At 45.8% G+C, this 121,896-nt stretch overlaps 17 protein-coding genes across 17 annotated transcripts; 9 read left to right on the top strand and 8 right to left on the bottom strand.

Annotated features, from left to right (window-relative positions):
- Positions 1-2,653: 2,653 nt before the first annotated feature.
- On the bottom strand, positions 2,654-15,933 carry LOC131281088 (laminin subunit alpha). The gene is made up of 11 exons (XM_058310341.1): positions 15,703-15,933; positions 15,465-15,611; positions 13,752-13,988; positions 13,505-13,675; positions 13,216-13,432; positions 12,938-13,147; positions 12,584-12,856; positions 12,374-12,511; positions 3,453-12,280; positions 2,860-3,390; positions 2,654-2,785 (listed from the first exon to the last, which is right to left on the bottom strand). The coding sequence occupies exons 1-11, from the start codon at positions 15,931-15,933 to the stop codon at positions 2,654-2,656; spliced, it is 11,115 nt and encodes a 3,704-aa protein (XP_058166324.1).
- A 3,238-nt stretch (positions 15,934-19,171) lies between these two features.
- LOC131292681 (prostaglandin E synthase 2) lies at positions 19,172-20,609 on the bottom strand. The gene is made up of 3 exons (XM_058320847.1): positions 20,147-20,609; positions 19,749-20,089; positions 19,172-19,688 (listed from the first exon to the last, which is right to left on the bottom strand). Exons 1-3 carry the CDS (start codon positions 20,513-20,515, stop codon positions 19,223-19,225), a joined length of 1,176 nt encoding a protein of 391 aa, XP_058176830.1. The 5' UTR covers positions 20,516-20,609; the 3' UTR covers positions 19,172-19,222.
- Positions 20,610-21,647: 1,038 nt separating this feature from the next.
- Positions 21,648-22,581, top strand: LOC131284323 (proteasome subunit beta type-1). Its single transcript, XM_058313181.1, has 2 exons — positions 21,648-21,802; positions 21,900-22,581. Exons 1-2 carry the CDS (start codon positions 21,720-21,722, stop codon positions 22,510-22,512), a joined length of 696 nt encoding a protein of 231 aa, XP_058169164.1. The 5' UTR covers positions 21,648-21,719; the 3' UTR covers positions 22,513-22,581.
- A 454-nt stretch (positions 22,582-23,035) lies between these two features.
- LOC131287846 (endothelial differentiation-related factor 1 homolog) lies at positions 23,036-24,537 on the bottom strand. Its single transcript, XM_058316935.1, has 3 exons — positions 24,194-24,537; positions 23,781-23,941; positions 23,036-23,706 (listed from the first exon to the last, which is right to left on the bottom strand). The coding sequence occupies exons 1-3, from the start codon at positions 24,321-24,323 to the stop codon at positions 23,554-23,556; spliced, it is 444 nt and encodes a 147-aa protein (XP_058172918.1). The 5' UTR covers positions 24,324-24,537; the 3' UTR covers positions 23,036-23,553.
- A 2,971-nt stretch (positions 24,538-27,508) lies between these two features.
- Positions 27,509-56,772, top strand: LOC131281261 (tyrosine-protein kinase Abl). The gene is made up of 7 exons (XM_058310534.1): positions 27,509-27,768; positions 47,885-48,829; positions 49,472-50,058; positions 50,125-50,347; positions 51,453-51,576; positions 51,720-51,865; positions 53,284-56,772. The coding sequence occupies exons 1-7, from the start codon at positions 27,624-27,626 to the stop codon at positions 56,397-56,399; spliced, it is 5,286 nt and encodes a 1,761-aa protein (XP_058166517.1). The 5' UTR covers positions 27,509-27,623; the 3' UTR covers positions 56,400-56,772.
- A 4,206-nt stretch (positions 56,773-60,978) lies between these two features.
- LOC131294563 (uncharacterized) lies at positions 60,979-61,849 on the bottom strand. Its single transcript, XM_058322607.1, has 2 exons — positions 61,838-61,849; positions 60,979-61,770 (listed from the first exon to the last, which is right to left on the bottom strand). The coding sequence occupies exons 1-2, from the start codon at positions 61,847-61,849 to the stop codon at positions 60,979-60,981; spliced, it is 804 nt and encodes a 267-aa protein (XP_058178590.1).
- A 1,272-nt stretch (positions 61,850-63,121) lies between these two features.
- LOC131281798 (uncharacterized) lies at positions 63,122-63,930 on the bottom strand. Its single transcript, XM_058311149.1, has 2 exons — positions 63,905-63,930; positions 63,122-63,836 (listed from the first exon to the last, which is right to left on the bottom strand). The coding sequence occupies exons 1-2, from the start codon at positions 63,914-63,916 to the stop codon at positions 63,222-63,224; spliced, it is 627 nt and encodes a 208-aa protein (XP_058167132.1). The 5' UTR covers positions 63,917-63,930; the 3' UTR covers positions 63,122-63,221.
- Positions 63,931-65,090: 1,160 nt separating this feature from the next.
- Positions 65,091-65,826, bottom strand: LOC131281170 (selenoprotein F). The gene is made up of 3 exons (XM_058310430.1): positions 65,710-65,826; positions 65,523-65,632; positions 65,091-65,463 (listed from the first exon to the last, which is right to left on the bottom strand). The coding sequence occupies exons 1-3, from the start codon at positions 65,755-65,757 to the stop codon at positions 65,130-65,132; spliced, it is 492 nt and encodes a 163-aa protein (XP_058166413.1). The 5' UTR covers positions 65,758-65,826; the 3' UTR covers positions 65,091-65,129.
- A 119-nt stretch (positions 65,827-65,945) lies between these two features.
- Positions 65,946-69,535, top strand: LOC131294562 (uncharacterized). The gene is made up of 4 exons (XM_058322606.1): positions 65,946-66,040; positions 66,116-66,252; positions 68,976-69,204; positions 69,280-69,535. Exons 1-4 carry the CDS (start codon positions 65,946-65,948, stop codon positions 69,494-69,496), a joined length of 678 nt encoding a protein of 225 aa, XP_058178589.1. The 3' UTR covers positions 69,497-69,535.
- On the top strand, positions 66,573-67,545 carry LOC131290554 (large ribosomal subunit protein uL16m). The gene is made up of 3 exons (XM_058319747.1): positions 66,573-66,696; positions 66,760-66,831; positions 66,901-67,545. The coding sequence occupies exons 1-3, from the start codon at positions 66,657-66,659 to the stop codon at positions 67,515-67,517; spliced, it is 729 nt and encodes a 242-aa protein (XP_058175730.1). The 5' UTR covers positions 66,573-66,656; the 3' UTR covers positions 67,518-67,545.
- On the bottom strand, positions 67,579-68,781 carry LOC131290448 (leukocyte receptor cluster member 1 homolog). Its single transcript, XM_058319632.1, has 2 exons — positions 68,669-68,781; positions 67,579-68,599 (listed from the first exon to the last, which is right to left on the bottom strand). Exons 1-2 carry the CDS (start codon positions 68,689-68,691, stop codon positions 67,579-67,581), a joined length of 1,044 nt encoding a protein of 347 aa, XP_058175615.1. The 5' UTR covers positions 68,692-68,781.
- A 475-nt stretch (positions 69,536-70,010) lies between the features above and the next one.
- On the top strand, positions 70,011-82,215 carry LOC131281781 (uncharacterized). The gene is made up of 7 exons (XM_058311132.1): positions 70,011-70,038; positions 70,152-70,569; positions 70,789-71,046; positions 71,389-71,518; positions 78,780-79,371; positions 79,619-79,839; positions 82,108-82,215. Exons 1-7 carry the CDS (start codon positions 70,011-70,013, stop codon positions 82,213-82,215), a joined length of 1,755 nt encoding a protein of 584 aa, XP_058167115.1.
- Positions 82,216-83,796: 1,581 nt separating this feature from the next.
- On the top strand, positions 83,797-87,612 carry LOC131282741 (phenoloxidase 8-like). The gene is made up of 6 exons (XM_058312276.1): positions 83,797-84,678; positions 84,769-84,870; positions 86,314-86,607; positions 86,695-87,028; positions 87,098-87,338; positions 87,411-87,612. The coding sequence occupies exons 1-6, from the start codon at positions 83,797-83,799 to the stop codon at positions 87,610-87,612; spliced, it is 2,055 nt and encodes a 684-aa protein (XP_058168259.1).
- A 765-nt stretch (positions 87,613-88,377) lies between these two features.
- LOC131282739 (phenoloxidase 8-like) lies at positions 88,378-90,907 on the top strand. Its single transcript, XM_058312275.1, has 6 exons — positions 88,378-89,259; positions 89,324-89,425; positions 89,623-89,916; positions 89,991-90,324; positions 90,401-90,641; positions 90,706-90,907. Exons 1-6 carry the CDS (start codon positions 88,378-88,380, stop codon positions 90,905-90,907), a joined length of 2,055 nt encoding a protein of 684 aa, XP_058168258.1.
- Positions 90,908-93,803: 2,896 nt separating this feature from the next.
- LOC131294560 (uncharacterized) lies at positions 93,804-100,236 on the top strand. The gene is made up of 11 exons (XM_058322605.1): positions 93,804-94,370; positions 94,441-94,896; positions 94,970-95,594; positions 95,660-95,900; positions 95,980-96,169; positions 96,749-96,767; positions 97,394-98,322; positions 98,837-98,938; positions 98,997-99,624; positions 99,720-99,963; positions 100,035-100,236. Exons 1-11 carry the CDS (start codon positions 93,804-93,806, stop codon positions 100,234-100,236), a joined length of 4,203 nt encoding a protein of 1,400 aa, XP_058178588.1.
- Positions 100,237-102,016: 1,780 nt separating this feature from the next.
- On the top strand, positions 102,017-113,006 carry LOC131294559 (uncharacterized). The gene is made up of 17 exons (XM_058322604.1): positions 102,017-102,541; positions 102,607-102,960; positions 103,277-103,378; positions 103,441-104,068; positions 104,134-104,380; positions 104,460-104,649; positions 106,565-107,095; positions 107,176-107,631; positions 107,708-108,335; positions 108,402-108,642; positions 108,777-108,942; positions 110,391-111,053; positions 111,121-111,474; positions 111,537-111,638; positions 111,718-112,345; positions 112,476-112,725; positions 112,805-113,006. The coding sequence occupies exons 1-17, from the start codon at positions 102,017-102,019 to the stop codon at positions 113,004-113,006; spliced, it is 6,267 nt and encodes a 2,088-aa protein (XP_058178587.1).
- A 2,641-nt stretch (positions 113,007-115,647) lies between these two features.
- LOC131294558 (odorant receptor 82a-like) lies at positions 115,648-117,034 on the bottom strand. The gene is made up of 4 exons (XM_058322603.1): positions 116,559-117,034; positions 116,050-116,488; positions 115,770-115,922; positions 115,648-115,701 (listed from the first exon to the last, which is right to left on the bottom strand). Exons 1-4 carry the CDS (start codon positions 117,032-117,034, stop codon positions 115,648-115,650), a joined length of 1,122 nt encoding a protein of 373 aa, XP_058178586.1.
- Positions 117,035-121,896: the final 4,862 nt, after the last annotated feature.

Below are 121,896 nucleotides of genomic sequence, written 5' to 3'. Positions count from 1 at the left end.
GAGCGCTTCAGAACTTTGTGGCCCACATAACCACACATTACGGCGGTAATGGTTCTTAGCGAACGTGCGCATACTAATTTTCTAGATCCATCACAAGACAACAAGCCTGCCGTTCCGACGACATGGACGACATGCAGCCTCATCTTGAGCTTTCAACGAGCGCGTATGCACTTTTATACTTCGTTTCCCCCTCCGTATTTCACCCTCTGCCGTTGGCTTACCCCATTCAAAAATTACCCCACCACCTTCAAAGCAGGTCCAGTGGACATCATTCCGCAACCCCAGGCCTACGAGGTCCTGGGTGCACGCTGGCGAAGCTCACCTATTTCTCAATTTGCCCGCCATAAATTACGATAATAATAAATAGGTAAATACGACGACGGGCCGTCTTTAGCCGCTGCTCGAAAAAAAAAAAGGTTTATGGGTCTTCTCGCGCACACCCAGGTGGTCCGGGCCGGTGGCAACTGAAACACTGGCCGGCTGCATCGGCGATCACCCGACCGGTAACCGGTTCCGACGTGCATCGATGCACTCGCGTATCGCTCATTGCCGCATTGGTTTCGATTTCAAATCGGCATCGGCAAACAATTAGACAAATGGTCGTTCGCTGATTATGGGAACCCGTTCAAGGTGGCGGATTTTAAACGGTGCCCACCTGACTTAATCTGCGACATTGCCCGGGGCCCCGTCACGAAACTGAATCCAACTGTTAATGTGGTAATTTCACAGTCCCGCATGTTCGGTCGATTGATCCAGCTTCCTGCTTGGCGGAGACGAGTGAAAGGTTTCTCGTTCCAAGCTAATTCAATTTAATTTAACTCTCACAGTTACTAATCCTTCATGCAGTGCCGGTAGTTCATCTTGGCGTATCGAATGTATGTAATTTAAATTCGATACACCGTCATAATCCTGAGTAAGAGTGATGGCAAGTTACCCACTAATGCGCGAGATCCTTAGTTTCAAGTTATCCCTTGAATATTCAGCGAAAACAATATTGCATCCCAAATATTACACATTCCACTTCATTCAACAGCCCTCATTAGAGTGGAGTTTCGCTACTAAATCCGCGCTACTCCCTGAGACCCTTCGAGGAATCGGTCGCAAATAATGTTGTGACTGCAGCGGCGTTCTTCCTCATCTATTTGCGTGCATAAATACCACGGAGTGCCTCGCGATCCTCGACGCACAAGTGTGCCCGGCCGTGTCTCAATAATGTGCAATGGCACCATCCGTCCGTCCGTCCGTCCGTCCGTCCGTCCGTCCGTCCGCTTGCCGGCCAAAAGGTTTGTTACGTATCCGTACGCTGTGTGCACATAATTTGCGTACGCGCCTCTGGGCCTGTTGACGCTTTCACAAGAGCATACAGCCTCCCGCACCGCCGGCCCTGGCCACCCGTGGACGAATCCGGAACGCGTAGGACGAAGTTAACACCACTGCCATCCGAGCGATCCCCTTTAGCTTCTTAAACATTCAGTCGGCGGAGGCACATTAATCTTTTTAAATTGACTTTATCTAATCGATTTATTTATTATGTTTTATAGCGCTGACTTCGCATTTGCATCCCGTTTAATGCAAAAATAGTCAATCTTGCCGCTCGCCCTCGCCCCTTTTCTCCGTCGCTTGTGCCGCCCGCTTTCACTCAAACCGTTCAATCTTCTGGATCCGATGGACTGCTCTGCTGGTGTCCTCTTTGCGTTCGTTTTCGTGGCGTCGTTATCTACCGTCGTTCCGCCTGTTGACCATTCATCTGAGCTGTTGTTACACGGCGAAAACAGCTATGATTAACACGTAAATCACCGCTCGGGCTGATTGCAAGTACGCACAAACTTGCAGGACAAATGCATGCAACAAGTGGTCGAAGGACGTACAACAGGAAATATAACGATAAGGATTTTTAAATTAGCGATCGATTCTTTTCTAAGAAGATCAGTAGAACCAACCCTTATGACAAGAATAAATATTTCGAAGAACAAAATTTGTGTTAGCGTTTTATTCAAACATAAACACTCCCAATGGAAAAAATGATCTCACCTGTAGCTTTAAAACATAGACCTAAGTTCAGTTCCGAATCATCCATGAGGTTTGATGAAGGGAAGTGAAACGATAGAAATTGAAATAAAAAATTGGAACCACTCCATATTACACTTTTATACCAAAAGAAAAAAATAACAAATGGTTTTGCTTAGTATTTTATGGGAAATTTATTGAACTGGGACAATTTGACGTATGTTTTTATTCGTATACAGAAAATATTGTTTCTGTTGTTAGTCATCCTGTGTAACAATGGCACAAATTTGAGAAAAGAATGTTGGTTTTTTCGTAGTAAATGGTGTAGAAAATATTAGTATAGTATATAGAAGGATTTGTCATGAGTACAGTTTCGATACAGTTCCAATTGTTAAAAGGAAATGGTAGAAAATGGTAGAAAAAAAAAGAAGTAAAATTCCAAAGCAGTGTTCCAAAAGCAGAGAAGTCCATCATCGTGCAGCACTTTATCCATCGCCAGGAGATTCCTTAATGCCGATTAGCTAGTGTCGTGTTCCGCAAACCAATTGTTCCGTTTCCCCGGCCCGTAGAAACAGGTCGGATATCGGTATATTTTTCACTCCCACGATGCGGTGGGTGCGGGTTATAGGGGTGAGGGATAAATTCCCTAGATTGTCGGACAGACGCCCGTCTGCACGTTGCCGACAGTCATTTTTGGTGTAATCTCCTCGACGCTATCGCGAACCTTCACGTTCCGGATGCAACCCTGGAACGGTGCACGCGCCACGAATCCACGGATCTATAGGAGAAGCGAGAAGAGGAATGAGTAACGTTAGCGAGAAAACTTAAGAGGGAGATTCACTTGAAGCTTACCCTCTGTAGGTGAGGATGCCCTCCAAGGAACAGCGGACGCGTCGTATCCGTCGACGGGGAGGAAACGTTGCCAATGGCCGGATGCGAGCTGATGTCGTTCACCTTGATGGTGATGACGTACTGTGACTTGATGGCCGAAACCGAACGCCACTGGCCATCGCAGAGATTCTCTTCCGGCGGCGGTGTGTAGGTTGCCGTGAACGGATCATCGCCGTTGTTCACCGTCAGCATGATCGTTCCGTTGACCATCTCCAGCACGAAGTACGCCTTGCGACCGTGCACCGACATCAGCAGACCACTCTGGGCGCGTGGTCGGATGTCCATGCTGACGGTTAGTTCACTGCCGACCTTGAACTTATCGTACAGCTTCACGAAACCGCCACCGTTGCCGAAGAACGTGCCCGATTCGATTTGCGACGAGCAGGGGATTGTGCGCGTGATGTTCGACGGCACCGATACGGGGCGTCCGTTCGCTTCGATTTCGTTGATGCAGCCGACGAACTGATTCTTCTCCAGTACGTTCTTATCCATCTGCAAGAGAACGAGAACAAATTAAATAAACTCCAGATGACCCTTGATCCTCACACACTCACCTTAAGATTCACTGCCACATCCTCATGGATGTCACCACTAACGCCACCGACAAACATTGGTGGCTGAAGCGCCATCTGTCGCGGTGTGCCATTCAGGTCGCCACTCGACTCGTCCTCGCTGTCCACCACCAGCGAGCCCTTATTCAGGTTGCGTGAGAACTTCACCGTGTGCCACCGGTTGTCATCGTAGCGCTCCTTCGAGAGCATTTCGTACGACGCGGTGCCACACTTGAACGCGTGGTGCACCCGGCCGTCACGCAGATCGAGCGCGATAAAGTCGGTGTGACGTGCGTCGGCCACATAGAACAGCACACCCTCGGAGGACGACGTTTTGAAGCTGAGCGAGTAGTCGTACCGCTTCTGTTTCGCCCCAACGTCGTTGAACTCGATGTGGCTGAACTGGCCCGTTCCGAACCGGTAGCCCGAGTCGAAGTCGACGTCCTGCTCGGGGGTGACCGGCAGTCTGCAGACCGGCGGTGGTTCGTCCGGTTTCGTTGGACGCGGACGCCATGTCGTTGTCGTGGTCGGTGGTGTCGTTGTGGTGCTCGTAGTGGTGCTGGGAGTGGAACTCTGCGTTGACGGTGTCTTTTGAGGCGTCGAAGGCGCACTCACAGCCGGTACCGGCGTTGTGGTACTGGTCGACACCGAAGGAGCCGCTGGCTTCCTTCCCGGTTCCGACTCACTGTCGTCGAAGCGGCTATGGACGAACACCTTCGGTTCCTTACCGTCGTCTGGGTAGTACAGTGGGGTGTTCCTGCCAGCGGCAAACAGCTCCTTCGAGCATTGATCCAGCACGGCCGACTTCTTGTCGCTCAAGGAGGCAAAGTTAACGATCTGCCCGTTGACAGTGATATCGCTCAGGCAGCCCATAAAGTAGGCATTCGTGGCCAACGCAAGCTTCGGTGTGACGTAGTTCTTCGGCAGTCCACCAAAGTAAATGTCCCCATTGTCGATGAGCAGCGGGCGAGGTGGGTAGGATTGTGGGCTGTAGAAAGGCTCTTCGTCTACGAGCAGCGCCAGGCGATCGCGTTCGTGTCCGGCAGTGACGGCATGCCACTCACCATCGTCGAAAGTGCGACGTTCGGTGGTCACTTCGGTGCCAGTACTGGACAGCACGAGCACACCATCCCGCAGGACCAATCCGAACGTGCCGGTTTGATCGTAGTTGCTCGTGTAGAACAACACTCCGTCGCTTTGCGTTGTGCGGAACTTCAGGTTAACCTGCAGTCCGTTCGCCGACTGCACACCCGGTTGGCTGGCGTAACCGAATTGATGCGGTGGGAAAGAGACCAGCGATGAGAACTTCATCGGACATCCCGGACGCACATCCAGTGCCTTCGTGTTGAGACTCAGGTCAACCTTGGTGCCCAGGATGTACACGTCGTCGATGCACCCATCGAAGCCCTTCGATGTTACCTCCGAGTGGTTCACCTTGCTGTGGTAACCACCGAAGTAGATCGCATCCGAAATGTGCAACTGCGAGTGTTCCGGCGATCCCATCTGCTGGAACACCTCTTTGTCGTCCACCGTCAGCTTGCCCACGTTGCCTTCCCGCTCGACCGAAACCTTATGCCACTTGTCGTCGTTGAATGCACTCTTCGAGCCGATCGTTACGACCTGCGCCTGCTGGCCGAGCTTGAACTGGAACACCACGGCACCGTTCCGGATCTCCACCGAGATGAAGTGACGGTTCTTGCCCGCGTAGAACAGCAGACCGTCGCGCGTCTCCGGTGGGGCCTTGAATTGGAACTGTAACTGCGATTGCTGCTTGAAGGTGTACGACTTCGAGTCGATCGCCACGTAACCACGTCCGCCGAATCGGAATCCAGTCGAGGGGCTCTCCTCACTGCGCAACGTATCACGCTCCTGCGAACCGAACACGTTCTGGGCATCGACAAAGTTCCACAGACCTATATGTTCGCCACCGATCTGCAGCTGCTCGACGCGCCCATCGAATTCACTCGACTTCACATCCTGCGGCATGTTGTACTCCGGCGGGTAACCACCGATAAAGAGCCGGCTATTCTGATCCACATTGAACACATTGTACGAACCCGGCAACACCTGTTCCTTGGAGTGGAACAATTCCGTTCCGTTGTCGAGCTGTTCGCGGATCGTAAGCTTCACGTTGTTGCCGGTACGCTCTACAATCGCCTGGTACCAGCGGTCGTCAGCGACGTACTTCGGGCTGATCACCTTCTCCGGATCGTTACCGAGGTCAATCGATAGCACCGGATAGCCGTTCTCGATCTCCAGCGCCATGTAGTCATCGCGGGAGCTCTTCTTCGCGTTCGGCTCCTTATCGTTGCCCAGGAACAGCAGGAAACCTTCCGGTTTATCGGTGCGGAAGAACATCGACACGTTCGAGTTGGTCGCCATCTGCGACAAACTCTCCGGGGCCTTCAGCTCGACGGTCGTGTTCGGATGGAAGTGCATGCCCACCTTGATCGTGTTGGCGAACGAACGGGCCTCCCCGATCTGGCGCTTCAGCGACTCCAACCGATCGCCGATGTCACTCACGACCACATCCACCTTGCCCTGCTTTTCGTCCAACCGCTGGACCAGCTCCCGGATGTTTGGAATCATCGTCTTGAACCGCTCGACCTGCGCCGTTGCCTGGTTGATGTCCTTCTGGGCGTTGTCAATGTCCTTCGGTAGTTGCTCCGCCAGGAACACGCTCTTCGACAGATCGGCGATCATTGGGTCGAGAGTTTTGAGTGCGTTTTCTGACTTGCCCTTCGCCTCGATCGCTTGATCACGCGCATTCTCCCACTGGTCGGTGTGCGATTCCTGCGGAATTCCATCCAAGGCAGCATTGATCGAGTGCAACATACCGTCGCTGTGTGTGTTCTTCTCCTTTATGCTATCAACCGTATCAATCGAACGTTTGCTATGTGGTTCCAGTTCCGTTTGCAGCGCGGTAAACATTCGCCGAGCCTCATTCAGCAGCTCCCGCGATGCATGGTCGGATTCGGCGGCCCGATTGTCGATGCCCAGCGTCTGGTCGGTGGCCTTCTGTGCCGTGTTTGTAGCATTCCGAATGTTATCCTGCGCCTCGTTAACCGCGTCCACGATCTTCGAGTGAGCCGTTGCCGCCTGTAGTGCTGTCTCCGAATTCGCCGAAACGTCCGAATACTTCTCCGAAAGACTCTCCGATTCGATCTTCAAGTTGGACGCATGCTCCGATGCCTTCTCGATCAGTGGGTCTAGCTGCTTGTATTCCTCGTCCATCTGCGGTAGCTCCCGGTCGACACCGTTGTTCAGTTCCGTCAGCTGCTTGTTCACATTGTCGAGCTCCGTGTGCGTAATGTCGATGTCCTTCATGATGTTGGATGAGTTCGTCAGCAGGGCCTTGCTGCTGTTGATGTTTTCTGTCGCTTCCTTCGCGTGGGCCGTCACCGTGTCGAACTTGGTGTTGACTGCAGCCTTGTTTTTCGCGTTCAGCTTCGACGTGATGTCGCTCTCCTTCTCCACCCGCAAGCTCCAGGTGTACAAGTCCTCCAGCTTCACGTCAAACTCGCCAATGTCGTGCATCAGCTTGGCCAGCTTGTCGTGTTGCGCCTGCACCGGTTCACCGAAAGCCTCCACGCCGAAGAGCAATCCGGTGGCGTTCTCCAGCTGTGAATTGAGCGTTTCCGGTGTGATCGAGTACTGTTTGATGTTCTCCAAGTAGTTCTTAGCCTCTTCAAAGGCTTGATCGAGCTTGGTGATCTCGGATGAGCCAAGGTTCGCTCCCAACACTAGCACCTCATCGATCGTGTTCTTCGTGTTGATGTGCACCAGCCGGCAATTGTCGAGCACGTTGGCGGACGCACCCAGCAACTTCTCGCTGTTGGTCGTCATGTCCTTTGCGTTCTCGTCCGCATACTGGATGCGTCGGTCTAGACTCTTAACCTCCTGTTCCAACGATTCCACCTTCTGTCGCGATGGGTTTAGGTTCACTCCGTGCGGATCCAAGCTGCGCACCTTCGGTTCCAATCGGTCAACCATTTCGTCGAAGTAGTTCAATTTCTGCGACGTGTAGTAATCATCCGCAACCGTTTTGATGTCGAGTAGTACCGGGTCAATGTCCGCCTTCAGTCCATCCGTCACATCCAGCAGTGCGTGATGGCACAAGTCACACTCCTGACAGCCGGTCTCCGGTATCAACACCCAACGGTACGGGCACGAGTCACACTTCTCGCCAACAACCCCCGACAGGCACTCGCACTGTCCGGTCAACGCATTACAGCCAAGACCACGCGAGTAGTCGGTATTGCACGAGCATGGCACACAACCCTGCTCGGAGTAGTTCCAGTAGCCCGGTTCGCAACGATCACACTGACGCCCGGTAACACCCGGCTTGCAGGCACACTTGCCCGTATGGTCATCACACTGGGAGCTGTTCGAGGCGATACCACAATCGCACGGTGTACAGCCACGACCCGACTCAAACCCATAGTGATCGTCCTCGCACCGATCGCACTTTTCACCGATCACGTTCGGTAGGCAGTTGCACGTGCCGACAAAGTTGTCGCAGTATGCCATGCCTAGCTTATCGCAGATACAGCTCTGGCAGTCCTTTTGATGCACGGCATCGCCGTAGAATCCTGGTGCACACAGGTTACACGCACGTCCGGAAGTGTTATTCAGGCAGAGCACACACTCGCCCGACACCGAATCGCAAGCACCCGGTTCGTCTTTGTTAATGTTGCCCGAACAGTCACAAGGCTTACAGAACTCGCCCTCAATCTGCGGCTGCCCATAGTAGCCAGGGGCGCAGCTTTGACACTTCTCCCCGTGGTATCCCGGTTTGCAAGCGCAATGGATCTCGTAACCGTCCTCCGACACCTCGCACGACGTTGCAAAGTTGTTCGACTCAACCGGCAGCGGGCAAGCGCAAATCATACAATCGTTCGGTGTGCCCCGCGTCGCATTTCCGTAGAACCCTTCGATGCACTGATCGCAATGATCACCGGTCGTGTAATGCTTACAGTTCTGACACACGCCCGTAATGCAGTCGCATGTATCCGCGTGCCCATTGCACTCACAGGGAATGCAATAGCCCAGGTACGGTCCGTTCGGGTCGCGGTAGTATCCAGGGGCACAATCCTCACACGATCGTCCCGCGTAGCCCGGCGGACAGTCGCAGTTCTCCATCGACAGTTCGCGATACAGATGCGGGTTTTCGAAGTCATCGTGCGCCATCGTAAGGCTCACATCCGAAAGCACCGTCTGCAGCCCTTGCTCCCAGTACGACGCGCGGATGTAAATGTTCTTTAGGTCGCGCAGCAACATCATAAACTGTTCGCGACTAACCGAACCTCCAGCCGCCGTTTGGAAGTTACTCTCGACCATCTCCACGCTGCCGCTGAACAGTTGGTTCGATGACGGTTGCCGGTAGCTCTGGTGTACGATCTCCAATCCATTGCCCTCGAGGATCACGTCCGGTCCAATCAGAGCGCTACCGAACAGTCCGTTCGTGAAGTGCACCTTGTACGTAAGGTATCCTCCGTACGCCGAGAGGTGATTGGCCAGATCGAACAGGTGATCCAGCATGCCGAAGTACACCATCCCGTCCAATGGATCCTTCTGATCGACGGTGTCGAGCGCAACCTTTGCCACCGTTTCATTAAGCATGATTTCCGCCTCTGGTAGCGTCCAGGGTGTGATGGTCGCCTTACCACCGGATAGACGGACCGTGTGCAATTTCATTTCCTTCATCATGCTCACGTTGAACGGGCGCAGGAATGCCGTCTGGCAGCGACTGGAATGCCCGAAGCAGAAGCACTTGGTACATCCGTCCGGATTGTTAGCCTGCAGGTTGTACGTTCCATCGACGCAAGTGTTACACTCGCGGCCCTGTACGTTCGTCTTGCAGAAACAGCTCTCGTCCGCCTGATCGCAAATCTCGAACGTCGTACCACGGATGTCGCAGTGGCACGGGTCACAGTACGGGAAGTTGTAGAACCCATACTGACACCGGTCGCACTTACGCCCAACCACATTCGACTTGCACTCGCAGAGGCCACTTTCCATGTCACACTGCAGGTTATTGTTGGCCACACCGAGCGGATTGCAGCTACACTCCTCGCATCCAATGATCTGATCGAAACCGAACGTGTACGGCATACACTGGTCACACTTCTCGCCGGTCACCCGATCCGGGCAGACGCACTCACCGGTATCCTTGTGGCATTGGGCCGTCGACGGGCAGTTGCAGGGTTTACAGTCCGGGAATCCATAGTACCCAGTCTTACATGCCTCGCACCTGCGTCCAATAATGTTCGGTTTACACTGGCACTGCCCTCCGAACGGTTCACACTCGAAGCTGGTCGATCCGGAATAGTCGCAGTTACACTTCAGGGCACCACTGTTGTAGTCGGCCGTCAGCGAAAATACCGCCTTCTTGCAGAACTCGCTCGCATTCGTCTGGATATGGAAATGATCCTGACCGCACTGTTGGATGAACTCTTTCGTCTGATCGAACGTTTCCTCCTGCAGCAGGCCACCGTTGAATTGCTCGGCCGGTACCAATAGCACATAGTCGACCCACACGCGCTGGCTGCCTCCATTAACCACCGTAATCTCAATGTTATCCTCCAGGTCGAACTCGATCGCACCGTTGTCCTGCTTCAGTACCTCCCGGCACCCGCTGTTGGCCGGGCAGTGACGTACCTCCAGTCGACCGTCATAGTTCTGCCGCGCCGTTTCAATTCGATACTGCACATTAAACGTCGGATGGTCCGGTTGGAAGAACTTCACGATCATCACGTACCGGTTCGGGTGCTGCACCTTCGCCTTGATACTAACATCCGTCTGGTTCTGGTCGAGCAGGATCAGCTTGGTGCTGTTATCGAACACAGCACGCGGAACCTCCTCCGCCACTCGCCAATCATTCTCCGTTTCAAACTCGACCTTCTTCGAGTCCGATGCTGTCCGGTAGCTCGTCTGCACGCACCGTCCATTCTGCATCACGCAAACCGAGTTCGGGCGGATATAGTCGGTCGACCACTCGTCGTACGGGATAGCCGTGATCGACTTGAACGCGATCGCTCCGGACAGATCGGTGCTTGTCACGAGGACCGGCTTGCGGTTGTTCGGATCGAGGAAGAAGATCTTCTCGCGCGACTCCTTATCGATGACGGGCTGTCGGCAGACGGTGGTGTACGTGCAAGGGTACGCGGTCACCGAACCGTCCTGATCGATGTCTCCCACCAGGTTCACCTGCAGGATGCCCACCTCGGGACTGTTCCGGTTGGTGATGTAGTCTACGACGATCACGTACCGTCCTGGGTGTGGCACCTCCATTGGGTAGTACAGTTCACGCTGATTGTTCGTTAGTATCGGTAGGTCTTTCTCCCGGACGACATCCATGTGCTCGTAGTCCTTGAAGAACTCGACCGGCTTGAAGCTCTGCTCGTCTTCAATGATGAACGCTTCCGTTTGTGGGCTGTACGGGCCAACGCTTGGATACTGATAATGCCGGCAGAGGCCGAGGTCGGAGATTTCACACGGATTCTCAATCTTCTTCGTCAGTATCGATGCCTCGTAGTACGCAGCAGGGAGTAGAACGAAAAAGTCGAGGAACACAGTCTTATCCGTTTTGATGCTAATCGTGTAGGTACCCGGATCGAGCACGACAGCGGATGGCACCTCACCCCGAGCATCGGAAACCGTTACAAAGTCCGGATGTTCCGTAGGCTTGAACAGTACCTTCGTCTTCTGCTCCACCTCCGTCGGGTTGTCCGGAGTGATGAGGATCGCCGCAACGACATTGTCCGAGTTGGGGTTTCGGTACCGGATCACGAGCCGGTAGACGGACGATTTCAACACGCTCACCTCGTTGATCACTTCGTTCTGCAGCGAAGACATAACGGCATATCCACGGCTACTGAAGCCAGGGAAAATATCCTCGTGGAACTGATAGCGCACCTGCGTCCCGGACGACGTATAGCCATCCTCGTACTCATACTGGAACTGGTACAGTGTCGGGTAGTAGTGCGTCGTCAGCGGATACGAACAGGTACGGCCGGACACCCGAGGATGGCACCGGCACTGGCCCGTCTCCTTATTGCACACGTTGCCTGCCGCTCCACCAATGTCGCAACCGCAGTCCTTGCACCCAAACAAGCTCGAACCGAACAGATCGAACGTACCATCCTTACATTCCGTACACTGGCGTCCCTTCACCGAAGGTTTGCAAGCACACTGGCCCGTCTTCGAGTCGCACGTATCCAAAGAACCGATCGTACCATCGATGAAGCACTCGCACTCCTGACAACCGTGCGGATTGGTCGCTGTAAGATTCCAGTACAGCGGGCGACACTTGTCACAAATGCGCCCATGCACTCGCTCCTTACACTGACACAGTTCACCCGCCGGGACCGATCCACACCCGGCGAACCGGGCGATCACACCGGCCGGATCGCAGTTACACTCCTCGCACGCCGGGAAGTTGTAGAAACCCTCTCTGCACTGCTGGCAGTTCTTGCCGTCGAAGTTATCCTTACACTGACACTGGCCGTCGCTTGTGCAGGACTTTGCGAGCGACCCGTACGAGTCGCAGTTACACGGCAAACATTCCGGATACTGGTAGTACCCGGCCAGACAGGCCGTACACTGCCGACCGCCAAAGTTCTCCAGACACGAACACCGGCCCGTAATGTCGCACACCGTCGAAGTACTTCCAGCCGCCGAACAGTTGCAGGGCACACAGTCCGGATAGTTGTAGTACCCGGGGATGCACTGGTCACAACGTGGTCCACCGTAACCTTCGCGGCACAAACAAGTGCCAGTGTTCTTGTCGCAAACTTCATCCAACGTTCCACGTACATCGCAATTACAATCTTTCAAAAGAGCGGTAAACATGGTGAATTAGCTCGAGATTATGTAAATGATTGACGGAAGGATAGACCAATGGAAACAAAGAATATACTTACATGTACACTCGGGATACCGGAAGAATCCATCCTTGCAGGTGTCACAGAGACGTCCGGCAAAGTTGGGCTTACACTTACACTGTCCATTGTCCTGATCGCACACACGATCGGTCGAACCATGCATATTACAACTGCAAGCTATCGAAAGACAAGAAAATATTGTTTCACATCAAGTCATAAAAAGCATTATCTCTATTGTTGTCCACTTACGATCGCAATCGGGGAATCCATAGTACTCCTTCGCACACTGCTTGCAGTGCGGTCCATCGAAGTTGTGCTTGCACGGGCAGGCACCATTGACCGCCTCGCAGAAGTATCCCACGGTGGCATTCAGATTGCACTCACACGGGCGACAGTTCGGGTAACCAAAGTGTCCATAGGAGCAGGAGTCACAGTGCGGTGGCTGAAACTCGACCCGACACTCACAACGACCCGTTTCCTCCTCGCAGTTTCCGGTCGAGTAGAAGTGATCGCAATCGCAAGCTATGTAGAGTAAGGATCACAATTTACATCGTGAGTATTTTCTAGGTAAAGACCTAAGTACAGTGGGTCGGTTCTACTTACGCTTGCAGACGTCGGTCTCGTTCCAGTACTTTCCACGTGGCCGGTAGAACTTGTCCTCGCACTGGTTGCAGTTGATACCTTTAGTATTGTGGTGACAATTCTTGCAAACACCGCCTCCTTCGTAGTTTCCATGGATATCGAGCGACAGTCCTTTAGCATCGATCTCCTCGGAGTACTCGCACTCGCCAGAATGTCCGTGGCAGTTGCAAGCTACAAAGATACAAAGGTAAATATGCTTCACAAGCTCCCAAGAAAGTCTTAATATCATGCTTCCTTACGCTCGCACTGGAATGGACGAGCATTGGTATTCTGACGCCATTTCTTCTGCTCAAATCCGGGACAGCATTCGGCGCACTGGATGCCGCAGGTATTGTGCTGACACTGGCAGGCCAGGATGCGCGTCGGTGATCGTGGGTCTAGCACGTTACAGGTGTTTGCGTGACCATTGCACACACACCGTCCACCGATGGAAATATCCTTGATCGAGTAGAAATACTGTAGAGGACGGAGAGGGATTCTGATAAGTTTACGGTTTAAAATCATAAGTGGGAGTTAAATTGCACTTACACGTCTGGTAACCGTTGGATCTTGCCGGGCAACGGACATCAAATGTCCAAGCAGATTCTTCGTTCGCAGAAGGCGTATGCGTACATTCGTGGCACGACTCCATTCTTGCAGCGTCGACGAGTTGAAGTAGTTGTTCGCCGATGGACGATTGTTCAGCAGACGAATGGGAATCTTTGGGGAGCAATAATTATAAATGTTTAGAAAAAGTTCTTCTCTCCTTTCCCTATCTTTTTGGCTTCACACTTACCTCACCACCCTCGAGGGGCACAATCTTCGAGTGTTCCATCGTACAGATTACATCGTTATCGTTCTGCAACGGTTTCAGACTGTCCGGACCAAAGAATGTGACGCAGTCGGCCGGCGAGTCGGAGAAGTGTTGCCAGGGAGTCCATGTTTTGCCGTAATCACTCGATTTCTCGAGCGACCAAAGACCCGGTCGTGGCGAGTTGCCCATACGGATGAACAGATAAGCCACATGGAATTCCTGAATTGAAAAAAACCAAGAGAGGTTCCATCAACGGATAATCAAGCTTTGTAGCTACGAATTATGGTACATTATTTTGGAGATTTCATGGGAGAAAAATTATTCCGGAATTAAAAAGCTTCAACAGCAGTAAATCAAGCTGGCAAAAACTGAATTGCATAGAACACTACGGAGACCTAACGGAAGTGCCTAGTTCTGATAGAAGTAGGAACTGAAAAATGCTATCGTTGCACGCTCACAGCTGCTCGCTGCATTCCTGTACAGTTTTTGCGATCGCGATGCACGATATGGTGTTCTGCATATTCCAAGGAAATAAATGCTGGAAACGGTTGCTGGCGGCCACAGCAATAATTGCAACCAGTGCGGAAAGCGAGTAATTGCGGATACAATGTCAAGTTTACACTTTGCGTCCATTAGGCGGTTCTCGGAGACAATTGGATGCTACCCAAACAGCTGTGGTAGCAATTTCATCATCCTCGAGGTATTTGTGACACACAGAACCAAACGGCATGGGCAAAATGAATGTTTTGTAAATAAAAATAAAAATAAATTCTATGAAATTAAAGCAAATTATAGCCCATAACCTTTTTATGACACGTCTTATAAATAGTTAAACTTTGTTTATATCAAGTATTTTTAATCTTGCAAAACTTAACTTCGCAAATTTCGAGCTTATTTATGATTGTTGCAAATAAAATTATAAAACTATTTTAATTTTCGACGAGCTCTTGTTCCGCGTGCAAAAAATTGATTTTGTGATTTTTTTTATACTCCTCAATTTTCAAAAGTTTTTAACAATGTGCTCTAAGCATAAGTAATTGTTTTAAGCTCAGGGACGAACTGTATTGAGAAATGCCGGAACATAAATCATAATATTCAAAACGATGAGTCTGCCAATCTAGCATAGAACAATTTCCAGCATCCAACTACAAGAAACTGGAACAGCCGCAATTGATAAGAAGCCCTATGCTTGAAAGCACACGGCACTTACAGCATACTTCATTTCCATGCTCAGCAAGAGCACAAATTAATGGGAATTCTTATCAGCAGACGCGCGGGTTCACAAGAGTTATCACGGGTCCAACGGATTCCAGCAAGAAAACGCTTATCAAACCGGGATGTCGGTGCGGTCCGTTTTGTCTTTTCCGGCCCACTGGGCGTCCGTTTCCGGCGGTCCATTGCCACATGTTTCTCCCGATTCCATGAGAAGCTGGTGTAGGTTCGAAAAGGCACAGGCCACTGATTACTGTTGACCATGTGTGCCATACGTGTGGCAAGCGCGCGTTGGATTTAAGCCAACGCACACAGCACAAAAGTTCATCAATGTTTGCTCACGTCGTAAGCAAACGAACTTGTTTGGACAGAGACGATTATGTCATTTTCGCTGCAGCTCCACGGATTAGATCATTGCGCCAGCGATGTTCGGAGTCTGGGAGGGAAGAGCTTACGATAGGAGTATATATAGCTTAGCCTTACCTGACCGAAGTCGATCGTGAGGTTGACTTCGTTGTACTTCATACCACGGGACAGCGGGGGACTCTGCCACCAGTTCTGCGTACCGTCGATGGCGTACTCCGGCGGGTGATTCTTGTCCGGATCGGATGGATCACACACATCGCAAACCTGCGCGAAATGATGAAGACATGAAATGGGGGGGCTCTCCAACCGTTTGTTCAAGAATTAACACCCGCTCGCACAATCCGGGTTACTTTACCTGTCCTTGGATGACCTTGGAGTATTGGTTCTGGTTGTCGTTCTCCGTGTTTGCACCGACCAGCTTACAGTACAGCTCGGGAACATCGGTGTCCACACCGCACGTGGCGGTGGCAGTGATTTTGCGCCCCTCGGCCAAGTTGAAGTACGGTGGAGTCAGCTCAGCCCGCACTGATCCTACCAGGGCCAGGGCCACCAGAGCGATCGATGTTAGGGCCGTGATATGCCCCATCCTGCTGTACCGAGCCGAATGGATATCACCCTAACGCACGTTGACGAGACAATGCTGTGCAGATACAAAAGCCCGGTTTGAAAAGTTATGGTCGAAAATATATGTTTCTTCAAATGCCAACTTTTAGTAAAGATTATTCACTTAACCTCGGTCATTTAACAAATTATTAGCAAAGTTATCTTCACAACAGTATCATCTGGCGCATGGCAAGATAAAAAATTTGAAGAGCATTGGCAAGATCTTTAAAGTTACAAAAGTTTTTGAAGAAAACGAATGTGTATTATGTACGTTAAATGGCCAACACATTTCGCATTCTACTTGTGCGATTATTTAGTGCGATTATGACTAACTAGCAAGTATATCACAAGTTTAACTGAGGACTATAAAGAATATATAATTTTTAATAAAAATATTATTTTTTAAATTTCATTTTAATATAATATATCTAGCAGATAATGTTTAAACACGTCTTGGCCCGTAAGAATCGCCACTTATTTAAACTTTAAATAATGTACGATCATAAGCTCGTTGAAACAGAAAAAGACTTCAAATTGTAAACTAAACAGGATTTTTATTCTGAAGAACGCGAAGATGAGAGCACAAGTATCGGTAATATAATGCAATAAGCATCGCTAAGAAAAAGGAAAAAATGTTTAGTAAATCAATTCTTAAATCCAGACATGAAATAATTTTACACAGACTTGAAGATTTTTATCATCTTTGATAATTCTATGCGTTATAAAATTCAGGATCATTCGATCTAAATTTGCCAAACATTAAATTTTGTTTTTACAGATTTGATGGGATATTTAAATATTTAGATAATTTTATTCAATTCAAAACATCAGTCTTCCACGCATTGAAAAGCAAACGATAGTCAAATTTCTATTTTTAATCGTGAGGCAACAGTATCTGGAACTTCATTTGGAAACTAAACATCCGTTCGGAAACCATTTTCCATCTCAGGCCGAACAAAACGACTAGCTATAGCAAGATGTGGCCAGATAACGCTTTATGGTTGGTGCATGATTTCATACCGAAAACAAATGTTAAAATGTGTTTTCACTGCTCGTGTTCCCTCGGACGGACGTGGCCCGTGGTATGTTTGGGGAGATAGAGTTCTAAATTTAACTGCGCGTGATGCTGCCGGAACCCATCTGCCAAACAGACGAGCCGGTTTTAATCGACCCCGTATCACACATCTGAAAAAGTACTGCACAGGCCATGCGCGTGTAGCGCACTTTTCCAAATCCAGCAACGCCCGAGGAGATGCAACATAGTATTTTTTGTATTCTGTCCGTCCATGTGTTCCATCCAACAGCAGAACAGAGAATTGTGGAATGAACGGACTCCGGGGAATTGGTTTGGTGTCGAATCCATATTGCGGCTTATGTTGTTTTGTTGTTGCCTTTTCTAAATCTTCTCTCTCCTAGTTGGCCATTCATCGAGCATAGAGCGTTTCTTATGCTGCCCCCGTTGCCTCTGCCAACCATCTTCGATCTTTCCTTTTTACGCCCTACACACGAACCGGTCGGTGTTTCATTTCCATTTCTATTGAAACCACGGCGGGGTATGGGTCGGGCCGGAACGGGAAGGGAAACAAAAATCTTCGAGCACGAAAAGAAGAAGCGCAAGCCACGAAACCAGCTTAAGAAAATTGTCTGCCCAGCCCGTGGTTATGTTGACGGTGGCCGGTAGAAGACGTCCCGAAAAGCAGCCACCGACAACCTTACGGTTCCAAGCCGGGGGTCATTATCGTTGGTTGAAACTCCTTTTTTACGGTCGTACTTTTTTTTTCTTAGCCTTTTTCTTTCACCCATATCTGTGTTCCTTCGTGGTGTGTCTGTTTGCGGTTGCCACAAACGATTCGATGCACCCCGCGCTGGGTGCATTTCTGCTGATGATGGTGCTTTTTTTTCTTAACGCCTTCCTCTCGATGCACATTTTCCACAGGAAGGCACCACATGTGTGCCATTCTCAAATTATCGTGCGCACTGGAAGGTGCACTTTTAACCAACACACTAATTTCGTGTTTCTTCTTCCGTACACCACGTTTCTTCGATATTTCTATTCTTCCCTGACACGATCGCAGTTTACATCCACTCAAAAGTTTTTAAGTTTTATAAAAAAGGTCTTAACTAACTGCTTTAAATGATCTTAAACGTGCACTCATTAAAAAAAGTAATAATTTTAATTTCCTCCCACTTCCCATCTCATTAGCATAGAAATCACATTGTGATCTTCACACTGGCAAAGAACATTACCTCGTTTTAATCACTGCACACTTCCACTGCTTCCGGGAGGGGCGTTATCGTTTGTGCCACAGAAAATAAATACCACTCCTTATCGCTCTCACTTCCTTTCGAGGCCGTCCGTTCTTGGTTGGTTCTGATTTCACTTTTTTCTAACGTTTTTTTTGCTTCTCCTATCTTCTTGTACCGAGACGGGAGAACCGGTTTCTTCCCGTCCGTTCGGTTCGATCGTTCGCGCGTGACTGAACTTTTCTTCCCGACGCCGTCCGAGAACAACCTCGCGATCTTCGCGAGCTGCTCGAGACGTTCTTAGGAGATGAGCGCGCACCCACAACCACGATCATGCATTATCTGCTCTTCAGCGTTGCCTAGTAACGTAGGCTGCTGATAGTGAATCGCCATTCATAACGATCGTTTGTAGAGCACATGTCAGTATCGAATAGATTTTTTTTTTATTTTAATTTGGAATTTTCGAATTATTTCGAAACCTTCTCTTTTAAAAGGTTTCAATGAAATGAAATCAATATTTACATACACTATATCACTACGATTCCAATACCCGACACGATGGTATCTATATAAAAATAGTAAAATAACATCGCCAAAGGAAGAAGAAAAACATCGAATAACTTTTCAAATCAAATCTCTCTCTTCATGATAGGTTGAGGGGGAATTCGCCAAACTTTTTAGGGAAGTAAAAATATTTTTGTTTATGAAATTTAGGATTGGCACACTGAATTGCTATTAAGAAACGAGTTCAATTTGTCTATCAAAAATTTAAAAAATTAAAAATATAAGTTTTTGATACTGCTCTAATTTCGCAAGGTATTTTCGAGAAGCAATTTGAAAACCAAACCAGTACTAGCTTATTTTCAACATATTCCCAACTACCACCTTCGAACGCAAAATAAAAGATTTTATGTGTTGTTATGATTATAAAAATAGAATATTGTACAAAAGCAGCCGTATTTGTTAATCATCTTTTTATTTTGAGTCAACGGCATTTAAAATACTAACAAACCACAACCGATGAATCCTTAAAGTACTTTTCCACGATTTTTCATTACCTGCTCTTTAACGGCATAGAACCACGGACCGATTTTCGTGTTTTCCAAACAATCTTTAAATGCCTGGCATCCTTCCATGCTATTGAGGACACCAAACACTGCCAGATCGGCTAGATTGGGCTGCGAGCCACCGAAAAAGGTGCTTTTCTTCTTCTCCACCTCATTGATCCATTTGTCGCACGCGTCGTAAATATGCGATCGTACATCGTCGCTGAGCTCGTGACGTTTTTTGAGACGTTTGCTAATGCCCCACATTGCAAATGCCCCCACGTAGACCATCAGATCGCGCTCCCATTTGGGAAAATGGATGCTCCAATCGCCGACGTCGGAAAACCATTCAAAAGTTTCCAGCGCTTCCTCTTTCGTGCGGTACACGTTGGGGGAGATCAAGTGCACGAGATGATCGTCTGCCCATGCGCGCCATTTTCGCTCCTCTCTGCAACGAAAGGCTTATGTTGAGAATCAAATTTTAAAATAATCTGAACTATCAACTTACTCTTGCACTTCCTTCGATCGTGGATCAACTTTCTTCTCTTGGAACATCAGGAAATATTTGTTCATGATGTCGAAAACCTTTCTGCCAGCGTCATTTTCGTACGATATGGATGGGTAGTACGTGGCCAGTTCCCCGATGTCCTGTGTCTTGTCGCGAAGATAGCTGGATATCGCGGAGACGATCATACTCGAGTCTGTCAATTGAACATACTTTCCGTTTTTGGTTTTTGCCAACAGGATCGGTACTTTTTTGCTATCCGACCACCGTATATCCTGACGGAGAACGGCGTCCACCTCAACCACCGAATAGGAGAGTCCACTGTGATCTAGAAACGCTCTTACCTACGAAATGAATTCAAAATATCAAACCATCTATAAAATGAACATACATTTTCTTACCTTGCAGCAGAACGGGCAGGTTTGAAATTGAAACAATACTAAATCCAGACCAGAATCATCCTTCGGATTGACGATTTGGCGCATAATCTTCACATTCGGTAGCTTATCAAGAACCTTCGGTCCCACATGCTCGTGAAGCATATGATCGGTCACTCCACCTTTGAAGTAGTTGTAGCCGGACCAACCCGTTCCAACCAGAGCACCGACCGCGACACCTTTCAGCGCCAGACCGAGTGTACTTGTGGGCTTTTTCGGTGCTCCTCCCGTAGCCAAACGACGTACCAAACCAATCCGCTGCACTTTGGTCACATTCTGTAGAGGAAATCTCGCCGTTATCGTCGCAATAGTGCCCAAACGGAACGTTGCCATTACGTAAATGTATACGAACACGGGCGATGGTTTTCCTTTTTGCTTTAATCAAAGTGCAACCGAACTCCCGATAAAAATTGCTTGTTTTCTCATAATCAGCCGGCCGAAAACAACAATCGACGAACTGTCAATGCGGACTTCATCGACAAATCCAATAACACTTGACAGATAGCGACCCAACGAGCAAAGGAACTGTGAAGCACCCGGTGAATGAGTGGCTCAATGACGCACCCAATAAGGTTCCATCAAGGAGTTATGCAGCTACTATTTGAAAGACCTATTCATCCATGTTTGGGAGTCCGCGACAGCCGAGCGGTAGCGCCGGTTAGAAAAATCGGCCCATGAGCGACGGGGCTTACCACCCCCTGACTATCCACGTACACATAGGGCAAAAAGTCACGTAAGCACTTAACGGGGCAGGCATGACCAACAAGGTCGTTACGCCAAGAAGAAAGAAGTGATATTTTTAATCGACATCCGATAAAAAGTGAATATCAGGTCCTGGTTGAATCATTGTCACTCCATAGGCTAAATGTAATGGTAGAACTCCTCTGATTTTCAACGTTCTACTGTATTTCTTTGTTAAAAATAGGTTCATAAATATTTCTCGAACCTAAGTTACAAATCGCGCAAAAAACCCTTAATCTATGTCAAATCATTCAGTATGAGTCGAGTAAACCCCTGGTCACAGCTTTGCGCAACCGCGTGCGGTTGCATTTTTTCCCATGGGGGAGATAGGAACTGTCATGGGCTGTCACCGCAGACGCAAGACCTTGCGGTTTCTGTACTAAAAAATCAAACGAGTTTGATTCTTGCCGCAGACTCTTGCGTTTTGATATGTCAACAGTAAATATTGCTCCTAGTAGACTTTAATGAGATTGTATGCTCATATAAGTGGTAAATTCAAACATTAAAGTATTATTTTTGGCAAAAAGCTGTGCTCGTTTGACAGATCAAAAACGCAACCGCATGCGGTTGCGGAAAGCTGTGACCACAGGTTAAACGACGCACCTCGTGTCTGGACGAATCAAATCTGATCCGAATCCGTCAAATGGGATTCGAATCTTTAGAATCCAACCGGATCGAGTTTTCGAATCTTTCGAATCCCGTTTCTGTCAACACTACTGTTTATTTTCGCTAGTCACTCTAAATCGCTTCGATTCACTCGTAGATTGTCTGTGAAATTAACCGCAAGGCATAGAAAATGCTCGGAATCGAAAACTTCCCCGAATACGAAGTGCCTGGAGCGCGCAAGGTTCAGTTTTATCCTTACGAATCTAATGGAGGGTAAGTGCCAGGAATTGTAACCGTAAATCGTTCGTACATTGTTAGGTTATGCGGTCCATCATGGAACCCCAACAATGACTGGTATTTTGTTTTTCAGGAGCGTCGTCGCAATTGCCGGAGATGACTTTGCCGTTATTGGTGCGGACACTCGGTTGAGTTCGGGCTATTCGATCCACACCCGTACCCAGAACAAACTGTTCCGTTTGTCGGACAAAACGGTGCTAGCTTCCACCGGTTGCTGGTGCGATACCCTCGCGCTGACCAGTCTGGTCAAGGTGCGCATGCAGATGTACAAGGACCAGCACCAGAAGAGCATGTCGACTCCGGCCGTCGCGCAGATGCTGTCCATTCTGATGTACAACCGGCGCTTCTTCCCGTACTACGTGTCGAACGTGCTGGCCGGCTTGGACCAGAGCGGAAAGGGTGTCGTTTACAGCTACGACCCCATTGGTCACTGTGAGATGACAACCTACCGTGCGGGAGGTTCCGCCGGACCGCTACTGCAGCCGGTGCTGGACAATCAAATTGGCATGAAGAATATGATCAATGTAAACCCGGAACCGGTATCAATGGAAAAGGCCGTTTCGATTATCAAGGATACGTTCATTTCCGCAACGGAGCGTGATATCTACACGGGAGATTCCGTCATCATCAACATTATCACCAAGGATGGCATCAAGGAGGAGACACTACAACTTCGAAAGGATTAAACTCCACGGGTTTATCGCTGTATTTCTCACTGGTTTGGAGTAATAAATTTAAAAGGATATATATTTGAAGGATCTTTTTGTAAGCAATGGGAAACAATCTTGTTTAAGACTTTGTGAAAACGGTTGTATGCATTTATTTGAGTAAAATTTCACTTCTATCAATAGGACTTGATGAAAAAAGGGATTTGCCTGCATCAACTTGCGTATAATGATTAATTCTGTATCATTTTGCAGAAACGTAATAATTGATCAACTGTATTACTTATCATTTGCTTCAGATTTGGAGAAACGTAGGTTAGTGTGTCAGAGAGGTATGGGAACACAACTTTTTCGGTTTGTGGAGGGACTGTTGCAAACGATTGCAGTGTGAGCTTATTAGCAAAGTTAAGGAAAACCATTTTTAAGCAGATTAGTCATTGCCCTACGTTTGTCTATAGTTCGAAGTCCCTCGTTTCCGTGGAGCTGTTGCATGTGGAACCGGTGAACCTAATTCACTTGAATGTTGGAACACATCGATAATAGATCGTTATAATATATCGTGCATATTTTTATCTACTGCACATCCGGTGAGCCGACAGTTCCCGAACCACGATCAGTATTTTCCCAAACCGGGATGATAGGAAATCGTTTTCAGTATATGAAGGGCTGTCGAGAGCGCTACGTAATTCTTTGAGCTTCATGAAACGCTTTTGCATTTATCAAATTTCTAATTCACGCAAATTCCGTTTACGGGAATGTGCAACATGCTGTGCATTAATAGGTTTAGTTCCGCTCATATTGCCCTAAACATAAAGGTTTGTGTTGCTACATAAATGCTTCTCCATTGCCGAAAGCCGACAGCCGGGATAGGAATCCTTGGGCCATCTTTCATATATTGTAAAATGATCGCTTAACACATGATTTTCATGATTTACGTTTCTTAATGAATAGAATTATTGATGAAAGTGACTTCTCCCGCGACATGACACTGCATACACGCACACACACGGCCCGCACACTTTCGCAGACGATCGATTTTTATTATTATTGCCTCCCGACGTCTCACTTCTTACCGGGAGGCGCCATCGGGGTGCCGATATCCTTTCCGCGCAATTTCATTCCAATCACACGCTCGATTTTGCCCAAGATCAAATTGTTCGGGATTCCGCGACCGGCCTCGTAATCGTTCACGATCTGAGGCTTTTCACAAATTGCCTACAAGGGATAAGCGGCACAAAAAAACATTAGCATCCGGAAACAGATTAAATGGCCAATGGGAGGTGGCTCACCGTGGCAAGATCCTTCTGGCTTAAGCCCTTCGATTGCCGACCCTGCATAATCAGTTTGGCGACTGACGGAGCCAAGGTTTTGTGGCGCAGTTCGTCCGTCTCGCGATCCAGCTTTGCTGTATTTTTTGCCGGACCATGCTGCTTGTTCGTTCCGGCATTGACTGAGAGAGAGAAGGAATGAAAACAAACAAAAAATTTATCATACTTGAAAGGGATGCGAAAATCATCAGTATTTCGACATGACGACTTTGGTTACATTTCCTCATTGTGAAATGTAGTACAAATATGGTCATGTCAATAAGAAGAAAAAAGTATCGGGGGGCCATGCGTTCTTGCCAACATGATGCAATTGTAACTCCACATCGCCACACTTTTTACCGATGGAAAACAGTTCGCTCATGATTGGTACCTACATTTTTGAGTCGTTTCTACAGGAATACCCTGCCGGCGAGCCTGATTGACGGCGGTTTCAGTCTTTAGTGCGGATGCTTTTGGTGCTTTTTTACGCAATACGGTCACGGTGTCCCAGTCACTTTCGGACATCTTGCCTTCCGTTTGCTTTGCTGCACTGAGATTAAAACAAGTTTTACGATACGGAAAATGTGGTTACTTGTGCTAATGTACTGAGATCAAAGCAGACTGTGGATAATAATTGAATGTCCCGGAGAAAACTTGCACTGTTTTTTATTTCGTTGCTGGCTGCAGCAATAACTGTCCGGCGGAGATAAAAATGATCGACGTTTCGAGAATTGAGTGCTGAAAGTGTGCTGAATAACATTCAGCAGGATCCGTTGCTTTTCTTGCCAAATTTGTTTTTTTTGCTAAAAAACCAAGTACTAAGGAGATTTAGTAGAAGCCAAACATGTTTTTAAAGTTATTTCTTAAAAATGTTGTTCAATTTATCACGATTTTGAAAGGTAATGTAATTATTTCCATTAAACAAATATTGAACTGTTCAGCTAGCCACTGTAAACGCAAGTAAATCCTTTAATTGACAGTTCCATCAAGGGATCGGATCAGACTCATGAATCATTGTAAACATTACACTTCACTATGTATTTGTACAACCACTTGTTTTCACTAAATTTTGGAAAAAATAACTTTTAATAGTATTAACTTTCTGATGTACCTAAAGGCATCCTAAATGGGTAATATAAACACAATTTTATAAACTTGTAGAATGGAATGTTTCTTTTAAAAAAATACATAGTGGTTATCCTACACTGGACAGAGAACATGATCTCTCTTACTCATTACCCCGGTGGCAAATTCATCATGCTTTCTCGCTCTGTTGGTATCAATTGCCAACTAGACAAAACAAGAAAGCGTGATGATTTTGCCACTATAACCAAATCCCATTTTTCAGTCGACTTAGCTCAGTCTGCTCGCTGCGTTCGCAACGGGTGCCACCTTTTTCTTCACCCATAGTCCAGTGATACTTGTTTTAATGTTGTTTCCAGCAGTGTAGCTCCTCGGAATATCATATAGTTTGATGGTTTTGCTTTATGAAGGCAACCTAGCTGTCGAACCACTAATTTTCGAACGTTATAAAGTAGTAAATAGCATTATGTTTACGAATGGACGAATGAAAACAAAACACCGGTTGACAGCTGGTAGCTAGTGGTGGGCATCATTGAACCCACTCTTCGACCGAAGGAACTATCATAGGTTCAGCTGTGAATTACCCCACTAGCTCTTCGTTTGAAACGGTTAAATGACCTTGAAAACTCATGGGGTTTTCCTCGTGTGAAGGTCATTTAATCGGTAAACCGATTGAAGCGTATCCATACACGGAGAGGATGTGTTGGTGCACAGCATGCGCATGTGTTCGTGATCCCGGTTAATTCTTCATTTCTTGAGATGCACTGCTCAGTTGTCAAAAAGTCGTCGGCGTTGATTGTAGTGCGTGCTAGTACTACCGACTGCAGTACAAGACGCTGCGGATTGTGCATCACAAGAAATAGGAAAACTTCACTGATTTGCTTCTCCAGTGGGGGAAGCAGAAAAGTTGCTTCCGATCAATAGTCTGCGGGTTCGTTAGCTAGTGCTGTTTATCTCAAGTTGTTTCCCCCTTACATTTGCGTTGTACGTGCTACGGAAAGGGTGTGTGGTGGCAGGAGGGAGGGTTAAAAGCCAAGGGCACAGAGGGACGGGAAAGGAATCTGGTGTACACCGATACGGGAGTGGGAAGAAGAACAAACAAGCGCCACGGCGGAGAGTGTGCAGAAAGAAAACACAGCCGCTGCTGGCTGCACAACGGAAGCGAGAGGCTGTTGGCTTCATTTCCCTTTTTTCGGTACAATTGTTTGCAATATTCGTGTGGTGAGAAATTCCGATCGAAGTTTCCGGCGCGACGCGATGGAAACGTTTGCGGCCGTGAGCAATGTCGTAGCCGATGAAATGCTTTCGTCTTCTTGCGCTGCTGCTGCGTCGTCGCCGCCGCCGCCGTTTGGTGTTGCCACGGCAAGAGTAATGATTTTCGAAGGGTTGAATGAAAAGTGCTTCACCGCATGTCGTTTCATTCCCCACCCGCCTTCCATCATAAATGCCATGATTGAGGGTGGGGTAGCTCCTGTGAAGAGCTTGCAAAAGTTTTGCTTGTCGAAGGGTGGGTAGTTGATGTCGGGGAAAAGGGTTTAAAAAATTTCCATCCGGCTGTGAAGCTGGCTTCCGCTGGCGGTGTAGTGAGAAAAACTTGCGTAAACGAGACGGAAAAAGGTTTGCATCTGTCACCAGGTCCCCATCGGGCCAGCCTTCTTTCGCCTGTAGTGAGACTTTTCTTTTCCGTAATTGTGGATCAGGCTTTTCATTGCTCCGAGGGCACGGTGTTTGGCTTCTGGCAGTCACACCTTCCTGGCCGCTTCACACCGTGCGGCGTACTGCCATTGATGGTGGCCCCATGGCGACGGAAAAACTGGAAAAAACGAGGAAGTGATTTTCCTCCAGCCGATTCAACCGAGCAACAGCAGCAGCAGCAGCAGCAACATTTAGCAGCATCAGTAGGCCGTGGGGTGGCGAGCGATTCGTTTGACGTTTCGCTTCCTTTTGTTTTCCACGCGCAGCCTTTCACCATCTGTCATACTAAAATTCGTGTTTGTTGCAGGCTCCACAAGAAGCAGGAAGTACGCTTAGGAAGTAGGGCTAAAGTGGTGCCGTAATGAGGCAAACAAGGTGGATGATTTGTTGAACCTCTATTGCGCCGACCCGGTAGTGTTTGTGCGTGTTTGTGTCTGTGTTCGGTTCGCTCCTGGAGTGCAATGCGTCCCTGAAGAAAGGAGTCGCAAACGTGTGGTTTTGATCCCGTGCGCCCGTGGGTGTGTACGTGTTTGTGGCCCGTCGTCAACGCAGAAAAAAGGAGATTTCGTGGAAAAAAGGGCAACCATCGTGTGGGTTGGGGCGCACCAAAAGTGTTTAGGGCGAACGACGACGAAGTGCAAGTGGTGAAAAAGAAGAAGCTCTCGCGAGAAGTTGTGGCGAGTTTTGTTTGTGTTTATCTGTGTATACCCCTCCTGCGACGGTCATCTTCATCATCATCAGCAATGGGTGTGCGGCGCGGCGGGTCGTAATCTTCGTTCGTTCGCCTCGCGGAAGTGTGTGCATGTGTGTGCTGGTTGACGCGAACGCCCCGGAGAACGCACACTCGCGCGCGCACACAACGCAATCCGTCCGCCGGTAGACGGACAACCGCAACCCGTAGATAACCCAGTGTGTCCGTGTTCAAGACACACACAAACGCGCGCGTGTGCACCCGTGTGCACCACCGACCTACCGACCGTCCCGCAGTCCAACGGCGATAAGGTCCTTGCTGCTCGGGCGAGCGCAGGGAGCGGTAACCCGGCGGCCATGGGTGCCCAGCAGGTGAAGGAACGGCCGACCGGAACTTCCTCAACCCTCGGTGCCGGCAGCTCGATACGATCCAGCCGGAGCAAGCCCCGCTCGTCCAAGGATGCGCGGACACTCGGCTCGAACATCTTCACCGAACATAGCGGTAAGAACTTCCACCAGATTTCCCCCACTGGAGGGTTTGAGTAGAAACAATTCTCATTTGTCATTTTCACATTCAGTTCGTTCTGGTAGACCCGCAATCTAACCTAGGCCAATCCCCCCCGACCGCATACGTCCGTATCCCAAACTAGCAGATAAGGATACTGAAACATACCGCACGGGATTTGTTTGCTTTGGGTTCAATAATTCTGTCAGCAGATCGAAGGAACCGTTTGCTTTGTGGCCGCAGCGCTGTGTGGTCCTGTTCTGCTTTGTCGGAAGAAATCGGTGTGGCCTTGCACTTCGAAACCACCGTGCCCAAGCGGGCCGATGACATTTCTCCGTGAGTCATTCAGGGGTCCCCATGGCAAGTCAACATTATTCCTGATAATGCGCAGAGAAATGGTTGTAGAATGGACGGACTGTGGATGACATTTTTCTGGGATAAAGCACCATTGCTGTCGACAACCCAAATTCGAAGGGAATGGATGAGAGAGAGAGAGAGAGAAAGAAGGAAAAATACATTGCCGGAAAGCCACGGGGAAGAGTGTACGGCGAGTTCCTGGTTGTATTTGGTGGGTTTTCATTCATCCCACACGGTCGTACCACCGGGAACGGAGAACATCGGTCTCTCCCTACTGCGCTGCTGCGCTCCGGAACGAATGTTGCGCTTCCGTATGCGCATCTCCGCCGTCCGCCCGTGTGCCGTGTGTCCTTGTTGTGTTGCACCGCCACGGATCCGGCAGCAGCAGCAGCGGTAGGATTCATTCCTCTGGGAATCATGCTACCCAACACAGAGATACCCGGGGGCACGAAATCGATACACATACACTTACATCAACAGGCGCTTCGCACGAGAGTCGCGCGTTCTGTCCGTGTGTCTTCCCGTGATGCTGAAAACTGATGCTGATGTTTTGGTGGTACCTCGGCGGGCAATCGAGAAAGGGAAAGAAAAAGCTTATCGATTGACCGGCCGCCGACACCAACCAAACATCCCCGCGCGCAGCACCCCAATTCCGTACCCATCCGTACGCGATGTTGTTTCATGTTTTCCGTTCCGCCGTTATTTTCCCGGAGCGTGCGCTCCGTGTAGGAGGAGATGATGAGCGGCGAACGGGCTTTGCTTGGCCGGGGTTGCGGCCCGACACCACGGGACGAGTGGAGGCGAGTCTGTATGAGTGTGTATGCGTCTGTGAAAATAATGGTTTCCCCTATTATTTTTCTTCTTTACAATATTTTGAACACATTCTTTCCGGCCCGGCGTGTTGTGGAGGAGGGAGCGGGCTTGCTGCTGCTGCTGCTGATGAAGGTTGAATTTTTAGATGCTGCAGACGGATGGGAATGACTGGGTTCCCGGCTCATTCGGAACGTTGGCGTGATGGCCGGCGAAGGGCACGCGTGTTTAAGGAGTGGAAAGAAGAGCGCATCTCGGGGCTCACTGCCGTCGTCGTCGTCGTTGGCGGAGGGTTGTGGGGCGAGAATGCGAACGGTTTGCCAAATGTGGCCCGACTGGCAGGAAGATGGTAGCTTTGAGCACCCGCTCAAAATGGTGGACTCTCTGATGTGCTTCCATGTGGAGACCGGCAGAACGAGACCCGTTTTTCGCCAGTTCTGTTGCTCGAGAACGTCGGATATTCAATGTTGAATTGTGATTAGTTTCTTTGGTATAGGCTAACTGTACTGTGCGAAGCAAGTGCGGATGGAAGTACCATTTTCACACCGTATGCAGCCAAAACTGGCATTTAATGCGTTTTCCCCTCATGCGGCATGATTCACGCCAAATGTGTGTACCGTTTTGGATACATTTGGGCAAAAATACACATTAGAGACGCGTATGTGTCGGGAATTTCTGGTTAACTAATCATCCGCCTTAGATTCGCCGGAAAGCACATCCGGCAAAGCACATTTTTTCACTGCGTAAACATTACATGAGGGCAACTTATCGGGCGAGGAACGCTAAATCAGTTTCGGCAAAGGGTATTTTACGATCTCTCGATGGTTTCAGAGATTGTTAACCAGTTTTTCTGATTGCACTCTCCTCCACATGATTAAGGTACGAACATATGATCAAAAAGAGATTCTGAACCTACTACTTTCGTTCGATTCATCTTATTTTAATTTTACAAATGAAGGGTGGAAATTCATGAATGAAGTGTTTCGTTTCGTTATCGATGAATAAATATGATTGATTGATGACGAATGCTTGCGCGATAAGCATACCTGCGTACCACAGCATAACTTATCATATTAGACTCGCTCTGCTAGTGGTGCTTATTTTGATACTTGGCACGTATGACTCTCATTAGATTGATAGTTATTTGAGGAAAATTTCGCTTTGAATGTAAAAAATTGTATACATATGCTATGCATTTACATAAGATTTTTATGGCTCTGTGTAAAGAGGATATTTTGAAGATAGATCCGTAATGTGTATCTGATAAGTATTTTAAAGCATTTATTTGAAAGGTGGATTTTACTTGTCAATGCGATGAAGCAAATGGACAAATTTTATCCATTGGCGATTAAATGCATTTAATGCTTAATAACATATTCTATTTGAAAATTGTTAAATTTACTCGAAATCTGAATTTCAATATGTTTTTAGGCGTGCACTTCGGAGAGTAGTTCCACGATTTCTTTCTGTTGAAAATTGTGCTATCCATTGGTCAACTCGAAGGGTCACTTCGTAATTTGCTTAGTAAATGCCTGATAAATATCTTAAGACAACTCCGTCATTCTGAAACCTATGTTGGTGTCACAGATGGGACTAATCATAATCATCATCATCATCATTATCATCATCTGGTACTTCTGAATTTCAATGCAAGTAAAGTTTTAAACCAATTCGAAATTATCATCAATCTTACAGCATAAGCAAGCTACATTTTGTATGATACAAGTTGAAAATTTGACCCCAGCTCTATAAAAGCGTGATTGAAATTTTATGTAGAAATTAAGTATTCATTTTCAGATAAAGCACAAAACTCGTTAGCTAGTAAATCTAAGAAAAATCTAATTCTAAATACAACTTAGCTATTTATTTGATTGTACATTAAATAATTAAATGCTTTGCAAAATCCAAATGGGGAAAACAAGTGCAAAGACACGCAAATCGAACTGAAAGTTGAATGTGACTTGCCCTCTAATTATCAAAAACGACGGTTTATGATTTGTTTTAATTTTAAAAATAAAACCTGGTTTAATTAAAAAAAAAGTAAGTCTTAACGTTTTTACTTACGAGATACGCCGATTTATTTTATCGGTTGTTTTTTTTACAGCTGTTGAACAGTGCTTCTGTTTTTCTTTCCTACTTTTGGTGCACAGATGTAACTCATTTGTACAGCATTTAAGTTAATGCTTGCCTTAGCATTTCTAGACGAAATATTTCGTTAATCGTGGTTCTAATGCTGGCCTTAAACGCTTGGCAAACGTTTGTCCATATCATTCGTACGATGCTTTATCGTGCACGGTGCCCCCTCCTACCGCTCGGCCTTTGTTCTTTCAGGGCCTAATTGGTAGGGTCCAATTCTTCTGCAGAGTGTGTCGATTTGTTTACGCATGAATTGAGACTCGTCGCAGGCAGGCATGCAGGCCACCTCGGGCACCAACTTCGAACATCGCAAACCTGCGAAGGCAGTCGTCGTAGCGGCCGCCCGGTGGAGGTATTCGAAAATACCTTCGCGAAGGCATTCTTGTAGCAAGAAACGGCAGTGCAACGTGAAGCAGCGAGAAAAAAAAGCCCCCAAGAGAGGCCCGAAGTTCTCACACAAGTACCATCGCAGACAGTAATTACTATCACACGCTTGAATACCGCGTCCACGCGATGGCGCCCAAGTGTGATGGTGGGTTCTAAGGTGAACCAGCAAAGGGGTGGGCCTTCCACCCCAATCGCGTACCACTCCGCACTCCCGGAGGGTTGATTGGTGTTCTGGTGGGCGCCAAGGGAGGGGGCAAAGAAACTAAAAAAAAGTGATTGCAAGGCAACTTGTTTCGTTTGAAGCAGCAGAGAAGCAGAATTGCACCGGCGGTGTTGTGTGCAGGCGGATGCTTGATTTGAATGTGTGTATTTGTCCCTTGTGCTCAGTCGGAACGGTTCGCTTCCGTTCAAGGCGAAGCGAGAAGGTTCGCGGAAAATAATAGTCAAGCAAACAAAAAAAAAACAGCAAGCAAGATGAATAAAATCTGCACAAAAAAACGGTGCGCCTCTGTCTCCGCTGTTGCTTTGTTGTGTGACGACTCGCCATGAATGGATCGCCGGCCAAGACGTTGTCGTCGTCGTCGTCATGCGTCTGCCAAAACAGATTTTGTTTTGTCCAACTACGTTCTGGGCTCGCTGGAGCTGGATGATATGATCGGGAGGGTCGGATCAGGGGGAAAATCTAGCCACCATTGGCCATGCATTTTCCCCCCTCCCCAGAGGACATCGGTACATCGGCAGCTTGTGTGACGCGAACGTGACCGTTTTACGACGACGGTGATGCACTTGTTGTTTCGGCGGAGCAAACGTGATCACCAACACCACCGCTACATTATATGGTCGGTTGCAGTTGTTTCGCCCAGTACCGAACCGAAACCGAACCATCTGTTAATTGACTGGTAGTTAAAGGAATTGATATATAGAGAGGCAGACTAAAGATCCAATTAGACATCTTTCGAGACCAAAACTGACAGCCGGCGGAACGGTGGGTTCTCCCATTATCATCGATGCTGCTTCTGCAACGCGCGTTTGTTGATACTTTACCGAATTTTGCCAAAAAGCCGTGGAAAACCCTATCCCGCCCCGGCTTGGGGGGGGGGGGGGGGGGGGAAACAAAAAAAAAAAGGATGTCCATCGATTTGCCGCAATCCGGCTGACCTTTTCGGCTCGTCCTCGATTGCTTTATAAATACTGCCACCCGTGGTGGTTTTCTCCTGCCTCCCAGCGTTGGCCCAAATAATGAGTAATGATATTTAAAACATACGATGCTGAAAATATCGATGACATTTTGCATTTTGCTAGCTGCACTTGGTCTCGCGCTCTCACCGGATTATATCGATTTCATTTCATTCGCGCGATAGAAGGGGAAAAATGTTTTCCACTCGGTTCCCAAGGATTGATTGTGTGTGTGTGCGTGCAAAGGAAAATTGCACCTCCTAATGGCATGTTCATTGCATTTATTGCTTCACATAAAAGTGCGGCCAAATGAAATACGTTATCCACGGTAGTCATCAGTTGTCATCAGAGAAAAATGGCAGGACAAGTACAAAAGGAGTGGGCAGGAACACTTTGCCGGAGACACAGGCCGTACTACTAAGGCCACTAACCCTATACGGGGAAGGTTGTGTGTAACATTTACTTCCTTGCCGAACGCCGGCACTCGGTAACAGCATCGTCGATGTCGTCCTGCCCAGACAAAGGCGTAACAAAGCCAGCCACCCGAAATGTGGCTACTCTACGTGCGCGCGAGTATTTGGCCGTGGTCGTGACCGTGTGCCGATTGTGCTGGGCACTTGGAGTGAAGGGACGGGGAGAGGATTGTGGTGGTTTCGGTGCTCGTAGGACTATGAAGAAAAGATGTGTGGCCCTACGGGGGCCACACTGGAAAAACGATCCCCGCACCGGAAAGGAAGTTTGTGCGTACGCCACCTTCATCGGCTAACGAGGACATCGACGGACGGTGTGATGGTGTACGTTTGTGCGGTTACAACTTGCCAACTTGTAGTCGTCATCGCTACCCGGTTACCGGTTTGTGCGCAGAAGCGAGATTTTGGGCATCGTTGTGCTTGCTTTTGGTTGCTCTTGGCCTCGCTGTACTAGACGCGACCCGGCCCGGCCCGAACCCGGCCTTCCCGTTGCTTGGCCAGCGGCATGTGCCTTCTCCCCCGATGGAGCGTTGTGGATGTGGTCGTTAGGATGTGTTCGTGGAATGCGCCTCGCACAGCAGGGAACGGAGATTTACACGTACGCGTTTGCTGATGTCCTGATGTGGGGAAAAACAATGGAAATTGTTTCCCGTCCGGTGAACCCTAGTGCTTTTCTCTCGGAGTTCACTTACCATCTGCTGGACGTTCTTGCTCTTTTTAATATTGATGGAAATTTATGTTTACTTTTATCACACGCGGAAGTTGAAATTTTTTAAATTTTCAATTTGGAACAAAGAAAGTTCTTGGATTGTATCATAAAAAATCCACATCAAGTCGTGTTTATGGAATGTGAACAATGGATTTTTAAAAAGATTTATTATAGAAATCTTCTTTTGTTATTGCAGCACTCAACTTTGAAACCATTATGGAGTTTAATAATTTATTTTCTAAAATTGATACCGGTTGGACTCAGAATGCTTAATTAGTCATCATATTTCTCGATACCGGAAATCTAAATCGATACCGGAAATCTAAAAAGATCGGAAATTTGAAATACAAATCGGCAAAGAACACAAATTGCCTTCGGTTAATAACTACGCGTAAGGTTTACTTTTGTCATAACTTCTGCAGTTGTATCAATGAGTGAGTTAGAGATAAATGGTCAATTTGCATTGGATTTGTTTAAAGTTTTCCGAAGCAATATTCCGATCCTTTAGACTTAAGTAAAAATAATGCATTAATGAAGCTTATGATAATTATTGTCATGATAATTGTTTTACACATGATTGCAATTGGTTTCGTTTAAGGAATAGAAACACCTTGAATGTTTCGCCAGAAGACCCTCCTAACAAAAAAATTGTTTAAGCGGTTTTCTTGCTTCGACATTGCTTGCAAATCAGTCGCGTTGCAGTCGCGGTTTCGTAAGCCGTTCTAATGTGGATTAGTTGCAAAGTGTAACGTGAGTTGTGTAAACGAATCAATAACGGCACGTACTGCTGGTTGTATATTGATTATTGCCTGGGAATCCTTTCAAGTTCCTGCCGTGTAGTGTCACCCCCGTTTGTCGGGGGTAATGCAAATATGTTTACCAATGTCATAATGTTATGTACCGGTAATAAGCTTTACAACATTTTAAGTTTGTTTGTTTGTTGAAATGGTCCGATAGTGCACATGTTCGTATCTATCGCATAATGTTGTTGAAGGTGAGTTGACTTTTCCATGCCATATTGCCATAAAAAGCGAATTACAATTCCCCCCGTTTTTGTTCTACGCAGCATACTTCCAGTATGTTGCCCACTTTACCAAAGGGTCATTTATGTAGGCATTTCCATACCCAGCTCTCGTCGTTCCATTCATATTTTTCCCTTGCTGGTTAAATATTGATTTTTACTCCCTTTTCTTTGGTGCTCAGAGAAGGCACACACAAAAAAAAAATGTGCCTCCCGTTGCATCTTCCATGCCGGACGGCCCGGGAAGACAACAGCTGTCCGATGTATGGCAGAGGGAAGTGAGTAAGAAAACAGGATGAAAAATCCACACTTTTCTGCCCTCCGCAAAAGCATAAGCAGCGAGCGAGTCAATCGCGTTCTTCGCCTAGCCAGAGTTTATCCTTATATGGTAGTCCTGGATGCACATAATGAATCGGCCAAAGGTGAGAGCGGGAGAGCGTGTTTTGTAGCAGCAAGAAAGTGCTACAGGAGAGAATGAAAGGACGCCAAAAACGGTCCCCCTGAAAAGGATTGGAGAAGTGGAAAAAAAACTTAACAACAGGGATAAACATTCGCCATCCGATGGTGTTTCCGATGGTGCGCAGAAAAGAGAACCGTTGGCGAATGTGTTCAAGGGCAGTGAAAGCTCCTCGGCGTGTCTGCTTTTCCGGCCGCAGCAAAAGATGCGAGGAACCTCGAGATATGATGACGGCCGTAAGATGGGTGCCAAAAATGACACTGCATGTGCATTTGTCATGCAACTGTCGGGCGAAATGGCATTTGAGAACATTTGAGCGCCGCACCCCCAAAAGACAAGTATTAATTAGATGATTTTATTTCGTTTGACATATGGAAAAGTTTTTTTTTGTTTTTTTTTTAACGCAACACCAATTTCATGTTCCCAAAATGTTTTTTATGTCCAGTTTAGTAGTATTATTATTATTATTATTATTTATTGGGGTATGACGGACGCTGCCGTATTGTTAGAGCCAACATGCTCTAACAGACTTTTTTGTTCTTAGGGCATTTCCTCCCTACGGTTAGGCCTTATCCCGGGCTTTCTCGGTTATTATAACTCGTGTGCGGGGTTGGTGTGTGTTGATTGACTATTGCAGTATGTGGTGTGATGAGGTGCGTCGGTTTTTCTATTGCTGGGATGGTGTGTGGGAATCCGGGGGTGGGTATGTATGAACCGGGTACGGAGCTTCTTGGCGGCTGATTTGCGCCTTTTGTCACTGGCAGCGCTCCTTCTGCCCTCGCTTATTTCAGGTCAGCCGAATTACGAATATCCTACGGATATTCCTACGGAAAACCAAACGAAAAAGAACCAGAAAAAAAACAGAAAAAAAACCCAGACAACAGTCCAGTTTAGTAGTAGTCGTATATGATTTATTCAGTATTAATACTTTGTTGATTTACATTTTACATCATTCATAATATAGTTGTAACGGGTTCACAGTTTGTTTTGCTCATTATTATTTTTTAATACCTTTTGGCGTTGGCATTGTGAATATTTGAAGAGCATTAGAATCCGTATCGTAGGAAAAATTTAGAAAAAAACCCTCAGCAAAAAAAAACAAATTAAATTACATTTCTTAAACCTAAAACTTAACCTAGCTAAACTTATTAACCTATCTCCTATGCAGGATAAATTGATTTATAAAGTTGATGCTTCTCATTTCACACTTGTTGTAATAATAGTTGTTGTTCAGATTTTCTAGGATGTCACCGTGTGCTGTACCATGGTGGTAGAAGATAAAGAATAATTATGGGAATCTTGTTCGGTTTTGTTTGCAGTTTCTTAATGAACGTTCGTGCACAATTATTCCAAACTGTTTGCAAAGCATGTTTTGTAAAGCAGTATTTTGTTTTTATGATTTGTTTTCGAGTTCCTGCTTATAAAGGGATAAAGTATGTTTGTTAGTTAATCTTCCGTATTTATGGTTTTGGTAATTTGACTTTTGAACTTCATCTGTTTCTCGAAGTTCTTCCCCAGATATTTGATATCATTTTTGCACTCTTTTGTTCTGGAATTTGTTTTTAAGTTACTTTGAGGTAATTTTCTTCTGCATCTATTTCTGGTAAAGAACCGAGAAAGCCCGGGATAAGGCCTAAAGATAGGGAGGAAATGCCCTAAGAACAAAAAAGTTAGTTAGAGCATGTTGGCTCTAACAATACGGCAACGTCCGTCATACCTTAATAAATAAAATAAAATGAAATATTTCTGGTAAAATGGTTGGCTTCATATTTTGCACTATTTGTTTTGAGCTTGCATTTTGTACAATGCTTTGCATATGACTTTAGTGCTGTGTTTGAGGTTTTTGATTATGCTTTTTGGGTTATTTGCGCAACACGATATTGAATTCCAATACGGTGTCATTTGAATACACAATTTTGTCACAAAAAACTAAATTTGTTTATTATTGTACGAAGATTGCTTGGCTCAAATTTTATTTGTTTTTCAATTAGGCTTAAACGTCTCTTGAAAGAAACTTATCCAAACTTGCAACAAAATTGCACCTTTTTCGGTCCATTTTTTACCGACGTTACTCAAGATTCTTTCGATCAATTTAACATCATTTTCATTTATTAATTTTCAACATTTTCCACTACATTTAAATGTCCCTTGGACCGAATAAAGTAGTTAAATAAATAAATTTTCCTAAATTTCTAACACACTTGCCCCTTTCTTCGCCCTTTTTCTTGCGGCATAGGTTAGCATTCATCCGTTCGATATATTTCCCTTGACCTTTCTTCTACAACAAAACCGACCGTGGCCCAACCCCGAAGACGTTGGGATGCCATGTGCTCCCGGCGCAAATCGTGCCCTGGTCCATTTGCAAAACTCTTCTGTTCGTCACCGCGGTTGGTGAAATGTGTGTGACCGCGGGGCCTATTTTTAACCGGCTGTACGCCATCATATGTGGCACCGGTAGGGGGGATGGAGATGGAGCATACTTTGTCGTGGCCCCATGCAGCGCTGATGGTGTTTCATTGCAGATGGTCACTTTCACTTCATTCAGAAGTAACCTCATCCCGTCCGTGTGTGTTGCTGCTGTGTGCAATATCGAATGAGTAATATCAGGTTCTTCATCGTGCCGCAGGCCAGGGTTCTTTTCGGCGTTCTAGGAAGGAAACAACGGAGCGTTACAAATTACCTCCACTTGTTTGCAGGTGATTTGTCGTTCGCCAGCAAAACAATGTTCATGTTTCTGCGTGCCTCTATCAAAGTTCGTTGAGCGTTTTTTAAGCGCGCCCAGCAAGAGACGTATGCAAAGGAAACGGTTTGCGGAACGCGTATGGCGTAGAACGGCAATACATCGTCGATTCATTACACGGCCAATTTACTGTGCATAAATGTTCTACCTCGGGAAACATTGGTCCATTTTCTTACTTCGGTGCGTACGTCAAGCGTCTCTAAGCGGATGTAATTCGCTGTCCGATGAATGGCGGTACTGCAGCAGTTATGGTTATCTGCGGACGATAATCGGGTTGTATTGTGGGGTAGAGGCACCCCCAGTTTTTAACAGGTTTCGTAACGCATGCTTTTGACTTTTTGCAAATATTAACATCACCCTTCGGTAAGGAATGATAATTGTTGATGATACCTCTGTTGAAGTGTGATAAGGTTTAATGTAGTGATGGGCGAACTGAGTAGGAATGAGTGATCGAGTTTAATCTTACTGTTGAATGATTAATTTAAATTCTAACGGATAGTTATTGTAATTTCTTTTTTATTTGAATACTTAACAGGGATTCGAATCCCAAAATAGTGTATGAGTGAGTAAAATAGTTCCTATTCGTCATGGATATTCGAATCCCAAGAGTTGCTAGTTGCTACAGAGAGTCGAATCTCAAACTGCGATACGGATCTCAAAAAGGGATTTTAATCCCAAACTGCGAATTTACATACGAACTGTATATGAATACGCATACAGTTTGGGATTCGACTCTCTATGGCAACTAATAACTCTTTTACTCACTTTTGAGGATCGCTACTCAGGATTCGAATCTCTATGACGACTAGCAACTCTTCGGCTCACTCATTCACTCGTTTGGGATTTGAATCCCTGTCAAGGCTTCAAATCTCTGAGACGAATCCCAAGAGTGAGTAAAAGTGTCACTAGTCGCCACAGAGCGCGGTGGCGCAGCGGTAGCAATCCCGGTTTGGGATTCGACTCTCTCTCTCTGTAACTGTTTTACTCACTCTTGTGATTGAAATCTCTATCTAGCAACTCTTTTACTCACTCATTCACTCTTTCGGGATTTGGCTTCGGGATTTGGAATCCCTATTAAGGCTTCAAATCTCTGTGACAACTAATAACTCATTTTACACGTTTTAAATCATAAAAGAGTGAATTAAAGATTCGAATCATCGTGAAGATTGTTCACTCTGTTTCAAATCTTTTAAAAGAGTTATTTTTGCTCATCACTAGTGTAATGATAAGATCATGTGAGGTAGGTATTTATAAACCCATCTACATCAATATGTTCAACTGAACTGACGATTCTGTTCCGGTAGCTATTACCTTCTTACACATTGTTGTTTTTTTACTGACATGTTGATCGGAAGAATACAATTAAGGGGGAGGGGCAGGGCGAACGGAGAGCGAACCCACCGTGTTCCGGTCGGGTGCACCGGAATGCACCGATTCCCGGAGCATTATTGGGGAGCCAGCGGTTTTATTAGCGTCTTCCCACGCAGCGCATTCTTGCGCCATCTTGGTGGGTACGGTTTTACGGTGATCCAAATATTGCTCCCCCCTCAAACGACGCTCTGCCGGTGATTTATCGTTCTGCGCTCGTTTCGCTTCTCGGCGGCACTCGCGGATGTTTTGATTGGTGACACGATGATGGTTTGATTGTAATACCCGTAAGACTGCATTGGTCCAGAGGAGAGGGAAGTAGGGGCGGGAACACCACCACCATCACCAACAATCTAACATTCGCCGCCGTTTCTTTCGGGAGGCCCCGATTTCCAGAAGCCGGTCCGGGTCGGGCCGGGCCTTCGAGAAGCAGCAAAGATTGATGGTTGTTTCCCCTGGCGGTACATAAACACACTGACAAATACACATACATACAGGCACCCCTACAAGCCACAAATGGGCCTCCGAAGTGCGCTTCCGAGGGTGCCGGGTGTTGCTTTTTTCTTCCCCCGTCGTTCCTCCGGCCAATGCCGGCAACACTCTCGTTACGGCCTGCCGTTTCAATCTGTTTATACGTTTCCTGTGTTTCAATTTCCTTTTTCGGCCCGGGCACACACACACACACCCGGCGAGTGGAAGTGGATGATTTTGGTGGCCCCGCGAAGATCGAGGCGGGCACGTTTTGGTTACAGCGCCGGGCCGCCGGACACGAAATTCCCGTGTTGAAAATGATGAGGGCTTCCCGGGTTCGTTCGAGCCTGTGTGTGTGTGTGTGTGTGTTTGTGTTCCGAAACGAACGAATGAGATGGATCTGTGGAAAGCGGAGGGCATATGTATCGTGTCCATTCCAGCCACCGGCGCTTGGGACGCAAGGGGGAGAAAATGGAGGCGAGTAGGAAAGGAAGCAAGCAAGTGTTATAATTGACCGGCTTGCGGCTGGCACCACACAGGCCTCTCTCCCTCTCCGAGCTGGCTGACTTTGACCCCTCCTCGGACGGTGTCCGGGGCTGGCTTTGGCGGAGCACGCCCGTAATGGGAGTTACGAAAGGAAATTCAAATAAACAGTGTAAAATACTCTAACGGAAATCACGGTGCCAAGCGGCCGGTGTCCGTATCGATAGCTCCGGGCTACACCGATTTCCAGCACGATATCATAATCCGCCTCGTTGGAAGCTACGTAATGTGTCTACACCCGGCTGAATCCGGTGTGGGCAGTAGTTGAGTATATTACCGTATAAACGAAACGGGGCAAACGCAAGCCATTGGTTCGAAGATTATTCACTGGAAATAAAGGGTATCCCTTGAAGGGAAGCTGCGTTCAAATGATTTTACATAAACAAGATCACTCTAGCTGAAATCTTTATCAAAATCAGACTCGATCGATAAGAAGAGTGAATAAAGATCATTGAATGTAGAATGTATTAGTAAACAACATTTTTGCAATTGCAATAGAACTTCAGTTTATCATTTTCACCGAAATAGAATTACGACTGTAAGTGCAATAACACGTCATTGCACTTCCAACGAGTAAGGCTGATAAATGCAAATTCGTTATTTATTTCTTCATAAATTTGGTTATGGCGGATTTTGCCGTATTGCAAAAACCAATCTGCTCTAACTTTTTTTTGTTTGCTAAAACCAAATCTGCTCTAACTTTTTTTTTGTTTGCTAAAACCCAATCTGCTCTAACTTTTTTTTTGTTTGCTAAAACTCAATCTGCTCTAACTGCCTTTTCCTCATATATGAGCATTGCAATATATCAGAGTTGTTTTGTTTAAAAAAGTTATTTTTGCTCAACAAAATGAGTAACTATTAACAAACATGTTGTTGTTGTTCAGCTGACGATGTTGTTACTTTGAATTACACATACTTTAAACAAATAAGTGTTATTTATTCACCTACATAACTAAAACCAAGCAATTACTTAATAAGCTTACTTTTGCTTAGCGTTATTCTCGATGATTGTTTTAATTATTTTTTAAGTTTCTGTTATGTCACTGATATAATTTTGATTACTTTTTTTCATAAATACTTCTGCTGAATGTCTAAAATTAAAATTTCAAAACAAAAATACGACCAGGGTTGTAATCCTCAAGGGTTAACCACCGTGCTTCGAGCTGAGTGACAAAGTTTCTCCCGAAGAAGACGTCGTGGCGAAGGAATTTCGGAAATAAAACTCTCTATATAAGCGAACCCTCGTTGGGGGTTTTCCCTACGAAGCACCTTACGCCATTAACAATCTCACTGTAGAACCGTATTCGGTGTAGTGGTTCTATCTTTTATGGGAGTAGTGTTGGCTATTCCAGTATTCCGTGCGAATGCCGCTCATCTGAGATGTTACAAGTGTTGCTGTTGGTTGCTTGTTTGCTCGGGTTCGCGATTGAACCTTGCGGCTCAACCTTGGCGTTAGATTCAGATCGTTTGGTTTTCGCGAACTTTTTTGACTCATCGCACGATTTCACAGAAATCGGAATTCCATCGTTTTTTATTCGGGCAAACAAGAGACGAGTAGCCTTAATCAACAGCCCGAGGTTCCCACCGACCGCGAAGGTGTACCAGAAGAGATCGAGCCGTAACAGCAGCCAGTCGAAAACCAGTTCTGGTTCAATTAAAACATCAGCGAGCACATCTAGGTTCGGCGCGAGATAACCTCTGGATGTCTCCCCGTGCCACTTCAATGACAACACCGGGGACGTGGACGCGGTATCCACCGCCAGTCGTTCGCCTTCTTGGTCAGCTTCTTCCTTCTCGGGGGTTGGGTACGAATTCGAGACATTATGTGCAAATGTGCCAATTGAATTGTGGTTTCGTACTACTCGCCGCGCTGCTTCTACTGATACGACAGTGTAAGCCTACACCATGCTTTTGTAGAAAAAGAAAATGTCTAACGCTGCCTTGCCCCTTCGGTGATCGCGCGAGTGAATTTCCGATTGCGTGCTGCGGTCACATCGCGGATCACTCCCATAGGGCACGGAACATCACACACAGTGTGTGAATCCCCTACCCCGGCGGCACCCTCGGTGGCGAGTTCGTGAAACCCCGAGGTAGTTTGATTTCGTCGAAGTTACGTCACGTCGAATGGATTCATTCTGTTTTATTTTTCTTTAATCTTCATTTCGTTGTAAAAATATCATATCTCAGTTCCCTCGTTTGTAGGCCGAGATTGTAGGGACGTGTGGCCTCGCATGTCGGTGGGTCGTTGTGGGACCCGGTTGATAGTTTGCGATGATTGAAATTTCATCGCTTTTTCGTTGTTACCCACGACAGATACATATGCTCGCGGGTCCGCGGTCGTTGCTGGGGAGCAATTTAGCGAGTGGAAGTGGTTTTAATGTGGGAATCGGTGCCCATCCATTCACACGATTTGGTCGCAACGATTTGCCGATGATAGATGGTGGCGCAATAGTTCTACATTTGAAGACTTGCTACATTGATGTCTCAAAAGGGAATTAATCATGTGTTTTACATAAAAGTAAATACTTAGGGCCCTTAAAAAAATGGGATCCGTTCTTAATTTCTGTATTTGTAATGACTTACAACCATTGGTGATTGGAAAAAATAAACAAATAAAATGAATGAAGTAAATTTTACTGTAATGTTGCATTATTTTTATGGTTTCTAAAAAATTGCTTTGTGCTTGGTTTGTCTTACTGAAAATTTGACGAAATTTTAGACAAAATCGATAAAATGATTGAATTTTGCATGTTGTTCAGATCCTTCGTGGCTTGTTCACGATCGTCTGTTGCTCGGTTATGACGTTTAAATTTTTAGTAACAGATCATGCAACCATTAGGTTGCCCTTAAAAAATAGTTGGTTGGTTTACGACTATACCACAGAAAGACCATTTTTAAGGGAAATATAGCGGATATGTTTGATAGCGTTTGATTGAATTACTTTCGATTAACAGTTATGAGCAGCAAATTTTGCTTCTTAGGTTCTCATTTATTTTTTTTTTTTCATTGCATCCTTTCTTTTGTGTCCATGACACACAGACATGTTTGCCATATTTGGTCAGTTGTTTCCACCTAATCACTAAAATTTGCAACTTTTTTTTTGCCTGCTGGAAGTGTTTCTAGAAACAAACCAATAACAAGAGACACGTTTTATTTGTCTTTTCAATGTATTAAGCTTTAACGAATATGCATGCGTGTATATTGCAATTTTATAATATCAGTGCTAAACAGTTGTGCATTCCGAAACGAAAACCTTATTTTAATCGTAGTACTAAATTAGAAAATCTCTAACCCCCTAACTAAGGCCTAACCTACAGCAAAAACTTGGTGTTCAAAAGGGCTTTGGGGTAAAAATTAATTGGCAACATTTATTTAACTTTCGTGCTGGGAGGTTTTCGATTAGACGTTGATAGTATTTAATTGTATTTCCAGCCCGAAAGATTATAAAGTATGCTAGTACCAAACTTCGTTATGAGCTATCCAAAGCTATTTTTTGCCAATTATTTATCGGTTCTTTGCGAATATTTAAACAGTCTGTTGACTCATGCCGAATGGACCTTTACCGTACAAACGTACTTTTCTGCTCGAACAAAATGCAAATAGACGGAAAACATGTTGCAACACGTTTTCGATCGGGAAAGTTTTAGTTTGTTGTAACGTGACTCCCGTACCAATTTGATGCTAAAATTTGTTTGCCTCAGACATTACCAGCAGTGTAACCTCCAATTGCTGGTAAAATAATCCTCCATCAAAGTCCAAGGGCAGCATCTTCATCATCTCTTCCGGTGTGCCGGCCGTATCTTTCCGGACCCCATCGTCCAATCTGGATGTGATGATCGATCGAGTTTGAAAACAAACCGACTGCTCGTAAACCCTCTCGTGACGTTGTTCCATTTTGCTTTCTGCAACCTCACATTCATCTCTACCATCCAGCTTACTGTGACGAATTGTGGTGTTACAGCGCGGCGGCCACGGTGTCCGGTTTCTTCACCCTCTGGTCTGACGTCTCTCCTCTCCCAAAGCACACACATGATGACACACCGCCGCGGCTCTCCGGTCTCTGTTTATAAAGTGGTTCCCACCGATTTGTTTGTGTACTTTATTGTTGTGACGTTGTACACTACTCGGCCTCCCCAATGGGGGTAGCGCCCGGTAGCGTTTGGACTCCTCCACCGCCGGCGTGGTGCTGTTTATATTTACACTCTGGCCACAACGAGAGAGACCCCCACCCTCGTTGGCGAGCTGGCTTCCTTTGGAGCTCGCTAGAGGTAGAGCGATTGCCTTAAGCCGTCCAGCTTGTCTTGTAGTTGTGAGATGCTTTATTTGATTTCTTCTTTTACTTCCGCCCATTTCTTCCTCCCGAGGGGCGGGCGAACGCCTGCTCGCCTTTTTCTTCCCTCCAGGTTGTCGCGTGATGCGCATTGACCTAAACCGCGCGCGGTCGGTACAAATGCAGCGGGCAAGAAGCAGATGAAACCCAGGGTAAAACGCTCGTTACGTTGTGGAGAGGAGGAGGTCCGTGTAAGACGACACTTCACTATGCACACGAAAGTGAAAAAATGATAGATTTCTTCACATAGCGCTTCACTTCGTTATGGTTGTTGTCTAGATGGGGGCCGGTTTTTTTTTGTTTATGGTTTTCTGTATTGTATCAAACCCGTCGGTGGGACGCATTCGTCCATTGTTTTCGCCTTCAATTACGGTAATGATACATTTTTAATTTTTCACAAACCATTAACTGCGAACTGAATGACTCATAGTGTTGGAGGGTTTCGAATTGAAGGACAAATGCCCTTTTTTTGTATGGCCAACTCAATGGAAAAATAAATAGTTCGTTTCCCTTTTGCGCCGATGGAAAATTCATCTTTTATTGTCAGTCAAAGTAGATTAAACGAAATCGGGAGTTTCAAATCGTATATGTTTAATGCAACTGTTTACCAAATCGATACAATAGCACCATTATTAATCACACAAAAAAAATAAACATGCTTTTTATTAGACAACAATTCCCATATGTTCTTCCTTCCGCTGTTGGGGAAACCGCGTGGTATTTATGGGCGAGATTTATCGACAGGAAATTATTGGAGCATGGCGCTCGGTAAAGATTCTTTCGCTTCACCCGACAGCTGATTCCGGTAGAACCGAAACCCCCCAAGGCAATCGCACGTGGCAGCAATTTATGTTTCACGTATGAACAAACAATCTCTATTGTGTTGTGGGTGATTTTGTTGCGCACTTCCTCTCTCTGCCCGTGTCCAACACATAAGCCACGACATAATGCAGCTTGGCCAGCATCCAAACTGCGGACAACACAACAGGCGACATAAAAGGTGCATGGCGTGCGCCATTTGGGTGATGTCAAGGTCAGAACAGCATGTTTGACAATCGTGCATCATCCCCCTCGTCCGGGTTGGCCTCCCTCGGTTGAAGTAATATCGATCGACGGGCTAACAAGACTTCCACTCGGGGTAGTGTTGGATGCCCGGGAAGGGTTACCCACTTATCGCTGGTAGTTTATTCATGTTGCGTTGGGTGGCCAAGACATGCGATATCTAATAATAGACCGATGGATAGTTAGCGGGAGGGAGCGTTGAGTCACCTCGGAGTTGATTCAGAATCCGGCAGCCGATTTGCAACCCTAGAGAAAATTCGACGAAGTCATGTGTATCACCGGGTGGTTTGGCGAAATTCCAGCCTTTTTTCCATTCGTAACATTTTTGTATCGCTTTGTTTCCTGCTCTGGATTTACAGGATTTTTCAGATGATATCATAACAGTAGCAGTATTTATTCTAGCTGCAACACATGATATTCCAACAGTGCCAGTTGATTTTATAACGCAATCATGTTTATCGTAACGTTGTCATTAGAAATTATAACCGTAGTATTTTATAAAGTTAGTATGGCAGATCGAGCGATGTACGTAACTAGCAAATATAAACATATATCACACAAAATCAGACTCCAAGGTATTTCAACAGGTATGTTGACCCACCCGGTAAGGTGGGCTCATCTCGTATGAATCGCTTTGATTTCATTAGAAAACGAAGGGAATTCTTAAACAAGCATTGCTGATTAAGCTTCATGTTAACTGCATGTCATTTATTTTACATTTTTTTTGGAAGCTATTTCATTCCAATGAAATCGAAGAGCCACTTGCTATGTAGATCAACCTTGGGCTGTCATTCGGTGATATACGTTTACACTCGCTAGTTGGGTACTTCGCTGCTGTACAACAATTATAATATCAACTGCTACGGTTCTGATTTCAACTGACAAAGTTGTAATAAACATGATTGCGTTATAAAATCAACTAGTACTATTGGAATATCATGTGCTGCAGTTAGAATAAATACTGCTACTGTTATGATATCGTCTGAAAAACCCTGTATGTCACGATGAAACCGTGTGTCTAACATATTTAAATCTTTTACTAATGGATACTAATAGTAAAACGAGCTTAATTACAGTAGAAGAACTGATTGTTTACTTTAATTGTACTCAACCAGTCCGTTGGGGTGGGGCGAAATAAATTCCTCCTAAATAATATATGCAAAACAATGCCACTGAACTTCACGCCGGATGCAACCAGCGATATTGCAACGTTCCACCCGACGAGCGCCAATAGTAGAGTGGCCACAGAAATGGGGCAAAGCTCGGCTGCACGGACGGACCGAACCAGGCAGGCGGACACGTTATGGGAAAAGCAGCATTCTTCTATAATGATGTATTTGCTGGTGAATAATGATGGTTACCATAAATAACATCTCACCACCAGCGGCCACTCAGCCAAGGGAGGGAAAGTGGTCGTCAAGACGTCCGCCGCCGCCGCCAAGACATATCAATCGTACTCGCACTTTCGTTCGTTCGTGTGCGAAAGCACATTTACTTTCTTTTCGCACGCGCTCGCGGCCTAAAGGCAAGGGCGAAGGAAAATGGCTCCTCGATTGATGTTTTCGGGGAGGCACATATTTGAAGGTCTTGCACCGGGGACGGGTTGGTTCGGGCAATATTGGACGGGCACATGCGACTTCGAACGTCGGGAAACCGCCAACGTTTTAATAATATTCCATCGCGCCGGGCGAACGGTGCGGGCCGACTTTCGCGTTGCTCGGCGGAATTTGCTCCAATCTTTTTCCACCCATCCGGGCTGGCCGCGGCCGAATGGAAATTATTTTCCCCATCCGAACGGCAAGTGCAATGAACTTTGGTTTGCTTGCGCTCCCACCCCCGGGGTGGGTTTGTAACGGGAGTATAATTCACATATGTTAGTAGTGTTATTCGCGAACGGAAAAAGCACACTTTTGTGCCCTGATTTGTAAACGAGGTCGAGTTTGCAAATTGGTAATTGTGTTTTAATGCGCTTTTTTTTTCTTAGCAAACCCCCGTTCACTCCAGATTGCGGCCGCAACGGTGAAAAGCAGCTTGACTAATGACGTGTGTTTGCTTGTTGTTGTTGCGCTATTTCAGAGGCACTCCTGCAGTCCCGTCCCCTGCCGCACATACCGCCACCGGGCAGCCTGCTGCCGACGGATCTGCTCGGTCAGAATCAGGATGGGCTGGAGAACCACACCGGCACGATGCACTCCCAGGGCAGCTCGAACACCGCACAGTCCAGCTTCGAGACGGCGCACCGGTGGACGTCCAAAGAGAACCTGCTGGCGCCCGGGCCGGAGGAGGACGATCCGCAGCTGTTCGTGGCGCTGTACGACTTCAAAGCGGGCGGCGAGAACCAGCTGAGCCTGCGGAAGGGCGAACAGGTGCGAATCCTTTCGTACAACAAGTCGGGCGAATGGTGCGAGGCCCACTCCGACTCGGGCCACGTCGGTTGGGTGCCCTCGAACTATGTGACGCCGCTGAACTCGCTCGAGAAGCACTCCTGGTACCACGGCCCCATCTCGCGGAACGCCGCCGAGTATCTGCTCAGCTCCGGCATCAACGGGAGCTTCCTGGTGCGGGAGAGCGAGAGCTCGCCGGGCCAACGGAGCATCAGTCTGCGGTATGACGGGCGCGTCTACCACTACCGGATCCAGGAGGATTCCGACGGGAAGGTGTACGTGACGGCGGACGCCAAGTTTAACACGCTCGCCGAGCTGGTGCACCATCATAGCGCGCTGCACGAGGGCCACGGGCTGATCACGCCGCTGCTCTACCCCGCACCGAAGCAAAACAAACCGACCGTCTTTCCGCTGAGCCCCGAGCCGGACGAGTGGGAAATCTGCCGGACGGACATCGTGATGAAGCACAAGCTCGGCGGTGGACAGTACGGTGAGGTTTACGAGGCGGTCTGGAAGCGCTACGGCAACACGGTGGCCGTGAAGACGCTGAAGGAGGACACGATGGCGCTCAAAGATTTCCTGGAGGAGGCGGCCATCATGAAGGAAATGAAGCATCCGAACTTGGTCCAGTTGATCGGTAAGTGGGTAAGGGAGAGGAAATGATGAAAGGGTGTTCAGCTTGAGTCTGCAAGTTGAAGATTCCTTTTTTTTTTATTTTTTAACTCCTTAATCGACTGATGGAAGGAAATCTAATGTTTACTTAAATGATGTAGAAACCTCGTAATGCAAAATACACGGTGTATTGAATTTTTGCCGTTAATTTGAATAAATTATGTATTTGCGTCACAATATTCAGATTAGTTCGAGAGAGCAATCGGTTGATCACCTTAATTATATTTTGCGCAAGTATAAGAAATTTCATTCATTTGGTATATGTGTGAGGAAGATCAGCTAAAGGAATTTCATTGAACAGGGCGAGCTTAAACAAGTTGATTGTACCATTGAAGTTCGAAAATAATCGTCAAATCTCATGAGGGCACCGTGAAACCCATCAGGGCTTCGTTAAACCTCGATGCCAATCGATTTGATTTTTAAACTTTAACTACGAATTACAAGGAATTATTGGAATTCGTTTTCCAATCCATGAATAATCAATTGTTTAACATTACTATGTAAAAATCCATCAGATACCCTTTACATTCCTATAAAAAAAGACAATTTCTTTTGCTAATTCGTTAAATAGTGTGGCTTATTAAATATACTCTCTTTACCCTTGCAGGTGTTTGTACGCGGGAGCCTCCGTTCTACATCATCACGGAGTTCATGAGCCACGGCAACTTGCTCGATTTCTTGCGTACGGCGGGCCGAGAAACGCTGGACGCCGTCGCCTTGCTCTATATGGCCACCCAGATTGCGTCCGGCATGAGCTACCTGGAGAGCCGTAACTTTATCCATCGCGATCTGGCCGCCCGCAATTGCCTGGTCGGGGACAATAATCTGGTGAAGGTGGCAGACTTCGGGCTGGCCCGACTGATGCGCGACGACACCTACACCGCCCACGCCGGGGCCAAGTTTCCGATCAAGTGGACCGCCCCGGAGGGCCTGGCGTACAATAAGTTCAGCACCAAGTCGGACGTGTGGGCCTTCGGTGTGCTGCTGTGGGAGATCGCCACGTACGGCATGTCGCCGTACCCCGGCATCGACCTGACGGACGTGTTCCACAAGCTGGAGTCCGGCTACCGGATGGAGCGACCGCCCGGCTGCCCCCCGGAGGTGTACGACCTGATGCGCAAGTGCTGGCAGTGGAATGCTCAAGATCGGCCGACGTTCAAAAGCATCCATCACGATCTCGAGCATATGTTTCAGGTAATTAGAGTTAGGGTGTCTCTCTAGCGCTAATAGGTCTTATTCGGATAGATTTTCTGTTGACAGGAATCCTCCATTACCGAAGCGGTCGAGAAGCAGCTCCAGGGTGTGGGCGTCGTACCGATGCAGCTAACACCGCAGATGAGCAAGAAGCCGCACATGGGCATGCAGCAACAGCAACAGCAGCAGCAGCAACTGCTTCCGTCGCAACCATTGCAACCGCAAGCACCACCGCCTCAGCAGCAACAGCAGCAGCCGCAACATGAGCCAGCTATTACTCCTATTTCGGGTAAGTTTTCAATTTATGTGAGCCTGTTCGAAAATTTCCGATAAAATTCACCACTTATTCACACTTCGTTCTTCTGTCACGATATCCGCAGTTTAGGTGATTTTCGCAAAAGCGAGGCTAGTAAAAACTTTTATGCTAGGTTCACATAAAGGGACAAAGCAAGCTTTGCCAACGATAAAATGCCAGTCGGTCAGTCCACTCACAAAATCTACGCAAATGTGTTTTTCGGTCAGCTAGTGATAAATTTGGTTTGCAAAAAATTCCGTACTTGGTATTGAGTTTGCATTGAAGCACGAAGCATTGTTGTTTGCGATAATAGTTTGCACGAAGCATTGTTGTTTGCGATAATAGGGTGTTGAATCATATAATGAAACACTTGAATTAGTTGGTGGAATGTTTCTAATCGATACAGGAATAATACAAATCAGCTCTTGAAGTTTGCAATCATATAATGGAATGTTGCATACATTTCCTGGAGGTATGCAATCCTGCTCTGGATCACTGAAACCAGATGTGGAGCTATATTTTGGGTTCTGTTGAATATTACAACTGTCATGTTGCAACAATGTTTGTGGGTATAATGTTTATTGATAAGATTAGTGCAAACATATTACCTCCCTGCTAATAATTTACAGTTCAACAACATGCACATCCACACTGCATGGAATTTCTTGTGCATCGGATCGCCGCGAATAAAAAATATTTCTATAGATTAAAGCGTTACGCAAAACTTCTGTTAGAAAACAATTTCAGATTATGTAAACAAAAATCTCAGACTTATGATTTCTAAATGGACAATATGTTGAAGTATTTATACTAGATTCACATATGGTAACACAGTTTGAATCGCTTCTAGAAATGCAAAAATATAAAGCAGCCTTCCAAAAAACATAAATTACAAAGCTATAGGTTTATTGAATAATCAATTTTCCACACTCTCACAGTCATTGCTGGGCAGCCATTACCTTTTGGCAGTGATATTTTTCCATTGATCCATTCACTAATTCCGAAATTTGTACCAATGCCAAATTGGCTTCACTCCCCAAAAAGTCACCTACACAAGATATATTTAATATAACTTCACCGCCTCTTTCTTGTTTCCCAGATTCGGGTTCCGGTTCCAAGTTTAGCACGTTCGGCAACAAGCAGCCCTCGACTGCCGGTGTGCAGATGCGACGGACGACCAACAAGCGTGGCAAAACAGCGCCCGCTCCACCAAAGAGAACGAGGTACGATTGTAGTATTGCTTCATCTCGCTTTTCCTCCCATCGTATGCGCTGCGAATAATTTTTAATCAATAATTTTGTTTTTCTTTCCGCTCGGGGCGCATTCCTGCGACTTCACTTGCATCTTGAATTCAACGAAACCAAAGTCTGCTTTCGTCCAGCCGCGACTCGACGTACCGGGACGATGATAACTGCAAAATCGGTGACTGCGAGCAGAATGCAAATGGTACCGCTATTCCCATCACAAAATCGTCCTCTTGCAGTAGTTTCCTTATCGATAAGCTGTTTCGAGGTATTTCTGTCCCCATCTCTGTGCCCCCCTGAGGGGGGCATGGTAAATTGGTCGTTTAGGCTTTGAACTTTTGTGCTAACGCATTTCTAATTGCTGCATACCCCCTAGTGAGGGTAACAAAGCGAAAGTGGTTGTCCAATTCCTCGCGAAACCATGGTTGTGTGTGATCTAACCCAGGAATCGGGAATCCGCTCTATTAACTATTAAATCTTTGTCTAGTTTAATATTGCAGCAAGAAAAACTCTTTATCAAATTTATTTCAATTCTAATTCAAATCTTTTTTTTTTGTTACGAAATGGCTTGGTGATGCCGTTTCCGGAGGTTTAATAATTGTCACTAATCTGATATTCTCATGGAACAATTTTCTTTCTGACCCCTAAATTAACCCATGCGTGGTGTGTTGGTTTCTTACTTAACAATAGCTACGGTGTTTATGACCACATTATAACACTATTTGAACAGAAAGTATTTTGTAATCACGAAATGTAGGTTTAATATCTAGTTGATGGCTTGAAAAGGTAGGCCTTTGCCTCGAACCTATCCATGATTGAAATAGCTCCTCATCTTTTCTCTCTCCAAGGCATCTGGGTTCAAAATTGCTCACTCACTTCGGTCTCTATGGCATCTGGTTCTGCCTCTAATTCATCACTTTATGTTTCGTGTCCATCGGGGTTTTGTCTTCTGATTTTAATGTTGTTCCTAGCAAACAAAGTTTTTTATTTAGCATGAACGATAACATGAAATTTATTGTTTGCACTAATAATTTTAAAATGAAGTAGCCTTCAATGCAAACATTTATTCTAAATTATTATCAAATTGAAGGTTTGATATTGATAAAAATATGAAAATACGTTTATATACCCGAACTCATCGCCTCTGTGCAGATTTTGAAATGCGCAAATAATACTGTACTCGAAAAATTGATAGAAAATACATAGCAATAGGCACAAGTTAATTTTAAAGCATAAGTATATTTTTTGTTGTTGTTAGAGTGTAATTGTCTAGGAAAAGTACAACCGGGATTTTGTTTTTATTTTCGTCAAGTCACAAAAGTTTTTGACTACGAGGTAAAACCAGATGCGTTAGATACAAAAGTTGATGAGTTTTTATTTCAAAACCCAATGCCGTAAAGATAAAAATTGATGAACTTTTTCAATACATGGTGCCTTAGAGACAATATCCTCTGCTTTGGAAATAAAGTGTGTGAACAATGACTGTCGTGGGATATTTGTAAAATCATCTACAATTCTGTGGCACGAGTATCAGTATATGTTAATTCAAACTAAACCAAACCCTCTAACATGCTTTTTGATCGAACGGAAACTAACTACAAGCGTGCGGTGGTGTGCTTTTTGATGTGTTTCGTTGTTTGTAGGAATTGTACCTTTTTCACTGACACTTAACTTTTTCTCTTTTAGGGTTTACACGTGATATGGCAAACCTAATGAACCGGGCGACCGATTCCGAGAACGAACAGACGGAAGTGACGCCCGACACCGATACGGACAATCAGGAACCGATCGGGTTTCAAAAAACGCCTCAGCAGAGCTCCTCGTTCAAGCGGGCACCCATTATGGGCAATCGTGGGCTAGAGACACGCGGCAGCAAGCGTTTACCCCAAGCGTCGCAGTCGGGTCGCCGTGATCCCTTGCCACCCGGTGGCATTAGTGGCATCAATAATCAGCAACAACCGATCGTCGGTGCGCTGGAGGTGCAAAACGTAAAGAAAGCAATCAATCGCTACGGCACCCTGCCGAAGGATGCCCGAATAGGGGCTTACCTTGAGTCGCTACGACAAAGTGATGGCACGGTCATCCAGCAACAATCGCAGCAGCAGCAGCAACAGCAACAGCCGCCACAGATGGCACAACCGCATGCGGTCGGCTTACCAGCCCTACCACCGTCCGCCGCTGGTCATTCGCAGCAGATGAACCTGGGAGTGGTTTCAACGGCGGAACCACCGCCCCCACCGTTGGCGGCGGCCACCGCCATATCGAACAGTATACTTGCCCAGAGAAATGCAGCCCTCAAGTCGGTGCAACCGCAGATGATTCGCAGCAACTCGTCAAGCGGGGTGACCATGTCCAATTCGGCCACGGCTAGCCTCTCCAAGCTGCAACGCCATCGGACGACCACCGATGGTTCGATGATGACATTCTCCTCCTTCCGCGGTACGGTCGGAAGTAATAACAGTCCGAAGCGTGCCCTCCAACCGACGCTTGCCGATCTCGAGTTTCCTCCGCCACCGGTCGATCTTCCTCCACCTCCGGAGGAGTTCGATATGCCGTTGGAACAGCGCGGTGGTGGTATGATGGAGAAAACGCTAGTAACGCCTTGCAACGACGTACGCAACACGGAACCCAGCGTCGAAGAAGCAAGTTCGAGGTTCGGTGTAAGCTTGCGCAAACGCGAACCATCGACGGATTCGTGCAGTTCGCTAGGAAGCCCGGCCGACGCCATGATGCTGCACGGCGGCGGAACGGCTAGTTCTGATCCTCCGGCGGTATCATCCTCCCTTCCCTTGCCTCCAGCCCACGGTGGACCGAAAGAACCCGGCAAACCGGACGCAAAGCGGTCGACCTCCTCCTCCGCCTCCAACAAGGAACTATCAAATGTGCCAAAGTGTTTACAGCAGAGCGCTGGTGGAGGTTCGAAAACATCATCCTCGATGGGCGGCCCGTACGGTGGTTCTTCTTCCTCCGACCCGGCTTCACAATTAGTCAGTGAGCTGTCGGAAACGATGAATCTTCCCAAGGCTCCCTCCCCGCTACTACTCCCACCGCCACCACCTCCAGCTTCCACGGTACACCAACAGCCAATATCGCACTACAAATCATCGGACGTGAGTTCGCTGCGAAAACAACCGGTGGCGATGTCGAAATCTACCATCCTTCCATCGGGTGGCAGCAGCGATAACTACAACTCCCTGGGTGGTAATGCACCGAGCCAACCACCGTTCAAGGCGCAGCTGAAGAAGGTGGACCCAGCGAAGCGTACACCGAACGTCGCAGTCAAAAAGGAGGAAACCACTACGGGAGGAATTATCGATTTCAAGTCACGGCTACGCAAAGTGCAGGATCAAAACAACGTGGACGGTAGTTCGGCCAACGGTGGCACGGAGCTGAGTGAGTCCGGTGTTATGGGAGGATCGGTGGACAATAACAACAAGGGTGGCCACCAGCATGGGACGAGTAACAACGTGCATAACAGTGTGCACAATAACAACATAACCAGCAATAGCAATGGTAACATACTGAACAATAATGACAACTCTGCGTCCTCCTCATCGTCGGAGAACGAGAACCATCGGTCGGCGGTCCGCAAGGGTGACACGGCCGCTGTGGTACGGAACGGAGGCACAACCAACGCTGGGGCATCGATGGTGGCGGGTGGTGGCAAAAGTCTGCTAATCGAGAACAACGAGCTGAACACGCTGAAGCTGAAGAAAACCAGCTCCTCCTCCTCGCCGTCGACGACGACGATCGTGACCGGTGTGGCGCCGATCGATAGCAACAAGGTGATCGAGCTGAAAAAGACTGAAATCAAGATCGAGCTGAGCGACGATCGGAAGCGCGAAAGTCTGGAGGGCAACTCGCTCAAGGTGGACAGTGTCGGTGGTGGCAGTGGGGACAATCTGTCGACTGGGAGTAGCGGTGCCGGCGGTGGTGAGGATGGTGATAGTAAGCGCAAGAGCACCGGTAGCATTAGCAGCCTGAAGAAGCTGTGGGAGGCGAAAGAATCGCCCAACGATCCGAGTGGTGTGCAGTTGAGTCCGAAGATGGGTACGAAAAGTGCGACCAATATGGTGCCAAAGATGAACAACAATCTGGAGGCGGAAGATGGGACGTCCCCGAGTGGTGGTGGTGGTGGCGCTGGTCAAGATGGACACGATCAGCAGCAGCAACTGCAGCCGAACAACATCGTTGGAAATGTTCCGATGTCGACGGGAACGCTTGGAAATAGCAAAAAACCAGCCGTCCCAATGAAACCTTCCAAATTTTCTTCTATCTACGCAACGCCCGTGCAAAACATGCTTCCACCTTCGACAAACGCGTCGGGAGTGACCACCCAACAGCAGCAAGCAACACCCGTCGCCCCGGGAGGCAATGTCATCTCAAAGTCGAACGACAGCAGCAGCTCACTGGTGTCCGATAAATCGTCCTCCACCGTGTCCTCGTCCACACCGGGCACAGGTCCTCCGACCGGAACTACCGGTTCCGGGCGGGACGGTATCCTCGAGTTGGTCCAACTGTTGCAGGCTAGCTTCAAGGTACCGGTCGCCTCCATTTCCGGCTCCCAGTGGTTGGCACTCAGCGACCGGCTCAACTCCCTCCAAGGCTCCTGCGTGACGTTTGCTGACAACGAAAGTTTGCCACCGCACGCCAAGTTTCACTTCCGTGAGCTGGTGACGCGAATGGAGAACCAGGCCCGATCCCTTCGCTCGGCCAGCAACCGCAATGTGCAAGACAACGAAAAACTCGTCCAAGAGGTCGGCCAATCGCTGAAGCAGATATCGAACGCCTTGCTCAGGTAATTTCAAGTAAAGTTGGTTGATTTCGATGAGCAGTTTTAGTCACTGTGTCTGTGTGTGTACGATGCGTTGCCGTTCCGGCCGCCATAGTGGCCGCGGCCAGAGGTTTCCTCTGTTTATGGTTCCATCTTCCGAATCACTGCGGCATGACGCAAGAGAGATAGAGAGAAAGAGAGGAAAGAGAAAGAGAAAAAGCATCTTGAAACATTGTGATTCTGCAGTAGTAGGAAGTATTTCTTTTTGTGTGATGTTTGACTTTGATTATTACGAATCGATTATTGTATATAATAAGAAGGGATTGTATTCTTTTTTTCGTTTTTGTTTTGTTCGTCTCATCTTTTCCGCACACTCAACCTCCCACGGTCCAGGTGATCAAACACTCAAATTTGCTTTACACGATCGTTAGCATTGCTATAAGCGGTCCAAAAAGTCGAAAAATTGGGCTTATTGATGCACTTACGAAATTAGCGTCGATCCCCACCATCGGGTTGGGTGGGCTCGAGTATGTCTGTGTGCGTGTGTATGCGTGTGTGTGTGATTTACGTTTAAAACACTTAGTTGCTGCTCCGGTGTTGAATGGACGACGTCGGGGTCGTGGTCGGAGGTCCAAAGCTTCTGGAGCTTGTTATCCGGGGTCGTACGTCGTCGAGTCGGCTTTAAGGTAGAACTGATTGTATACACCACATTAATAACTTATGCATTTGTACGTATTGATTGATTGAAGTACATTGAAACCAACCAAAACTCTTGAAACAAAAAGAGAAGAAAAGCAGCAGAAAACGATTCAATATTAATAGTAATAATAATACAGTTAACAATTGCAACCCGAAAAGATGATCATCCTGGAAAAGTTTTGCAAAAATAGCTCCCATCCAAAAACGAGTTCTTTTGACATACAGGCTCCTCGCACTAGTGGGGAATGCCCGGACGCCGTGCAATTGTGTGACCAGTGTAATAATTGCACATACACTCTCCCCAACCTTACAACAAGAAGAAGCAATGTGAAAACAAATAGAAAACATGCTCTAGTGGTGTATTTAATTATGATAAAACATTTGAAACGAATTCCAAAAGCGAAAGAACACAAATCTGAAGCGATTGATTAAGCTTTGTGGTTGATCGTTTGGTATAGAAGCAATCTAATCTAGTTGCCATAGATGAAATTAAGAGGTCAGTTTTTAGTCAGTTACATAATCATAGTGCTATACGTTTTTTCATACGTTCCCACATTGGTGATTCCGACGCGAGTTTCGTTTTGCTGTAAACTCGCACGTTCTTCATACGTCATCCAAAATGGCCATCGAAAACGTTTCTGTCGATGAAGCACCAGTTACTGCAGTCGGTACGGTTTAACTTTCAAACTTTTGTAAGACAGATTTAGTAAGGGAGCAAATGCAAAGACGTGTAAGACTGGCTGAAACTGCACTCTTTGTTTCATCTATGGCAACTAGATTGGTTCACTTGTATGAAAAGCGACCCGCCACAACTTGTTCGCAAATCGCGCGTATAATTTATGTCGAACGTAGAAGAACATATTATACTACCCAACAAATTATATGCTCAATGAGATTGCCAAAAATGTCTGATACAATTTTACCTAACACACATACGAATACGGGAGGGACAAAGGCACACGTTCTCAAGACGGGTGGCTTGTGTACACCCGGCAGCCCTCCGTTCCCTTTCGGTAGATTTTCAGTTCGAGTCGAGCTTTATGGTTTTTTAGTTGGTACTCGTGTTGTGTTTACTTGCTTTGGTTTCGTCCAAACAGTCGTCCAACTGCCGGAAGTAGCATTATTTTTGTCAATCGATCGATGGTTGAATGATTGTGAAAACAGTTTAAAAAATGGCAAACGCAGGGATTTAAGTATGATATCAATTTTAAGGAATACATGTGTTTTTAATTATGTCAAAACAACATCGGAATCGCTGAAATGTATGGTAGCAGGGTTACGAGGAGGTAAGAGAGTGCAGAAACGATACTGGGGATGGGATGGGGAGCAGAGGATTTTTTCACCCCTTCCCACTGCAAGTGATAGTTTTAAACAAACACAGCATAAAAACAAAAAAATAACACTCGATAACACACAATGACCGCACTTGGCTGGAAGTCAAGCGCGTCGTACAAGACTGTATAACTTTTATGTTTAAAAACAAGTATCAAAAAAAAAAAGTAAGAAACCCAAGCAAAAGCTAACTAACTCGATGTAGCCTGCCTACGAGACCCGTTTGATAATTAGTGAATTGGAGATTATATTCGATTCTGCTTAGTGCTGCAACCATGCCATTGTGAATGTATATTTTAAATGTTATAATCAAGCAGAACGTGCTTCGACCCAAACCAAATAAAATGAAAAACAAAACGTAAAAAATCAATGGCAATTAATTGCGCTTCATGTGAGATAAACGGAATAATAAAACTAATCCACGATGCGAGTAGAACCGCGTACAGCTTGAGGCATACAACATGGTTGATGATTTCGGAGCTCCACAAAGTCCGCGCTTATATCCGTACTACGTTTACTCCAGCGAATAACACATGTTCCACAAACTCCCGGGGATGCATCCGATGATCCGACGTTTAGCCAAAGAGCTTAAGACTTTTTAAAACATAAAAAGAAAGAGCATGTTTGTCATGTTTTGAAAAGCGAGGTGTGTTCAGGCGGGAGGCGCTGCAGTCACCAGCAAAGTCGTTCCACCAGATAATACCGGTTGGCTGCCCGTGGTCCCAGTTGGTGGATTTATTTATTATACTCTGTTACGCAACCGAATAAAGGAGCGATTGAGAAGATCGATGAGAAGAAGAACAAGGCGCAGAAGGAGGGAATGTTGTGTACGATAATAGCATTAAATTAGCTCCAGACGCTTTTTACTTGAATACGATGAGGCCAGCGTCATCAGTCTCACTTACCCCTTGCTGAAGGGTGGTTTTACTTTGCTGCAAATCAATTTCGGCGTTAGAGTAAGAGAGGGAATACTGTTTGGGGAAATATTACGCCGATAAACACACACAAACACTGCGAAATGCTAGTCGTAAATGGTTATATTATTATCATTAGATTTTAACGTATTCTTAAATTTAAAAAAAGAAATAAGAAACAAAACACGCAGTGTAACGAGTGTCGTAGCAAACGGAGCCAGCCCTCTCTCAACGAAAACTAAAATAGAGCAGATGTGAATTTTTGTTTTACATTGAAAGCGATTGGCCGCGCCGCTTAACTTCCATTTTATTCTTATTTAATCATGAGGATCAGGGGATGGAACTTGAGATAAGTTTCTGATTCGGTAGGCCAACAATTTTACTACGAATAAGGTGATAATGGGGACGTGGTGTGAGGCAGTCACAGTTAATAAGAAAACGGAGGAAAAAAAGAATCGCACAGTGTCAAGATGGCCAATGGCGATATAAGTATTTTATCGAATCGCGAATAACATGCGTGATTTGCGACGAACACGACGGGGCGAAGCGTTGTGCAGCGATAACGTGTCTTCATATAAGATCGCGAGTATCTAATCAGTACGCATTTTTTGTGTTGTTTGGCAGAAGAAAGAAGAAAAACTAAAACTCATGGCGCGCGGTATAAGGTGTGTTCCAGTGAAGCGTTCGAAATCAAAATAGTGGACATCGGAACAAATTAATAACTGAAGAAAAAACAAATGCAAAATCGTACATCATAATCAAAATCGAGAAGCAAAATAAAATGAAAAGGATAATACCAAGTTATAATACCACACGAAAGGCACACCAAGGGACGGGTGCGGTAACTGTAGTAGTAACAACCGTAATGATAGTACTAGTATCCCTCCCTTAAAAAACGGAAACGCGATAAGTGTTGTAAGGACGGTAGGAAGAGGAGCACTGTATGGAACGAACCGGTGGCTGAGAGGGTGTTGGAAGGGTAAATGAAAGGGCGTGTAAAACCATTTAAAAATACAACCCCTAGTATATATAAATACTTATATTTTTAGAAAGCGTGCAAAACACAACCACGAAAAGGATGATCTAAAACCAGAGGAGACAGGAAACACCTTCATACATATACACGTACACTCAATATACATAAAATAAAAAAATATATATATATATACACCCAATATATACATTTACATCTAAAAAGAAAAATCATGTCATGCATATTGATACCTTTATGATATAAATACGCATCATCTCATCCATGAGCAGAAATAACAAAACAACAATCTTTAAACTCCTCGATACAAGCTTATGCGTGAACGGAAGAAAAAAAGCAAGACAAAATCGATATTACTACGAGCAAAACTATGAAGGGAAGCAAAACAAAAAAAAAAATGATAAAAGACAACCATGATTAGCAAACAAATTGTGAAATGAAACAACATTAAAAAATCAAGAAGGCGGCGTGTTGTGATTTACATCGAAAGAAATGTTTTGCGTGCTCCCCCGGTTTGTGTGATCTTTTCGTTATCGATCGTTTTCTGTTGCGTATAATTTCTGCCCTAATTTGAACTGTTTCTTTAAAATTTCAATAAATGTGATTTTTTTTATTTTATACCTTCATTTAAACAAAACATTATCAATAACCAAAACAAACAAAAGGGAATCTTAAGCGCCCTGCTGGTGGATCACCGGATGCGTTTTCTTCAGGTGGGACGTGGAATCCTGTGCGGTCGCGTCGTCAGACTTGTCCGCCTCGGACGGCGTTGCCTCCTCGCTGCTTTCCTTCGCCTTTTCCGTTGTGCTTTGTTCGGCGTGGTGCTTTTCCGGCTGTCCGAGGTTCTTCAGTATCTGCTCGACCGGGACCGGTCGCACGTAGTGTGGTCCTTCCTTGTCGTCAGTGGAGGATGAAGACGAGGATGGTGATAGGGTGGTGGCGCGTTTCGTAACGCCGCTGGTCGGGGTGGCAGGAGCTGCGGTGACGTCAACCTCACGCTTGGAGCGCGTCGCACCGACCGGAGTTTTCACCGAGACCGTGCTGTGCGTGGTGCTGGAGGCCGTGGTGCTGCTCGGTTGTTCCGTGCTTGTCGATGGCTGATTGCGTCGGAAGGCCGGTTTCGAGGTGGTGGTACTGGTGGAGGTGCTAGTGGAGGTACTGGTCGACGTGCTGGTGCTGGTGGACGTGGGCTCAGTTTCCAGCGACCGTTTGGACTTCTCCTTACCGGGCTCGGCCGTCGGGGTGGTTTGCTCGTTCTTGGCCACTTCCACGCTCAGCTTAACGCCGGCTGCCGGAACCTTCTGCACATGGCTCTCGGGGGTGAACGACGCTTCCTTCGCAAAGGCCGGTTTCGGATCGCTTACCACTTCCGGATTAATCGGCGATGGTCGTGGAAGCTTTTCGGATGTTTCCTCGAGGGGAAACGCGTAGCCGCCGACTGCCAGCAGGACCAGGATACACACCTAAAACGTAGGAAATCGTATTACAATTTACACCGATTTTAAAGCACGATGGACTCTAGACACTTACAAATTTGAACATTTTCACAACCTTAGAGCGAACGGTACACTATCAAATGATTGGCGCTGGTGGACACCGCTTCGCTTTTATATGTATCCTACCTTTTTCTCAAAGCCAGCTACTTGCCAGCGCGCCATTCGCACCTTCACTCCAACGATGGACGGCAATGCACGAGAGTACGTAGAAGCAGCAGAATTACCCTCGATCGATATGTACTTAACCAATTCGCATCCTGCGCCTGCGTCCATCCGTCCGTTCCTGCGGCCTGCGATGGAGGTTAGGGTAAAGGAGTAAAACACGGCCGATTATCACTTCCCCCGGCTCTCGCTTGGTAATCGATGAGTAAGTCAATTCTGCTCAATGTCGCAAACGTGCCGTGCGTCCTCGCAGCTCCACCGGAGGTCATCCTAGACCCGTTTGTTTACGAGACACCAATCGAATCTTATTTGAGGGACATGTTTTTGCTTTTTTTTGGCAATGCGATTCACGGTGACACATTTTTCTGGTGTTGTGTAATAGTTCACCGGCAATGTAACATTATTTTATCTGTCTTTTCTTTTATGTATTTTCCTTTGAGTTTTTGTACAGTGTCATGCTTTAAAGCAGTATAATATTGTATAACACAATTACTTCTAGGATTTAAATTTTAATAGTACTTTCAGCTTTTACTGATCCTTCGCGCTTAAGTTACGATTGCAGATTATAGTAGTTTGTTTTACAAAGTTTAAAGTGTACTCAAAAATGGTTCGAGCCAACAACATTCAAGCATAATTTCGAGCACAATGCCATACGATTTGATATAGACATCGTTTTTGTAATCTGAAGAATATAAATGGATTTTTTCAAAAAGTATATCGTGATGTGTTTATCAAATAGTATTTTATGTATTAGGTTCGGAAATGGCGCAATCGAAATAATAATGGGGATTTTAGGAATATTTGAGGAAAAATATGTTTTTTTATTCCAACGCAAAATGCGGTCGTGGGGCAGAAAATAATTCAATTTGGTTTAACAGTATTTATTAAACACTTTTTATGGAAAATAATTAGTCAAACTAAACAGAAATATTGTAACATATCTGAAAATAGTTAGATCCTACTGATAACGAAGCATTCTGAAACACCTTGGGTCATAAAGACATCCATTTTAGTTCCTAAATGAACTTATTAGCTGAACCTGGAGTGTTGAAGCACTTGAGCTCCTAAAATTGAGCCAGATTAATGCTGCCCACATAAGATTATAACCATAGTCAATAACCGAAAAATATTAAATTTTGTTTTGCATCATAGTTGTAACATTTTATTAAAAGAAAACACGTAAAACATTCACGATTTAACGAGTAAATAACATGTGCATGCCACCACAACGATGTATCAGAGTATCGGCGAACACCTTAAGCCTTCTTGGCCGGGTTAGCTGTCGACGGAGCCGGGGCTGCGGCCGGTGCCTTGTTATTCGCGCCGGGTTGTGGGACCTGCAGAGGAACCTTGGGCTGGTCACGGTTCACCTTGGCGCTACCGGTCGGACGGGGCTGGTTTTTCTTCTGCTGGTTGCTACCGGAGACTCCCTTCGCCGGAGAGGCCGTGGTGGGGCGGGCTTGGACGGGCTTGTCGGCCAGGGTATCACGCTTCTGCTTCGGAGGCTGGCTTACGATGGCCGGCAGGGCAGACGGTTGCTTCGGGTCGACGGTGGCCTTCGGAGCGGCCGTGGTCGATTGACCAGCTACGTTCTCCTGCTTCGGAGTCTCGCGTTTGTGGTGCTGATGGGGCTGTGGCTGATGCTCGTGCTGTTGCTTAAGCTGGTGCTCCTGGTGAGCCGGGGCGGCCTGGTGATGATTCTCCTGATGGGCCGGGCCGGCCGGGTGAAGATGCTCCTGTGGATGCTGCTGTTTCAGCTGATGCTGCTGACCGTTAAATTCATGATGGTTATCCTCATGGTGAGGGCCAGGGCCCTTCTTGAAGTCGTCGGCCACAACCAACACGGTGCCCACGGCGATGAGTACGAAAATCTGTTAATAAAAGCACGGAAATAAATCATTAAAAAATTTAAACACTCCACTCACTTCAGCCAACTTACTGCTGCCTTCATTGTCTCTTGCTTGAATGTTTTACCACGAATGCTGATCCTATCACGATCAGCTGGGGATATATATACGATATCGAATAATCGACTGGAAAGAGTAATTTCCAGCATTAAAACTGGTTCTTCTCTACCCGGCCCGGCATCGGTGTTTACTAACGGCAAATCTCGTCACATGGCACTTAATGACTCGAGCCACACAGGACTTTGTGCGAGACAAATTAAGAACGAAGTGATAATTGATTGGGAACATAAACAACACATTTTCTAACACCGCTGCGAACACTTTGGCGAAATGCGACGACGCCGACGACGAATAGCGCTCTTTCAAATGGCCGTTGCAGATGACTTCCCACTCAACAGCCGAAAACCCCCGGGTGATAGAAGCAAATTGGCAATATTTACTTTGCTGAATGGTTTAAGCGTGTTAAATATTGATCGGTGTTATAGGTGTGGGGTGAAATGTTGGATCCGAGAAAGTAAGGGAGCTTCTGGTTCCATTTGGTCATAAATTCAACTGGTTGGATAATACCCTAAAATTTGATATACATATTACCAGTTTAAAGTGTGTCTTCTTTTTGGCGTAACGACCGTTACGCGGCCATTAAATGCTTACAAGACTTTTCCCCTTTGTTTACGTGGAAAGTCAGTCCTCTCGTATAGGGGAGGGTCCGGTCTCGGTTGGGATTCGAACCCACGTCGTCGAGGTGGTGAGCCCCGACGGTCATGGGCCGATTTTCTAATCGGCGCTACCGCTCGGCTGTCGCGGACTCCCCGAGTTTAAAGTCTTTAGATATTCCAATTTTCTCTTTATTTGTCTCATTTTAAGTTATAAATAAAAAACAATGTAACTAATCCAACTGAAATGTTCAAGGATTGTTTATGCAAAGAGTTCTGGGTGTAACCTTGTGCATTTTTTTTCGAGCTTTTAGAGAGGCCACGATATGTTTAACGGAGAAATACCTTGTGACTCATATTTGTTTCTATTTTCGTGTGTGATAATTACAGCGTAAAGCGTGCCCAATTCATTAACAAGCTAGCGCGTCTACAACCTAGAACAAACTGGGCAGTGTAGCTTGTGGACTTTGAGTTTATGCAACTGTTCTGACCGCGAGTTTATTTCTTCCTAGTCGTAGGAGTAAACAATACAATAGACCAACCAAAGGGTTTCGTATTAAAATTTTTCCATTTTTGTTTATTCAATATTCACCCAACGCATTTCTCACACTCGGTTTGTTTGGAGGTAATCATCGTTCTCAACCTTAGCTAATCGCGTTTCGAAGAACTCTTGCACAGTGTCGGTGTTCCATTTGTTAATAGATAGGGTTTCCTTCACATTACCTCCCTCGTCCATCAGCTTCACGATAGGGTCCAACCCTCGGACGTATTTGATGGTGAGATTTGGGAACTTTGCCGGACGGTCACTTTTGATAAAGGCCTGAATTTGCGGATAGGCTCCAAATTTGCACGTGCATACTTCCAGCACCGCCCTTGGGTAAACCTTTAGCTTGCCATCGCTTACCGTATCCTTTTGGCAGCACTCAAGGCAGTGTTCTCTGGAACAATTTGGGTTGTTCGTTAAAGGGGCATTTAAGCAATTGGTAGTTTAACTTACTTTAGCTCCACTAAACCATAGTCGGTCAAGCTGTTGCAGGACGAGCAAAATAATTGTGATTTGATCAGCCCCAGCTCGCGGCAGTCTTCAGCGGAGAACTCGGCGAAAACCTACACAATTGGGAGATAATTTAATTAAAAACGTCCAGTTCGAAATTTACCTATGATTAGCACTGGACACAACTTACGACCGATACTATGCTAAACAACAAAGAGATAACTGTTGGGATTCTCATGTTGATTGTGATAAATTTGTTATTGTTTCCGGCTAACTAAAGTCCACGTACTGCTTGTTTTTAATGTTTTGATTATTTTCCTAACTGTCAAGTCTTATGCGGCCGCGATCCGTCACCGTGACATTAATTAGAGAATGTAAATAAACAAGAAAATCATCTGTTGTGCACAATAGAACTGGGTGAACAAAATGTTTTCGCACCATTTTTTAGCGGCCGCTAGGTCCAAACTCATCCCAATTGTTTCGGTATACAAGCGACCCTCGATAATAACTTCAATAATACTGTAAGTAAATCATTTGGTCAAGCATACCCTCCTTTCTTTGATTGAATAATTCATGAATGCCTCTTCGCTTTGTAGCCGGCGGAATGTATCAACAGCCTCACCACTGTACCGGAAAGCGGTAGTAAAACGGGAAGAGCATTTTTTGAAAAAAGATAATATACCCCCTGGGTTTAGCATAATATATCGGGCTCCGATGGAGTATTATCTTTCGGGTAAGTAAAAGTGATCGTAGTGCCGAGGTAAAGTAATGTGATGTAAACACGGCTGTTTTCAAAGGTCATTGGCAGTGTCGTTCAGATTATGATGCTTTAGCTTGTCCACTTTAATTAGTAAAGTACGTCAGAAACTTGTAGGGATACGCCCGTTTTATTGATTGGAAATTTGTTAAAATTGTGTTTTCTAAATAAAATATCGGTACAATATTCAAAATGTTGATAATTGGCAACACTGCACATAGTTTTGCACGTGCTTATCGTTCCCTGGTGGCAGGTTTTGGTACTATGAATGTCAATTTGAGCAGCAAATTGTGGGACATCAAAACACACGAATGTTTACGCAATTTTTGGAGGACTCTAGTCGGCAAAATCACTAGAACTTGGCGTAAATCTTAATTAAAATGTTGGCCACATGTGAAAAGTTCCGGCCCTTGCTTACGGGTATGTAGAAACTAACGAGAACTTGCTGATCATGGAACTTAATCGCCCTTTAAACTTTGTCAGGCTTATTGCGAGGGCAATATGGTCAACAGATTGCCGGCATGAAGTTTTTCGCACCTCCGATCAAATACGATAGTAAGTAGCATTAAAGGCATTGTGATTGTTTGTTTTTCGAACTCACGAGTGTACTTTCGTTCGACACAGATATTGAAATGCCAGAACGGCCTAAGCTCCGTTTTATGGACAAAGTGCCGATACTACCGAGCAACTTGCGTGCGCCCAAAATGCAGAAGAAATTGAAATGGATGCGTGGCCCCGAGACTGTTCACAACTCACTGGTTCACAAACAGTACGGTATCATTGCGACCGGCGGTGGACGGTTACGGTGGGGTCACTTCGAAATGTTGCGACTTACGATCGGTCGAAAAATGGATACAAGCCGAATGTTTTCCATTTGGCGCGTAGAAGCGCCTTGGCAGCCGGTCACCAAGAAGGGTCAAGGGCAACGCATGGGTGGCGGTAAAGGTGCCATCGATCACTACGTAACCCCGGTAAAGAGCGGCAGAGTGATTGTAGAACTGGCCGGAGAGTTAGAGTTTGTTGAAGCGAAGAAAATCCTGGACATTGTGTGCCCCAAGTTACCGTTCAAGGCGATGGTAGTGTCGCAGGAAATGTTAGACAAGATGAAGGCAGAGGAAGAGCGTCTTGAGCGGGAGAATCTAAATCCATGGAACTTTAAGTACATCGTTCAAAATAATCTGGGAGGGTGCCATCGATGGCTTTCACCGGTTGACCATAAATGGTTCGGAAAGTATGTGTAATTAGGAGAATCGTGTAATAAATCATACAGTAGACGATTTATGTTTTACAATTCTTATCATTTTATTCGTAATTTTGCTTTGCGAGCTCCGGATTAAATTGGGAGTTATACTTTTGACGTAAGGGTTGATTTTGTGGGACTTCTTTTGGTTTTGGTGGTACAGGTTCCGGATCACCCCGTAGCCGTGCTAGCATTTTTTCTGTCCTTTCTTTTTCCTCCCTTTCCCTCGCAATGCGTTCCTTTCGCATTCGTTCCAGATTAGCTTTCTTAATCCGCAATTGTTCCTCATCAGTGCTATCGCTGTCTTCCGAGGTTGATTTTTTATGCTTCCTTTTCTTCCGTTTTTCCTTTTTCTTCCTTTTCTCGCTATCTTTTTTGTGCTTCTTACTTTTCCTTTTCGAGTGCGATGTGTCGGACGAGCTTACGCTCAAACGTCGCTTTTTAGAGTGCTTGCGTTTACTTTGCTCTGTGAGCGGTTGATAGGATGATATTTGCTTTGTTGGAAGGAGCTGGGCCGAGTTGGCGGATGTTTCCTCCGGTGGCTTTGAAGTGGACGGAACGGAGGGCTGGAACTTTGTGCTCGGAACATACCTTCGAATCACATTCAATGGATCGTGATAGCTTTTGGTTTTCAATCCAACCTCTATGGGCTTCCCGTGATCGTCGAGCGTTTCCTCCCGCTTCGGTGCCGTATCGTACCAGTCCCGTTTACCGAGGGCTTCGTTTGTATCCTGCCCGAGGTACGTGAGGTACCCGATTTGTTTTTCGTACTTTTCCTGCTCTTCTTTCTTTTCCTTCTCATGATCCAAATTGCTGCGCTTAACGCCATCGTGCTTACCTTCCTCAAGTTCCGAAAAGAAGTTGACGTGTTCCTGTCTCGTCACTCGTGCATTGATTTCACTTTCAACGGTAGGTTCGGTATGACCGTCTTGTTGCTTGCCGCGAGATTTTTCACGCAATAAGTTTATACGAGCTTCTTGGTCGGCCAAGGCAACCCTCCGTAGCCGTTCCTTTTCTTCCTCTGCAGCTTTTGCCTCATCCCGTCGGACACGGGCGATATTGTCTTTGGTCCGAACGTGCCATCTGCAAGTAGAGCAATTGGTAGAGTAATGCAAAATGCGATCGAAGCATATCTTTTATTTAGCACTTTACCTCTTTTTCGGTAGAATATTCATAGTGAATAAACCACCCTTTTGCGAAGTTGGAACCTTATTTTATCACCTCGAAGATTAACTTTTTTGTGTGATGCGATAGGTGCGATGTTTGTAAACAACAGATCGACTGTCAAATGAATCGTTGGTAATTGGCAACACTGCCCCACGGCCCTTTGAAAATCTCGTTTTTTGTTTCGAAAACGGAAGCATTTGATTCGAAATCATATCTTATGTGAATCGTTTGTATCCCTGAATTCATTTTTAAGGAAAAGATGTTTTATTTTATCATTTCTGTTTCTTTCCAGCGTGTAATTTCATAACATCTTTCAGCTTCGTCGCGCTGGGAGGTATCTGTGCATTTTCATATTTAAAAGATTTCCACCATATCGTGGTACCGTTCGAGATTGAATACGCATCGTTGACGGCCAACGAAACGGACTTGCTGTACTTTCTTGGCTTTTTTCTCCTGATCAACGTCGTTATTCGTGTCGTCATCAATCGCTATCCGCTGAGAATTTACCGCAACGATAAAGAGTAAGACACTAGCAGTTCTTAGCAAAGGCATTCAGCATAAACGCAAGAATAAAACAAAAACCTCTTCCCGTACAGATATCTGGCCATTTTTGAGGGACAGATTCCTCTGCTCACAAAAGCGCTCCCGTTCAAACGTGGCGATGTAGTTCCAGTACCTCCGGGAGGCATTCTGCCGTGGCAGGAGTCCAGATACAAGGTGAACGATAAGCCCGTTCTGTTGCTCGATGAGTACTTCAAAACACCATCGGAGCTTAATGTAATGATGATGAACGACAAAAGCAGTGAGGAGTAGTTTAATATTTAATAAAGTTAGTTGATTGCAAACGTTTTGAAATTGAAACAACTGAACAACTTTACGAATTATCAATGAAATTATGAATTGAGAAAAATTTAAAGGGATTCATACGACTAATTCAAATGGTGACAACAATTTCGTAAAACAGCTGTCCATATTTTCGAAGCACGTCAAAAGCTTTCGAACTAGCGTTCTCGATCTCTAAGGACTCGTGGGATATCGAGCTTTTTGATGTTTATGTTTTGTATCGATCGGGTGGGTGGTAAAAAGGTGGTAAACCTACACCAACCGCAGGGGGGACGGGAATACATAGAGGGGAAAGGACACGCCAGCCGTGGTTGGACAGCGTTGTTGGATAAGCACCACACAGAAGAGACAATGTGCCCGACGGGAGCGAGAAAGCACGCGGTGAAGCGCACGTGAGCGAATGAGCGCGGGCGAAAGAAGATAAACGGATGCGAAAGCTTGTTCATGTGTGTGCAGTTGTGCCCATCGTCACACAGGAGTCTGCATGAAGGCGAAAGGACCACCGCTGAACGGTACGTACACACAAAGTAGGAGCAAGGCACGTAGCACCAGCAGAGCGTACGCGTTGCCAGAAAGGTGATTTATCTGTTGTAAAATGTGCCAATAAAACGCCATCTTCCCGAAGTGATGCAGTGCAGGGCGAGCGTTTCGAGTCGATACTCACTGTTGCCACACACAGCGAAGCGGATCGTCGTCGGTGGAGGCGGCGGACCAGCAGTGCCAGCGTACCGCTGTCAGCAGTCAGTAGTGCCGCGGCTGCTGGGCAAGGCAGCGGGCGAGGGCTTTAATGTGGACTCCGGCTTCGAAACGTCCGACTTCGATTTTACCGACTTCGCCGAGGAGATGCTGCCGTCGCGCGATATTATTCAGTCGCTTTCGCTCGAGCAGGACGGTCTCGTCGGAGCAGATGGCCGAAGCATTCCGTTTCGAACCGGCGCGGCCGACAGACGTTGCTCCGGGCTGAGCGCACGCAGAATGTCCGACTGTCCTCGACGAATGCTGAACCTACTGCATGGCGCCAAAAACCGTCGGAAGAGCCGCATGTAAGGATCGTTCCTGGATTTGTGCTGTGTTTCCTTTTTTCCTTCCATTTACTTTGTAGTGTGTGCATGCATCCTATGGTGTGGTAAAAGTGTGTGTTTTTCGTTTAGTGCATGGCATACTCGATCGGTTTACCAGTTCAAACGCAGCGTGATTGCTGGTGTTGGATGAAAATGAAGCACTAAAACTTCCCCTTTCGTTCGCCTACTTCGACTAAACAGCTCGTTTGATTTCTCAAGCGACATCCATCATCAGGCGGAAAAGTCGGTGCAAACGTCCCCCATCAAGCACCCGAACAAGAACTGGCGCTTCGAGGATGCCCGGAAGGCGATCCTGGTCGAGATGGAAGCCATCGGGCAGCTGCGGAAACCGCACGTCCTGCTGCTGCGCTTCCCGGATCCGGCCCTCAGCAAAGAGATCGTCCAAGGCTACTCGTCCAGCATTGAAAATGTAATTTTCCATCGCCCCGCGACACCAAGGTCAGTTGTGTGGGAGAGTGTCTTCGGGCAACGGGGGTAGTACGGTGTTGCAGAAGGCTGAAAAGGGAGGGCGGTGAAATCCCTTTTCAAAACCCTGTTTAAAAATCCAGTGCAGCTTTTCCGGTAAACTGACGGCCCGATCCTTGAGCGCGCTGCGAAAGCTAAACTGCCAGGCAGGACTCCGGGCCGAACACGCGTTTCAAAAACCATGCGGTCGTTCGCCACTTGGCAAGAGTGTTTTATGTGCGACGTGTTCCCATTTTCCCATTTGTGTCATTCATTTATTCTCTCTCTCTCCACGTTTCTCTTTTCCCGCTTTTCACTCCCCCGCCATCGCCGCAGATACTGTGTGGTGCACTTGAAGCCCGAGGCCGACGTGGACACCGTCATGAAGCACATTTCAAGAATTCCATTTGGCGCGGGAAAAATCATGGTCGAGCGGAAAACACGCAACGCCGACCAGAAACCAGTGGTGAGTACGGTGCAACGGTTCCTACCGCATGTGCCTTTAGTTTTGACGTTAACGTACCCGTCCACCGTTGCGACGAGCGCAGTTGGCATCTGTATTTATTTATTCTAATTTTTGCTTTAACTATAATTTAATATCCTTTCGAGAGGGGGGAGAGGGTGGTACACCGCATCACGGTGATGGTGGGGTAGATATTTACGACGTGTTTGCTATGCGATGCCATCACGATAACACAAACAGACCCACTCCAGAACCCCTCCCCCCCCCCCCCCCCCCCACCCTCGAGGAGGCTCGTCTCAGTTTGGTGGTTATGGTGTGTAGTGCAGGGTCGTAAACTCGAAAGTACGCCCATTAGGTGTGATGAAACATAATCGAGTGCGCTTCCTCTCTGCTTCACCGAAACCCACCGAACCATTAGGCCACGACTGGTGGACCGATTTTACACTCGAAACACGATGTTTTCACTATCTGCTGTCGGCATGCACGTATCGTGTTTGTGTTTGAACTAGGAGAAGGAAGGTTCGGCGGTAAGGTGCGGGGCTTGTTGTGCCGTTTACGAATTCATGGTTGTTTAAAGTATGCGAAATAATATTTGGTTTCGTGTCTCACGGTAGGTTTGATTCGGTTCGTGCCATTCACATATGCCGAAGGCTTTCAAGCACAGTTTCCTGCCACAAAATTTCCCTTCCGAAACGAAGCGAGAATGTAAAGCTCGAATGTAAATAAAAACCTTGCCGAATTACCAACCAAATAGGTTTTGCCTTTTCTCGGCTGTAGGGTTTTGTGAAATGTTTAGTTAGATATGGGGTTTGATACTTTTTACAATTTTTAAGTTAAATGTTTCAATCAATTTTCAATTTAAAGAATAATGATTCTATTCTATATTTTGAGGTTTTGAATACAAGCGCGATCGATTAAATGAAGTATAATTTAATAGAAACACATATTACACCAACGAGAATATTATGGCTATTTAAGATCAAATTCTGTACCTGGGCGTTCAAGTATGATACGAAAGTTGAGCGTAATGTCTGTTTAGAAAAAAAAACTCATTTTAGTCTCATCTTTACCACTATTCATCAACTATCTCTCGGTACAAACTGAACCAAACGCTGACAATAGAAAACAAGGATCCTAAATTAATCAAAGGACTAAGATGTCCATTCATTTTGCAAAGTAATCCATTATCAAGTATTGCTAATCTAACTATTCTAAGCCTAGATTTTATTCATTTGAGAAAACCCTAAGTCATGTATGTGTTATAGTTAGGTCTTTTTTTTATTTAGATGGTCTAAGATAAGATGTCAATGTACTCCAAGAGCACTACAAGGCTGGCCGTCGCACGTTGGTAGATATTGCCCTAGTCCAGGAAAATGACATTTTCTAAGTGTCCAAACACTTACTAATGATTGCGGATTTGAAGATCTCTAACTCAAAGCAACAAACTAATCTCTAGTTCAAAATAATAGGCACTGTAACACAACGCAACAGATAAAATCTACCTCAGTGCAACAAACGATAATTCACGATTTTTGTTTTAAAAAAACAGCGACATTTCTGCGTAGAATTCGTTCTGCATTCTCATCATTTGTATCATATGTTTTTTTCTATGGTGTGGAAAAAACGAATGTGTAACACAATTCTGTTTTGAAAATAAATGAAGTACGAATTTCAAACATTTTCAAGAAATTCTCAAAACTAGCTTAGTTTCTTCAAAATAGGCTTAATTTTAAATTCAAAATTAGGTTTGTTACATCTCAGTACGATAAGGGTGTTAATGAACCCTAGAATAGCAAAGACAATGTTTAACCAGCATATAATACAAGTAAATAATTTTTCAAAAGAAGAAGTTAGTATAAAATGTTTTAGTTGAGATTTTTAACAAACTGTGTTAAAAATGCATTAAAAAACTGGTTATACCATACACGCAAAATGGCGGTATATGAATTTGTTTTTGCAATATGCCCAAATCTCCTCTTCAAACATAAATCCTTACTGCCTCAACCCGAGGGACTTCCATCGCGAAGTGGGCAATAATTTCGAACAGCGTGTAAAATGATCATTACTTAATAGATAACAGGACTGATGCATCGCAAAATCTTTACATCTTATTGATCGCTCCCAGTTGTCGATTGGAATCATGTTTTTACTTCTACCCTTCGCTGGCGCTGCTTCGCATAAACAATATTGTGCAGCATTACACCGTAATTTTTTTTTTTTTTTAAACTCACCCAGTTTTCCCGCCGGGAAAGAAAACAGAACCAGTGCATGGCTTTCGCTTTTTCTACCTCCTTCCTTCTGTTTCGACACTCGATGTTGTTGTTTTTACCTACCGTTTTCATCTCACGATTGACTAGCGGCCTTCGCCCTTGTGCGGTCGGTGTGTCGCCTCGACACGGCTTTTCCGCTCCGGCCTCCGGCTGCCGCATGGGACATGATCCAGTACATGCGCCAATATGCGGTCGGCCACGGCTGCTGATGATGCTAAGGTTGCTGCTGCTGTTACCGCTCATCCATAAGGGAGATGGTAAACAGTCGAGCATCATATATAATTCTGGCCAAAAGCCACTCGCTTCGCTTCGCCGGGGAGCAGCTGCGGTTGCACTTTTTAGAAGTGGCAAAACTTTCGCACACTGCAGTTAGTCTTCCCCGCACACAGACAAACACACACACAAACGCACATACATACAACTACACGAGGTAGCGCACAAGTGGGGCAAGGATACTTCATCCGGTTGAGCGGATAATCCCGTGTGGACTCTGGCTCGGTACGCATTTTCGCAGCATTAGTGATGATGCCCTGGTTTATCCTTGCATGGCACATGGTTTTTTCCCATTCGTCCCCCATGCGAACCCTCGCCCGGAAGTAGGCTTCACTCTGGATTAGTTATTCGATGGATTTACATTAATAAAATTAATCCAGCTAGTGCCTCCGGTCGTCTGGAAAAATAAAACTGTCCCTAAGCTCTTCGGCCTTCGGTGGCGGTGGAGGAAATAAAATCATATCCCCAAGCTCGTTCAATGAGCCTTTTGTCCGGGTTCTGGTGGTGGGAGGCGGGAAAAACATCACTGCATCCATAGCCCGAATGTCATGCTGTCCAATTTCTTGGCATGCTGTCATCGGGTTTGTCGATCGAATATCACATATATGGGCAACAATCGGACGGCGCATGGAGAAGCGTCTCCCGCACTGGGAAGGGCATAAAATGTGACTCGGAGTTCGTCACAATCCACCGAAAGGCTCAGCTGTGACCTAATTCATTTGGGCGAGGCTTATTAATTTTTATGAGCATAAATGATTCGATGCATTAAACATATGGAAAACGTTTTAGCAGATCGTTGCAGTATCCGTACTACTGTGGTGCGGCCCTTGTAGCGCTCGGCATCGTCCGGGGCTGCCACTTCGTTCGTTTGCGTCCAGTGCCAGTGCTTTATCGATTTCGTTTATGCAGAATGTAATTTACCAAACCATCGTACCGACGGACGGATTTTCCGCTAACGTCACCCAGCCCGGGAGCGCCAAAGTTTTGCGGATGGAATTAAAACTTTGGCCCCACCATTGTGTCTCTGTGTGTGTGTTTGTGAACTGGAGTTAGCAAGTAGTGTAGAGCAGAAAGTTTCGAGCAGCCTTATCCGGCTTGTGGACTTGACCTTTTTTTCTTTCCCTGCGGATGGCACTTGCAGTTGAAGGCAGCAGTTACCCCGGGACGGATCGCAAACGACTAGCAAAAGTATTCCAATGACGTCGCCCATCGCCCGAAAATGAACACAATCGGACCGAAATCAACACACACACACACACTCACATTTGAAAAGGTTATCTTAACTTTTAAACGTAGTTGGTGATTGATTTTATCTCTACTCAGTTACGATAAACAAGTGCGGACTCTGTTACTTGACCCGCAAAATGGCTTTGTGACGACAAGCTCTTTCATTGTGCAATTGCTTCAAATGAATTTATCGTATGCAAGCATACATTAAGATACACTACATAGCTATTTTACTTTAAAATGAATTTTTCCAAATAGTAAATAATTTATGTATACTCTTCGTTAAAACTGGAGTCGATTTATGAGCCCTACAATCACATTTATACAACCCGCTTGTTGTCCAACACTCTTTAATGGTTTATACTTTACGTTGGAATTTTCATTATATTTTTGTTTTCCTAAATCCTCATGTTTAAATGTTTTTTCAACTAAGAATTTTATCATTTTCAATGCTTTTCGCTAAGCGTTCTTGTTAACAACAGCGTCCTTAATGTAATAAGCTTAAAGAACTGGTAAATATCAAAGTTTGTTGCACTTTTTGGTTCTTTAACGAGTACTGTATGAAAATACTACGCACAATCAAATCTGATGCCCAAATCATTCCACAAGGAACATGCTTCTATTGAAATGAATCGCTTAATTTGTTTGTTGAGTTTGTTCAATGACTATTTGTGTTGACTTATTTTTAAATGTTATGAAATATCGCGGAACTTACTGTCTGTGTCGATTGTACAACAATGTTGTAAAATTTTGTGAATTTTCAATTTTCTCTTCTCAATCTTGTTAGAATCAATGATGAAAACATTCTATATTACTGCAGTAATATGCAATGAAGTATTCTTTTATTTTCTCAATTCATCGTGTAAATCAAACTTTTGTACAAACTTACGGACTACAGGAACATTTTACGATGTCGAAAAACTAAAAAAAAAACCCATTTTAGTACTTAAGCATTCTGTACTATAATCATCGTTTTGCATGAATTTTATAGAGTTCTGTTCTTACAATTCGATTAAAATGATCGTGGTTCATTTCATGAATCCAAACAATGGTCTGATTCTTTGAAAGGACAGTGTTACTATAACTTATTCATATTCATCAATTGGAAAAAAGATCTATGATTTCGAAAAGTTAACCACTTAATACATTTAACTATATTTACGCGCTCTTTTCACAATACATTCCTTTACGGAGCAACGGTTTAATAAACCAATGTCAACCCAAGGATTTGGTCTTCATTTTGGCATACGCTCGGAAATGGTGGGACAATACGGATAAATAATTAATTTTATGATTCAATAACACTTCGGGTACGCTTCGTTTCCAATAAACGGTTTCAGCTTGATCGGCTTTATTTTCTGTTAATCCCAACTTTGTCCATCACCCAACATAAACCGTACGGGCTGAACGACCGAAACAAAGACCAAAGGATGTTACATTCCTTACTTCAACATTCTCGGTGTTTGACAATCAATAGGACCGGTCGGACCCAAACAGCCCAAGTTCTCGGTTCTCATCTCTTGCTCTTGATTGAGATATAAAAAAGAAGAAGAAAAATCCCAACCAGCCCAACCTAAAACCAACCCTTCATGGAATTCAAATCCTGAATATTGCCGGACTTAATGGCACTGCAGAGCATCCGGGCCGATGTTGGGGGCGTATTATCCGCCCAGTTCGGTTCACTGTTACTGCAGGATTCGCCGGTTGGCATATGCAGATAGGTGTGAGAGGAAACTTTATCGATCAGTTAGGAAACACCCCACCGTGCTGCCCTTTGCTTCCCGTCCCCGAAAAACGCTTTATCCGACAAAGTTGATTCAATTGACCCCATTTACACGAACACACGTGGTCGTTTATAGATGCCGTTACGGGGGGGCACGGGGGATTCCCGGTGGGATTGGCCGAGTCGAAATATCGATACCTCCGTTTACCATGTTGCCTGCGTTACATTGTTTCGTACGCGTGCGATATGGTCGATATGCAAATTTGATGCATAAATGCATGCCGTTTGCAGATGCAAGTGTCGCGTGCACACCTGCCCTCTACCCATGTCATGTGAGTTCTTTTGATGTCGCCCAAAAAAAGACCATAAGCAGTCAAACGGTGTGATTTATTGGCTCGTTAATTAATACCGGCGCTGGTGGTTGGCATTTCACCACCACCCCGGCGCGCATAAAATGTGTAACGGTGTCACAGTTACACGCTGCCACACCGCCCGGGTAAACGCCATTTAACGTCCAAGGTTAGCTCGGGATGCCCTTTAATCCACAGCGACAGGCAGCGGGACCCGCTTTCCACTTGTTATGTGTCTGGGAGTTATGGCAACTGTTCAAAAATGCAGAACGTTTAAGGATCTCTGGCTTCGGTTCGGGATTAGTTTTTCTCCCGTGCAACCGTGCCCTGGCTCCGTTTGCTTCTTCTTCCACCCCATGACAGCCCGTCGGGCACCCGATCACCCACGTGGGATAGATTCGCTTGGAAGCCGTTTGCAGTTCTCCTTTTATTTATTTTCTTCATTTTCTCTTTTATTTTCCCCATCGCTTGCAGTTTGTTTTAAGTTCACCGTTATGCCGCCGGAGTTCGGGGTACTCGGAACCCTTGGACGACGACGTGGAAGCAAAAACCAGCCAGCCGGCCAGCTTTTCCCGATGGCCCTGTGGCACCCGTACTTGTTATCATACAGTTTTTTGGACCGTTCTCTTGGACCAACGGAGTGAGAGAGGGAAAGCGTTAAATTATTTGGAAAGCGTCCAAAAAGTGTTCCGTTATCTTGCTGCCGTTGGCATGTCCGGGGTGCTTCCGGGATGGGACACAAAAACACACACATACACACACATAAACCCTCCCCGGATATGGACCGGGGTTTGTTGTGTGCTTGGACTCAGTTCAGGTTCGGTGTGTTGATGTTGTTGTTTTTTCTCCTTTTTGTTGGCTCTCTCTTCAGCCACATCTTGCCACACTGTGTTGGCAGTGGGCCTGTCTACCTTTTTTGATACTATTTTCATGTACTCCGCTTTCAACAGTAATCCTTGCTGGCTTCTAGGATGTGCTGGAAGGCACAAAGTGTTGATGTCAACGGGTGCTTTTCGTTGCCTTTTTTTTGGCCCCCCCAATTCAGGGGAGCCTCCGAAAAGAGCACTAGGCATGCACCTCATTAAACGGCGATTCGGGCTCGTCGTGGGTTTATGCAAATCGTTGGTACGTGACGGGGAAAACCAAATGCTTCGAGCATTGCGAACGCAAAGCCACGCAGACATTATGCTTTTGTGGGGGCAGGTTCCCCCCTGCGGCACGTTCACTCCACCACAAACCAATAACTAAATGTATGATTGCGCGTATTGGATTCGGTTATGAATTTCCACATCTTCCTTGCGTCACCTTGCACGATTGATGTTGTGTGTGTATGTGAGTGTGGTTTTGTTTGCTGTCTGTTTAAGAATGTTTTTATTGCTTATTTTTCTTCCCCACACCCCCATCCATCCACACCCCGGCAGGTTCAACCGGAGGACATCGATCCGTACACGCTGTTCATTGGCAACCTGCCCAACGTGGTCACGGTGCAGACGGTGAAGCAAATGTTTCCCGCTGCCAAACGCATCGACATCGGGCACGCCCAGCGCATCAAGCACACCCGCTACGCCTTCATCCGCTTCACGAACGTCGACGAGGCGATCCAGGCGTTCCAGGCCAATCACAACAAGGTCATTGACGGGAAGAACGTCATCATGCGCTTCCGGCGGCACAACGCGCCGATCGCACTGCCGGAGGACACGACCACGCCGAAAACGCCCAAGCGCCAGAAGGGCCCACCGCAGCAGCAGCTGGTGGTATCGGTCGAGCAGCGGCCGAGGCGACTGCTGGCCCCGACCGCTTCATCCGGCGCGGGCACGCTCAGCACGATCAAGACGGACATTCTGGACGAGGACGACGCGGATGGACCACCGGATCGGACGCCCGGGAAGCGGGCGGGGGCGGGGGCGGCAGCGACGGCCAGTCCCCTGTGTGTCATCAAGTCCGAGCCGGACGATACGGACATCGAGGACAGCCTGGAGCACGAGGAGGAGGACGTCGATAACATTCGCGATTGTAAGAGTCGCCGTCGCCGGATGTCGGCTATTTTTTTTGTGCTCCCGGGGTTTTTTCACAACCGACGGACACCATTTTTCCTGCACATGGTTCCGTCTGAACCAAAAAACCACGAACCCGCAGGAAGGATGGATCCTTGCCGGTTGTCCCGAGTTTGTGTAGTTGGTTTTCGTTTCAACCTTCTCTCTTGTTTGTATGTTGTGTTGCTTCCTTCGTTTTTGCCTCTCGCCTCGATGCAACCGCACAGTTCTGGAGGAGCAGGAAGAGGCGGAGGGCCTCAACTTGGACGAGATCAATCCGGACGAAAACTACTGCGAGGACGACGATACGGACATTGACAGCTTTGGCAAGAACTACTGGACGCTGGAGCAGCTGCGCCAGAATGCGGGTGATAACGGGTCCGGGTCGGGCAAGCAGGAGGAGCCGGACGTCGAGTCGGCCACCAAAACGACTTCCACGCAGCTGATTGTGAGTAGATTGTTTCATCAACTCTCCCGGTATGTTCGATTTATTAGAGTAGTTCCTTTTTTTCTTTTCGTCTTCTGAGAACCGAAAATATGTCTTTGCTTTCCGACGTCTACCGATTCTTGTTTTTGCTCAAGGGGCGAAAAATACCGAATTTTTGAGTGAATAACTTCACGTTTGTATAACAGCTTTTCAGCCATATTTTTTTCGGTTATTCAGTTTTTTTCGATTTGCATTTCTTTAAGCCGGGCTAACAGTGTTAACAAAAATATTATAGTCACAAAATAAATAATTTAAACAGTATAACTATGCCTGTTACAGTATATCAACTGTTTGATAACGTTATAAAAGGGCGTAAAATATTTCATAACGGTTACGTGTATAATTTTTGCAAGCTAATGCTTTGTAACGTGACTTCTTTTCAATAATTTGTAATTAAATACGTTACTTGACCAAATTGGGGTCCGCGACAGCCGAGCGGTAGCGCCGGTTAGAAAATCGGCCCATGAGCGCCGGGGCTCACCACCTCGACGGCGTGGGTTCGAATCCCAATCGAGACCGGACTCTCCCCTGTACGAGAGGACTGACTATCCACGTACAACAGGGAAACAAGTCTCGTAAGCCCTTAACGGGCAGGCATGACCAAGAGGTCGTTACGCCAAGAAGAAGAAGAAGAAGACTTGACCAAATTACTTTAATAAAAAAGAAGTGATTTTATGTCTAATATTCGCATGATACATGCTTTCGTTCATTCATGCTAATGGAGTTCACTTCCGTTTCAAATGCAGATTTCAATTTTAAATTTACCCCCTTTACTTTCGTGAGTATGGAACAAAGTTAAATTTTAAACTTTTTGATAGATATGTTCACTTGGTTAAATTTTGAACTTTTTGATAAATATGTTCAACAAAAATACAATGCGAATAGAAACACAGTTTAGTTTAATGGGAATTCAAAATTGTATAACACCGTTATATAACACAATGCCTACTTTTCACACATGCCTACTACTTCCAAAATATCAAAGACCAGGTGTGATTACCTTTACAAAGGACCAGGTGTCTCCATTGCATGCCTTCATAAAGTACCAAGTGCCTCCATTGGTTACCTTTATGAACTACCAGGTGCCTCCATTGGCTACCGTCACAAAGTACCAGGTGTCTCCATCTTCTCACGTTTTGCTAGATTGGGAATATTTGTGCAAACGATCGAAGAAAACGATGGTTTCAAAATGTCATTAATTTGTTAATCTTGTTCATATAATTCCATTCATACTGTAACGAGCTATTTTCGTTGAAGTGTGAAATATGTTTATCAAAATTTTAAAAAGTTAAAAAAATGTAATTTAGACCTAAAAAATTCATGCATTATTCAAATTGGAAATAGCCACCACATTGCCTTATTCCGTTTTTCTGGGAAGAGCTACCCTTTAAAAATAGTCACTTACTCAATGCTTTATTTGAATCGTGGGGTTAAAACCGCATAACAAACATTTGGAAATATTGTTATTTCTGTCGGTATTGATGGACATCTAAAAACAAAAGCTGTTGTCTGCATTCTTCTACGATTGCGATGCGTTCTGTTTAGTCGATAAACATTGGAAGGCTTAGGCGCCTCGTATCCGTTTCACGTTACGTTCCCTTTGCAGTTGTACATTATGACGGGGTCAGCACCTTAAGTCGAGCGTTAAATCAGTATCGATAGATATTAGTGCAGCATCGAGGCACTAGTGCAACGCAATCTTGAGCACGAAATTGCACATGTACGACTGCAAACAAACAAACCCTTGCGAGTCACTCGTACGAATGAATGTAGTTTGATTTATGCATTGACCGCATGACTGCAAACCATGACCTACAAATGGCATTGCGTTGCTGCGATAAGATAATAAACTACTTGGGTTCTGCTCGAAATTCTTCAAGGGATAAAGTGAGTTCGCTTCGTGCGAGGTTTGCTCCAAATGTGGTTTCATGGTGGGTAATGTCCGGCGATGCAACTGGAAGATAATTCATGTGTGTTAGTGGATGTGCATAGTTTGGGAACTGTAGATTAGAAATAATCTGTAATTATGTGGGAGAAATAATTAGGTTACCTTCCTCCCCATTTATAGATTGACTTTATTATAAATCTTGATTTTGTAAAAATTCATAAATGTTTTCATGAAATACTATTTTATAATGCTTGAGAAAGATTTTTTTTTTAAATCATCCACCACCTGTTTAAATAGTTACGCATAACACTAAGTAAAATGTTTGCCTTCCCCTTTCACAGAAGCGTGCGGGCAAACCACCGACAACGGTCATCAAGACGAAGCGTCGGGATGATCAGCTGAACGATCTGTTCAGCTGCCTGGAGCCAGACGATGACCTATCCTTATGAGATTCGATGGAACTATTCTCAGACTTTATCCAGTACGTCACGCTGAACTAGGGTTGGAATACCGTCCCTCGGATGCCGATGTTGCCCACAGTAGGAAGTAGGAAAAAAGTTTGAGCAATAGTCCCACAAGTTGTCTTTGTGCACACCGGTTTGTGCTAATTTTACGATGTTGCCATCGGGCGAGCGATCGAGTGATCTCGGTTTCCCGCGCCCTGGCGGTAGGCGATTCGAAATGCATTTATTCTAAATCTTAATCAGTGGTCGTCAGTGGCGCACTCTGCTGGTCCTCCTCCTATTGGCGCACTTTGGCGCATTTGCGAGATAGAAAGTGTGTGAGAGAAAGAGAGAACGTGAGAGAAAGAGATCGGAAGGGAAGATGGGGCCACAGATTCCTCACAGACCAGTTCCTATGTGGATCCTTTCCAGCACGTTTTGCACAACAACGATAGATTAATCGCTTTATCGAAAGTCCGACGCTTTGCCGATCTCAAAGCCCCTTCTCTGCCTCCGCTGCAGACGCTTTGCTGGCGCGAATTAACACAATTAGTTAAACCCCTTTTTGACGTTCTCCTGTTCAGGTTGCTTAATGCGCAGTATTAGTATTGTTTGCCCGGGTAACCCGGTTGGGTCGGGGCTGGTACTATAATTACGGACTCACTATTAATTAATTAACGCTTCCGTCAACGGAAAGGATCTAGCTTTAGGTTTAGTTTTTAAGCCAGTTTTACGGCCAGTTTTAGCGCTTGAAAAACACCAATACGGTTTTACGCAACCCGCGTACATAAAAAAAACATCAATGCTTGATATAACATAGTGTGGTGCCAACTGAGTCTTCGGAAGAACAGTATTTCGTGAGTTTGAAAAATGTAGTCGCGTTGCTCGAGGCAAGTATTCAATAAAAATATACAAAAAACTGCACCAAACCAGTCCGGAAAACGTTGGCGTTTTCGTTTCTCGGTGATAAGAAACTGGTTGAGATATGAATGGTTTATTAAAAAAAATAATATTTTAAATCTTTTTTAGACACCAAATCATACCAGAGATTACCAGCCTGCTTTGTCCGTTCTTCATATTTAGCTTGAAACGAGGTTTTCCTCCGTTATATGTGCTTTTTATTTCATTTGTTATGAACATTGTTATTACAACAAGGACTTTAGCTTTTTTATGGCATTAATTTACAATAGCTTTCCACGTTTTATGTTTCCCAACTGCCCTAGTATTTTCAAATGATAGCACTATTTTAGGTCATTTTTTATTATCTTCCTGGAATTTTCACTTCGTTTGTCTTTAAAATATCTTTTCGCTAAGTCCATTCTTACATGTTTAAATTTTTGCACAACAACCTGGAAGAGAAGTGCAGTTATCGGAGCTGATAAGATGGGTGCATTGTTGTGTAGATTTTTTTGCTACAACTTTTGCGGGAAACTAAACAACCGCAAGAAGATACATTTGATGATTGTGTAAGGGTGATGATTAGTATATAAAGCATGCCACTGAGCCAGTGGGGCAGTTTAGTTTCCCAGTGTTTCCGTCTGCCGAGTGCACTCTGTTTTGCAACGTCTCCTCTCGCGAGAAGTCACCATGACCGACAACAACACGCTGTTCCGCGGGCTGCTGCAAAAACCGTACGAGCCAACCTTCGTACCGAAGTCGGATGGCAAGCTGTACTACGATCTGCCGGAAGCGTACCTGACCGATCAGTACCGGCCATTCGGAGGCACGTTGCAGAGCCGCTTCGGTGCGAACGCGGAACGGCGCGTCCCATTCCCGAACGTATCGCTGCCGGACTTGTCGTTCGCAGATGTCGTGAGCCGGCGGGGACATTTCTCGGTGTTCAACGCTGCCCATCGGCGTGCCGCTAGCAGCTTGATTCAGCTGTTTCTCGACCAACCGGATCCGGCCGCCCTGAGTGCGTTGGCGGCGTACGCACGCGATCGCCTAAATGCACCTCTGTTCCAGTACGCGCTCGCGATCGCACTAATTCACCGGGATGATACGCGTGACGTGGAGATTCCGAGCTTCCTGGAGCTGTTCCCGGACCGGTACGTGGACCCGGCCGTGTTTCCGCTTCTGCGCGAGGAGGGCAGTCTGGTGGACCGGGGCAACCGGCGGGCCATCGATATTCCCCGGAACTACACCGCCTCGGATCGGGTCGACGAACAGCGGGTCGCATACTGGCGGGAGGATGTAGGGCTCAGCCTGCACCACTGGCACTGGCATCTGGTGTATCCGTCGAGCGGACCCGACCGGGTCGTGCGAAAGGATCGCCGTGGGGAGCTGTTCTACCACATGCACCAGCAGACGATCGCCCGGTACAACATCGAACGCTTTGCGAACGGTTTGCCCCGAACGGTGTCCTTTGCGCAACTACGGGAACCCATCCCAGAGGCGTACTTTCCGAAGATTATTCGCAGCTCCGACGGGAGGGCTTACTCATGCCGCTACGCCAATCAACTGATGGCTGTAAGTGCTTCCATTCGTGATCGTCCCTTTCGAGGCCCGTCTCACCTTCTGAAGTTCTGATCGATCTCTTTCTCAATTTAATTCATTTAGGACGTCAACCGAACTGAAGACCAATCGACGGTGAAAATAGCGGACATGGATGTGTGGATCAGGCGTATCTTCGAAGCCATCGATAGTGGAGTTGCGCAGACGGTAAGATCTAGTGTTGTAATTATTGAAGTTCAAATTATTTTTAGAAGAGAGTTAGATATTCAAACGAAATTTCGTACAAAGACATTGTTGCGTCCTGCAACGGGTTTTCGGTCCAATCTTACTTTCTTTCAATTTATCACTATTCAACACGTTTTTTAACAGTTGTCCCTAGTTTATTTTCTTATCTCGAGCCAATGTTAAAAAATTTACACGTGTTTTCTTTCTCTATTCTGAACCGAAGACGAGTCATTGTCCCGGCTGGCGCCCCTTTTATCATTTTATCAGCCGCGTCCGTCAGCTGGTCGTCTCTTTCTTCCGGACAATAGACCCTACGGATCTGGACCAGCTAGCGGACGCGGCCCTTCACCACCACTACTGCGATCTGTTGACGGCTCCAACCGGTTCAATTTGAACTTGCACCTATCGGACCGTTGTTTTCACAACAGACATTAAGAAGAACATTGTGATCATTGCATTTAATAATTTATTAATCACAACTCGTTTTAAGTCCGTTATGATCATTGAATTGAGCCTTTATGAATTTTTTGGGGAGTTTGGTATTCATTCATTCAACCAATATGCATTCAGCTAAATTTAATCTTTGATCATAAGAATCCCAATACATTGATCATTCTTTGAAAAAAATCATGCATCGTAATTGATCTACAGTGTATCTTGCATGAGTTTTCATGGTTCTCTTAACATTTTTGTGATTCTTCGGGCTTTATGAATCTGTTCAGAATCTCATTCAGAGATTTACGAATCTCAAAATCGAAGCAAAGATTTTTTCAGATTAATTCATTTGAATCTGAATAACCCAATGCTAGAATTGAAAGTAAATCAATCATCTTTTCGTAAGTTTTTTATTTTTTTCATGACTTTCATGACAATTAAATTTAGCAAAAGTTATATTTTTAATTGTTCAGGGAAATCTAAAATTGTTAGGATTCGTCTTAACGAGTGCGTAACTAAAATCACTGAAAGGAAATCATTGGGACCGTACCGAAATTTTAGTCTTTATTCGTATTATTTTTTTCGTAATAGACGAATTTTGCCCCCACATACCATATTCATACCTTTTACCCGGTGTCGATGGCAGACCTCAGGGGTCATCGATTCTTCGAACCCGGTGACCTATCTGGTGATCTCTAAAATTTCTTTTTTAGAACCTTCTTCCGATATATAGATATCTTTTCTGACCCTAACCAATAGCTGGCGTGAGGATCAAAAAGTGTTTCTAACAAAAATGTAGCTACTAGCAAAATAAAATGAACTTCACTTGCAGTGTCACTGGCTTATATTACAAGGGACAAGAACTAATGGCTAGAAGGAAAGTTAGTGTCGATTTTTTATCATCCCCAGTCATTTTTTGCTTTTTCACTCCATGTACCTTAGGTACTTGATTACTATTATTACCTTTCTGTTTCTCCAATGCCACATTAGAGTAATGGTGATCGAGTGCAACTGAACAACAAAGAAGGCATCGACATTCTCGGCGATATACTGGAGGCGAGCACGCTGTCGATCAACTTCGACTACTACGGCGACTATCACCAGAACGGACACGTCATGCTAGGCTACATCCACGATCCGGACAACACGTACCTCGAGGGGGTCGGCGTGATGGGCGATCTCACGACGACGATGCGCGATCCGCTGTTCTATCGCTGGCACCAGCACATCGACGACATCTTCGTTCGCCACAAGCAGCGTCTTCCGGCGTACACCGCATCGGACGTACGTAACGTTATCCCCGCACCACACCCTCCCGCGTTCGCGGTCAGATAAAGTTTTCTCACGTTTGTTTTGCTTGTTTTTGTTTAGCTTGCCTTCAATGACGTCACTGTCGATTCGTTCGATGTGCAGCTGAACAGACCGAACGCGCCGAAGAACACACTGCTTACGTTCTGGCAGCGGTCCCAGTTCGACCTTGGCACCGGGCTGGACTTCGTCCCGGAGGGCAATCTGTTCGTAACGTTCACGCACATCCAGCATGCCCCGTTCACGTACCGCTTCCAGGTGACCAATCGGACCGACCGTAACAAGCGTGGAACGGCTCGGCTGTTCCTGGGACCGAAGGTGAACGAACTTCGGCAGACGCTGCCTTTCAGGGACCAACGGCGTCATATGGTGGAACTGGATAAGTTTATGGTCGACTGTACGTATTCAAATGAGAGGATTAGAATGAACTTTAAAATGCATCCCTGTTGTTGTTGTTCTATTTTAGTGCGCCCCGGAACGAACTCCATCGTGCGCCGATCGGACCAATCGAACCTAACCATTCCGTACGAGCGAACGTTCCGTAACATTGCCGCCTCCAGCCAGCCCGGTACGGAGGTGTTCCAGTTCTGCAACTGCGGCTGGCCAAACCATATGCTGCTGCCGAAGGGCAGTCCGGACGGGTTGGAGTACGACTTTTTCGTCCTGATCTCCGACTACAACCAGGACCGGGTGGAGGAGTTCGACGAGTAAGAGAATACGATGGCCATAGGTTTGATGTCGCAAAAACAAAATCGTGGTACATCTTTTTTACGTTTTAGGAACGACAACTGCAACGATGCCCACATGTTCTGTGGGTTGCGTGACCGCCGTTTTCCCGATGCACGCAGCATGGGCTATCCGTTCGATCGGTTCACGCCGAGCTCGGTGAAAAGTTTGCAAGAGTTCTCCCGACCGTATGGCAACATGAGGACGGTACCGGTTACCATCCGGTTTACGAATACCGTCATCGCAAGAACCTAACCCTGGGAGGGTTATTTTTCTATATAATGTTAAATAATGTCATGATAATGCGTTTTCGGACCACGAGCAGTTTTCTCTAAAATATAAATATTACATCAGAAAATACGACAAGGGACGTATTCAATAATATGGAATACATAATAAACGCAGTAATGTTCAAAGCAGTAATCGGGCTTGCTTTTTAATACTTTTTGTCAAGAAAGCCTGAACAGAATGTAATTTCGTACCAGACGAGAAGTTTTGGTCAATCGAAGCATTTTAACCATCTCTTTTCTTATCGTTAATCGTTTCGTAGTAAACATATTTAGTATTTTGCAAACATTTCACTTCAACTTACTTCAATTTCTATCCTCTATCCGCTTAAAATTATTTGAGTTTTCTACGTGCTATTTATCAAAGCGCCACCGTTGGTTACCCTTCAGTGAACTGTTGCATTGTCCATTGCTTAGAGTTGTGCTATCAGCTCTTTCGGGCCGTTTCAGTTGAAAGTGAACGTCAAGCATTTGATAAGCACGATATGCTCGCTAATCTGTTGCCCAGACTGGCTTGCGGTGGCCAGTTATCGTTGCAATGAGCGAAAAATAAAAACATACGCGACCACGATCCGACTGCTGGGGCCAGCTCGGGGTGGTTTGTACAAAGTACATTGGCCGACACGACCAGCCTCTGCCTTCTCTATATAAAGCAGAATTCGGTGCCACCTACGTTGCAGTTTGGAAATTGAAAGTAAGATTGTGCAACGTGCTTGGAAAGTTTGCTGCAATCATGACGGACATCAATACCCGTTTCCGGGGGCTTCTACAGCGCCCGTACGAGCCCACGTTCGTGCCGAAGTCAAACGGCCAGCTGTACTACGATCTACCGGATAGCTACCTGACCGATCACTATCGGCCGTTCGGGGCCGCCCTGCAGAACCGCTTCGGAACGAACGCGCAAACCCGCATCCCGTTGCCGAACATTACCGCACCGGATTTGGCGTTCGCGGACGTGGTTAGCCGTCGCGGTGCGTTCTCGGTGTTCCAGCCGGCCCATCAGCGGGTTGCCGGGCAGTTGGTCGAGCTGTTTCTGGCCCAATCGAATCCGGATTCGCTCAGTGCGATGGCGGTGTTTGCGCGCGATCGTGTCAACGGGCCACTGTTTCAGTACGCACTGTCCGTGGCGCTAATGCATCGTGACGATACGAGGGGCGTTGACATACCGAGCTTCCTGGAGCTGTTCCCCGACCGGTACGTCGATCCGTCCGTGTTCCCGCAGCTGCGTGAGGAGGGCAATCTGGTGGATTCGGGCGATCGGCGCGCGGTGGAGATTCCCATGAACTATACGGCGTCGGAGCGTGTCGACGAGCAGCGGCTGGCATACTGGCGGGAGGATATCGGTGTGAACCTGCACCACTGGCACTGGCATTTGGTGTACCCGGCCCGTGGACCGGACCGAACGGTCCGGAAGGATCGCCGGGGGGAGCTGTTCTACTACATGCACCAGCAGACGATGGCCCGGTACAACATCGAACGGTTCGCCAATGGGCTACCGAAGGTGGAACCGTTGCGCCATCTTCGACAAGCCATTCCTGAGGGGTACTTCCCGAAGATCACCCGCAGCTCGGACGGGCGGTCATATCCGGCGCGGCATCCTAATCAGACGCTTAGTGTACGTATTGTGGAAGATCCGTTTCGACTGAGTGGAGATCGTTAATTGTGTTGTATTATTGTAGGATCTGAAGCGAACGGAGGATGGCGTTATCGTCTCGATCGCCGACATGGAACTCTGGACGTCCAGGATTTTCGAGGCCATCGACAATGGGTACGCACAATCGGTAAGAGCTGTTACGATTGTTTACACATTGTGGTTCTTTTTAATTTTAATTTAGATTCTAACAGCAAATAGACCTAAAAAGTGTTGGTTTTAAATTTAAATTATTAACCATAAATTCAGATTCTGAATTATGCTCCCGACATTATTTCATTTTAAACCATGCTTGCAAAATATTGCATTTTAATTTTGTTTTGGTAGGCCAATAACGAGCGCATTTCCCTTGACAACGACAGTGGGATCGATCTGTTGGGCAACATAGTGGAGGCGAGTACGCTCTCGGTGAACTTGCAGTACTACGGCGATCTGCACAACAATGGCCACAACATCCTCGGCTATATCCACGATCCGGACAATTCGTACCTGGAAGGATTCGGAGTGGTCGGAGATAATACGACCGCGATGCGTGATCCCGTGTTTTACCGTTGGCATCAGCACATCGATGACATCTTCCAGCGTCACAAGCAACGGCTTCCGGCGTACACTGGCCCGCAGGTAGGTTTCTGCTTTTACACTTTCTTGAGGAACAAAAGCTTACCTCTGTTTGTTTTGTGTGTGTGACTTTTCAGCTGGCATTCAACGACGTTGCGGTAGACAACTTTGAGATACAGCTGAACAAAGCGAACGCTCCGACGAACATCCTGCTGACGTTCTGGCAACGGTCGCAGGTGAACCTCGGCACCGGGTTGGACTTCGGGCCGGAAGGAAACCTGTTCGCCACGTTCACGCACATCCAGCATGCGCCGTTTTCGTACCGGATCCGGGTGACCAACCGGGCCGGTGATACCCGCCGTGGTACGGTTCGCATTTTCCTCGGACCGAAGACGAACGAGAGCGGACAAACGCTTCCGTTCCGTGAGCAGCGGCGATTGATGGTGGAATTGGACAAGTTCACCGTGACATGTGAGTGTGGATGGAGATTGTAATGTTGGTTGAACATCGGAGTATTAACCTGTTTACACCTTTAATTCTCTTATAGTGAATCCGGGACAGAACTCGATCGTGCGTCGCGGAGATCAATCCAGCGTTACCATTCCGTACGAGCGTACGTTCCGCAACGTGTCCGCATCGACGGTGTCCGGCAATGAAGCGTTCCAATTTTGCAACTGCGGCTGGCCGAATCACATGCTGATTCCGAAGGGTTCACCCGAAGGGCGCGAGTACGATTTCTTCGTCATGGTTACCGATTACACGCAGGATCGTGTTGAAGACTTCGATGAGTTAGTTTATATGTTTACAGTACACGCTTTCTCGCTTTTGCTACATTTAAAACGTCCATTTCAGAAACGTCAACTGCAACGATGCGCACGTGTTCTGCGGGCTCCGTGGACGGCGCTATCCGGATGCTCGGAGTATGGGCTTCCCGTTCGATCGTTTCACCCCCGGATCGGTGGGCAGTTTGTTGGACTTCACGAAGCCGTACGTCAACATGCGTGTGACACCGGTGAAGGTTCGCTTCACCAATACGGTCATCGCAAGGTCCTAAACGGCGGAGGTTTTCTCTTTTCTTTCTATTTTTACTACGAAAAATCGTTGTTTCGCTTCAACTCTATGTCGATAGTTAAAGGAAATAAATGTTGAGCAAGTATGATTCTTGGCTTGCGGAATTTACGTTTTAGAATGGGTTAATGTATTTTCCTTCAAAAGCAAAAAATATGATATGATCTACCGCTTCTTCCTACATAGGATTGATAAAAACGTCATATTCTAATTTTAGTTAACTATAATTATTTAGACAAATTAATTCCAGGTTACTCCAATTGAACTTAATTTCCAAATTTCAATTCTCAGTATAAAATATTATTGATGTTATTCATCCATCTTGTTTAAGTACAAGTAATAAAAGTATCTTTCAAAGAAATATTTATTTGTTTTGGTTATAGAGTAAGAATTGTTTCAATTCGTTATCATTGGTAACAAGAAAAATATAAAAATGTTCGTTTTATCGAAGACTTGGTTTTTAAATAGAAAGCTACATCTAAAACAAAAATTTCAGATTTTTTCAATACGACCAGTTCCGAGAACCAAATCACATGTAATGACAATCTCGTAATGCATTTTAGAGGTCGTTTTGATCGCTCTTTTTAAGGCGCTATAACTTTTCTATTTTAGAAGATTTTTCAAATCTGTAAACGACTGCTTTTGGCTGTGTTGGTTTTTTGATGCACCGCTCCATCATTCCGCAATCTTAGCGTAAACCAAAATGAGCGAATTTGAGATCTTTTCAACTGTATAATATAAATGAAAAAACATAAATAAAAGGTATAATAAAAATAAAAAAGGCATGCGTTCTAAATCAAATACATTACGTAACACTTAAAAAATAAAATCATATTACTGCAAATACAAATGACGTAGTAACGCATCCCGCATAACACACGCGGACAGAATCAACGCAATGTACGAATATTCTAGTGTTAATAAATCAGTCCAATGTCATTTTGATTGTCTTCCAACTAGAGGTGTGCTGAAAGAACGAGAACCGTACGGTTCATTCAATTCACCTAAAAGAATGAACGACCTACGTTCATGTAATCAGAGTACAACGATTCTTCAGTACAACAATTCAATGTAGGTCGGGAACGACCTATCTGTGTACATTGAACGACCTACCCGTCGAAATCAAAGAACGTCCTGGTACACTAGGTCGTTCATTTCGATATTGTGAATTTCAACTGTGAGAATGAAAGACCTAGATACCTAGGACGTTCATTTTGCGAAACAAAAAAAATGTCTCCTATAACGTTAGGTCGGGAGAATGAGAGACCAGGTAAGCCTTTTCAGTATTCTACAGCAGTGGTCTTCAACCTTAAATCCGTCGCACAAGTAGAAGTGGCCCGCGGAAGAAATTGTTTGGTGATTGAACCAATGTTTATTAATATAAGCAAAATGCCAAGCTAGTGTTTGACGGATTTTTTCAATCATATACATATTTATTGTACATTGCAAATGATGAGCAAATAAAGAGCTAATGATCCTCGGTTTTAAAAAGGTTGGGGAGCACTGGGCATTCGAAAAGTATCAGTGCATAACACCAATACGTGCGTTGTCCATTTATTCATCAAAACTCAAAACCAATCATACACTCAAACGATTAATTTGTTTAATTTAAGACTATTTTCAAAGCCGGGGCAGATTTATTCAGAAAAGCGGTCAAGGTTATTACCAAAAAAGTTAAAAGAAATGATTTTTATTCAACAAAATGCTTAAACGATTAAAGAAATTCTTTATATTATCTTCCAGTTATAACAATAGCGTGGAATTAACTGTAAAACAGATTGTTTTTTTTCTATAATTTACAACATTACTGCTATGCTCAATACTTACAAGAGTTATGAAATTATTCAAAAATAAAATAAATAAAAAATACAACAGGATTTTTCTTTTATATTTATCAGAACTTTGAAAGCAATATTTTTATTCTACTAGTTGATTAATGTTTCGAAAAGTCTTATGTTTATTTTTGACAACTAAATGAATGAAAGAACCGCGATTCACATTCGATTCATCTCAATGAAAGAACTGGATCGTTCACGTTCAGACAAAAGAATCGAATTGCCCAAGTCTACTTCCAACTTCTACAGCTTTTGTACGAGGGGGACCCAAAAGTAACGGGAATCGGGTTGTAGGGAGAAGAGGGGGAAACTGAGGTCAACCTCGTTCTGGGCTCCCCACAGCTTCAAAAGCGGACGAAAATGTTTCAAAAATCAACAATCTTGTTCAGCATAAATTCTTCTTGTCTTGTTCAATCCTGGGTCGGTATAGCGAGTTTGCTCAAAGTGTTGTACATATTTTTGAAGCTATTAAATTTTTAAGCCTCTCAATGATCAAGAGCTTGTTTTTTTATGATTCAAGGCTATACTGAACTATCGGAAACTTTTTAAAATATTACAATCTATTTTTGATTCGTCAAATTCAGTGGTTCGATTGATTGAAATGAAGTATACATAATTGTACTGGTTATGTTTCGAATCCACTTCTCATTACTACACCCTTTATTTCGCTAATTGGCCTAATTACGTCTATTTAAATTTTCAACTCGTTAGTGAAGCGATATCGTAAGACGATCTGCAGAAGAAAAATGGAGGTACTTGCGGTAAGCAACCTACTAATATGCCGGAAGTGGAGATGTAATCAAATTTTTTGCGTGTGAGCTTGGTGGTGCCCTAATTTGTGGTCGAGTTTAGCTAACCCTATCTAAGTCGGTTATCGTCGCGTGGTTGTGGTTGCCGAAAAACGATGTCCAAAATTTTGGAGGTCAAAGCCTAGATGGTGCGTTTCCGAACGGTGGCGAGGTGAAATATAAAACGCGACCCGCGAGCTTCTCGCTCAGTACCTTTTTCTGCCTTCTGTCCAGTGAGTTCGGTTTCGGTAGCGCAACGATGGCATCGTTCAGGGACAAGTTCCGCGGTTTGCTGCAGCACCCGTACGAGCCGCTGTTCATTCCGAAGGACAACGGCCGGCTGGTCTACCAGCTGTCGGAGAAGTTCCTAACGGATCGCTACAGACCGATCGGGACCAACTTAAGCAACCGGTTCGGCGCTGGCGCCAACACCGGTCCTGCATCGGCCAGCGCCGACACTCCGGCGGCGACCCAGATCACGTTCAACGATATCGCCGAACCGGACCTCAAGTTCGCGGAGGAAATCCCACGGCGCGGTGCCTTCTCGCTGTTCATTCCGCGCCACCGGGAGATTGCGGGCCAATTGATGCAGATGTTCCTGGACCAGCCCAACGGGGACGCTCTGGCGGATCTGGCTGGGTTCGCGAAGGATCGCCTCAACGGACCGCTGTACCAGTACGCCCTTTCGGCGGCGCTGCTGCATCGGCAGGACACTCAAGACGTACCGGTGCCATCGTTTCTGCACATCTTCCCGGATCAGTTCGTCGATCCGGCGGTGTTCCCGCAGATGCTGGAGGAAGGCCGTGCCGTGTTGGACGCTAATCGGGTATGCACTAATCTGAGGCAGAGGAAAGATGGAGTTCTTCACCTAACATCCCTTTTTTCCGCCGTAACAGATGGCGATCGATATTCCGATGAACTATACCGCTTCGGATCGGGTTTCCGAGCAACGGATGGCGTACTTCCGTGAGGACATCGGTGTGAACCTGCACCATTGGCACTGGCATCTGGTGTACCCGGGAGATGGACCGATCAGTGTTGTGCGCAAGGATCGCCGTGGGGAGCTGTTCTACTACATGCACCAGCAAATGTTGGCCAGACATCAGACCGAGCGGTTCGCGAATGGGTTGGGGCGCGTCGTGCCGTACAATAATCTGCGGGCCCCGGTGTCCGAACCGTACTACCCGAAGATCATCCGTAGTGCAAACAACCGCACTTACCCAGCGCGCTACAGGGACATGGTGTTGGAGGACGTCGATCGGCCGGACGATCAACTGGTGGTGCGCATATCGGACGTCGAGCAACAGCTGCAGCGTGTCATTGCGGCAATCGATGCCGGTTTTGTCACAACGGTAGGACGTGAAGCAGGAATTGCAGTGTTTGTTTATGTTGGATGATCACTGGACTTTTGTTGTTTCTTCATAGACCGGTGGAGCACAAACACCGTTGGACAACTTCAGAGGTATCGACATCTTGGGGGACATCGTCGAAAGCTCGGCCCTTTCGGTGAACCGCAATCTGTACGGGGACACCCACAACAGTGGCCACATCCTTCTGTCGTTCATTCACGATCCGCGTGGCGAGTACCTGGAAAGCTTCGGTGTGATGGGCGACGTCACGACGGCGATGCGTGATCCCATCTTCTATCGCTGGCACACGTACGTGGACAACATCTTCCAGCGTCACAAGGCCCGCTTCGCACCGTACACGGCGGCCGACCTTGGTAATGCGGGCGTGAACATTGTCAACTTCGAAACGGAGCTGGATCGGCAGGGTTCGGTTAAGAACTTGCTGCTTTCGTTCTGGCAACGCTCGCAGGTGGACCTCGGCGCCGGTCTGGACTTTGGCCCGGAAGGGAACGCGTTCGTGACGTTCACGCATCTGCAGCATGCGCCGTTCAACTATCGCTTCCAGATCGCTGTGAACGGTGCGGCTCGCGATACCACCATCCGCATTTTCCTCGCACCGAAGAAGGACGAACGTGGTGTGGCTTTGTCGTTCGAAGAGCAACGTCGCTATGCGATCGAGATGGACACGTTCCGGGTGAATTGTACGTTCCTACACGTTGTTCGAAGAAGTTCTTGAACATATCTGCAATTGTTTTCCTCCTTATAGTGAGATCCGGGGTCAACAATCTCATTCGCCGCTCGGTGAACTCCAGTGTTACGATTCCATACGAACGCACGTTCCGTAACGTGGCCCAATCGAACCTCGGTGATACCGGCTTCCGATTCTGCGGCTGCGGCTGGCCTTCGCACATGCTGGTGCCTAAGGGTGACTTTATCGGCGTGGACTACGACCTGTTCGCGATGGTTTCCAACTTTGCCCGCGATCGTGTTGACCCACTGTTCGACGAGTACGTTCCTTCGCCAGCGATCACCTGATGGATAGCTGATGGGTACCTAATTGACCACCTGTGTTCTTTATGCCTTCAGGAAAATGGGATGCAACGACGCACACTCGTTCTGTGGCCTGCAAAATCGTTCCTACCCGGACGCACGTAACATGGGCTTCCCGTTCGATCGGCGCATTCCGAACAACATTCGGTCGTTCGCCGACTTTGTCGCCCCTTATCAGAACATGAAGGTGACCAAGGTGACGGTGCGGTTCACGAACACCGTGGTGGCAAGAACTTAAGCCACAACTTCTGGAAGCGTAAATTATTCAACCCTTTTTTTAATTGTCTTTGCCTATTCAAATTCTTCAAAAAATATACATTGCATTTGTTTCCTTAAAATATCATAGTACTGACGTTGCGTTTTTTTTCTTGAAAATTTGAGAAAATGTGGTGTATGTAGGAAGAACCACGATACCGAATAACATTTGAACGAGGACATAAGGAGTAGGCCGTATATATTTGAATATAGTAATGTAATAAACTAGTAAAAACAACAGGTTTAGAATAATTTGGAGCTATCTTGTGTTTCCAGGCACTGACTTCTTTGAGTCAAAAGTTTTTCTAAACCACGTCGAATCGAATTATATCAACCAATTGAATTCCTCGAATAACTTATCATTGTCCATTGCACCAGTAGAAGTTATTAGTATTGTTGTATTGTTATCATTATCGTTGTATTTAGTCACAAACAAACTTTGTCAATACAACTTGTGATCCAAATTTCAGTGACACATTTCTAATTTTTTCAACCAACAATTGTTTGACCAACCAATATTTAACCAGTTTCTTAAATTTGGTACTTTTAGGGATTTAGTAGCGGCTCATGTAATAAGTTTGCTCTAATAATTTGACGACCACATGGTGGGTGACAGCCAATTCGAGACATGCTACGAAACACAAATAGTATTGCACTAATATAGTAGTAGGCTGTAGTCGTTGTAAAAACATATTTTCATTGAACCTTAGTCTGTTTGTAATCGATTTAAAAACATGCTAGCAGTTTTATAAACAAATTTTAGCAAAAATGATTGTACTAAAAAACTGTTCTTAAAACTCTCGGCAGTCAAAATGTTAAGAAAAAAAGAAAACATTAACGTAATGGAATTGAGGTACAATTTTAATTACAATAATCTCCAACCAAATGTTTTTATAAAAACCTTCTGTTCCAAGTTCTACTCAAAACCGCTTTATTTCCCGTTGGTGACAACCAAACTCGTTTAGAAGATGATTGGCAAATATGTTTATCTTGCATGGTGTAGGAACGCGCAAGGCCAAAGCGCATTGTACTTCATTGCGGTTATGATAAATATGCATAATGCAATCTTTCGAATATCTGTTGCCAGCGGTGTCTAATCCGTGGGTGATTAGAAAGCGGCTTCAGCACAGTATAAATATAGACACACCCGTTCTCACTGTACTCAGTTCCAACTGACAAATTGGTCAATCGTAAGTTGAATCCTACGGATCCGGAGTTTTGTGCCACTTCCAAACACTCACCATGTCGAACATCGAGACCGGGTTCTTGTGCCTCATGACGCGGCCCATGGAGCCACTGTTTTACCCCAAGTACGACGGCGCTGTGTACATGGACCTTCCGTCCGAGTACCTGCCCGATCGCTATCAGAGCATCGCCGCATCGCTTAAGTCACGCTTCATGTCCACTGCGCAGCAAAGTGTGGTCGTGAAGCCGGTCGATCTGCCCGACCTGAGCTACACCGGCCGGGTGGCCCGCTACGGCAACTTCAATCTGTTCGGTGCCGCCCACAGGAAGGTCGCCGGCCAGCTGGTGGCCGAGTTGTTGGCCCAACCGGACCCGGAGTCCATGCTGTCCGTGGCTGCCTACGCACGGGATCGTTTGAACCCGACGCTGTTTCAGTACGCGCTCGCCGTGGCCCTGATGCACCGGAAGGACACCGGCACTGTGCCGATCCCTTCGTTCCTGGAGATGTTCCCGGCACGCTTCGTGGATCCGGCCCTGTTCCCGAGGCTGCGGGAGGAAGGTTTCGTGGTGCAGCAGAGTGAACGGGTGGCGGTCGAAATTCCGCATACACTCACCGCCTCGGAGGAGGAGCCGGAGCAACGGCTGGCCTACTGGCGCGAGGACATTGGACTGAACCTGCATCACTGGCACTGGCATCTGGTGTATCCGCAGGAAGGTCCACATGAGGTGGTCAACAAGGACCGTCGGGGGGAGCTGTTCTACTACATGCACCGCCAGACGGTCGCTCGGTACAATGTGGAGCGCTTCAGCAACCTGATGTCGACGGTAGAACCGATGGACAATCTGCGCGAACCCATCCCGGAGGCGTACTTCCCCAAGATTCTCAACAGTGCCTTAAACCAAACGTACCCGGGGCGTCCGGCCAATGTGGTGTTGAGTGTAAGTTATTTATCTACTCACTAGTTTATAATTCCTATAACAATTCCCATTGGAAAATTAGGTAAAAGCTACTGTGGAGCTCCAAACATTGGACTATTTCTTCCAAATCCATTGGATTATTTCTTTCTTCTGTTTTAATTTTTTTTAATTTATTTGGTGAATATTTCAGGTTTTGCAATCGTGTTTACTGTGAGGTTTAAATGATGATTGACTACTTTCGAATTCGATTTGCGTTATTAAAAATCACACATTTTTCCAATCTAATTGCAGTGAATGGTATTTGAGATACTTAATATTGATGTTCTCAATTTCATTCAATTAAAATATGTAATGCTTTTCTATTTCAATATTGTCAGAAAGAACAAACAAAAAGTTTAGTTAAACTACATTTCTAATTAATATTTTTATAACTTAAAATTTTAACCAAGCAGTGGACCAGATACAGAACAAACTCATTTGAATTTGTGAAAGTAAATGTAATATATTTCATCTCTGACTTGAATTCTTTTACCAGCATGTCAACCGCCCTGAAGACGATGCTGTGACGAACGTTTTGGAGATGGAATCGTGGCTCAACCGGATCAGGGAGGCAATCAACACCGGTGCGGCTCAGGCGGTAAGCACTGTGCTGTATTTTGTTGATGTAATTTATTTATACTACTCTTCCCACGCAGACCGACGGAACGCGTGTCCCTCTTGACAATGAAACCGGCATCGACGTGCTGGGAAACATGGTGGAAAGCTCGATACTGTCCGTCAATCCCGACCACTACGGGAACTGGCACTCGCTTGGCCACTCGTTGATTGCATTCGTGCACGACCCGGACAACCTGTACCGGGAGGGTCACGGTGTAATGAACGACGTCACGACGGCCATGCGCGATCCGACGTTCTACCGGTTCCACGCGCACGTCGACGACCTGTTCGAGCTGCACAAGCAGCGGCTAACCCCGTACGGTGTTCCGGAGTTGGGCTTTCCCGGCGTAACGATCGAGGCCGCGTCGGTGCAGATCACTAGCGGTCAGGCGGCTCGCAACCGGCTTCTTACCTTCTGGCAGCGGACGCAGGTCGATCTTGGCACCGGGCTGGACTTTGGGCCGCAGGGCAACGTGGTGGCTACGTTTACGCACCTCCAGCACGCGCCATTCTCGTACATGCTGCGGGTGCACAGCGATGGAGGTGACCACCGGAAGGGTACGGTCCGGATCTTTATGGCTCCGATCTACGACGCCGACGGTGGACAGTTGCTGCTGAGCCAGCAGCGTCGCTACATGCTCGAGATGGACAAGTTCGTGGTGAACTGTACGTGGCAGGTTTTGTTGAGATTTCCCTAAAGCATGTTTACAGTTTCAGTCTTACTCAAGGAACTAAACTCTGGTTTATTTTCTTTCTTTTAGTACATCCTGGAGTAAACCGTATCGTGCGCCGATCGGACGAGTCGAGCGTGTCTATACCGTACGAACGAACCTTCCGACGTGTGGACGAATCCAACTTGCCCGGTTCGGAGCGGTTCCGGTTCTGCAACTGCGGATGGCCGGATCATCTGCTGCTGCCGAAGGGAAGACCCGAAGGCCAGCAATTTGATCTGTTCGTGATGGTTTCCGACTACGCCAACGATTCGGTTCCGCTTGACTTCAACGAGTGAGTAACACTAGAAGGTTAAACTGTGTCTCTGGAACCTAACTCACAATGTGTCCTCTGTCTTTTCACAGGAAAGAAAGCTGCAACGATTCGCACTCGTACTGCGGACTTCGCGATCAGCTCTATCCGGATCGGCGCGCGATGGGCTATCCGTTCGATCGCGTCCCAACGGCCGACGATCACCTGATGATCGATTTCGTGTCGAGGTTCCCCAACATGAGCCGCACCGTGACGGAAGTGATATTCACGAACACCATAATCGCACGCACTTAGTGATGCCAAACGAGCGAACGAACGATAGTAACGACCCTTGCCTCGATATCGGACTTTGCATATGAAATAAATATAATCTTATCTTAGCATAGCAAGCATTAAAACTGATTTTTCTTGAGTAACATATTGTTTTCTATTATCCTCCCATACCTCTCAATGCTTCAATGGGGAGAAGATCCAATGTATTGTGCAGATAGAGAGTTTAAAAATCTCTCGCTTGTAAGAAATGTTCAGTTTGTAAGCAACATTCAATGCCAAAATTCTACTAAATGATCCGTTTCCATAAATATTATAAATGCCTCAATCAAAATTAATTCTGTTGAAACTAATCAAAACATTTCAAATTAGCAGAAAAATCTGGGTAACAAATAAAACAATGAGGAATGTTTGTTAACAAAGGAAAAACAAAGAAACCTCTAATGAATAGGCATAACCGAAAGTGGTTGTTATGACAAAAATGGCAAATTAAAATTAATAATCAAAGCCATTGTTCTGATACCTCGTTAAGTTAAAACGTTGTTGAATGCAGCACATTTTACTGATACCGGAGTATGAACTATAGAATAAGAAAACATGCTTTGCGAATCTTGTTATGTGCAACAACATCCCCTAGTGGGACAAGGCCTCCCTCCGAAGAGAGTTAGTTACTATTGTACCAAAGGCGGTATATTATAAATCGATGGTCAGCCGTTCGTAATACCGTAGGGTGCCAGACTCGAGATTCGATCCCACACACCTGTGGCGTGGTGTTTTCTTGCGCTACCGCTGCACCATGGGCATGCCCACGGATTTTGCGAATCTTTAATTAAAAATCAAATAAAATTTTCCTACAAAAGTTTAAATTTCTTCATTTCATTTTAGTCACTGGAATAGCTTTAATACCTACCTTAATAAAACTAGCTTATGTTTCAGCATCTTAAAGATAAAATGATAAAAGAATACACCTCGGATGTTTTCTAGATTCTTTGGATAATGTTTTGAGAACTTTATTTAATACGTTGATTGTCATGTCTATCATTTTTGATAGCCAGCTATCATTAGTTCAAGGTTTTGCTCAATAAATAAATAAAAATTCAACATAAAAACGATAGTAATATTAACAAATAATTCTTTGAAAGCTTAGTCTTTGCTTGGTTTAATAAAGGTTATAAACAAATTTTATCAAAAACGATTGTACTAAAACATGCTCTAAAACGCTTGGTACTCAGAGTGTTAATGTAGTTTTTGTAGCATAATTTTACATTGTTTGATTGTTTGAACAGTTTAGTGAATGACGAAACATTTTACAAATTTATTAGGAAATTTAAAATCTTACGTAAGATAAGGGCATTACAATAAATAGCACACCATGGTACTAAAATATATTGCTATCAGTCCAGCCTCATGGACTCGTGTACTTTCTCTTGGCTTAAACCATTACAGTTAAGATATGCAACGACGTTGTTATCAACTAAGGAGAATGCATTTGTGCTCATGCATATTTTCGACGCATAACTGCAACAGGGCACCACTATAGCTGATAAAAAAAAGATAGGCACATCATGATGGCATTTTCCCGCTGCGGCCAAAAACCACAGAAAAAAACAAGTTATGGAGAATTGATTGCAATTATAGACTATATTGCGCGCCCTGCACTCGGGACAGTATAAAAACGTTGGAAAACTGTTCGGTGCCATCAGTTGCCCGGTGCAAGTGAATCCAGATCGTTCCTGCTCGAGTGTAGCTTCTTTGTCTCTGTGGCAGTTTTTCTGTTGCTCAGTTGCTCAAGTGCCCTTTAAACATGTCTGACAACAAGAAACTGTTGGCCTTGCTTCAACGCCCTTCAGAACCCACGTTCTTCCCGAAGGATGGCGGCAAAACGTTGGTGGACCTACCGGAAGAGTATCTCACCGAGCGGTACCGTCCGATCGGTGCGTCTCTGCAGACCCGCTTCTCTAGCGAAGCGGACACGCGCATTCCCGTACGAGCCCTGCCCACGCCGGACCTTGCGTTTGCCGAGGCACTGCCACGCCGGGGCAATTTCTCGCTCTTCATCCCAAAGCATCGCCAGATCGCCGGCGAGCTGATTGCGCTCTTCCTGAACCAACCAAACGTGGATGCGCTCATGAGTGCGGGATCGTACGCCCGGGACCGTTTGAACCCGATCCTGTTCCAGTACGCCATGTCGGTGGCGATCCAGCACCGGGAGGACACGAAGAACCTGAACATCCCAACGTTCCTCGAGCTGTTCCCGGATTCGTTTATCGATCCATCAACGTTTCCGAAGCTGCGCGAAGAGGGTTCGGCCGTCCTGCAGAAGGACCGCGTAAGGACCCTTGGACGGTAGACTTCGAAGATTTTTTCAAGCTGATCTGAGTTTCTATTCGGTAGATCACGGTAGACATACAAATGAACTACACGGCCTCGGATCGCGAAGAAGAGCAACGAATGGCGTACTTCCGGGAGGACATCGGAGTGAATCTCCATCACTGGCACTGGCATCTGGTGTACCCGGGCGAGGGTCCCGACCGTGTCGTTAACAAGGATCGTCGTGGAGAGCTGTTTTACTACATGCACCAGCAGCTGATCGCTCGCTACAATGTCGATCGCTTCTGTAACCGTTTGGCGCGGGTGCGTCCACTGACAAGTCTACGCGAGCCAATTCCCGAGGGATACTTCCCGAAACTTATTCGAAGCTTCACCAACCGTGCATTCCCTGCCCGGCCTCAGAACCATGTGTTGCGGGTGAGTGAATTTAGCATCGGAGATATTGCACGCAGTGTGTATTTAGGTGACTTGTGATATGCAGCCGTTTGTCTTTCTTCCGACATTTTTGTATAGAATGCATTGACAACTGATATTTTGGAAAAAAAGAAGAGATATACTAAAATTTTGTTCAAAATAATACTAATCATCCTCAATATAAATATAATTACATAAAATATAATCTGAGTGGACAAGGCGAATATTGATGGAACATTACACAAAACCATGGATTAAATAAATAACTTAACTCTGAAAGATTCCGTGATCTATTCTGAAAGTTAATTTTCGTTTCCAGGATTTGAATCGCATTGAGGACGACGTGGTACTCTCGATCAGTGATCTGGAACGCTGGGGAAGCCGCATAGCCGAGAGCATCGATGGTGGTTACGTGGTGGGCGTAAGTATCGATAACCCTGGTATTTAGAACAGTTTAACAACGTGAGGGCTTCTCCTCGACAGCCCGGTGGAGCACGTACCCCTCTGGATGAACGGACGGGCATCGACGTGCTGGGCAACATCATGGAACCGTCGGCACTGTCGGTGAACTCGCAATACTATGGAAACTACCATGGTCATATGCACAATCTCATCGCGTTCAGTCATGATCCAGAGAACCGCTTCCTGGAGGGGTACGGTGTGGTGGGCGAGTTCCAGACGGCCATGCGTGATCCCACGTTCTACCGTCTGCACGCGCAGGTGGACAACATGTTCCACCGTTACAAGCGCACGCTTCAACCGTACAACGCGAACCAACTGGGATACACCGGAGTACAGATCCAGTCACTCGGCGTTCAGCTGAACCGTGCCAACGCACCGGCCAACGTCCTGCTTACGTACTGGCAGCGTTCCAAAGTGGATCTTTCTACAGGACTTGACTTTGGGCCGGAAGGAAACGTGTTCGCCTCGTTCACCCATCTGCAGCACGCACCGTTTACCTATCGGTTGACGGTGAACAACACCTCCGGAGCTGCCCGCCGTGGAACGTGCCGGATCTTTATCGCACCGAAGGTGGACGAACGCAACACTCCGCTCACGTTGGACGAACAGCGTCTGTTGATGGTTGAGCTGGATAAATTCCAGGTGAACTGTACGTGAACCCACCTGTGGCCCTTTTTATGAGTTCCCAATCTACTATTCTCTTTCCCTTCACAGTAACTCCCGGCTCCAACAATCTGGTGCGTCGCTCGGAACAGTCAAGTGTGACCATTCCATACGAGCGCACGTTCCGCCCGGTTGCTCAGTCCAATCTGAATATTCCGGAAACGGAAATGTTCCGCTTCTGCAACTGCGGATGGCCGCACCATCTGCTCGTCCCGAAGGGATCGGCTGAAGGCATGAAGTTCGATCTGTTCGCAATGATTTCCAACTTTGCGGACGATAGGGTCGAACAGGTCGATCAGTTCGATGAGTAAGTGATGAACTCCTCAACCTTGTACCTTTCCATTGATTGACCGTTTGTCTAAAATTCTTCGCTTCAGAAATGTCAACTGCAACGACTCGCACTCGTTCTGTGGCCTCCGCGGACTGCCGTATCCCGATCGTCGCCATATGGGCTTCCCGTTCGATCGTCGAATCCCGACCGCAGTACGGTCATTGACTGATTTCACTCGGGCAAACACAAACATGCGTACTACCGAGGTAACGGTTCGATTCACCAATACCGTGATTGCCAGGACCTGACCGGACTGTTCGGTCGAGTACCGATGCAACTGAGAAACAAACTCAGAGGTGGCTTTAAGAGACCATGGATCTGGTGTATCTTCCCACCAATGTGAGGAAATCTAATGACCGACCGCTGAACATCCAGTCTTCGAAAGAATGCAAATATAATTTTTTTTAATCAGAATGTTATCATACTTTGTAATGGACCGCATAATAAATTACTTTTCTCGCAAGGTAAAAAGTATATTGAGGAATTCTTCTTTTTTACATGAACATTATTAGAATCCGCTTATACTCCGTGAAATATAACATTTTATTTTGTTTTATAATAGGCCCTAAATATTTGCTGAAATGAGGTTAAATATTAATCAAATTACCAGTAATACAGAATTCAATTATAAATACTTTTTTTATAATTAAAATATTTTGTTAACAAATTTACTCAAAAACCTGTTCGAAATTTCTTAAGTACGCTTCGCTTTTTTGTAATTGAATATTTTTGCTTTTCAATTATGTATGAACTAATTACCCCTATATAGGTTTGAGAGGGACGAAAGTATCTTGCGATATTAAATATAAATCATCAAAAGAGAGGGGACATTAATGCCCCAATGCCAGAACAATCGCATCCAACTCTGCTCCATTCATACAATGGTCGCCATCAATTGCACAAAGAGGTACATCTTAGATTTCCCAACTAGACGGATCACTTTCCGGAGTAGGGCAGGTATTTTCGCACAGTTTTGGTTAACACCGTCAGCAATCAATACTTAAGGGACCTGATCTTGTTTCTTGCATACAACGGTCCCGAGCAATCACCTCGAAAGGCAAATCGCCGAGTCTCCCAAGGTTAACGAGGCACCACCTTCCGGAGTGTAAAAGGGTATTTCAGCTCTGTTTGTAGTTCCCACCGCTAATTACCATTGGTTGATAATGTGGTGCCACTATCAAGAACAGAAAGGGACCCAACTACAGCGAGATGTGTAGATACTATTAGTTCTTTTCGTACAGCCTGGACCACCAATTGTCCGCATTTACACGCGCGTGTCTTAAAACTATGTAGACTCATACTTTCTATTAAGTTGAATTAAATAATAAAAATAAAAAATCCATGCTCATTTTTTTTACTCATCATCATCATAGTCAAAGACCATGGTGACAAATGCAATACTACGGGCTCAAAAACCACAACATTTACTAAATACATTACAAACACAGCGTCAGACTACCTGCTTCACGTATACAGCGCATAGGCGTTTGAACTCCCTTAGATTTCGCGCTTGTTTAATCTCTCTCGGCATCCTGTTGTATCATTGTACTCCTTTAAAAAACAACGACGAACGTAAGTTACTATTTTACGAAATCAATAAGATATACTTTTTTTCGTAATTGTAGCAATTCAAGCAATTTGTAGCTTAAAAAATATGCAATAACCTGTTATTGATTGGGATAGTAACAATTTAAAACACTATCCCACGGAAAAGGCGCTTCCACGGAAAAAAGCTCCAACCAACCTGTGCTCCCTACAGAAATAGAATGCGAGCAATCGCAAGTTCAAGGTTATGTTTTGCTTTGGCCAACGACCCGTTGATAATCAAAGTTTGTGGTATCAAGCTGGTTCCTATGCAACAGAAACGATCGCAAGCAACCATGCAGTTGCCGAAAAAGAATTAACTCTTCCACTTCCACCCCAAACCCTCATCCCCAGCAACCCATCAAAGTGGTTGTGGTTTCTAAGTGCATTTTGGCAACGGTCCTATCAGCATTTGGATTTGGCACATTGTTCTGTTATATATAACACGCACAAGCGAGTGCTGTCCATAATCGTTTTCTAGTTTGTTTGAAGCTTGGTGTGTCACCCCTTCTCGAACGATCCCGCGAAATGGACGCGTTGTCGCAAAAATTCATTGGACTGCTGCAGCACCCTCGCGAGCCGCTGTTCCTGCCGAAGAACAACGGCACACTGTTCTACGACGTGCCGGAGAGTTTCCTGACCGCGCGCTATCGCCCGATTGGGCAGAATTTGGCCAATCGATTCGGGCCAAACTCTTCGCTCGCTGACCAGGTGAGCCATGATACGGGCGTCGAGCCAACGGTGGTCCCTATCCGTGAGCTGAAGCAGGTGCCCGATCTCAAGTTTGCCCAGTGGATCGATCGGCGTGGTGGCTTTTCGCTGCTGAACGGCGAACATCGGAAGACCGCGGCCAAGCTGATGAAACTATTTCTCAACCAACCGGACGCGGACACGCTGTTCGATGTGGCGGCGTATGCGCGCGACCGGCTGAATGGACCCCTGTACCAGTATGCGCTGGCGGTGGTCTTGCTTCACCGGCCGGATACGAAGCACATTGCCATGCCGTCGATTCTGCACCTCTTTCCGGACCAGTTCATCGATCCATCCGCGCTGTCAGCGATGGCGGAAGAAGGTTCGATCGTGATGGACGAAAATCGGGTAAGCGGTGGGTCGTTGGGGGCAGCATTCGCCATATACCTACAACAACGAAAGTATACGCTCTTTAATTGATGCTTCAGATGGCAATCGAAATACCGATGAACTTCACCGCATCCAATGACGACCCTGAACAACGGATGGCGTACTTCCGCGAGGACATCGGCTTGAATATGCACCACTGGCACTGGCATCTGGTGTATCCTTCGGCCGGCCCGGCCGAGATCGTGCGCAAGGATCGCCGTGGGGAGCTTTTCTACTACATGCACAACCAGATGCTCAATCGTTACCAAACCGATCGCTACGCGCAGGGTCTAGGGCGTCTGGAGTCACTGACAAGCTTCAGAAATCCGATCCGCGTTCCATACTATTCAAAGCTGCTGCGCAGCTCCAACAACCGTACGTTTCCGCCTCGTTACCCCAACATGACGGTCAGTGACGTGGTGAGACCGAACGATCGACTAAACGTTACCATCACGAACATGGAGTCTTGGATCTCCCAAGTGATGGCAGCAATTGACGCCGGAACTGTCGTAGGAGTAAGCATGAGCCATTGGTTCATTATCTGTTAGGTGAATAAGATAGGAATGATTATTACTTTTCGCTTCGTTTCAGAGTGATGGAGTAAGCGTACTATTGGACAATCCAACGGGTATTGAAATCCTGGTCAATCTGGTCGAACGATCGGCCCTCTCAATCAATCGCAACCTCTACGGAGACATACACAACTCTGGCCACACACTGCTTGCCTACATCCACGATCCGCGCGGGACGTACCTGGAAAGCTACGGTGTCGTCGGAGGACTGGAAACGGCCGTGCGCGATCCCGTATTCTACATGTGGCACAAGTTCGTTGACGATCTGTTCCAGCGCCACAAGGCGCGGTTGACTCCGTACCGGGCGGCCGAACTGTCCAACTCTTTCATCACTCTGCAAACACTGGAAACACAACTCGACAGTACGGGAGGCGCGATCAACACGCTGGTCACGTTCTTGGAGCGTTCCCAGGTGGACCTCGGGGCAGGACTTGACTTTGGTCCGGGTGGAAACGCCATTGTGACCTTCACCCATCTTCAGCACGCCCCGTTCACGTTCCGACTGGTCCTCACCAACTCGGCCATCGCAGGCCGGCGGGACACGGTTCGCTTGTTCCTGCTCCCGAGGGTGGACCATCAGGGCCGTTCGCTGACGTTCGAAGAGCGTCGTCTGCTGGCGATCGAGCTGGATAGTTTCCAAGTGACCTGTCGGTTTTGCCACTGGCCACGACATCGCACACCCACACACTAATCCGGATTCCTTTTGCTTCCAGTGCGGCCCGGTACGAACACCATCGTCCGACGGTCGGACGCTTCCAACGTGACGATTCCGTACGACCGAATGTTTCAGAATGTGGCGCCAACGACCGCGGGCAATGTGCAGGCGCGATTCTGTGGTTGCGGTTGGCCGGCACATATGCTACTGCCGAAGGGGAACGAGAACGGCGTCCAGTACGATCTATTCGCCATGGTGTCCCGCTTCGAAGATGATAACGCGAACGTTACATACGACGAGTATGTATGGGGATGATGGTGATGATGGCGACGGGGCAAACGGTCCAGCTGGCAGCGGAATTGTTTCTATGATAAATTTAATTCTTTATTCTCTTTTCTCTTCCCTCTCTTTCTCTCTTTATCTCTCGTACTAGAACCGTTGGATGTGACGATTCTTACTCGTTCTGTGGTTTGCGGGACCGCGTGTATCCAAGCCGCCGTCCGATGGGCTTCCCGTTCGACAGGAAAGTCTCGAGCACGGTGCAATCCATGGGTGATTTTGTGGCACCGTATCGGAATATGCGTCTGACTACGGTGACCGTACGCTTCATGAACACTGTTATAGATCGTCCGACGTTGTAGGAAACAGGTTTACAGACGCATTAACTAATGATGACTGGATTTGGCAATAAAAGATTATTTTGCATTACCTTTGAAATTCTATTTGGGTATTGTATTGGGGGTTCTATTTAGTTGAATCTTCCACACATGAAAGAATTTTAAGTATAAAAAACTACACATGGTAAAATAGTAATTCTTTTGTTTTTATTTCAAAGAAATAAGTTATTTTTATATGTATGTAAATCATACTCATCTGTATCGTTATTATAATTATGTATTTTAAAATTTTTAAAAATTAAAACAAACTGCTGAACATTATATTGTAAACAACCTACTTACTAAGAGCAATTACTCCCTAATTGAATTTTCTCAAATATTTATGCAGTTGGGGTAAGATATGATGAATTAATATTCCAGCTAAATATTTATTGATTGCTCAATAACTATTGATGGCTTCAAGAAACATGTAAATGAGATTGCGACCACAAGGCATGGTTTAGTTATGTTATTTAGCTTTAATCTAACTCTAATTCAGCGTATTGGAATATCTCAACAAAACTTTAGGAATGAAGCTCTTTGTTTCGAATGTTTCGCTCCGTCCAAAATGTTCTTGAAAAGATAAGATATCTACTAAAAATTGTATAAACGCGCTGTTTTACAAAACTGAAGAAATTTTAAACCAAAGTTTGAATAACTAAACTGTAAAATTTCGAAAAAAAACTCCTAACGTCCTGGCGCAATTGTATCCAAACCGATTTCAAAGATTTGTTGCTGTTGCTGTAGGGTCTCCGCCAAATTTATTGGTTTCTCGTAGAAAATTGTACGTGTCATAACAAAACCCTGTTAGTCAGAACAATTGGACAATAAAATGTTTTATGGCAGTACTATCGATTCTGTCGAAGGTAGATTTTTTTAAATTGTACGTTTAATGAAGGGTTTCTGAAAAAAATCAAGATTTAAATATGGTAATGAAGAAACATTATCTCATCCGTGACCGGACTCTCCCCCGTACGAGAAGACTGACTATCCACGTACACTAAGGGAAAAAAGTCTTGTAAGCCGTTAACGGACAGGCATGACCAAGAAGTCGTTACACCACGAAGAAGAAGAATGAAGAAACATATTTGACTGTGATTACTAAAAAAATCTCAAGCTCTATCAGCAAAAGGGATGACAACAGATGTCGAAGCGGATTCATCTGGTTTACTGACAATCCCGCACACTGTTCTGGACCGTTGTTACGAACCAATTATGTTGTGGTGCTAGATTGATACGCATAGAAAGACAAAGAAGTTGATCTTGACAACGAGACCCTAAATCCGTCCCACGGTGGCCTAAAATTTATCGTGCTATTTTGCGGTTTTCGCCCCGACTATTTCAACATCTAAATTATCGTCAAATTTGGGGTGTTTGCGGTTTGACTGCAGCTAAGTCCCGATGGGTATAAAAACTGGATGCATTGGTCACCATCTTCATCAGTTGGACACGGTCCTTCGAACAAGCAAGCGAGTCTACTTCCGAGTGCAAGTGAGCAAAGTTCTCCATTCTACGCCCAGTACACAACGATGGCCGACAACAGGAAGCTTCTTGCCCTGCTTCAGCGCCCCCTGGAACCCACGTTCTACCCGAAGGACGATGGCAAGACCGTGGTCGACCTGCCGGAGAACTTCCTCACCGACCGGTACCGCCCGATCGGAGCCTCGCTGCAGAGCCGCTTTGGAAACGACGCCGAGACGCGCATTCCGGTGCGCAGCGTCGCCCCACCAAGCATCTCGTTCGCCGAGGCCGTGCCCCGTCGCGGAGGCTTCTCGCTGTTCAACCCGAAGCACCGTCAGATCGCCGGCGATCTCATCAACCTGTACCTGAGCCAGCCCGATGTTGACACGCTGATGAGTGTGGCGGCGTACTCCCGCGATCGGCTTAACCCGATTCTATTCCAGTACGCGCTGTCCGTCGCTATCCAGCATCGTCCGGATACGAATGATCTGAACGTTCCCTCGTTCCTGGAGCTGTTCCCCGACTCGTTCGTCGATCCAACCGTTTTCCCGAAGCTCCGTGAAGAGGGATCGATCGTTCAGGCTGAGAACCGGGTATGAATTCTTCAGCCTATGATCCATTTACATTTAATTACTTACGCCATGATGATTGCATTCTCAGATGGTTATTGACATCCCGCTCAACTATACCGCATCGGATCGCGAGGATGAGCAACGGTTGGCGTACTTCCGGGAGGACATCGGTGTGAATCTCCACCACTGGCACTGGCATCTGGTGTACCCGGGTGAGGGTCCCGACCGTGTCGTCAACAAGGATCGTCGTGGAGAGCTGTTCTACTACATGCACCAGCAGCTGATCGCTCGCTACAACGTGGAGCGTTTCTGCAACCGCCTCGCCCGTGTGCGCCCACTGACCAATCTGCGTGAGCCTCTGGCCGAGGGATACTTCCCCAAGATTATTCGTAGCTTGAACAACCGTGCTTTCCCACCGCGTCCGCAGAACACCGTCTTGAGGGTAGGTAGAAGTCGTCGATAGCGACAGCTGAGACTCTATCTACTTCTATTGGGTATTTTTAGGATATCAACCGTGTCGATGATGGTGTCAACTTTACCATCAGCGATCTGGAGCGCGTTGAGGCCCGCATTGCGGAGAGTATTGATGGTGGATACGTTGTAGCTGTAAGTAAAACCGTCCCTTGCGAATACCTTTGGAGTAGTTTCCTTCGTTTCCATTGATTTCGCCGCTTGCCTTTTCCAGCCCGGTGGCAACCGCGTTCCACTCGACGAAAGGACCGGCATCGACGTGCTGGGCAACATCATGGAACCGTCAGCACTGTCGGTGAACAGCACGTTCTACGGCAACTATCACGGCAACTTGCACAACATCATCGCGTACAGCCACGATCCGGACAACCGCTTCTTGGAGGGATACGGTGTGGTGGGCGAGTTCCAGACGGCCATGCGCGATCCTACCTTTTACCGTCTGCACGCGCAGGTGGACAACATGTTCCACCGTTACAAGCGTACCCTGCAGCCGTACAACGAGAACCAGCTCGGATACAACGGCATCCAGATCCAGTCGGTCGGCGTTCAGCTGAACCGTGCCAACGCTCCGGCCAACGTGCTGCTCACCTACTGGCAGCGCACCCAGGTCGATTTGGCCACCGGACTCGACTTCGGACCGCAAGGAAACGTGTTCGCCTCGTTCACCCATCTGCAGCACGCACCGTTCACCTTCCGCCTGGCGGTGAACAACACCTCCGGAGCTGCCCGCCGTGGAACGTGCCGCATCTTCATCGGCCCGAAGGTGGACGAACGCAACACTACGTTGACGATGGAGGAGCAGCGTCTGCTGATGGTTGAGCTGGACAAATTCAATGTCAACTGTAAGTATTAGTACCTTTGGAGACACTCTTTACTTGCTAGATAACTGGATACTCAATGGGAAATTCAAGAAAACAAATTCACAAATTAGCCAAGCATTAAACAAACTGTTTTCCAACACTCTTCTGACAGTGAACCCGGGTGTGAACAACATCGTGCGCCGTTCGGAGCAATCGAGCGTCACCATTCCATACGAGCGCACGTTCCGCAACGTGTCCGCGTCGAACAACAACGTTCCGGAGACGGAAATGTTCCGCTTCTGCAACTGCGGCTGGCCGCATCATCTGCTGATCCCGAAGGGTGCTCCGGAGGGCATGCAGTTCGATCTGTTCGCAATGATTTCCAACTACGCCGACGATACGGTCAACCAGGAGTTCGATGAGTAAGTATTGTTGCGAGTGGTTATGTTTTCCTGCTGTTTGTAGGAGCGGCCTCTAACCAAATCGAATCTCTTCCCTTAGGAACGTCAACTGCAATGACTCGCACTCATTCTGCGGTCTGCGCGATCAGCTGTACCCGGATCGCCGTCCGATGGGCTATCCGTTCGATCGCCGTATGCCGACCGCCGTCAGAACCCTGGGTGATTTCCTGCGCCCCAACTCCAACATGGCGATGACTCAGGTGCAGGTTCGCTTCACCAACACCGTGATTGCCAGAACTTAAGCAACGACACGAACGCCTGGAACCTAACAGAGAATACCGACTGCTGATTTTTACAAAGGAACACGAATTTTGAATCATATTTAATCATTTTGAATAAAACGTTTTGATCAAGAGCAAACAATGTGGCTTGGGTTATGTACGCATTATGAAAGAAAACCTGTGAAAAATCCGAGCCTTTGCATTTACAATCAATATGAGGAAAAGATCTTCTCTCAACCACACGAATAACAGTGGCCAGCTTTCGGTTTTAGGTTAACCTAAAATAGGGATATAATTATTTTCGTTTTGTATATAACTCTAAAATTGTACGGTAGGAAATATCCTACAGACTTATTGAAAAGTACTTAAATGTTAATTAATTCAATAGCCACAATACAATCAAAGATTGCAGAGATTTTCTTAGTAGAACAATTCAGATAAACCATCCACTATCTATTAAAATTCCATGACCTTTCAATAAACCACCTACGCAAACCACTCGAAGTTCTAGTTCTAGATCCATCTAGTTTTTTTTTTGCAGGCGCAGTCTTGCAAGATGCCTCGTTCCCATGGTCTTGCATTTCAAAACCTCGTTCCCATAGCGTTGTTGTGCCAATGAATATTTTTTAAATTTTATACAAACAATTCCCCATAATAATCGTAAATGGATTGTGCCTAAGTAGTCGCAATGTTTGATAAATATCTGCAAAAAACCACGTCCTAAAGATATTAAAATTTTCATAATTCTTCCCCAGACCCGTATGGACATGGAAATCAAACATGGTTTCATGAACTATACAGAGGACAAGATAGGCTACTGCAACCATAACTACCGCTTGGGCCCACAACCATAAAGGATAATGCATGTGTGTGACACATATTTGTACATAAGGTACAAAGGTTTGTTTTGCAACAGAACCATGATAAATTTCACCTAGAAAACAAGATCTTATATCTCATTCTTACCATGCAAAGTGTAACATTACTAGCATCGTATAAGCATCGTAAATATGAATAAATGGTATATTTCTCATCTAAAGCTATACACGGCCGACTGCTTATTGGTTTTTAGAATGTAGCTAGTATAGTGTTTCCTAGAAAATTTTCAGAGTTGAAAGATGATACAAAATTGATTGCATAAAACAATACATCCCACACAATGTCCAGAAAGAAACTCATTAAAAATGTAAACCAACCATTTAGTGATAGAAACTACTTCAAGAATTAATTGTAATTGTAGCGAAAGTCAATTGAGTTGGTATAAAAAACCTCTCACGCAAGCAAACTTTTTGAAAGATTTCTTGAAACTTAAATCCAACATGGCTATGTTAGAGGTTCAGGTTCGATTAACCAACATTGTGAACGGACATGAAGTTAAATACGGACGTTTCCGGAATGTAACGGAGAATACCAACTGCTGATTTCTATAAACGAATACAAAGAATTTTGAATTCTATCATATTTAATCAATTTGAATAAAATATATTCATCTAAAGCAACGAATGTTGGAATGGAACGAATTGGTTTATATAGCTTTATGAAAGGAAAATATATACAAACCAAAGCTTTTAAATTGAAAGTCCAAATACGCCAAAGAACTCATCATTTCCACATAAACAACACTTTCCCAGTGGCACAATGTTATGCAATCGTCCTACGACGCTTCCCTTCGCATACCGCTGTCGTGACGAATGTGGGACGAACATTTGCCTTTCATCCCTCAATTGACCTTTTAGGGTTTATCAAATTACCACTCGTGTACTTTTCGGTTTGCTCGCACAACGTGCCTTCCCAACGGCAGACCCATCCTATCAGGTTTTTAGCTTTGTTACAGCTCAAGGTATGTATTTTGCATAATTCCTCCGCATGACACACGGCAAAACAGTAATCGGACTCCAGTTCCCACGGTAAGAAGCGAACCCGTCCACCCGACAATACAACCAACAATGGGTGGAACAAAGACTTGTAAATACCGGACAGTTCTTTTTTTTCACTTGCCCTGCTTTTACCGTCCTTAGGTACAAAGTACGGGTGCGCAGGGGTTTGGAAGAAAATTGGCAACAATCCAGGGCTCAAGCTTGGGTGAGGTGATGCAGGACGCTAAAATAAAATCGGGTCGAGATGATTGCAATGGAAAAGCGAAACCGTTCCAATGTTCTTCCACTAATATTGCATTATTTTAATACATCAATTCAAATTCAAAGTAACTTTTAACATTGTGAACATTGTGACAGAAAAATTTAATGTTAAAATTATTATTAATTAATTAAATAGAACGTAGATAAATTAAACTGGATGATAAAATCGAAATATATTGTAGATTTATGTGAAAGGTATAAAAAAATCTCAGCGTACCAGCTTAACCTTCAAAAGTAAAGTCAATATATTTCATGAAATCAACACTATTTTCGTGCACATATCAAATCAGTGTTAATTTGTGCCATTTTCTTATCTTCTTCAACTAACATGTGCTTGTGAAAGTAATGCCATTGTTTTGGGCCAATGTACGCTCTACATAGTGCCAAGCGATTGCATGAAATGCTACATTCTATGACCGTATCCTTTCAAGCACTCATTTTCCCTTTTTTTATGGAGTAAATGGCCAGGGTGTGGTTTCCATAAAATATATCCCTGGCAACGCTCTTCCCCGCTCGCGTTTGTGTTACTCCGTCAAGGACATTAACAGGGCCACATACGAACCGGCGGAGTTGAGAATCTGCGGAGAAAACGGAAACGATGCGGAATTAGATATACGAAGGCGAAGGTCCTGCAAAAGTATCTTACCGCCCTCAGCGTCGGCAGGGACGCCTGGACAAATCCGGACTGGGCGTTCACCGCCTTCCGGGCTCGCATCATGCAGTTTATCAGCAGCTTTTGGGTGCGCACGTCCGCCTCGTACCAGTTGCTTTGGAAAACGGCGTCGTGCACCTGAGTGCTCTTGAGAGGGGGTTGTTTTTTTGTGGGCAATAAAAAAGGGGCAGGTGGCCAAGAAAATGTTAACGGTGGGGCGGTGGATAGCGACAAGAAAAGTAACGACCCGATAATGGTCCGTTCCGTGCGTTACCTCGTGGTAAAGCTGCGAGCCGTAGTAACAGTAGTAGGTCACCTGAATGACGATGGCGGTCCCGTACGCCACGTAGACGATCACCAAGCCCGAGCCGGCCGAGAGGACGAGCTGGAAGCCGAGCATGCACAACAGCACGGAGGAGATGAGCAGCTGGTTGAGGATGACATTCCGGTACGCGTCAATCACCCGGTCGGCGATGTTCAGTATGTGCTTGTGGTACTCGATGAGCGCCCCCAGGGGCGCGTGTGGTGCGTCGTCGAAACGGATCCGCTCGAAGCGACGCTGGGTGATGACAAAGTGCGCCACCAGACAGGAGGAGAACGTCCCGAACGTGGCATCGCAAGCCACGCAGTCCAGCACCACCCAGACGATGGCGATGCTGCACCACACGAACAGCACCGTGAAGGTCACCGGGTGGGTCGTATCGAACGGGAAGCTGGAAACGGGAATGGTAAAACGCGATTCAAATGCGGAAAAACGAAGGGCTACTCAGCCAGGGCTCTTACGCCATCAGCAGCGGAAGCTTCCATTCCGAGCGCTCGGAGACGGCGACCCGGACGAGGGCGGCACAGACGAACAGCACTCCGGTGGACATGGCCGAAATCAGGTAGGCCCACGCCAGGAACCGGTCGAACCGGTTGTACCGCTGCACGATGCGCTCTTCGGCCGGGGCTAGCGAGCACTTAAGGGCGGAAAATTCGTCCACGATGGCCCACAGCTCGCTTCGATGACGCCGCAGGTTGTACTGGCGCACCAGGCCCAGGTAGGCGGTGAACGTTGGCCCCAGACAGTCGCACAGCAGCATTATTTCTTCGATGTGGCTCGCTGCGAACAGGACCGTGCCCAGCTTCATGAACAGCACGGAGAAAAAGCTGAACCCGAACAGGACCCGGTCGAGGCGCGTCTCATTCCGGGAAATGCCGATGGCTGCGAGGCAGATGGATTGGACGCGGAAAAAGTCAACGCTGCCGTCGGGTAGCATGTTGCTGCTCGTACCGCTCGGCCTACCTACGCACTGACCGTGGATACACAATGCCGGGGGAAATTTATACCGTGCACGTAAAGTCGATTCAGGGAAAATTTGCCATATCCCAGGCCCGAGCATGGACCGTTTAATTGCCCGGGGGGCCTTTCAACGGACGTCAAACGATCAGCGATGAGCACGTCAATCGAGATGAGTGGTACGGACCGTGATTAAACAATGTCTTATGTATGAAGATACTGGGAAACCTGCCACTTATCCAGCGGAGGGAAAATCAATAAGAACCAATACATCAAACTTTTTCCTTCAAAAAGTGTTTGTATCAAACATCGAAATGATTAGAAAAAGTTGTTATTTTTAATAAATAAACTAAAAACACAACAAAAAGGGTTTTGGACATATGGTTATATCATGTATAAATGACTCCCTTCCTCTGTCGATCAAGCAACATCGTAAAGGTTGCTTCTTGAAGGTAATTAATATCTTACAGCGGAAACTAGCCATGTGTTATCTGTTGTTCTGATGCGCATTTGAAAAATGAAAATCAGTGTGTGCCTCATATAGGTAGCAGCAAAATCAAATAGTTTTGTGAAATTCCACAAACGGGATTGTGAGTACACAAGTCAAAGACTCTTAATATATAAATATATATCAAACATACATAGACCGTAAATTAACACGTCTGCATTTTCGTGTAACTTATAGCTTATATCTTAACTAATAAAACTAACATCATACCTTCTTTAGACTTTGTTCTTCGTTATGATGATGATGAACTATTTTTCAATCAATACACAATTTTCGACATAACCAAAACAAATCTAAAAAGGGTTCCATCAACCGTGAAACTGAGCTTGAAAATATTACTCACCGGACCGACCCGGCTCCGGTTTGACTAATTTAAAGCAACCGGTACCATGGAGCGGCAGATCGCGGTCCGTAGTAAAATACCTCCCGGGTGTTTCGCTACGGAGCCAGCCAGTAATCATAACAGTGGAAAAGTTGGGTTGTTTTGCAGCGTTACCCTAAAGCAATCAGAAATGTTGGATGCTCGGTGGCGGCGAAGGTAAACATCCCGTTTTGGCTTTTCCCAGCGACCGCTGGAAGTTGTTTGCTTTTCCATTCGTGCGGTGAAACGCCTGGACCGGGGAATCGGGCTAGATGTTGAAAGTAGTTTCGAGGTGATAAATTGCAATGTATTTTTTCGAGGCTAAAATCTGGACGGGAAATGCTACTTGCAAAACGAAGAAAATACCTCACAATGACAATTGATAATTTATTATGTTTAATAATATGAATAATAATTAAACAATATAATTGAATTGCAAAGTTTGCAATGTAATAAGATGAAATGCATACGATTTTCAACTGAATTTGATATTTAAACAATAGCATAAATGTACAGCATAGGTTCATCTATTGAACCCTACTCCGCCTATTTAGCGTCAGTGGATAACCTTTGGCATTACCTGACAGAAAACAATTAAGCCCGTTCTGAAAGGCTATTGAACGTGCCACCGGGTCAATTTATTGCTGACGACTTCCTACGACCATCAATCAGTGTTCATGCCACTTGAGGCCCAATAAGGCGGGGGCTTTCAAACATCTTAGGCTAGCAATTAATTTGCCCTGATTTGGTGGTTGCATCCGGCCCGGTTTAATGCTTGCCCATGCATGACCCTCGAACCCAGCGGGCGCACGACGTCTGATCAGGTGGGTGGTAAGCAATGGTTTCCCGTTGATAGCTTGAGGGTATGTTTGATTCATTGCTTCCCGCAGGGTGTGCGTAAGAGGACTCGTGTCGGAGCCAGCCGAGATAGCAGTGGTCACCGGCTCATTCAATCGGCACAAAGACGTTGTCACTCGATATCAGGAAAACACTTCGATATCGGGGTATAAGTTAAGCACGACAACTGTCGATGTGGATTATTGATCAATACGAGTGTGGTTCTGGATGATATTGAGCAATTATTTACCCAATGTGTTTGGAACAAGATTCGGACAATTATCCTAGGGTAACAAAGAAAGTTTGCTGAAGCGTCATAAATAGATATTTTTGTTTGTATGAAAATAAGCATATATTTCATCATAATGTTAACGTCCATACTTATCGCATGTTAGATTTACAGGAAGCGTTGGCCTAAACTTTTTCAAAAAAATGTATACCAAGTTATTGTACACTTTTCAAACATATTCCAAACCCACCCCATCCGTTTGAAATTGTCTATGGCGAAAACCACCATGCGCCTCCATTATCGATGCAATAATGGGCTAATGGACTTTGACTGCCAATGACCCTGCAACATAGTGGGCGAAAAGCAATTCGAAACTTGACACAAAACACGTATAGTATTGCAATAATATAGTGATAGGCTGAAATAGTTGTTCAAAATTAGCCTTAGGAGAGCTTAGTCTATTTGATACTGGTATTTGTTTTATAAACTAATTTAATCTGATATGATTCTACTAAATAAATGTTCTAAAATCGCTTCACAGTCAACGTCTTAACTGACATAGTTTTGTTGCATGTGGAGTTACAATACAAAGAAATCAGTTTTAAAAATGAATAAATATTTGATTGTCGATGGCTCAACTGTTCTACGGAACTGTCCGTTTAAATTTCGCCATCCCAGAGCAGTAGACGAGACAAGGCATCCTATATCAAATTTGGATTAGATGTTAAAGCTTTCGTGAAAAGAATATCTCTAGCCGGTCGGGCAACATATGTTGGTTGCATAAATTAACGCCACATGTGACCAACTATAGTTCGGTCTGCTGGCAAAAACCCATACAGGAGACGACGCACAGGTCAGGCAACTCACATGCTGGCATAGTTATGGTGGGTCAGTTTAAATTATCGGGTTGGGCATGATCAAACGTGCCTTCCTTGTTGTATCTTCTGGTGTCAGATGTTAAATCACTGAATTTAAAATGCTTTGTTTTATTTCTACATTGTTCAAAGTCTGTTTTCAATATTGTATACACAGTATTTCAAAATAATTAACTATAAACAAACTTATTTCATACTTGTAGATCAATGTTTAAGTCTCCGAGATTAATTTTCCCTCTTTCTTGTAATAACCTTTCACCTTAGTTTTACTCTGCAACACAGCATTTAGATTCCGCGTTTCTTTCACCAGTAGAGAATGTTGACTGTTCCCGAAGCGGTTTGTTTATGTTTGCCTTGGATGATAGGCGGAAAGTAAATTGAGATGATCCTTATCTACCCAGCGTTATTTACCGATTCCCAACACATCTGTGATAGATACCTTGAAGAGTAAAACGAAAATTTACCAGATTTTCGTTTCTAAACATCTACCTACTTTACAAATCAATGTAACGAAATAACATTTTATATCACAAGATATAGACGTAAATTCGCTTGAACACATTAAAAATATATATTTTAAATATTTTCGCAAGACTCCTTCATGCGATTTACATTTGCTGCCAGATTTGTGAAGTATATCAGACGACAGCATCAAGAAAACCGAAAGGGCCATTTAGAGAGATAATAAAACGACCTGAGTTGGGTAATGACAGAGTTTGCAGAAGTCAACCCAGAAGTCAATTGCAGCGCATTAACCTACACATTTAACTGCCATTGTGTTAGGTTAAACCTACCTTCAGGCTTTGTATGGTTTTAGACGTGCACAGCCATAGAGCCTTTTGCGTAGCGGATTCACAAAGTATCTGCGGTGTTGAATTTCATGATCGATCGCTGATGTTGGGCAACTAATTTGCTGACAAATCGTGTTTCTACTCTACCACGGTGCACATTCCATGAGCGAAACTATTCAGCAAAATTTTATAAAAAACCCCTGGCTATAAAGCAAATTTCCAAACGCCCTGTGATTATGTAAACTTTCACGGGTTCATCATTAAAGGTAAATTAGGTTGTATAATTTGAGCGCCCACTACATACACGGGCCCGTATTCCACATGCCACCGAATCAAGCGGTCGGATTTCGGTGGGTAGTAAAGTTTTCGCATAGTGTCTTAATCTGCCTATCGATGGTAACAAGTTCCCAAAGCCGAGACCGCAAAGTTTCGTTGCGTATCGCTCCGCATCCGGACCGGTTCCGAACCTTTCCGATACATTCAGTGACACGGTGGGGTTGTACAATAATTTGAAAAGTTTTAAACCGTCAGGGAGACGGGATTGAAAACATTTGCACAGCTCGACGTGCGCTGCGGTTGCGTAAAGAAACTCAAAAAGGGTCGTGGGTCATATACCCAATGAAGCATGGGGTTAGGGTTGAGATTCCTTTGGTTTTATTTTTCCTTGTGGGTTGGATTGTACGGTAAAGTGAATGTGAAACAAATAAGTACTTGTTAGCGTTTGTAGTGTAAACATTCAATTTCAAAATACAAATACATTTCATTAATTTGATTTTCCATTTGTTTATCTTGTGGCTAATTCACTATTTGCCATGGGAGAGTTTGAAATAATTTTAAATTCGTTAACCAAACTGTTATATCAATGGCAGATTTCATTTGCAAGCTTTAAAATAACATTAAAACTGTTAAATATGCTTACAACCGAATTCGTTTTTAAACAGCTCACAATTTCATCGTTCAAAACAAACGTCCACAGTTTCATTCAAACACGCCGAGCAATAATTAATTTAATTCCAGAACATTGCTCAATATTTTAAAATGCTTCAATCCTTTTTTAATTATTCCGCTGGTTTGCCCGAGCCCGACCGGCATTGGGCGGGAAATGGCTTGAAAGGAAATCGGTGGAAAAATTTATTTTCCGAGCACTCCCACGGTATATCTGTTTGCAGTTGCGACGGATTAAGCTGTCTAGTGAAATTTTACTATCGCAGCATCGCAACAGCACCAGCTCGATGGCATAC

Source organism: Anopheles ziemanni, chromosome 2 (assembly GCF_943734765.1).
Source record: "Anopheles ziemanni chromosome 2, idAnoZiCoDA_A2_x.2, whole genome shotgun sequence".
NCBI classification, from domain to species: Eukaryota; Metazoa; Arthropoda; class Insecta; order Diptera; family Culicidae; genus Anopheles; species Anopheles ziemanni.
This window is presented reverse-complemented; position numbering and strand designations above follow the sequence as displayed.

Bases quoted from the DNA above. Each gene is read 5' to 3' on its own strand.
- LOC131294558 (XM_058322603.1), bottom strand. From the start codon at position 117,034: ATGCTACCCGACGGCAGCGTTGACTTTTTCCGCGTCCAATCCATCTGC. The intron at 116,489-116,558 runs GTAAGAGCCCTG...TCCCGTTTCCAG, and splicing joins AAGCTTCCGCTGCTGATGGC to CTTCCCGTTCGATACGACCC. The intron at 115,702-115,769 runs GTAAGATACTTT...TTTTCTCCGCAG, and splicing joins CCCTGCCGACGCTGAGGGCG to ATTCTCAACTCCGCCGGTTC.
- LOC131292681 (XM_058320847.1), bottom strand. From the start codon at position 20,515: ATGGCAACGTTCCGTTTGGGCACTATTGCGACGATAACGGCGAGATTT. The intron at 20,090-20,146 runs GTAAGAAAATGT...TTCATTTCGTAG, and splicing joins CCTGCCCGTTCTGCTGCAAG to GTAAGAGCGTTTCTAGATCA. The intron at 19,689-19,748 runs GTAAGTTGATAG...CTTTCGTTGCAG, and splicing joins CGATCGAAGGAAGTGCAAGA to AGAGGAGCGAAAATGGCGCG.
- LOC131281170 (XM_058310430.1), bottom strand. From the start codon at position 65,757: ATGAGAATCCCAACAGTTATCTCTTTGTTGTTTAGCATAGTATCGGTC. The intron at 65,633-65,709 runs GTAAGTTGTGTC...CCAATTGTGTAG, and splicing joins TGTTTAGCATAGTATCGGTC to GTTTTCGCCGAGTTCTCCGC. The intron at 65,464-65,522 runs GTAAGTTAAACT...AAATTGTTCCAG, and splicing joins TATGGTTTAGTGGAGCTAAA to AGAACACTGCCTTGAGTGCT.
- LOC131281781 (XM_058311132.1), top strand. From the start codon at position 70,011: ATGAAGGCGAAAGGACCACCGCTGAACG. The intron at 71,519-78,779 runs GTGAGTACGGTG...ACACCCCGGCAG, and splicing joins ACGCCGACCAGAAACCAGTG to GTTCAACCGGAGGACATCGA. The intron at 79,372-79,618 runs GTAAGAGTCGCC...GCAACCGCACAG, and splicing joins CGTCGATAACATTCGCGATT to TTCTGGAGGAGCAGGAAGAG.
- LOC131282739 (XM_058312275.1), top strand. From the start codon at position 88,378: ATGACGGACATCAATACCCGTTTCCGGGGGCTTCTACAGCGCCCGTAC. The intron at 89,917-89,990 runs GTAGGTTTCTGC...GTGACTTTTCAG, and splicing joins CGGCGTACACTGGCCCGCAG to CTGGCATTCAACGACGTTGC. The intron at 90,642-90,705 runs GTTAGTTTATAT...CGTCCATTTCAG, and splicing joins CGTGTTGAAGACTTCGATGA to AAACGTCAACTGCAACGATG.
- LOC131287846 (XM_058316935.1), bottom strand. From the start codon at position 24,323: ATGTCCGAAAGTGACTGGGACACCGTGACCGTATTGCGTAAAAAAGCA. The intron at 23,942-24,193 runs GTAGGTACCAAT...TCTCTCTCTCAG, and splicing joins TGTAGAAACGACTCAAAAAT to TCAATGCCGGAACGAACAAG. The intron at 23,707-23,780 runs GTGAGCCACCTC...TATCCCTTGTAG, and splicing joins GCCAGAAGGATCTTGCCACG to GCAATTTGTGAAAAGCCTCA.
- LOC131290448 (XM_058319632.1), bottom strand. From the start codon at position 68,691: ATGAATATTCTACCGAAAAAGAG. The intron at 68,600-68,668 runs GTAAAGTGCTAA...CTCTACTTGCAG, and splicing joins AATATTCTACCGAAAAAGAG to ATGGCACGTTCGGACCAAAG.
- LOC131282741 (XM_058312276.1), top strand. From the start codon at position 83,797: ATGACCGACAACAACACGCTGTTCCGCGGGCTGCTGCAAAAACCGTAC. The intron at 84,871-86,313 runs GTAAGATCTAGT...ATGCCACATTAG, and splicing joins ATAGTGGAGTTGCGCAGACG to AGTAATGGTGATCGAGTGCA. The intron at 87,029-87,097 runs GTACGTATTCAA...GTTCTATTTTAG, and splicing joins GGATAAGTTTATGGTCGACT to TGCGCCCCGGAACGAACTCC.
- LOC131290554 (XM_058319747.1), top strand. From the start codon at position 66,657: ATGTTGGCCACATGTGAAAAGTTCCGGCCCTTGCTTACGG. The intron at 66,697-66,759 runs GTATGTAGAAAC...AAACTTTGTCAG, and splicing joins GTTCCGGCCCTTGCTTACGG to GCTTATTGCGAGGGCAATAT. The intron at 66,832-66,900 runs GTAAGTAGCATT...CGTTCGACACAG, and splicing joins ACCTCCGATCAAATACGATA to ATATTGAAATGCCAGAACGG.
- LOC131294562 (XM_058322606.1), top strand. From the start codon at position 65,946: ATGTTTTCGCACCATTTTTTAGCGGCCGCTAGGTCCAAACTCATCCCA. The intron at 66,253-68,975 runs GTAAGTAAAAGT...GTTTCTTTCCAG, and splicing joins GATGGAGTATTATCTTTCGG to CGTGTAATTTCATAACATCT. The intron at 69,205-69,279 runs GTAAGACACTAG...CTTCCCGTACAG, and splicing joins ATTTACCGCAACGATAAAGA to ATATCTGGCCATTTTTGAGG.
- LOC131281261 (XM_058310534.1), top strand. From the start codon at position 27,624: ATGGGTGCCCAGCAGGTGAAGGAACGGCCGACCGGAACTTCCTCAACC. The intron at 50,348-51,452 runs GTAAGTTTTCAA...CTTGTTTCCCAG, and splicing joins AGCTATTACTCCTATTTCGG to ATTCGGGTTCCGGTTCCAAG. The intron at 51,866-53,283 runs GTATTTCTGTCC...TTTCTCTTTTAG, and splicing joins TATCGATAAGCTGTTTCGAG to GGTTTACACGTGATATGGCA.
- LOC131294560 (XM_058322605.1), top strand. From the start codon at position 93,804: ATGGCATCGTTCAGGGACAAGTTCCGCGGTTTGCTGCAGCACCCGTAC. The intron at 99,625-99,719 runs GTACGTGGCAGG...TCTTTCTTTTAG, and splicing joins GGACAAGTTCGTGGTGAACT to TACATCCTGGAGTAAACCGT. The intron at 99,964-100,034 runs GTGAGTAACACT...GTCTTTTCACAG, and splicing joins GTTCCGCTTGACTTCAACGA to GAAAGAAAGCTGCAACGATT.
- LOC131281088 (XM_058310341.1), bottom strand. From the start codon at position 15,933: ATGGGGCATATCACGGCCCTAACATCGATCGCTCTGGTGGCCCTGGCC. The intron at 12,857-12,937 runs GTAAGTAGAACC...TACTCTACATAG, and splicing joins CGAGACCGACGTCTGCAAGC to CTTGCGATTGCGATCACTTC. The intron at 12,512-12,583 runs GTAAGTGGACAA...GTCTTTCGATAG, and splicing joins TGGATTCCCCGATTGCGATC to CTTGCAGTTGTAATATGCAT.
- LOC131294559 (XM_058322604.1), top strand. From the start codon at position 102,017: ATGTCTGACAACAAGAAACTGTTGGCCTTGCTTCAACGCCCTTCAGAA. The intron at 103,379-103,440 runs GTAAGTATCGAT...TCTCCTCGACAG, and splicing joins ATGGTGGTTACGTGGTGGGC to CCCGGTGGAGCACGTACCCC. The intron at 112,346-112,475 runs GTAAGTATTAGT...CTCTTCTGACAG, and splicing joins GGACAAATTCAATGTCAACT to TGAACCCGGGTGTGAACAAC.
- LOC131284323 (XM_058313181.1), top strand. From the start codon at position 21,720: ATGCTCGGAATCGAAAACTTCCCCGAATACGAAGTGCCTGGAGCGCGC. The intron at 21,803-21,899 runs GTAAGTGCCAGG...TTTGTTTTTCAG, and splicing joins CCTTACGAATCTAATGGAGG to GAGCGTCGTCGCAATTGCCG.